General features: G+C 50.3%; 2 protein-coding genes and 1 long non-coding RNA gene across 3 annotated transcripts in view; 2 read left to right on the forward strand and 1 right to left on the reverse strand.

The window, feature by feature from the left end:
- Positions 1 to 2018: 2018 nt before the first annotated feature.
- LOC122381292 lies at positions 2019 to 2887 on the reverse strand. Its single transcript, XR_006256512.1, has 2 exons — positions 2658 to 2887; positions 2019 to 2057 (listed from the first exon to the last, which is right to left on the reverse strand). It is a non-coding gene; the product is annotated as an uncharacterized LOC122381292 (long non-coding RNA).
- A 5827-nt stretch (positions 2888 to 8714) lies between these two features.
- Positions 8715 to 103614, forward strand: LOC122381291 (nephrin-like). The gene is made up of 18 exons (XM_043365293.1): positions 8715 to 8803; positions 25796 to 25928; positions 27276 to 27484; positions 47563 to 47673; positions 55188 to 55388; positions 59933 to 60084; positions 64170 to 64314; positions 68361 to 68491; positions 74326 to 74485; positions 84665 to 84827; positions 85443 to 85573; positions 87682 to 87890; positions 89812 to 89929; positions 91915 to 92139; positions 93677 to 93897; positions 98280 to 98360; positions 101301 to 101510; positions 102548 to 103614. Exons 2-18 carry the CDS (start codon positions 25879 to 25881, stop codon positions 102623 to 102625), a joined length of 2595 nt encoding a protein of 864 aa, XP_043221228.1. The 5' UTR covers positions 8715 to 8803; positions 25796 to 25878; the 3' UTR covers positions 102626 to 103614.
- Positions 103615 to 143252: 39638 nt separating this feature from the next.
- LOC122381272 overlaps positions 143253 to 144179 on the forward strand; it is a 2101-nt gene continuing 1174 nt past the window's right edge. Inside the window, exon 1 of the mRNA XM_043365264.1 lies at positions 143253 to 143313. The gene's annotated coding sequence lies outside the window, so the exon portion shown is untranslated. The remainder of the gene's footprint in view (positions 143314 to 144179) is intronic.

Raw genomic sequence — 144179 nt, forward strand, 5'->3', positions numbered from 1 at the left:
GTCAACTTTTCCGTGCGGGCGATGCGATTTTGCAGAGGGCAGCACGTCCGCCATCTTGGAATGTAAACAAACTTGACCTTGGCAATTTACATTGGTGGATGCGATTGATGCTAGTGCGTATTTTCCATGTCTTAGGGTCTAATTAGCACTTAATTGGGCATAGGTTAATGCTATTTTCTAAAGACATTCGTAATTCTATAAATTTAGCCGTTATTCGTGCGTCAACATCTGCAAAATGATTGAAAGAAGATCTGCCTGACGGAATCAAGTACCAGCTACCTACCTCCTCAACCTAGCCAAAAGTAGGTAAGTACCAAAGTAACCCTAGCTATTGATTATCTTCGTGATTAATAAAGATAATAATTACTTGATATTTTTGATTGCAGGATGAAGTTTCCGTTGTTTTTAGCTACACTAAACTTCAGGAAAATCGCTAGTGCTAACCGTTGCTGGCCTACTTGAAATAGATAAAAAACACCTTCTAGAAAGGGGTTTGCATAGCCTTTGCTGCCTTTTCCGATAAATTCCGCCAAAATGATAATTGAATTGGTCTCAAATTAAGCCATGATTGCACATTAAAGAGCTCTCTTAGTCTCTTGAATCAAAGGCAGGAAACTCATTTCATGTAGGAAGATACGGAGACAATTGACATGAAAACTGGGCTTCTGTCAAAAGAATGGGACGGGTGCTGAATCTATACCTATTCTATGTCCATCTTCCACCTGCTCCTTCTGGCTTCTTCCCATCCCCTTCTTTCCAAGGTCAGCACCATTTCTTTGTTTTTCTGTCCCCTCTTTCCTCTTTTTGTTTTTTTTTCTCTGATAGCCATAACAATATTTTGTTTCTTAATCTCATAAGTTTATGAGTTATTAATACGATTTTTCAGAACGAACATTGTTTCTATTACCGACAAACCTTTCAGATCATGCTGATTGCTGCCTATACTCAAACGCACTTTACCGTGAATGCCATTTCATTGGCGAGTGACCAAACTTTGCTTGATTGGGCAATCGTCTATACTGTCTAGCTAGGTACTTATTCGTGATCTTATCAACCTGTGGGGTTCCATTGTTCCAGCACGTTCCAGCACTCGGATCAGCCCACAACTGCTGTCCACAACAGTCCGACTGTCACCACACCGCCAGTTCCGGACGAGTCGGTGGACGGTGGTGACTGCCCAGTGCCCACGACCCACGTTACTCAGGGACTAACGAGTAGAGAAGCATCCTGGAATCGAAGGGAGGGGCAGTATTCCGCTGGCGATGCTTCTGCGACTGACCCCACGGGGAACGACCAGACTACCTTGACAACCGTCAACGCAGACAACGCGAACATCACGTCTACTAGACGCACCTCCTTCATCCAAGCAAACATCACTGCAGCCTAGCAGCAGCCGTTAACCCGCGCCGAGCCGGTGCTCGGCGCCAACCGCGCCGTGCCCGGGGATCTGTGGACACCCGCCCTTTCTAGCTCGGCTCTTGGGTAGCATAGGGAAATATGGTTAGTGGCTTTCAAAGGAGCGTCCAAAGCCAAGACGATAACATATCGGTCATTTTTTAAAGTCCAGTCGAAGTTCAGGTCACCAGAGGTTATCAAAGGTAAAATGTTGCATATTTCGACATTTTCGAAACACCGGTGCAAAACTTGGGAACCAAGAGAACTCAAAATTTTCAGAAATGTTGCGTAAAAGCCTTTTAGGAAAAGTCAGAAAATTTGAGCTTCCTAGCTCAAAGCGTTTGGGAGAAATAACCAAAAAAAAAAAACTCAGGGGGGGGGCTCCTGAGGCCCCCCCGCCAGGAATAGGGTTAACCTAAAAATTGACTGCAATGACTTCGTCATGATTTTTGACGTTATTTGGAATGCCACTTACCGCTTCGTGGGCCAGGAATCAAGTAAGACGGGTCATGTTCGGTCCCCCAGGGCCCGGCGCTATTGGTGCCGAGCAACGGCCCGGCGCAAGATGTCATATCTTGTAGAACAATGCGGTTGAATTTGGACTACAATAAACCGACACATAGTACGATATACGTTTGTAGTTTGCCGTCAAAAGGTGAGGCCTCTGTCTTAAACTCAGGGCAGAGCTTTCAAGGCTGGAGGGAAATACTTAAGCCGTTTGACGTGCGTAATTGATTTATCCAGCTGAGATGCATCGACAGAAGGACGGCTTGACCCCTGCATGACAATTTATGGTCGTGCAGTTACTCGACATACCTACATATTAGCATTAGCTATTGTTCGACATATTTTAATATTCGCTGATCATTCAAACTTGTTGAAAAAACGTGACGTGCTGGATGGCTGGAGGAGCTTATCCTACCAAGTACCATTTTATGTAGAATATTACAGTACTACGACCATTTGATCTTTGACTAGACTGCAAGAGGTAACCGGATGTCATAAGATATTGGTGCCTGCCGCTTTATCTCATGATAATGCTGAGCGCACACGGTATTTTTTTTCTCACGAAACTCTCGTTCAGTTGTGAGTGAAGCGTTGAGGGGTGCTGCTCAACTCTACCGCCTTGTATTTGGAAAACCAGTTAGGCTGGCGAGGGACACCTTACCCACTGCCATAGCTTTCCATCACTTATTCTCAATTTTTAGACATAAGTAACAACTAACAAGTGTCCGTAGTCATCGAATAATAAACATGAGAACATTGCATGAAAACAAATTTTCACACAAATTTAGATACCTACTTGTACTTCTTCTACATCGATACCTTGAGTTCCCTCTCGCACGGGCAGTGCGATCGATGCGAGAAGTCGATGCGAGAACTGCGGGTGATGCGGACGAGCGAGTCGTGCGAGAAGTGCTTGCGGGACATACGATTTTCAGATCCGAGTCGTGCGAGCGATGCGAGCGAGCGATTGATGCGGAAAGAGTCTGTTTCAGCCTTTATGGGCTGGCAGTGACATGAAGGTCATTAAGAACGCTAGGTCGTCGCTGCCTTACAACGTCACTATGTATGTGTCGACATTAGCCAGTGTAGCTAATGTGCTTAATGGATGTCAATGGCGGTGACCTTGATTTACTCGTCAATAGTCATTAGTCATAGTCAATGGCTGGCCGAGTCAACCAATGGCTAGGTTCTATCAGGCACACCTTCTGGGGCTGATTTCATATGGATGTGGGTTAGGTGCATTTTCGTTTCTTCACTTCATTTTCCCCTCCTGACACGGTGACACGTTTAACTTATTGTGATGAAATAACACATACCTAACGTAGATACACGAAGTTGACAAAGATAAACATGAAAATGGAGCCCGAGGTTAAGTCTGCTTCAGGCAACTCATTCAGCTCCGATTTGCATAATCCTGGCAAATGCTGGGACAGTTGTTTATATAAGCACACTATTGGTGTTTTGTTATGTGGCTGACTGCTGCGGCCGTATCAGCAAACTGTGCTTTCTAGCATTAGCAAATGGACGAGCCACTGCGAGGGCCGGAAAAGTGGCAGGCTTGACCGAACTTGTGCTTTCAACTCGGTGCGACCGCTACCTGACTTCGAGTTTTTCCAAGAGAAGTGACCATTATGCTTACTTTGTTGATGGATGTTTTGCTGGACTGATATGGTGTGTAATGCAGCAGGCAGCCGTGGCAGTATGGCAGGATTGAGTGCTGTGGCACCTTTGAGTGCTGGGTACGGCCCTGGCTGTTGTACCGGTTCCCCGTCCCCGTATATGCGATTGATGACCAGCTGTCCGCTGTAGCTGACAGCCTTGGAATGGGAGCTCGTGCAGAACCGCTAAACGCACGATGTCCATGTTATCTATGACTTGAGTCATGCATGATTCTTTGGGCTTTGTAGTTTGCCAACACATCTAGAAGCGCAGGTCGCGGTACAACGTGCAGCGAGGTTGCAAGGTTGCGGCGAGGTTGAAATGGCTGCCCAAAATGGAGCCTGAGCTTTGTCTCCGGCTGGGCGCTCTGTGAAGAGCATTAGCACAATGAGGTGCCAGTGTGCTCGTTAACTGCTGAAAGTCCTCAGCAGGTTTTGTGCTGTGCCAGCTATAACTCATTTAGGTCCAACTGTAAACATCAAAGAACTTTCAACATGTTGACTGGATCTGAATCAAAGTGAAGCATATTGTCACCACAGTGAGTGGTACCGGTTCAATTTCTGAAATTGTAAAATCGTATTGGGAGTAGGACATTAGGCCACTGTCTTAGCTCCCACTTGGCTGACACGTTCACGCAGCGGAATGCCGGGTAATCCACACATGCGCACGTCCCATGCCAAGAATGTGCCCAGGGGCGGGCAAACAATCCATTGTTAATGACAACTCTTTGATGCCGTGACGCCGGCCTGCATTTTGCACACTGCGTCAACCTTCATCGTCGTTCCCTTTGTTTGTCGGCGAGTTTTGCCTTCAGCGCGACCATTAACGTGGCCTCGAACCTAATATTCATTTCATGTTCGCTGGCGCAGCAGTGCTTTGTGCCGACACTCGACTGGATCTGGAGCCCGAGCAGTCCAGATCTCCGTCCTTTTCTTTTTGTCATTTTGACGGCAATTTCTTTTTGTCGATGCAGGGACTGGATCTGACCGAACCCTGCGACCGGCGATGGCACACGTGACAGACTGACCGATCGCCCGTACCCGTCAGGAGTGTCCTGATCTGACCCTGCAGATCCCGACCCTTCGGCAGTGCCCTGACCTGACCGACCCCAGCCGGCTGGTCCCGGGTCCGACCCGGCAGTGCCACCCCATGCAGCGCCGATATATGCATTGGAAGCCATTTTCGCTCCAGGTGAATGAAATATTGCCGCTGCCGATTCTGATGTAGATGAGATCCTCGGTCTGCCGCGGCGCCCCTGCCCCTCCCCTCCCTCCCCAGCCGTCGACCGGCTTCTTCTCGTTATTATTCCGTCGAGTTAATCCAATCAGCGGCAATCGACTCCGGCGGCGCCCATCGGCCGGCTGCCCTCTCGTTTCCCGACTGACAATTAATGTGTAGCACGGCTGCTGCCGAAGGTCACTGGGTCGCTCAGGTCAGCGCCCGGTCAGCGCAGCGTACCGGCAAATGAACGACCGGGGGCCGGCGTCCGCCGCGCGCGACGGCCGATCGACGGGTCGATGAATTTGTGATTGGAGTTCCGCGGTGGTCCGTGTCTCGACAGGAGCTGTCGTCGGTCATTACCTATGCAGAGGCTCCTGGAGACAGGCTGTCAGCCGAGCCTCTGCAGGTCACAGCTCAGCTCAGCGACAGGGGCCGTGAAGGAAACACAGCACATTAGTCACGGGTAACACCACGCCGAGTTCAGGGGCAACATGACATAGATGTCAGGAAATTGGAGCACCAGACTTGGGAGTAAAACATACACCAGCTTCAGCAGTAACGCGGTACTGACATCAGATGTAATGTGACACGTAAGTGGGCGGTAGCTTCCGCATCTGGATAAAATGTAACACGACATCTGACTTCAGTGATGATACGGCATCACCGTCAGCGGTACAGGGCACTGGTATATTAGGGATGATACGAGACACAACCGTGGGCGCCGCCACAGAAGCACTTCAGGAGGTCCTTCCCTCCAGTCCTCACCGTCGGTCCTCCACGCCGGTCCTCCCCGCCCGGGGTCCTCCCCGCCGTGCCGGTCCTCCCCGCCGTCCTCCCCGCCTCTGGGTCCTCCCGGCCGTCCTCCCCGCCTCTGGGTCCTCCCCGCCTCGAATCCTCCCGGCCGTCCTCCCCACCGTCCTCCCCCCGCACCGGTCCTCTCTGCCTCTGGGTCCTCCCGGCCGCCGCCGACTTTTGTGGTCGGGGGCGCTGTATTGTCAGGCCAGTCCGGACATTGTGACAGCACCAGCTATTGTGCTCGTTTTGGTCCGCACCGACGCCGCGCGACTTCTCATTGACGACACATATTGACCGGGGACGTCCTCAACCTTCCCCACGACTTACGTAATGGCGGCCCAATGACAGGACATGCTGCCATCGATCGCCCCTCTTTTATGTCTTTTATTCGACATTTAGAGGGCTATCGGATCGAAAACCTGCGGATTCTCCAAATGAAAAGTCAACAAACCACCTGATGGACAAATGAGGTCACTGATGAATATTTAATCAGATAATGTCAGACGCAATGTTTGATTTTCCCTGCTATGGTCCTGCACGCTCATATCAGACTGCGCACACTTTTTTATTCTCTTTTATTTCGAAAGGAAGACTGTTTGAATTGGGTCCTGTGGCCGGCCTGAAATTAGGCTTTGGAAGATGCAATGTCAGATAATTCCAATTAGCCTGTTGACTGGCTAAAAAAGGGTTTTAATTCAGAAGGTTTGACGTGATGCAGCACACATCGTCAGTACTACGTGCTCGTTTCAGCTCGGCTTTGAAATCAAAAATTTTGCTAGCGGGTTACCTTCTGTTCTGCGGCGACATGGATCTATGGATGGATCCGGGACCATGGTTCCGGATGTTTCCTGGACCAGATGAATCTGGGTTTGGGTCAGCAGGGGTAGTAAAAATAACCAATAATCATGCGGAGCCCGATATTGAGCTCTGCCACACTGAGGTCCGGCAAAATGGGACGAGCGAAAGGACACTGAAAACACAGAGGGTTTGACAGGGGATGATTAAATATGGAAGTTCTCGCGGAAAGTGGAACTGGATAGGAACATGATGATCTTATTAGAGAGACCGCCGACTTATTTGACCTTTTTGGTGCCTAGCTGAAGTAGTCAGCATCTACCTGACCCGACCTTGAGGTAGCTGGACCCAGTCTGAGTGACCGCTGACGATCGCGCGGCGATAAAGGGCGGCCAGCAATGCCTCTGGAGCCGACCCAATATCAGATGGCTCTGTGGCTCAGAGCCGACCAACTCTCAATCGTATCGCCGGTCCCGGCTGATAGGCAATCAGCTGTGCCACCGGTGGACCGACTTCTCGGGCCGGCCGAGGACGCAGCTTCACGGCAATGGGTGCCAGCTCTACGGACAAGGGTGCCAGCTCTACGGTCAGGGGCGACAGATACACGACCAGGCCCAGGGACCAAGATACAGGACCACAGGCGCCAGATAAACGATAACGGGCACCAGCTCTCCGACCACGGGCGCCCTGCAGTTGCCTACAACCTAACCTAAGACGCCCTCTCCCCGGAATGACGTCCCTGCTAGTGACTTGAGGCCGGGACGTTAATTTTTCGACCTCAGTCCCCGGTTAACTCGTTCTTCGAAATGCCTTTCGAAAGCAGTCAACCACGGCCATGCTAATAACACGCCTGTGGTTGACTGTTTTCGGAAACCTTCAGAAATAATTGTTGGTTATATGATTGAGCTGTATAATCATCGATCCAGCATATAATGGTCAATGCTGAAAACGTTGTCATCTTAGGTGGCAAAAACTAGTTGTTTCAGTGTCACATGGATAGTGGATTGTTGCAACAAATATTAGTAATCAACTTTGGTAAAAGACGGCCCTGGGCGACGATCGAAGTCGGGTCAGTTCACCATATCTACCCTGAGGCCACCTCGGCTGAGGTCAGGTCAGCCGATGCGGGTCTCACCGTCCCCCATGCTCCCGGCCCCACCCTCGCCACCGCCCCCGCCGCTGGCACTCTGCCAGGCAGTGCCGGGAATAGGGGAGAGGGGGGGGGGGACGACGGAACAATCGAGCGGACAGTCGGACAGCGGCCGACTGCCGCGATGACAATGACAGTTTCCCGATAAACTGTATTGTGCCGATGACGAGCCGGCTAATTCGATGACGTTGATGATCGATCTGTCCGGGCCCGATGGGCGCGTCCCGTCAGTGTGATAGACGGATCGCCATAAGAATAAAATGGATATGGAGATGCTGCTGCAGACAGTCCCGATAATATGCCTACTGCGCCTCGCGTCAGCCGGATGCACAGCGGCCGATGTTTCTTTTCTTTTGGCGTACTGTCTATGTCTATGTCTGAGAGAAATGGGCAAACCTGGCTGGCGTCATGTTTAATATTTTTTTGCCAGCTTTTTGTGTGGAATAATTGGAATAAAGTTTCCGATTGAAATTGTGTGACAACAAGTTGTAGAAATACACCGAGCTTGATGCCTGACAATTGTCATTAAATTGCACTTTTGCCTATTAGCGTAACAGCGTGTCTTTTCTGTTTCAGAATCAGCGCACCGCTCTATCCGCCACACCAGCCTGGCCAGGAGCGGCGCCCCGCTGATCGGAAGCACAGCTCAGCCAATCAGGAGCCGAGCCATGCTGGTCAGGAACTGACGCTGCTCTCAACGAACCCCAGTGGCCAGCCTCAGACGTCGCCTGACCGTCCTGCCACCCGCCGTAGCTCCGTCTGGTCGTCCTATCATCTCACGTTTCCGTCTGTCCGGTGTCTGGTCGTCTGCAGTCAGCCGCCAGTCTCCCAGTGTCTGCGGGGTCACCCTGGGACGTCTGAGTCCCCCAGCGCTGACCTTGGTCAGCGACCTCGGTCAGTGACTAGGGCTTTGGGAGTGACCCACAGTGAACTGAAAGTGACCAGTGACTGGACTGAGTGGATGGCGCTGGGCTGATCAGAGACCAGTGAATTGGGCAGTGGACGACAGCGAGCAGTGATAAGTGGACCAAGGCGGCAGTGACAGTGGACTTGGGAGTGACTTGGCGACAAAAAGAGGTGAAAAGTGAACGGTGCTGTGACCAGCGAACTGAGCGGAGGACCGAACGGCAGCCATGAGGTGGCGACCGGCCGGCCGGCGCGCCGCGGCTCCAGTGGCCGTGCAGATGCTGGTTACTCTGCTGGTCCGCACAGTAGCCGCTCAGAGTCATGGCTACGACTACGACATTCTCGGCTTTCAGGATGCTAGTGACCTGGACACAGGTAAGCACAAACAGCCATAGAGCTGAGAGTGGAATTGCTTGGTGGCTTCTTGATGGCTTAGTTTATGCAGCACTTGCACGGAGTCTGATTCATATGCATATTGCATAAGAAAGCCGCTGTTAGGCTGAGCGCTTAGCAGCCTTAATTTGAATGCATATATGTATTTACATGTATTTAGTAAGGCATGGGTATTAGTAAGGCATTAGTAAGGCAGGTAAGGCATTAGTAAGGCATTTAGTAAGGCATGTATTTAGAAAGATTTCAACGAATCGACGATATGTGAAATGCTTAGAGTCGACGTAGCAATTATCAAATTGGCATCGTTCCCGTTTCGGTATGACTAAAGAATCGCTTTCTATTGACCTATCTTATCAGCACCTTGAGCTCACAAAGCTCGTGATGGATTGCATCCAAAGTTTATGGCGTGCTAATAAGGCATTAAAAACCGCGAGCAAACAACTGAATTTCGCCAGATTCATCCCACACTTTGAAGCCACGATCTTTAGTGTCCATCGGCCCACGCGTGTGCTGTATTCGTTCTCGGACGATATTTTGACGGTCATCCGAGTGAGTTTCCTAAAAATACCGCGCCCGTTAGTGGCACTTTACGGCCTGTATAACACGGCTAGCAGGGGAGCGAGCCTGCCCGGCACGGGAGGCCGTTAATTATATCCGCCATCTGCAGTATTACCCATCAAACGAGCAACATTAAATTATGCCCAACCATCCCGTGTTAGGCAGCTGATCAGTTGCATCTAAAACATTGTGTGACAGCATAGCGGACATTAATTTACATGTTGTATAGGTACTCAACGGGTAAAACCACAATAAAGACGCAACACCATAGCGTGCCAAGAATAACTCAAACAAAGCATTTCTCGACCATCTCGGTTCTTTCATCAGCTTTTATTCTGAAGTGGCCCTTTCCAAATCCTCTTGGTGGCTGCTCCAGCAGAAGTTTAAGCCGAAAGTAACAGCCCACATGGTATCGTAAATAGGCGAGCCGGTCTCTGAGAGGATTTCACATGTTGTGAAGTGCCGACCGCAGACGCTCGCTGTCCAACTCGGCGCTTTGCGACCTCCGGAGTCAGCACAAAGTTAGCGCTCCGCTACAGCGCGCCTCGAACGCGGCCTGTTTGCGTGCCGCAGCCTGAATAAATCATGAACTTTGTGTCGCAAATGCCGTCAAGGGTGTTTTCCTTTCGTGGGAGCCGGAAGCAGCGATTCCCAACAGAACAGAGCAGAGGCGCGATTAAATACGGCTGCTGTCCTGGGAGTGAGAATCTGACGCCACCGAGGGCCCGGCTCACCCCTCTCTGGCGGCGGCCTTGCGTCGCCAATATTGATTTTGGGCGCACGTCCGGCGCGGCGCGGCGGGGGTCGGGCACGCGACCGCCTTTGACTCGCCCCCCGCCCCCTGCTGGGGGCAGCTGACGCACTACTCGCAGTCCAGACGGGGGTCCAGGTATCAGATGTAGTGAGAGGGGTGCCCAGTCGGACCCCAAATACAGTGTCTGAGGACTGACATGTATGGAACTCGAAATGGCTTGAATTACTAGTGGACGCACACCAATTGGTAAGGCACCACAATGCATAAGCAAAAGTTTATTTCGCCGCGCGAAGTCGCAGCCTTTAGTGGGCTGCTGCACCGACCGGCAGAATCGACCCCTGGCCTCAGAATTGCTGACGGCAGTACTCTAAACGTTCCTGAGCTCAGTGGCGGATCTACGTTGGGGCAAAATGGGCAATTGCCCCCCCTAAACGGAAAACCTCTGGGCAAACATATCTTTTTGCCCCCCCTAAAAAACTACAACTTGAATACTAAAAATATGGTGTTTGAAAAGAAAATGTGAAATAAATGGAGGACTAGAAGGTTGTCATATTCGTGTCGTGAGCGGCCAGTGACAGCCATCAGAGCACTCGCTGCCTGTGACAAGACAGTGTTCCCAGCGGTATCAGCAATGCTGAGGATCCTGGCGACGCTACCAGTGTCGACAGCTGAGTCGGAACGCACTTTCTCGAAAGTGAACCTCACCCTGTCGGCCATACGCGCGACCATGACCGAGGAACGTCTGGAGTCGCTGATTCTGCTACAAGCACACCGCACCGAGCTACCAGCCACGTCTGAGGTAGTCAGGCGATTCCTGGATGGTGCAAGGCGTCCTCGCTGAAGGTGAGTGAGAGGTGTGGATACTTCATAAGTCCGGCTACTTATCTGACCCGGAGAGGGTGTCGGTGAGGATTAGTGATGAGTTCAGTGGGGACTAGTGATGGGTAAACAATGTGGCAGTCAGACGCTGTGAAATGTGAAGTAAAGCTGCGCTGGTGGTAGCTGTAACATGGCAGGCGAGATAGAACTGGTTGAGTGAACGATATGGTTGAGCTACTGCCGCTGTGTCACTCAGTGATGGCCAGAAAGAACGGTGTGAACAAGTGCGAGATAGGCTTCTGAGAGGAATAACGTAAAGAAGATCACCAATCGCGGCTTTTTCATGAGCCATACCGTTATCTAACGGGGACAAACACAGAAAGGCTCAGTCAGAGCTTTTGGTTTGCGAGGTGTTGGAGAAGCTCAGTATGTTGTGGGAACTTAACGCTGTTCAGTGTGATTCCGTTGGCTGTTGCGCTGTGGTCCTATGTAGTCTGTAGAAGCATCGTTTATCTCCTCTCGAAAGTAACACTTATTGTATAATTTTGCTAGCTCGCGAAGTTTAGTCCCAAAGTTAAGGAATGTTCATTGTAATTGCATCAATAAATGCAGGACCGAAAACAAATGCGCTGTTCTTCGTCTATTTCTTGTTGGGATTCTTAATCGACTGATCTCATTTTCTATTACCGCAAACAACTGTTAATACGTTTAACTACGTGGCAACCCTGAATGCGTATAGTATCGCAGGTACGCTGATGTGGCCTTTGGTCGTGGGCATTTACACATGAACCTGCTGCTGCGACCCTTATCGGTCTCCGGATACAGAAGCCCTTGAGAACCGGCGCGGGCGGACCTTTCGGACGAGGTCTTGCCGAGGTGATGCGGGAGGTAGAGGACGGACCGTCCATAGCGCCGGTGAGCTATTCTCTAACTATCTCCCGGAGTCAGGGTGGCTGCAAATTTTTTTTGCGCTGCCCTGACTTGGCCGGACTGACAAAAATGTTAAAAAAAAAAAATTCCCGAAATCCGGGGAGAAAAATAGGGGTAGCTCGTTTTTTTTTTGTTCCTAAGACTGGACGTTTGAAATTCTAGTCGACTTGCCTGGCGGCGCAATGTTTGCCCCCCCCCCCTAAACTCAAATCCTAGATCCGCCACTGCCTGAGCTCGGATTGTCTGCGGCATTTAGCTCGTTCCGCTGGGCCGGTGCGTGTCTGGCGGTGTAGGCGGGCTGCCGGAGCGCTCCGTACCGTGCCGCGTCCATCACGAGGGTATTCAGCGCTGCTGTCAGCCGGTACCGCAGCCGTAATGGTCAGCTGCAGAGAGCACATCCTGGTGCGGCCGCGCTGCCACACGCGGACCCGGCGAGCAGCGGATGAGGCAGGAAGACTACCACACGTATACTCGGCGAGCGGCGGAAGGAGCCGCACTGTCGTGTCCAGAAAGGCGATATTGGACGCTGCGGGGGGGGGGGGGGAATCCCGAAAAAGTTACTCCAAATTAAAAAAACTCATCGAATTTAACTAGCTGCGCATTTAAAAGCAAAACTTGTGTCACAAAAGTTAACTTTTCTTTGTTAGCCTTAGCTGTGTTAACTTTTCCTTTTATTCGAGAAAAACGCTAATTTTTCATTGATTTAGGCAGAATGATGTGTGCCCTGAATACCCCTGAATCCGCCAAAGGATGAGGATTCTCCCGCCACACGGACCTGTCTGATAACGGACAGGGGAGCCAATTCGGGGACTTCTGCCGACACACAGAGCAGTGGACAGGGGCGTCTGCCGTCGAACGCAGTGTGTCGGGAAGGGGCGCGTGACGCTGCTGAGCCGCTTCCACACGGGCCAGTGCGCTGAATTAATCCGCCAATCTACGCTTCAAGGCGGAAACATCTGCTGCAGTAGGGGCGCTTATCGAAGCTAAGCAGCTGCAAACAGCGCAGAGCCCGCCGACTGATATTCGGAGCTGTCGGAGGATTCGGACGCTAATTTGAGTTTTGCTCGGAAATCCGCGGCCTCTTGAGATGATTGCGTAAGGGCAGCCACCGCGTGGCTTGTAACACAGTCCTTTTTGTTACAACCAAAGTAACAACCTCGTTGGAAGCATTCGAAATTGATGCTCGTATGTGTATGAAATTTTATGTTGTCATCAATATGCGTGCAGATGATACTGCCGGATAAGCATGTGACTTTGGCGATCCCAAAGCCCCTGACGGATGTCCGGAACGCTCAGCTTTTACCGGGTTAACAATCGTAGTAGCAGAATTATTAGCTTCAGCATTTCGATTGTGGCACACGCAAACGTGAGCGCACTTAAAAACATGCCCTGCAGAGTTGCACGTCATTTGAGTTTGCGTGGACTGAAGAGCGCTCCCCGAGGCTCTGTCACACCGCCGTCTCCGATACAGGCCTGTCGCTGCACCTGTGTGAGCGGATGACTGCATCTTCCACACTACCCAGCTCTGCCCGGCAGGGAGCTATAGAGAGAACAGCTGTGTGACCCGCCGGGGGGTCAGACTGATGCTGATTGGCTGATCTTTGAGTCAGTGCTGACCCTGATTGGCTGATGACTGAGCCAGGGCACACGCTGATGAACTGGAAACTGAGATGTTTAGAGAAGTGTAAGATGCAGGCATGCACATTGCGGAGATTTCTACACGAATCTTCACCTCACTCAGCAAAAAGAACTATTGTAAAAGTGCCGAATATACCGCAGTCCAGATATCCTTGATGCATCACAAGTCACTGATCTGTGGCAGCTGGCTCAGCTGTTTTCGGTTCAGCTGCAACGGCTGCGACTGTCAGAATCAGTGGTTGACATTTCTCGCATCGCCTCGTAACAAATGCATTAACATTGGTCGGTTTGATGGACCCGATCGTGCCAGTGTTATTGGTATCAATAGCCAATCCATACTGAATACCGACAAGGACTCGCAGTGGGTTTATGTAAGTGCATGCCTTCCTCGTTGCTAGTGGTCACTATCGGTACGAAATGTCAATAATGAAAGACTTGGAGCTATAAGTTCGAATAACGAACGTTTTACAGCATACGAATGGCATCGATTGATATTATGCACGAGCTGATTAGACATTCACACATGCTGCAGGACGGCGACAGGCGTGTCACCGAGGACGATGCGCGGCGGCCCTTATCAGCTGTGTGGGACCGCCGGCGTCGGGCCGCCGGCCGCCAGCGGGCCCGTGGAGGCCGCCCAATTCCCGGCGCGGCTGCCGGCTCACATACATCACTTCCTGTCGGTCAGAGGAGAGCGTCCATCGACCGGCGCCCGCCGGCGCCGCCGTCACAAAAAGACGCTGCATTTTCATCGTCCGTGGCCGGCCAGCGTGATTCATTACGCCGGGAGGCAGTGTAGCGTCTAAACAGAAACACTTCCGCAGACAACCGAAAACACGGCACGGAGACAAACGGACACAACGGCACGGAGACAAACCGAGACAAACGATGGCGGTGCCATCAGACAAACGAACGCTCGGCGGGCAGAAACAACCCGAGATGCTGTACTCGGCAGAAATAAGTCGAGGCGCCGAGGAAAATGCGACAGCAGCACTCAAAGATATAGCTACAAAAGACGGAGACAGGGGTATATGATACATCACACCAGAAACAAATACACCATACAAAGACGAGACGTCAAAGAGACAACAGACCGAGAGAGGCAGAAGAACCGGGGACAGACATAAGCGCTGGATCAAGACGTCATGGGCACTACACAGAGGCAAGCCAAGCCAACGGGTAGAGACGATCAAACGAACTAGACACAGGCAATGCGAGACACCAGACTGAAAGACGAACCAAGACACCAGAGACAAACAAGTACTTCACCTTCACTTGTGTGGCTGTAACGGCAACACGCTCCGGCTAATAAACATGATGCATCTGGGAGTCTGGAAGCCTTCATTGGTTGAATCTTAATTATCCCTTTGATTCTTTTACTGCCTACGACAATCACGTTTCTGTCATGTTGTTGATTACTGGGCTACTTCGTCACACTTGTAGGGCTTTTAGCTATGCTTTAACCTACGAATCGGTAGCGTGCGCTTTAATTACAGTGTGTTGCGACCACCCTGAGCTGGAGTCACACCAGCGGACAACGTGCATGGCTGACGGCGCAGCACGCCAGTAATTCTTGTAATAAATTCTCATCTGATTCAGGCTGACGACACCCGTAATATAGTGACTAATAAATCTGTTGCGTTTCGACAAAGCTAAGCCGTGACCCGTAAGCGGGGTAGCTGCACTCGCCGAGGTAGATCAACTCCCCTGTTTTGCGGGGCATCTCAAGTCTCCACTATACGTGTATAGGGACCCAGCGAGCACCGTTCCTGCTTCTTTTTAGCTCCAGTGCATGGACTCTTGATCGCTGGCACCTAAATGGCACCAGTGTATGGTCGATCTAAATTACTATTTACACTAAATTTTCAGGCGAGGGATTTTTTCCGCGATACATCGACTTTTCCGGTGCCAAAGACATGACAAACTTGCCGCAATAACATTAGAGCCACCCAGTCATGGCCATGGCAGTTGTTCATAACGTAGGAGAAATCAGATCAAAATATTAAAGGTAACTTTCTTTCCGACACATTTCAGACACATCTTGGATTGCAGTTGGTTTGCACTTTGCAGCTCTTGCATCGAATGTGGGCGATAGGTTCAACGAAGGAAGTTCGAGTCAAACAACATTACCTGACATGTAACGGTCTCTCCCATCCCTCCCTGCCTCTGCCTCTCTCTCTCTCTCTCTCTCTCTCTCTCTCTCTCTCTCTCTCTCTCTCTCTCTCTCTCTCTCTCTCTCTCCCACCCCTGCTCTGACACCACTCTGGTGGGCGCCAATCCCATCTGGCGCAGCCCCCTCTGACGGGATCGATGGTTCTGTGGTGACACTGGCAGTCGGGTGTGACGAGGAGTGGCGCAGGAAGAACTGCGTGTGCCGTGCGCCGGCGATGTAAGGTCCTAGCGAGTCCCCTCTATGGACTCTGGAGGAACTCCGACGCCAACCGGGAGGACGTGTAGCGCTATCATCTGGTGGGCCTCTTGACTGATCCGAAGCTGCATGGAATCTGCTGAAGACTAGGACAAATGAAGGACACATGGGAACACAAATAACCGTGTGCGTTCGGTGTAGTGGGTCATGTCCCGTGGTCGGCATGTCCTGTAGTGTACCGTCGCAGCGGGTCATGTCCCGGGTAACCAGTCGATACAGTGCGCCATGTTCCCTAACCCTCCGATACAGGCGGTGAGTCTCGCCCGGACTCCTGGTCACTGGCCGGTTTATGGCCCGTAGTGACCGCTGCGGCCGCCGATGGCCTCTTCGGTCGATCCTGGACGAGAGCACTAAATATCGACTGAGTCGGTCATTAGTCGCCTTGGACAGCAGGGCAGTGTTTGCGGCCGGACAGTCCCCCTCCCCGCTCCCCCAACCCGGCAGTCGGGCCAGGTTTACGAGCGGCTGCGACGATGTCCTCAGCTGGTCGTAAATGCTGTGTACCGCCCCCATTTCAACTCACTCCGGGTGAAGTGAACAAAAACTTGGCATGCAGGGTATGCTGCCGACCAGATGGTCCGTCTGTCTCTGACTTTGATGTTGGTGCTGATGAAGTAAAATTGAATGGATGAACGGTAATAACAGCTAGGAAGTGAGCACCATAATCACTCCAGTTGCTGTTATTGGTGGCAAGAATATGCACTTCTTGAGTGCGGATATCTGTGAATAATGCATATAAATTAGATGCCGAATTGAATCCATTAACGATGCACATGAGCCTTCATGGCAATGTACACGTACAGCGCCGAATGGCAGAAAGAGGAGTTGGGATAAATAGTACATAGATGCTGGTGGAAAGGTGGGGAGGCAAGATCAAGGTTATCAACCACCGGTTAAGAAAAGAAAGTAGCGGGCCCGGAAATACAGGTGATTTGATTGTCACGTCTCTGACCTGCGTTCGCCATTCGTGTAAGCGCCATATACATATTGCTCTAGCGTGACAGGTTCAATAGAGAAGTAAACTGCGTGGGGCGTGACATTGGGAAGAGGAAGATCAAATGCAGCGCAACATTGGAAATAAGGTTTTGCTATATGTTGACGTTATAAGTACCTACGTGATTACCCGCGCTGACGTCAAGCTCGATCCCAAAGCGTCAACACGCTCCAACTGAAGTTGAAAACCATACCGTAATGTCTGACTCTATTGAAGTGTCGGTCGGTTGAGCAGACGATAAACTGTTGTGAGCCGCTCAGACCGTGCTGATCGGCCGGACCTGACATACAGACAGGCGCCAGCGGCGGCGGAGGACGCCGGACCGAATTACGGACCAATCGCGCCGACACCGCCGAGTTATTGGCCGCTGAATCCCCCCGACACCGCTCATGTGGCGTGTAGGACGTGCCGCGTGCTGGGATACTGACCGTGTCAATAGGTACTCGCCAGTGTCAGCTATACACGATGGATGGGGTGGGACCACCGAAGGTACCGCGGTATGTTTGCAGGCTAAGGATGCTGTCTCTCAGGGGGGGGGGGGGTAATGAGAAGGCTGCAGACTGACATTTGCTTTTTACTTTGCAACATAATGATTCGGTTTCCGGAATTTAAGATTGTGCTTTTTTTCAAAGCCCTGCCCGTCGCTTACATCTGCGAATGATTCTTGGCACTCGCCCTATCACCGTTGGGAAAAAGACGAATCATTAGTCAGACGACGACCCACAATGGATGTGCCTATTCAGACAAATGACAAAGAATTGCCGACGTCTGGACTTATCGGTGCTGAATGCCCCTGATAACTCGGACATATCTATTACCACACACGGAAGCAACGCGAGTTATTCGGCAGCAGCTCGCTGACCACTGATTGTGCTGCGTCAGTGAACCGCCCGACTTCTGACCGATGAGCCAGCCGTCTGCTGACAGAATTGCAATCAGATCCGTGATCAAGAGCCGATCTGTCCGCGTCCATCTGTCCCTACGAACGGCACGGATGTGCTCGCTGTGGTCTAACTCAGACAGTAGCAGTTTCAGGCCCAAACACCCACCCGGCCCGTGACAACAGTCTCAGACGTCGGGTCCAGCTCTGACTCTGACGGCAGTGGTGAGCGACCGGATCCAGTTTTGGTCCGGCTGCCAGACCGACGAAAGCCGCTCGATCTCGATGCATTAGAGCCTTGCGACTCACAGCGCGCCCGCTGACCCGCGAAATTCGTCCGGCTCCTCAATCAGCCGGAGCCATGTCGGCCGGACGGGGCCGGCTGCAGGGTCTACCTTCCTGTCCTAAATCCGCCCCGGCTCGGACAGGACACGGAAGTCAGTGGCCCCAGCGCGCTGCTGAGTGCGCCATTCATCTGTATTTAATCCTAACGACGAGCAGACGTCTGCGCTCCGCCTGGCAAGACCACCAGATAAGAGACCGAGACTGAGCACGGCATCATAGGTATACCAAGATCTGGGCTCCGCCCGGCCAGACTACCAGATATCAGACAGCCGACTGAGGTTAGCACGGGCATCATACCAAGAGTGGACTCGGGAATCAGCCAAGCCGCCAAGACAGATACAGGGCTGGTAAAAATGGTTTTGGTGGCTCTGACCAAATTTTCGGCCATGAAAAGTGGCTCCTAACACGCGTAACAGAAGAGGCTTGAAAGTGAGGTGAACAACGTCCTTTTTCAGGAACGGCAGACACCTTAAACATCATCAGTAACTATTTTAGTTTTACTTATAGCTCACTGATGTATCCTGATTTTAGGACATCGCCTGGTGTCAAACACAGCAAAAGAATGTAGGTAGGTACATAATTTCTTCTACTTTTGTTTAAGCTGGTTGGTGACAGAAATGTAAGGCACAAATGCATGTAAGGCAATGAATGTTGTTGACAAAAAAATATAATACTGACTCACCAACAGAGGAAATTAATTTCATCATCTCACCCACTAGCATAGATCTTCCGCAGGCTGGTCATTGTCTGCATCATCTGAGATACACATGATTGATGATGTCCTAGGCTGAGAACTGAAACACAAAGGCACTATAAGTGAAAGTCTAATATTAATTTTAGTTACAAAATGCCTGAAATATAAATAAGGATTGCTTATATAAGCATATTTTGAGTATGATGTACCAAAAAGAAAAACATGCAGAAGAGGAACATATCTTAATCTTCAAAATTTAATTTGATTTTGTAACAAATATGCTAACCATTACTGGGTTGGTTGGCAAATAAATGAGTATCTTTAGCCACTTGAGTTAGGTAAAAAATCTTCAAAATAAAAACAAGCGCCATATTTATGTCTAGCTCCACAGCTTGACCAGCTTAAAATATTGAGGTAGGTGGTCTATGATATTGCTATGAGATGTACTATACAGAAAAGGAGCAACTTCAAATCCAAACGAATAACAACCAACATACCATGAAATGTACAGTTTGCCCGTGCCGCAACCAGCCGCAACCCTGCATGCCCTGCATTGATAAAAATGAAAAGGCCACTTGAATATCATTATTTGTGTTCTAAACTAGTCGGTAATACAGTGAACCGCCAATGGCAGAAGGCTCTGTGGCTCCCCGTTCCCTCAACACTAGGTCCTCATCAACTGATAAAAGTTACGGAGCCCTATTCTCCGTAGTGTTAAAGCTGGTAATCGACTGATGGCTCTTCGACTGATGAATGCTGACGCTGTTCGCGGTAAGCATTTACAGCTATTCTGAATAGGCTACCAGCTTTGTACTTTGTAGACAAACATTGCGCATAAGACCTCATTGGGAAATTGAATGCTGCTACTAAATTAATATTCGTGCTCAGGCATCTTGTATTTAAAGGTTTGTCGTAGAAATAAAATGAAAATATGAAACAAAACTTGACAGTTATCCTGCACATGCATACTTGCGTTGAAACGCTTATTTCTGGCTCCCTAAATAGCTTGTACAGCTTTTGTTCTGGCTCCGATATTATCAGCGAATCGGCGCTTTTTACCAGCCCTGGACAGATATTGGACACAGACTCTACACGTGCATAATAGACTGAGTGGAGGTTGACTCGTTCAGTATGCACCAATCAGACTTTTTACTGAATCCCCCCACCAGGTGCTAAACTGAGGGGACCCCGCCCAGCATGGAACTAAGGGTTGGACCAGCCACCTCAACAAAATGGCTTTGAATTGGGGGCAGGGCTGAGCAATTGAGCATGCCCACCGTATATTATCTACTCGTAGACCGAGAGTCAGTGGGGTGCACATATCGCGTGTTACCTCTTTCGTAAATCACTTGCAGCAGCGCGAATGACAGCATGGATTACGCCAGTCTATCTGGAATGAGTTGAACAATACAGCATAAATATAACCTCCTTCCACGAAAAATATTTGATATAAAACAGTGATCACAGACTAAAACACGCGTCTCGTTCCGTCAATGCGTCTGTTAAACACCATTCGTTATCGCGGGTCGTGGCGACCGGGCGCCGTTTGGACAGCCGCCGTGTCGAGCTGAATTGATGGCGGCCCTGTTTGTGTTGAGTTTTGCAAATTTAATGGCCGCCGGGATTTCGGCTATGGTGTTTACACAATTCAGACGCCGGAATATCTCAGCCAGAGCGTGATCGAAACTGTAGAGCAAGGTCGGAAGAAACGGAAAATACGAGTGGGTAGCGAGCTAAGAGCAACGAGTGAGGAAATGGAATGGAGAGAAAAAGGAAGGATGGGGAGAAGGAAGGATTGAAATGGATGACAGGGAAGTTGGTATGCTTTCTAATGTCCTGGACGATAGTATTACGGTAAAGAATGGACGAAAAATGTTGTGCTGCTTCGAAAGAAGTACTGAAATTAGTTTTTCACATCTACTAAGTTGCCGTTTTTCAACGCTAGAGGAAAGAGAAGTTGTCGCAATGTGGACTTTCCTTTCCTCCAAGCACCGTGTCGCTTGGATTGGCGGCTAACTTCCCTAACGAGGTGCCATTTGTGAGGGCGTCGAAGTGCGGCCTCGACCTCCGCCAGCTCCTATTGCGTGTGTTCCAGCTCTCCCTAGCTGAAAGACGCCGGAGTTGACGGAAGGAGACAAAGGAAAAATAAGAAAGAAAAAAAAACGAAAAACATGAGCGGCCGCCGTCTGACGTGCCACTCACGCACTGGAGGCGCCCGGCGGCCGGCGCAGTGTCCTCGCCAGGCCGGGCGGGCTGTGTTTGCTTACTCGACCGCTGGCGCTTATCTAGCCTCCAATTGGCGCCCGCACCCTCTGTGGCCGGCTCCCTCATATGCCGGGCACCTCCAGGAAACAGGGGGGGGGGGCCGGTTGCACCTCTAACGCCAAGCGTTAATGTATTTTGCACGGAACTGACGTGAAAAGACCATTAACGTTGGCGTCGCCGGTGCCTGCGTGGTGTGATGGGGCCGGACCTACCCGTCTCTTACCTCGGTATCCGGGAGGATTTGGCGTAGTGCGGCCTCGACCTCCGCCAGCTCCTATTGCGTGTGTTCCAGCTCTCCCTAGCTGAAAGACGCCAAAATTTGCCCAAATGTATGGGCACGATGCCGGCAAGGGGCGGCATGAGGTATGCCATGCGGGCGCGGGGGAATCATAAGTACCCCGGGACTTTTGGGGTGGAATAAACGAGCTCGGTGACGGCCGCTGTGAGGTCACGGGATAGCATTAGCAAACGTTTAATGCGTCACCAACCGGCCACGCTGGGTAGAAAGTGAGTGGAAACGGGGCGTAGCAGGGGCGCAGCGCTGGATTTCGCGCCCGGTATTGCTGTACAAACTTCCATAGCTCTCTGGGACTGAGCCTGGTCACTGGGATCCCAGAGACACACGGCGCACATGCCGCCCGGGCAAACCACTGAGCCGCGAGGGCTGCCAAGAGCGGGTGGGAGGGCGCCGGATAACAGCGTCGCCCATACGAGTGCGGGCAGGGAGGAGAGTTGGCGCCTAGCAAACAAGCGCGCGGTTGGCGATCGCCGGCGGTGGCTGGCCGCAGTCCGAGCCCGAGGGACGGCGCGGCCTCCGACAGCGGGTTAGGCGGCGGTGGGAACGACATGGCGAACCCGAGGTCTGGCGGCGGCGTGACGGTGTAAATGACAGACGAACAGTCCGTGTGACAGAAGAGGTAGTCAGCAGCGGCTTGACCACGTATGACAGACGGGACAGGCCGTGCAACGGGCGAGATAGTTGATTGTCAGCGGCGGCGTGACAGCGTATAAGACGGCACAGTCCAGGCGACTGACGATAGAAGCCATGCTAGCGGCGGCGTGACGGCCTAATAGCCGACGGGAAGTCTCACCGGCGACGGGTGAGATGGGCGTTATAGTAGGGCAGGGCGGACTGGCCGTCCGCGAAACTCTCATGACATAAGCATGGGATGTCAGCTGCGGCGTGACGGCGCGGGACGTGTCGGCGGTAAGACAAGCAAAGGAGCAGTAATCGCCACGTGATCGCCACGGCAGTAAACGACACACAAGTGGAACGTGGACCACTCTGAAATGTTCAACACAACAATACGAGGGGGCGGTAGGTACGCCGGCACGGAGCGCCCGCGGGCCTAAGATGCTGGTAGTGAGGTCGCTCGTGACAGCCTGGACACAATGGGGAGACGCCAGCAAGCAAAGGCGTGACTTACCGGATGCCCTTTCGCGTGTGGAGCGTCCCATCTCCGGGAGATGATCGCAGCGGCTTGAGCGCGCACGCACGAAAAACATGAGCGGCCGCCGTCTGACGTGCCACTCACGCACTGGAGGCGCCCGGCGGCCGGCGCAGTGTCGTCGCCAGGCCGGGCGGGCTGTGTTTGCTTACTCGACCGCTGGCGCTTATCTAGCCTCCAATTGGCGCCCGCACCCTCTGTGGCCGGCTCCCTCATATGCCGGGCACCTCCAGGAAACGGGGGGGGGGCCGGTTGCACCTCTAACGCCAAGCGTTAATGTATTTTGCACGGAACTGACGTGAAAAGACCATTCTCGCTGAACAGCTGAAATGATTGGAAACTGGTTGTATTCGATCGCAAGTTTTCAATTTCACGATGTTGAAAAAGCACCTCGCTAAAATGTGCGAGTTTTCATGAATGTTTGAGAAGCATCCGCACGTGAAAGGATTATATAATCTGAAATGATAAGTTTGTCTTGAATAGATCTAAGAATGCCGGTTAAAGTAATCAATCACTAATCAGGTAACACAAACGCCCAGAAATCGAAACACAGGTAGCATGTTAAGCAATAAGCATTACACTGAAAAAAAAAACTGAAAAAGCTCAATCACTTTGGCTCAGCTTGCTATCTCAGCGACTCTTTAAATCTCCTAGCATGCGAAAGTATTATTCTTCCTTTTTTACTGTCACCGAACAGCGTGGCTTGTGAAGCATTTACTTAGTCATCCATTCTGTTCACAGCGGAAATAGCTGACTAGCTTCAGGCTCACCCCCCTCCCATTCCATCCATTGTCACCAATGGGGATAAGTTATTTTGTTCGCACACCAGACTAGCGTCCAGTGGAACTGACTGGCACATCTTTTCCCCATTCCATTCACTGTGAAACTGACTGGTAGGGCACTCCTTCATTCCGTTCGCTCTTACCGGTCAGAGATGACTATATGGTACCCATTCCACAATCACCGGGCGGAGCGGAGTCATTCCACCGTCACCGGGCAGAGCCGACTGACTCATTCCCCCATTCCGTCATCGAGTAGAGCCGACTGCATTATTCCCCCATTCCGTCACCGGGCAGAGCCGACTGTTTCATTCCCCCATTCCACTGTCACCGGGCAGAGCTGACTGACTTATTCCCCCATTCCGTCACCGGACAGAGCTGACTGGCTCATTCGCCCATTCCGTTCCCAGTCGCGGGGAAATGTGGCCGCCTCCGGCTCTGAGCGAACTCACTGCCGGCGCCGCCACAATGTACCCGAACGGCGTCTGCTGCTAACGACTTCCCGATTGGCCGTTTCCTGTTACTAAATGGGATGGACGTTATCACCCATTCGTAATAATAAAGCGAAGTTTGTGAGCGACTCTGACATTGCACAATACACAGTTGGCAGCAAAATGCCCTAACTCAGTTTAGCAGCATATAAAATGTATTTTAAAGCTCAACCAAGAACATTGAGGACGCCAAAGCTATCAATAAATTTGATTGGTGAAATTAAGCGATCATAATCACTAGATTGATAATCGTGCTGCACAGCCGACTGGCTCATTACGTAAAGTACGCTGGTAAGTGCATTGAAGCCGCTCAGCCGATTGCCTCCGGCTGGATCGGCGGCGTGTGGACTGCACACAGGCTGTCGGCTCGGACTGAGTGACAGGCTGCATTACATCGGCGACACTCCGGAATACGCCGGCCCGTCGGCAGAGGCAGTCACTCAGAGCGAGCTGGCCACCAGGCATTATTATTAGCTGCCAAGTGCCATTAATGAGGTATACGAACAGAAAACCCTCAACCAAACAAGAAGCAAACATTTGAAATGGTAGGATGAATCGTAGGGGAGTGCTAAGCCGTATACCCTTACTTACGTTTAGATCTTCGCCTCTCCTCTTTTATCAAATTTATGTGTGGAAATAGGGCATGCGAAACGCCATGCTTCTCGGCGATGGCACATATTGTTCTTCGTGGTGGAATCATTTCACAATTTAATGTGTAACTCTTGGCAATAAAAGGTCGCCTATCATGCCCTGGGTTATGACTGAAATATACGATCCATTCCAACACACAAACAAAGAGTTATACTTCTCCAGAAATATGTAAATGAAAATTGAGGGAGATTTAGGCTGCCATCTCGCCTGCCGCGGGGCCGGCGCATTAGACGACGCCTCATGGGTTATTCTGCTTTGGTGAACTCTGTGGAGTGGCACTCAACCAGCTGAAGGGAAATGAAATTGAGCACGCACTGAGCACTCATAAAACAAGATGTTCTGCGTCAATATTGCGTCTTGGAAGCTCGTAAAAATGTTTACACCTACTACCCTACTGAAATTTGAAACAAATCGCTCGCCTAAAGTCGCTCCCCATTCCATATTTCTTCATCCCATGGGTGATTCAATGCGAAAACACCCTCACTTTGTTGCAATGCTTTTGCAGCTTAAAAAATATAAATAGCATTTGTTTCGAAACTTCAGGTTTTATTACTTCAGATACCGTACCTTCATTTATTCATTGGCTTTCAGTCTCAGTTTATGTTTTCCCGTTTAGATACTAAACTTGAATGTCCACTTCTTCAAACAGCGCGCACACTGCACAAACAAGAAATCCAAGACGAATATTTCAACGTGATAAAGCATACCTTCAAAGTTTCGGAAAGCAGTTACTATGTTCGGAATGGTGATGTCATGTGAAAATATATTTTTTTGGAAAGGTAAAAATGTTATACCCTATTTGGTGTCCGCTTGGTAGTTGTGCTTGTTTGTGAGAGTGCCATTTGAATTGTCTTCGAATCGACTTTAGCCGTGAAAGATCTTATTCTGGTGGCCATGACATACGTCAGTTAGCTTCAATGTCCTCGCCTGTGTGTATCACTCCGCCACCTATCAGGTGATCTCATATGTGTGTCCATCCCGCCGCCAGGTCAGGTGACCTTACTTCTATGTCTCCCCCCAGGTCAGGTTTATAACGGCAGTGACCGGCGAAGCTGCCGAGCTGCCTTGGTCAGCTGACCTGACCTGTATGTCCCCCCGCCCCCACTCCCAGGTCAGGTGACCTTACTTCTATGTCTCCCCCCAGGTCAGGTGACCCAGGTGACCGCGATGACCGGGGGGGGATGCCGAGCTGTCCTGGTCAGGAGACCTGACCTGTGTGTCCCCCCGCCACCAGGTCAGCTGACTTCACTTGTGTCTCACCCCTGGTCAGGTGACCTGACCTGTGTCTCCCCGCCCCCAGGTCAGGTGACTCAGGTGACGGCGGTGACCGGAGGGTCTGCCGAGCTGCCCTGTAGTGTCGACCCCGACACGTCCCGAGACATCATGAGACTGGTGCTCTGGTATAAGGACAGCACCGGAGCGCCGTTCTACAGGTGGGTTCACACAGCACTGTCCCGCTTATTTTAGGTGAGTTCTCAGTGCACTTTTAACACTTTTAACAGGTGCGTTCACATAGCGCTGAAGTGATGCTTATACGTGAGTTCACACTTCACACATCACTGGAGTGCCTTTGTACAGGCGAGTTCACGCGGCGCTGGAGTGCCGTTTATAAGTGAGTTCACATAGCGCTGGAGTGCCGCTTGTAGATCTGTTCAGTTCACACAGCGCTGGAGTGTCTTTTATAGGTGAGTTCACGCGGCGCTGGGGTGCCGTTTCTAGGCGAGTTTTAACAGCGAGCCGCTTAAAAGGTGAGCTCACCTTATCATAAGGTGAAGCACACTCATATAGATCAGCGGCATGCAGTTTTGCTCGCACTTAAATAGTTATTCACATAGAGGGCATCGGAACGCCGTTCACACACCACTGCAGTGCCGTTCTTCGTGGTAAAGTCGGGACTCGACTCGTAGATATGATGTGTATATCCTGGAACACTGTTTTCCATGAGGGGATTGAGTTCACACGGAGAGTGCAAGAGATACATTATTGGTAAGTTTGAAAGTTTTGCAAAAGTTTTGTTGTTTTCATGAAAGTAGGCCCGTAATTGCAAGTTCATGCAGTGCTGAGCGCAATGCTAAGTTTGCACGGCTTGAAACTCAATCTGGTAAGAGTTCGTTCTGTTACTCAACCTTCCTTGACATAAATACATAAATATAGGTTATTTGCGTCCGGTGTTGTTACAAAGTTTGTGATTTACTAATCTGAGCGCCAAAGCTGTTTCACTTATGAATTAAATTATTCATGAGGTGGAACTGGGTGCACTTCTTAATTGAATTACGGAAGTTCTCATCTTAACTTTGGCCGAGCTCATTATTGAACGTGGTGATTATCTTTGAAATGTCATGGTGCGTAGTGGCACTTGCAAAGGGACAGGCTTGACAAAATTAATTCAGATATTTCAGCGCGTAAGGTAACGATGCTATTTGTGTATCGAGCTCACCTGCGCACCTAGTTCGGAGGCCTGTGTGCAGTGCGCTGCTCGACCCGGCAACCTCGCCGGGTCCTGAGCTGCTGTGACGTGCCGTCTTTACCGACAAGTGACTGGCCGCAACTGGTGCTGAGCAGCTGTGTCGACAAGCTATTCTTACCAGCTGTCCTGATCCTGTACTGACCAGCTGTGCTGATCATGTACTGGCCAGCTCTGCTGAGCCGCTTGCATTGCCCACCTGTTCTTACCAACTGTTCTGACTAAACACGCTCTGACCAGCTGTTCTGAGTTCTGACAAGCTGTTCTGACCAGCCGGTGCTGAGAGCTCTAACTGACCAGCTGATGTGTCCCACAGTTACGACACTCGCGGTCGCCAGTCGAGTCGCGGCACCCACTGGGCCAACGAGGACTCGCTGGGCCGACGGTCCTCCTTCGAGCCCCACCCGGTGACCCCGCTGCTGAGAATTCAGGACGTCCAGGAGGAGGATCAGGGCGTGTACCGGTGCCGGGCAGACTTCAAGGCGTCGCCAACACTCAACGCCAGGGTCAACCTGACCGTCATCGGTGAGTAGACGAAACTGAGGGGTTACTGATGGGTGAGAGTGGGAGTAGTGAGGGAGTAGGGCGAGTAGGGGAGGTAAGGTGACATTGGTATTGGTGACATTGGAGTCACTGCTAGTGGTGACAGTGAAGTCACAGTTGGTAGTGACAATGAGCCACTGTTAGGCGTGATAGTCGGGTTGATGACCGTTGATGTTGGCAGTTGACAGTTGACACTGTTGATGACAGTTGGGTTACTCTTCAGTTCCTCCATTTGCGTTCTAGCCCGGGACATGGCGACTGCTAAGTGCCCTTCAGCTGTATAAAGTTTGGGAGTGCCACCGTCAGCCGTATGGATTGTCATTCCGGTAGCTGATGTTCCGGACTTTGTTGTCCCCGAGGGGTCGTAAATGCTCTTTAGTTGCTGCTGCCGGCAGTTCCGGTGAGGTATTTTCCAGTAACGTTAGCCGCCACGCCTGTCGACACGGACGCTAGCTCGTTTATGACGGTTGGCCGCCGGTATGGGCTTAGTGGGTGGTGTGGTGTAACGCCCGGACCCAAGGCAGGCAGGGTGAGGTAACGGCGGATTCCCGCGGCAGGCCAGGCAGTTGGGTAACGCCCGAACTCTGACAGGTAGTAGGATAAGGTCGGGTTACTGCAGACAGTGTGAAAATGCCACGGCCACTGCCGGTACTAGGTATAAAGGCATAACTTGTCAGTCAGTGTGCTTTCAAAAAGCCGACAAATGGCCGCACTTCAAGCAATAGAGCTAAAAAGGTCAGCCAAGTGCTGTGTTTTGTAATGCGCTCCGTGCGTTCCTCCTTCCTAGTCTATTGGCGTTTTCACCTATCGGTCAGCATTTATCTCTGACTGTTTTGCAAAGGAGCTACTCGGATAGCATACGATGCTTCTTATTCGTAGCAAACAAATAACTCAGTTTGACGAACGGCGGTATTTACCTGCATAATGCATCGGAATCCGCAATAACTTATGGCATGACGGATACCCGTAAACATTTCCTTTATCGGATGACTGATCAGCATGAAGTCGGATGACCTATGTTTCGATGATTATTGGAACTTGTTCTGAGAAAATCCGCCAATTCTTTTATGAAGTAACTCGTTTTCTCGTAGCGGTAATGGTCGCCCATTTGAGGCACATTCGGGCCATCCGGCAGAGAGGCGGTGGATTTGTTGCCGGCTGCGTGAGACAGATGGGCTCAGGTCTGCGGGCCGCCGGCCGCGGCTATGGCGTCCGTCGGCCTCCGGTCCGCTCTGACCGCAGCGATGATGGACGAGGTACTTTACCGGCGGCGAGCGCGGCAGACACCGGACTACCGGCGGCGGGCGCGGCCACGGCCCACACACACACGGCGCAGACAGACACCCGACCCAGCACACAGACCACAGACACCATGCTCGTACCACAGGGCACAGACCACAGTCTCTCGGACCCATCCCACAGACATCAGATTGTCCCCACGGCCCGTCCGAGCCCGCAGACCCGAAACCGGCTGTGCCGGCCAGCCATTTAACCCATCTCGCCCCAGCGGTAGTGACCCTTGTCCGACTGTCCCTCCAACTCTTCTAACCTATCTCACCCCACTGCTCCGTGACCTGCTGTCCCAGCCAACCCTCTAAATTTGTATCCCTTCCTAGCGACCCGTGTCCGACTGTCCCTCCAACCTTTCTAACCTATCTCACCCCACTGCCCCGTGACCTGATGTCCCAGCCAGCCCTCTAACTTTGTATGCCTCCCTAGCGACCCGTGACCTGCTGCCTCTCCGACCTTCTAACCTATCTCACCCCGGCGACCCGTGGCCGGCGACCTCTCGTCGGTGGCTCTGCGCGGCTTCCGCTCTCACCGGGCCGTCCAATCGGATCCCGTCCACATTAGGTCCGCTCAATAACCCCCATCTACATACGGCGGCCTGTTGTATCCGGCTGCGGCGGGGCCCGTGTCACCGGACAGGCCCGCCGGCGCCGCGCCCGCTCAGTTCGAGCGCCGATGGCGGCCGGTCGAGCTTCTGATGGAGATTGTATTCATAGCGGCGAGCGGCGACGCGCGCGGCTCGGCCGACACAATGGCACCTGGCCTCCGGCGCGGCACGGTCGACGGATGGATCTGTCGGCGGCGGAACGATAGGCCACGGCGCTGGATAGGCGGCTACCGACGGCTTATAAGGAGCGGACCACTCTCACTTCTGCGTTAGGCGGCACGGGCGGACATCGAAAGCAGCGCCTCTATCGGTCACTAGGGAAAGCTGGGCTGTAGGCGACGAAATACCGGCTGAGTTGTCACAAGTTAAATAGGTTTATAGGCATCCTTCTTGTGAAAAAGTTGAACTTTTGCCTTCAATATTTCTACAGGCATTTTTAGAAGTGCCTTCACATAGATTACAAAACCGTTTAAATTATTTTATTCACTTCAAGCCTTCCCTATTGTTCTTGATGATGCGGGAACTATTTCTAATAAGTGTTTCTAGCTTAATAAAAGAACATATTTCGCAAACGATGAAAAAGCATAAATGAAAGATTTTAAATGCAATTTTCTGTAACAAGTAATGGTAAATTATCCACACATCAAGGAAAAGGTGCATGCTAACTGATAATTTAAAGTTCTTGGGGCCAGTTGCTTTCTTCTTTTCTTACGTCGCCCCAATGACCGCGAATACACTTGTGATAACGCCTATCGGGGGAATGGCGCCGGGCGGGTGCCCCCACCAGCTCCCGGCGCAAAACGTTCAGCCCCACCCGTCTATGGAGAACGGCTCCCACTGACTTCTGGGGAAGCGGCTCCTGGCGCTCGGTCCCCACCCACCTCTAGCTTACGGCGCAGCTCCCCCACCCTCCTCCTCCTTGCACATTAACCATAGCTCCCCCCATTCTCTGGGGGCGTAGCGTCTCCCTGCCGCCCGCCGCGACATGCGGTCTCGAATTGACGGACCGCCCCCGGTCACTGCCTACAGCTTCCAAAGCAGGCGGTGCCAACTTCGGGCCTTTCACGTCTTCAGGAAACCTCTGAATACGCTCCGAACTCCTTTGGAATATGCTTGATCCCGCAGGGAATAGCAAAGTTAGCGTTGTACGGATGATGTAAATTCGCCGGGATATACATAGAGTCAATGTACCTTATATCTCTGCGTGGATTTGGACCGGGCTTCAGTTTGCTCGGTGCAACAAAAATAAAAATAAAAATAAATCAATGAATAAAACCATAACAGCTAGGAAATTGGGCTTTTTATTTATTCGCGGTTTCTATTTATGTTGCCCCTCGTTGTCGAGCCAATGACCTGCACAGCTAGCGGAAAATCAAGCTGTGGTTACAAATGCTTCAGCTCCTTTTTGAAGAAATCCAGCTCGCATCTCTTAGCGCTGCAGCTCCTAGCGTTGGGTCATGCAATTGAAGCCTTTTCCATTGAAGCTGTCAGAAACCCGGCTTGGCACGGATGCTCTGTCCCGAAAAGCAAAGCCAGATATAAGTTTCATGTGTTTATTGGTGTAGTTGTTCAATGTTCAACGCTGCCAGCCGGGAGCACACTGCTCAGTGGACAATGATACTTATGTACTACTTAGTCACACATCGTATGGACCGGCGCATTGGCATTCGCCGCTAGTATGCTCCGGCCGGGCCGATCGTGTGTGTATGCACGCGCGCCGGGCCCGGATGCTCCATTAGCCGAGCGGGGATAAGGTGCGGCCCACTCCACCGGGAACACGGGGCGCTTTCTGCAACATTGGTCGCAATGCATGCTGATGCGATGGTAAAATATGCGCCATCCGTCGACGGCCGGTGGGTTTGTCGGAAATGGATCGCCGGCGCTGGGGCCGCGATGATCTGTCATCCACTCAGTGGGTGATGCCGGGGGAGGGCTGGGTGGTCCCCCGGGGGAGGGATGGGAGGTCCCCCGGGAGAGGGACGGACGGTCTCGGTGGAGGGACGGGCGGTCTCCCAGTGGAGGGATGGGCGGTCTCCTGGCGGAGGGCTGGGTGGTCCCCGGGGGAGGGCTGGGTGGTTTCCCGGCAGAGGGCTGGGTGGTCCCCCGGCAGAGGGACGGGTGGACTCCCGGCAGAGGGCCAAGTGGGCTCCCGGCGACCTCTAAACGCCAGCTGCCTCGGTTTCCCGGCGGCCTTTGCAGCTCACACTGCACATATGCTCCCGGGATCAGCGACACATCCTTTTTTTGGCATCTGAGGGGCCTTTCTAAACTGTGCGGTCTTTCCCGCAGTCCCAAACACCGATTGGTAATGAAGAACAAGATCGCTATTCAATAGGGTAGTTTTATTTACATTTTGCATTCAGATTAACTGAGATAGAACCCGTTACACAAGGAATTATTTTGCAAACATGTTTAGGGCAAGAGCTTCTTTTATACCGTACACCCACCAGCCATAAACATCGCCTGATCAGCTAATTCTGGTCATTAGCAAGATGTGGCAAGATGCATTGCATTTTATCATATGCGGGGTTCAGTAGGTCTGGAAAAGATCCGAGCCTGCTCTCAAATCGATACGTTTTATGATAGCATGGTATGGTGACTGATTTGACAGAGGCTTGGGGATGCTGGTGTCTGCGCCAAATGCATTAGACGGGGTCATTAGCTATCTGAGGCCTGCTGGATGTCCATGTCAGCCCAGTTTCCTCTCAAGTGAAGCCTCCGACAGCCACGGAGAGTGGTCGGACCAGCCACACGACCCCTCCTCCCCTCCCCGGACCTCTCGCCAGAGGGAGAGTGACCTCAACCAGCTAAGAGGTTACCACAGCCTTGAAGAGTGGCTGACCCAGTTACCACCCAGTCTTCGGTCAGTTCAGGGCAGTCTCCCCAGCTCTCCCCATCCCCCGGCAAGTGGACAGCACCCCCGCCCCCTTCAGCGAGTGGAGTGCGGCACTCCCTCCGGCAAGTGAAGGGCTGCCAACCCAGCCAGCTTCAGGGACCGCGGATTCCGGGGGGCAGGGTGTGCAATTGCACACCCTGAAAATCCTGAGGGTGTGCAAACACCTATTTTTGCACACCCACAGATCGTTGTGGGGGCCTATGCGGCCCTGGCGCTTGAGTGTCCCAAGCCGATTCTCGAGGGCCCCAGCGCGAGCCTGATGGTCCCGCACCGGTGCCTGAAGGCGTGAACACTGAACAGGTTCTAGTGTTATCTCAGGGGTTATCTCAGAACCCCACCCACGCCATTTTTTAGCGCTCCCACCGGCTCTTGAGGGCCCAGGCCGATGCCCGAGGGCCCCAAGTCGATGTCTAAAGGTCCCACGCCGGTGTCTGAGTACCTACATGGCTAGCTCAGGGATCCACGCCAGTTTCTGAGGGCCCTAACCGGCTCTTGAGGGCCCCTGCCCCCTGCCCTCCTTAACACCCTCTTGGGGCCGATGCCTAAGGGTCCCGCATCAGCACCTGAAAGCCCACAGAGTTATCTCAGGGCCCCATACCAGTTTCTGAAGGCCCTCACCAGTCACCGGCTCTTGAGGGCCCCCAGACCGATATCCAAGGACCTCTGGCCAATGCCCGGGGGCGCAGGCCGATGCCCGAGGGCCCCAAGCCGTTACCCGAGGGCCTTACACAGCTATCTCAGGGTATAATGCCACTTTCCGAGGGCCCTAACCGGCTCTTGAGGGCCCCAGGCCGATTCCTGAGATCCCCAGGCTGATGTGAGAGGGCCGACCGACTGAGGCAGCCCCTACGTCAGTTTCTAAGGGCGTCCACGACCGCCGTCTGGTCAAAGCTGCTCTCTGAGGGCCCTAGGCAGGTTTTTAAGTGCACTCAGCTCTTGTTTAGGATCTCACACCAGCCTCTGAGATCGGATGGCTTATGCAATATGCATGCCGCAGAGGAGCCCTTACCGGCTCCTGAGGGCTCCGTGCTGATAGCTGAGGGCCCCATGCCAATACTCGAGAGTCCCATTCAGTAATCTCAGCGCCCTACACCAGTTTGAGGAACGCCGTTCGGCCAAGGCCGACCTCCGAGGAAAAGCCCTTTGCAAGCCTCGGAGTGCCCTCACTTTCTTTTTTAGGATCTCACACCAACCTCTAAAGTCGCAGGGCTAAAGGATGCTTCTGATAACCCTCACTAGCTCGGACCCAAATCGATGCATGATGACCCGACAGAAGTGCCTGAGTAGCCCACACAGTAATCTCAGGGCTCACACCAGTTTCTGAGGGCCTACACGAACGCTTTTTGGCCAAGGTCGATGTCTCGGGGGCCCTATTCAGGCATCGAGGCTACTCGGGCGACAAGAGACGGTGGGGGACCTCCAGGCGAGCTTGCTTGGTAGTCATAGGCGGCGGAACGGGGAGGGCACCGGGGCACCGTGCCCCCCTTTGATTTGGGCATTTTAACATTAGCCCTATAGGCGTTGCATGGAAAGAATGGGACCAAAAGTCGGCAGTGCCCCCCCCCCCCCTTAATTGAAGGTGTTCCGCCGCTACTGTTGGTAGTTGGTACCCCATGGAGCCGGCGAACGGTGTCAAAGAGCCCGGTGTGGGGGCCCAAGAAGCGGCATGGGCATCCATATTTTTATGTACAGCCCACCGCTAAAGTAATGTAGGGTTTTACCAATCTCAACGGTTGGCTTTGACTGGCGATTGTTTAATGCGGAGTGATCGAAAAGAAGATGTCAATAGCTTAAATTGCAGCTGCAAGGGTGACGATACATATAAGCTACATTCAAAATTTCATTGTAGTCTGGTCAATCGTTCCTAAGCTTCAGAAGCAGAACATACCCATGACTGAAATCCAACATTTCTTCTGCTGTGGACTGTACGTGAGGTATTCCAGAGGCCGTTATGGGACCTTCAAAGACCGTGTGCGGTGCGCCGGTGACCCTTAGAATTGCCGGCGTTGGGTCTCAGGAGCTGGCGTGCGGCCTTTATGGGGCCGTAGAGCAATGGGGAAGCTAAGGGGGCCGGAGGCCAGACCCCCATAGGTCAAAGGGGCCAAATCGATGGGCCCAAACATCCCGCCGGCCGTGTTTTATTGTTTATTTAAGTTTTATTTTTAAACTAATTCATGTAATCCATGATAAAAAGAAGTGTGCCAACATCAACTGTGCAAAAGGGCTCTCTGAGACCCGTAGGGGCTCTTGAAGGTCACTGTAAGCCTTTAGGGGGCCTGCTTGGGAAAATCGGAGATCGATTTGGATCACGTTGCATGCATGCATATTGCATGTGCATTTACTCTGCTCATGCATCTCCTGACCGTAAGATGCTCGCTCAGTCATCTTACGACCGTCAATTTTGAAGGTTTTCCCGCCCCGCTTCTTTAGAATCGGCTTATTCCGGAGCAGTGGCGGCGCTGACTTTTTGGAAGGGGCCCGGCGTGAGATGGGGGGGCCCAATCGCCACATCTTGCACACCCTACGAGAATTTGAATCCGCGGTCCCTGGCCAGCTTCCAGCAATGAAAATGAAACGCTGCCGACCAGCGGACCCTGATCCCGGGTCAGCCAATGAACGGAGGCCAGCAGGCGTCCGTATATAATCCATCAGCGCCCTGCCAAGCGGACAGGGCCCATCAACATTGACCGCGCCCGCCCGACCGCCGTCAAATATGGGACCCTTTGAAAATAAATATCTGGCCTTTATGGAGTTACTGGACGGAGACGCTGCATAGTTGCAGAGCAGGCTTTCACGGAGGCTGGTCTTCGAGGTCACACAACGTGATGTCTCCATCTCAGCACCGTCTAGTACCTCGTATAATAACAGCAGGAGACTCCAGTAGCGAAGCCAAGTCGCCCCAGCCCCCAGCAGTATGAAATCTGTATGATCAGCTGGCTGGTCTCCTCCATTTTTTTTTTGCACGGATGGAAGATTGCTTGTCCGACGTCGTTAGTTGCCTAGGATCGGCTTATATAAATGTTTTTCTTTCTTTTTTCTCTCGTCTCCTCCTGCTATTTCTCTTGCTCCTCTTTCTTTTTCTTTCTCCTCTTCCTCTTCCGTTATTTCTAGCATCCTATCTTTCGCTTTTTCCTCTCTCTCTCTCTCTCTCTCTCTCTCTCTCTCTCTCTCTCTCTCTCTCTCTCTCTCTCTCTCTCTCTCTCTCTCTCTCTCTCTCTCTCTCTCTCTCTCTCCATCTCTCTCTCTCTCTCTCTCTCTCTCTCTCTCTCTCTCTCTCTCTCTCTCTCTGTCTCTCTCTCTCTCTCTCCATCTCTGTCCCCCTCTCTCTTTCTCTTTCTCTTTCTCCTTCGCTAAGCTCCTTTCATTTCGCTCTTTGATTAACTAGCTCCGGGCTTTAGGGTGTATACTCATTGTCAGTAAGAAGCAGCTTTGTGCTTTACAGGAATCCCTCGGGCTTGAATGCAGTTTTTCATCAGCGCCAAGCTCGCGCCGTAATCACGTCTTCTATGCGTCGCTGTAGGAATATGGCGAAGGCTTTGTCACATGTATAACCACTCGTAGCGAGCACCGCTCTTTAATTCTTTGTCCAGGTGGATGTCACGGAGTATGTTCACACAGTTGCGTACTTAGTGAAGATTGCAACATGCGCTTTGATTTAAATTGTCGCATGTTGGTTGGCCCGATATAAAGAAAACATTTTTTTTTAAAGTTTGAAATATATTTCGAAGCGTAATGAAACGAAGAATTCCAAGTCAAGCCATTCTCTAACCCTTCCAGGTACTTACGTTCTCAATCTAACACAATTAATGCGTTGATTTTGGTTAAAGTAAAATAAACTTAAATAAAGTCATTGGGTCACGGACGTCATTTGGTAGATACGTCTTAATGGAGTCCTTAATCTTAGTTTCGCTACTTTTGTCGTTAAAGATAAGCCAAATGGGGCAGTTTCGCCACGAAGCTGGATCTGTGCGTCTCAATAGACCACGCATTTGATAAATTAAGCGTCTCCTTTAGGTTGATTGATTTACTACCGTCACTTTGGTCAATGATTTCGAATGTTGCATCCAATAGATGTGGATTTTAGCTTACAAGTATTAGGTGACACTGGTTATAAGCCAATGAGCTTTTGCCAGCTAATACGTATTACAATAAATCCGTGCACATTCAATAGGCTGAGAAGTCTGTGATGTCGGCCGTAATGTAACATATACTAAACAATATAATACCAAAATGTAATGGAAATTTGTCAGCATTTCCTATTACCCGAGATGTCCGGCGCTCGGTCTCATGAAATGAAATGTCACTCTGTGCGGTCTAATTCTGGTCGGCCGGTCGGGGCTGTCGCCGCCATTTCGCTGCTGCGCACATTTGCCGTCCGGGGGGGGGGGGGGGGGGCTCGGCGGAGAGCCCGGCGCGGTCAGTGCAGTGCCAGGAAATTGGCCGCGCCGCCCGCCGGACAGCGCTGGTGACCGCCACGGGCCGACCCCACACCCCTCTCTCCCCGGCTGAGCTGCCCCCCACACACGTGTGAGAAACAATGGGGCATACAGGGCAGGGACAGGGGTGCAGGGTCACAATGGCGGGGATCAGCGCTGTATGGGCACTGGCATAATGGAAGGGATTAGGGCTATATTGAGATAATGGCAGAGCATCTATCCATCTGCCGGTGCTGTCAGTTTGCTAAGGCTCCCTATGTTCAACAGTTTATGAAGCTTGAGGCCAAAGTCTCGTGCTATTTTTGTTTTTGTTGTGTCTTTAGGTGCTACGGATTATCAAAGTTCTTACTACCCTTGCCATGAGCAGCACTTTTTAGAAATGGATGAACCTCTCACCCAACGGAATGAATAAATCATGTTCAGAAGGGTGTGAGCCTGAAAAATAAACTATCTCGTCCGCAAAAAGATGGCAGGCGGCATGTTTGCCGGCAAACGACGGCTTAGGACGGACGTGTCTGAGCCAATTTACAGCGGACGGGAGTCTGGGCCACCGCCAAACAGACGAGCTATTCTGAACCGCGGCCTTAACCCTATTAGTGGCAGGCTCCTGGCTACCCCTATTAGTGGCAGGGGGGGCTGTTTACGACCCCCCCCCTTGATATCTCGAGATCTAACGGGCCGATTTTCAAAATTCAAACGGCATTCGATTTCGCTCAACGTGATCTACATTTCTAAAAAATAAAAATTAAAAAATGTCAATTGGGGGGGTAGAGGGGGGTAAAAACGGGCAAATTGCAGATACATTTTAGACTGTTTATCACGGCCAGGTTTCTGAACCAATCTTAACGCAACTTTTGCCGATCGATAGAGAATGAACCAGGAATTCACATGGATCCTAAAAATATGCATTTTCAAAAAGCATAGGCGGATACAGATCATTGAGATTTGGGGTACACAAAAAGTATAGTAAATAAGGTTTTTGTTGGTACTGTTTCTAAAAAGGGTGGTAATGGTCTTGTTATGTTACAATTTTCTTATGAGAGAGCGACTACAATTGTATTGGTCATGCATAGGCGGTGTCAGGGCACCTATGTTGGGAGGTAAAGCATAACCCCCCTTTTTGGACGCCTGGATCCGCCTATTATAGCAAAAACGTGTCAAAAGAGGATGCACAATAACTGTATATGTTATCACATGATGCCTTTCATTCACTGTTCGTAAAACTGGTGCAGCATCGTGATCTTCGCCCAAATGACTCGCTTCACGAATAGGACCCCCCAATTCCCAGTGCTCTGGAGCCGCCCCTGGTAAAGTTATGAACTTGAAATTTTCAGGGAATGTGCCCAATTTAGTTTTAGGAAAAGTCAGAAAGTTTCAGCATCGTAGCTTCAGCGGTTTCGGAGATATTCCCGAAAAACCTGAGGGGTGGATGAAAACAACCCCCCCCCCCCTGCCACTAATAGGGTTAAACAGGCCGGGAGACGGAGACCCACGCCACCAGACACATTGAGCCTCACAAGGCAGCCCAACGGGAGACGCATAAAACAAACAAACAGTGCGTAGCACGATTGATTTAGATCATTGAAAAAGTGGGCAGGCCAATCGGAGAGATGCGATGTTGAGCTGCACTCGCAGCAAAAATCAATCCAAAGACAAATGAGCCAATAACCTGTGTGTTGCGTAAGCCAAGGACCCATGTAATAGCGGCTCTATCTTTTAATGTTTCAATTCAATACCACGGTAGCATACCTACACTATATGCTAGGATTTTAAAAGTATGGCTCTTGTTAACTCTTCTTCCAGCTCCGTGTCCCAGCTCGGCAAGTCCGCCGATGTCTGATCCGGCGCCTGGCGCCGTGCCGTCCCGTGCTGCCGGCAAATTGCGCTTTGACCGGACGCACGTCGGCGCCAATTTGGTCGTTGGACTCTCCCGGGCCGGCGCCAATTTGGTCGTTGGGCCTCCCAGGAAGGCTGCAGCGTGTCTTGGCGACGGCCGATCGCCGGTCCGAGCGTCTCAATATCAGGCGCTGGAGGGAGGGGAGGGGATATACCAGCCTGTGAGACAGGGGCTGGAAGGAAATGCGAACAAGCCTGTGGAACAGGCACTGGAGGGAAGGAGGGTGGGGATGCGAGCCTGCGATACAGGCACTGGAGGGAGGGAGGGTATACCAGCCTGTGAGACAGGGGCTGGAGGGAGGGGGAGGGGATGGGATACAAGCCTGTGAGGCAGGATTAGAGGTTAGGTTAGGGTGGAGGCTTGGTGAGAGTCTGGGAATCAGGATTGGGGGCTAGTGGATAGGTGAAGTGCGCACTTCTGATAGGGTAAAAGTGGTGAGGAATCTGGGACTCAAGGATAGAGCATGAACTCAATTTTGAGTCCCAATGATAGAGCATGAGCTCAATCTGGCTAATTGAGTAAAGGTAAATTTTACATCAGTAAGTGTGTAAGCTAATTTATCCGAGAACTTAGCTCTGGGCATGCTGCCGTAACTCATGAAAAGCATTTACTCTGCGGAGGATGATTCTCATAGCCATGACACCAAGAACTCGCAAATTAGGATTGACATTGGAGGTGAGCATACATCATGCTTGCCGTCAAGCCTTATTATTCATAACGGCAGTCAGTTTGCATGATGGTTTCCAAGGCTTCTTTGAGCAAACATCACTTCCTTTTTATTGTGTCGTGTGATGGCGTGATTACAAGCCATAAAACTGTGATGTATCAGCTTTCATGTCATTTAACACTCCATCAGAGACAGCTATTACGTCAACGTGTTTCGGCACCATCACTTGATGCCTCTGTTCGGGAGAGGGAGACTGGAATGGGAGACTGGTTTACGTTGTGTTGTGAAGCCGTGGCAATGATCGCACTTCCGTGTTCAAGAACTAAAAGCATCCGTTGCAATGCTAGCTGAATGCTGTAATGCTGTTTGATGTACATTGTACACGGCTTGATGAAGGTCCCTAGGTCTGAAGTGTCTTTGATGTTCGTAAGAAAAGCCACTGCGATCACTCAGAATCAAAAGCCACTTAGACGTTAGTTAACCGATTGAAACGATAGAGCACAGGGCATATTTTAAGGATTTTTCACTGCGTCCCAAAGGTGGCATAGGGCACACGCTTTGATCGGAAAGGGCACATTGCAAGCGAAATAGTATATAATGCAAGTGAGATAATGTACAGATACATTGTGTACTGTGCTGGTGGAGGGGCACTGCAAGCGGGATATTGGGAGCGGGCTGTGATTGCTTTTGGCCAGTCTCGAAATTCGCCCAGTCGTAGTGCGTTCTTTATCCGCATTCAAAGGGCGGACCGGCGATTTCATGACATTTACATTGTTGTTAGTCACTCGTTTTCCTGAACGACGTTGGGCGTGTTTGACCCCCTTGACGCACCAAATTGTACCTATGCTTGGAGAATAAAAATGAATATGCACATGATTAAAATGTGATACATACGTCTCTTCATGCGTTTTTCACCCTTATCAATCGATTCAAAATAGAGGTTGACGTGTGAAACATTGCCAATTTGCATTGAAGATACTATGTGTTTGAAATAATTAGATGACGTAAGGTCAAACAGTACCCACCTAAGTTGTGACAAGAAATCATCGGATTTTAAAGCTACATAAAAAATCCATCATAGATTAATGCTTTAGATGAACGGATGCTTTGGATGCTTCGGATTTCGCTTCCTTACTGCCTATCATGTAATATAACCCAAACTTTTCCCAATGGAAGTTCCTTTGTTTAATTATTATGCCCAGAAATGTGTCGATTTTGTGCCATTTCCGGGCGCTTTGGGGGGGGGGAGCATGGCCCCGTGGCCCCCTCTATATCCTCCTATGGCCAGACGGCCATGACGGCCCTGATCTGACCGTATGCCATCAAATGTGAAACTTCGCAATGATGCGATATTTTTTTCGGAAAACGTGCCGGTATCTCAAAAACTATGATAGCTAGGAGGGCGCAATCGATAGGAGAAAAGCAATCGATATATCTTGAACAGCTCTTTCGTCAATATTTCGTCAGAATTGAGTTGAGATCAACGGTTGAGGCTCCATAGCCAAAAACGAGTAAAATTACAATTTTTGTCAATATAGGTAGGTTTCATGAAAAGCTTTTGAACTAAAAAAAGGTAGAGAATTTTCGTTTGCACGATCGTTCTTCTCTCATTTTTACCTCGAAATGTCAAGGTCAGAACTTGACCTCACATTAAGGTCATTTCGTGACCAAGATAGATCATGTCGCATATCAGTCGATGCGTTTCGATGAGGTACCTCAAAACAATGATACAATCCACTGTGCATGCAAAAGCCCTGTAGGGCCGGATTTTGGGCCAGGCTCCGGGCCTGCGGGCTCCAACTTGACATCTCTAAACAGGACTTTAGGGAAGGGCAGGACACAGAGTCTGAGCCCTAAGGACAGGGCAGGCACAGGCCATGAAGCTAAGATAAGACGGATACTTGAGGGCTGGGTAGGATGCAGGGTCCGAGGGCAAGGCAAGGCGCAGGTCTTAGGCTATCATTACACAAGGCCGGAGAGAAGTGCAAGACACAGGGCCTTAGAACACCTGATGATCAACACACCTGATGGCAGGGCAACATGCAGGATCTTAGAGCAGGGCAAGAAATAATACCTAAAGGTAGAGCAAGACATAAGACACAGGTATGGCACAAGGCCCGAAACACCGCCCACGTCTTGTCATACCTTCGGGCCCCGAAGGTATGACAAGACGTGGGCGGTGTTTCATGGACGCTGCTATCAAATTCCGCGAGCTGACGTCATACTTGTGGTAGTGTTTGAGCAATGGCCCTGTTGATGTCTCCATGGAAACCCAATTTGACACGTGTAATAGCAGCGTGCTGCTATCACCGGTGAAACAGGGCCAGGGTATGGGGCCTGAGGGCAGGGCAAGGCTCAGGGCATGAAGGCAGAACAAAGCGCGGGTTCTGAGGACAGGTAAGGGCACGGGGCATGAGGACGGGAAACGGCACGGGACCTGAGGGCGGGAGACACCACAGGGCCTGATGACAGGGCAGGGCACAGAGCCTGAGGGCGGGCATGGGACACGAGACCTTAGGGCAATGCAGAATACAGGGCTTGAGGGCAGAGTAGGACACAGGGTCTGATGGCATGGGACGGCACAAGGCCTGACGACAGGGCAGAGCACAGCAACTTAGGGCGAGGCAGGGCACGGGCCTGAGGGCGATGCAACGCATAAGGCTTAATGGCAGAATAGGGCACAGGGTCTAAGGGCAGGGCAATGCACATGAGGCCTGGAAGCAGAACATGACAGGACAGGGCCTGAGGCAGGGCAAGGCATTAGGCTCGAGGATGGGCGCGGGGCCGGGGCATGAGGACATGGGAAGGCACAAGGCCTGATGGCAGGGCAGGGCACAGTACCTACCTGAAGACAAGGCAGCGGCACGGGGTCTGATGGCAGGACGTGTCACAAGGCTTGAGGGCAGAGAAGGGCACGGGGCCTCAAACTAGGGTAGAGCAGGGCACGGAGCCTAAAGACGGGAAAACAGCGCATACAATTTCAAGGCAGAATATATAAAGTATCGTGTTTGAGGGCAGGGCAGAGCGGGGCACAGGGCCTGAATGCAGAGCAGGGCACAGGGCCTGAAGAAAGGGCATGGCAAAGTACAAGACCTAAGGTCTAAGGACAGGGCACTGGGCAGGGCACATATCCTAGGGGTATAGTAGGGAAGAACATAATAAGGTGTATGACCAAGGGTAGGGCAGGGCACAAGGACTGGAGAGGGCATGTATGTGCTTAGGTACATAGTAAATCAGGGCACAAAGCAATCGGAAAGCCAACATCTTTTACACAGTAAAAGACCGAGGCATGTTACTTATTTTTGCTCGCACTTTTCGGCTGAAACCGTGGCATTTCAGTGTGGGACGCAGTGGTCCAAATTTCGCGAGGGCTACGTCCCAAAGGCAGGGGGCTGCGTCCCAAAATGGGACGCAGTCAGTATGTTAAAATATGCCCTGATAGAGCATATCGACAGCATGAAGCCTGCTGTATCAGTTTATCATATCCCTATTGCTCTTCTTCATTGCTTAGACCGTGAATTGTTGTGAGACTTGATTTGATTCTGGAATCGGAGTTCAAAAATGAAGAACAACTCAATTTCTTCTCCCTCATTTCTCCCTGTGCTTCCTTCTCCTTTAATCGTCCCTCTCCCTCCTCTCTCTCTCTCTCTCTCTCTCTCTCTCTCTCTCTTTCTCTCTCTCTCTCTCACTCTCTCTCTTTCTCTCTCTCTCTTTCTCTCTCTCTCTCTCTCTCTCTCTCTCTCTCTCTCTCTCTCTCTCTCTCTCTCTCTCTCTCTCTCTCTCTCTCTCTCTCTCTCTCTCTCTCCCGCCTACTCTCGCACGGTTTATCGGTATTGATCCAGCCTGCCGTCCAAGTTGGAAGCCCAGGCGACCGGCGCCGCGAGACCGCCGTGCATTTGATGAACTGGTCTGGTCGTTGGTCTGGCCCTCCAGCCGAGCCAGCGCCGCGTCTCGCCGCCGAGCCAGGCCACTCGTAATGAAACGCGACGCCCCGCGATAATCAACATTCCCGAGAAGGAAAGTAAAACATCTCCGCGACGGGAGCTCGTAGCAATCAGGCGCCTTTGATGCTCCTCACCGGGGGACGGCGCGCACGGCCGACGTCGCTCGTCCTCTGTCGTATTGTTTTTCGATGCAGTCTGGCCCGCTTCAAAGACTGGCTGGCTGTAGGGTGATTTGGCGGCGCTGCTTCCTCCGAGCCGCTCGCTGAATACTATAGCTCTGGACGGAACGGGAGCCGGTGGAAGCCGATGGCGGCCACACACGGAGCTCGTGCTGGAACAGCACAGGGAGGAACCAGAGGCAGAGAGGAGGCAGGAGCAGAGAGAAGGCAGAGGCAGGGAGGCGGACAGAGAACAGGGAGCAGCTACAGCCTACAAACCGGGTCCTGCAGCCAGAGTCGGCCGGAACCACAGGCGCCGAACCGGCACCCTTCACAGGGTAACTCTATTTTCATGGTCAGTAGCTCAGTGTTTGTGTTTTCATTTTATGTCGTGCCGCTGCACTGCTCCATTAAATCTGTTGTTGGCCATTGAGCACGCCCGGGAGTCGGCAGTCATTCGGAGCAGCGGGCCACTCGTGTCCGCGCCATCGGCAAATATGGCCCAGCAACTGGACCGAATGGCCACTGTAAACCGTGCCATAAAGCTCCCATGACGCAAACGGCAGGCAGTAGTCGCAGATCAACATCGAATAAAGCTACACTGGCAGCACCATTGTTCTATCAAAACCAACGCATAAAACTATGTTGATAAAACCGTGTTGATATTTTATCCATTCTCATATTCGGCTATAATGCTGCAATGGAGACCATCCAAGGTCACGCGTGACGGAGATGCATACAATAAGAGTTACACGAATGACGAAGTAAATAAAACAGTGATGAAGACATCCGATGAGCTCTCCAAACAGAACATCTAATAAATTATGCATTCAAAATCCATTCTTTTTTTGTGCATTTGCCTGTGACTTTCGTTGGGGGTAATGTCATATGCATACACTTTTGCCGCAGTGTATTTCCAAAATAGTGACCACGCCGTGTGCGCACGAAGTTTCCGATACCTGTCACTAGCTCGCGAAAAAAGCGGACGCTTCCGTCGACCAGCAGCGCTCCGGTGCCAGACTGGAGGGCCCGCTGTGCCGCAGCGCAGTGGTGCCTGGCGGTACAGCCTACCTTTCAGGCGGCCGGCTCGGCGACTGAAGCGTTGGCTCGGCTGACTGCCGCGCCGCGCGGCTGGCGCAAGAAACGATCCCCTGCTCTGATGAACTGACACTGCTGCCCGGCCAGTCATCGGTTCTTACGTTCGCTGGGCAGCCAAGGGTTGAAATCAGATGAGCTGTGCCTTAACGCTTTTGACAACCCTTATTGACCGACATCGTCATCGTGTTGTTCATCTTAATAAAACGGAGGCGAAAAGAACATTTATGTCACTAAACAAACCATCAATATTTTTGCGTTACGCAGTGCGTTAAGCTGCACATTACTGCACATTGCTCATGAAACCCTGAAAATGCGTTTAAAGTGTTTGCTTGTAAATGTCCACACGGCTACTTTTTCGACCCTGCGGTTACTTGTAGGCATGTCCGTCTGAGTCCGCGGCGCTCCCGCAGTGACGCTGGGGCAGCATGGGGAGCGCCATCCTTGCCGACCCGCACCCTCCGGCACGGGGACGCCGTCGGATCCTACGACCTTGTTCCCCGGCAGGTCGGCGTCTGAATTGCTAGTGACGGCCAACGGATGGGCCAGAGGGGGAGGGGGACGGGCGGCGGCAATCGATGTGCGGCGGCTGGCTCAGGAAAGTCGCCGCCGCCGCCACCGCCGCCGCCGGGAGCCGTCTTTGTACAAAGTCGTGATTGATTGCGCCGGAGGCCATCCACGGAGCGTCACAATACCGCCGGCGGCGGCGGCGGGCGGCGGGCCGGCGGCACCTGTCGGCACAGGCGCCGCCGGGCATCGAGCGGCTCGAACAGAGCGGCCGCCCGTGTCGGCGGCCGTGCGCTGTTTGCACCGCTAGAATGGTGTTTGGATGGGACGAACAAACATTTGTCGACGTATCCGCGCGGTCCGGCGCGGGCCGCAGTTCAATGGCGAGTGAAGATCAAAGCAGGACGTCCGTAACTGTTTGGCGATTCACCGCATATTCTATAAATGGTTGAATTTTGTTTGGATTCTGGTTATTAGACTTCATCATTGTTTTGGTTATAGGATGTCGGTGTAAACCGAGACTCAGGCAAGGTGTGCACTTCTAGTGATCCGCTGGTTCTATGACTCACTGCCACTGAGGTTGGATAGCCCTCCGCTCCGTCTCCATGATATTACAGCCGCCTCGCCCGTGTGACGGGTGCCGGCCAGGACAAACCTCTCACGGCGGGTCGGCCGTCAACGGCGACAGGTCGCTGCGAAAACGCTGTCACGGACAGTGAGCTATTGCTGGAATATTCGGTAACAGTACCTCCCCACGGGATTGCCTGCGCTGAACGTTTATACAGACGGATGCCTTCTACTTACCTGCGCCAGTCCTCTTGACCGTGTCACACCGCTCAAATTCAAGAAAAAGTGTCTCGCAGAGACACTTTTGCGGAAATGCATGATTAAATTTAAATAGTGTTTTTGTGATAATGCAAGTCTTGATAATCATATTTCAAGCGGCATTTTAAAGGTCCCTCCGCGCCCAACATTTCCCCAAGCTCCCAGGGAACGAACCGAGAAAACGAAGCTCGTGTCAAATGGATTTCCAAATACTAGAAAGCACAATTCCTGAGGTTTTATTTGAATTTCAGTTCGGCCCCCACACGGAACAACTTATCATGATGGCTCGGAGTGCTATGAATAATAAGCTTATCTGAAATGCTGACAAATGCCAAAATTGAGATGGCAGGCCACTGGATCATGTAAATTTCAAACGATAAGAGTATTTCTCCAAACGCATGCATGCTTATTCCATAAATATGTCACATTAAGCCGGCAGTCATTTCGAATTTCGCCCATCAATTAACCATTAATCACTTTCCTCCATTTGGAGCACGCACATCGGAATGAAATCACGCCCGAATTTAATTCGGTGCGCACAATTACCGATTCAAATACCCCGTAATGGGCTGCAGTGTAGCCTGCCGAGGTGGCCCGCATGAATATGCAGCGCTTTCAGCCGTCGCCGCGCAGCGAGAGGTGACGGCAATGAATGCAGTATGCATGGGTCCGGGGCTGAAAGGGAGCCAGTTGGAGTGCCGGGCTCGATAGAGCGGATAAGTGGAGGCTGGCCTCACTGAAAGGTGAAGTAGCCTGCCGAGACAGGAGGAAGCTGGGTGATTGCTAAATGCTCAGAAGATTAAGCTAAAAAATAAGCTGGTATTTGTGTTAATACGGTGCATACGTTTGACACATTGCGTGGTGTCTTCTTCAACAATTAACGTCGTGCCGTGCAATCTTGTTCTTGATGCATTGAAGTGAAAAAATGACCAGGGGTCACATATGGCCGCCCTCACTCGCCACTGCAGCTCCAATGCTCTAAAAAAAATGATCTTCTCCGGTTGACCTTTGCAGCGGCGAATCCAGGCTCTCCAAGTTTACCGTCTTTGCTGGCACTGAGCCGGGGTCCAGTCCCAGCGGGCCAGTCCAGTTAATTCGCGTCTAATTGGATCCAATATCGGCTTTGAAAACTCCGTCCGCTGGGATCCAAAGTTTGCCTCCAGTTGCGGGTTTTCAATGCTCTCCACTTCTGATCGTGGGCCTGGGATACAGCTGTGTTTCATTCTGTCAGTTGCACTAAGTTTGTCCCGTTTTTCATCGGGGATATCTTGTATAACTCCAGCCAGGTGTTGTCCCTTGTTCGAACTTCGTGTAAGGTCGGAGTAGGAGAACAAGTTTCTCTCTCTCTCTCTCTCTCTCTCTCTCTCTCTCTCTCTCTCTCTCTCTCTCTCTCTCTCTCTCTCTCTCTCTCTCTCTCTCTCTCTCTCTCTCTCTCTCTCTCTCTCTCTCTCTCTCACTCACTGCTCTTTTCAATATGCATATATGCTACATTTCCAGTCCGCTGATAGAACCCCCGTGTAAACAAACCGATGCTTTGAGATGTATCCTATTTCTTCTACAGTGTAGCCCTGCGGCTGCTGATCATCCCCGAAGTGTCTGTAACAGTTCCGTCCGACTCTGACGGACCTCGTCTGTCGTAAGTTTCAGTTCGGACCTCGTTAGTTTCGTCCCACTAACATTTTTCATGTGTCTGATGCAGTTCTATCCCACTCTGCTATTTCTCGTCTGTCTGTTTCAGTTCCACCCGAGCAGCCGGAGGTGTATAACGCCTCCGGCCACATGGTGCGCGAGGTGGCCGGGCCGTACAAGATGGGCGACACCGCTCGGCTCACCTGCGAGGTCAAAGGAGGTCAGTGCCACACGCCCCGAGACGCCTGGAGGGTCAGGGGTAAAGGGTAGGGGACAGGAGTTGACGAGAGATGATAGCTTGGACATCCATCATCGCACTGATACATGGTGTACTCACACATATAGGTACTCGCATTCCCCATAGATACTCACATTCACACATAGATATATACTCACAGCCCCCAGCCCCTCGATCCGTCCGGCAGATTCCCACGAACACCGACACGGGAGTGCTTATTTACATGGTAATAAGGGGCCTGTAACAAGGCATTGTAGTGCGGAATGTCTGTAATTAACCGACGCTCACATTCATTTAGAAATTAGAAGAAACACTTGTTGCGGATGAGTGGTGAAGCACCATCTCCCACCTTCCCTTCCGGTGCCATTGCCAAACTCCCAGGCCACATGGTTGGTTCTGCTGTTCTGTTATTACGGTCTTTTTAGTAGCTAAGAAATACATGTGTGCTATAATTTGATTCCAGTTCGATTTAAATTATCGCAAAAAAACATTTATTGCGTTATTTTTACGAGAGTTACGTCTGGCTAGGCAACGCATGCCTAATTAGAGCTTACTCTGTTCGATTTTTGATTCCTGCGCCTGCCTACCTTACAGTGTGGTGTGAATGCTAGCCGGAATGCAGTCATTTAACCGCAGCTGCCACTGAGGGCTCGTTGACATTTGTCGCTGCTTGGAAGACAAGGTGGTATATTCTGATTAAATGGGCAAAGTCTCGCTGGGCTTGCTGAGGCTACCCAAGTAAAATCATTAACAAGTGAGAAATGTGCTAAGTTTGCTCGGTTAGACGTCATTTTATGGAAAAGTTCATAATTTAATATCAGGCGTAAATTTACTCGTTGCTACGAAGCCAAGCAATATCCACATTGTTGGCCGACATTGATATCAACACGCGGGTGGAGCCAAGAATGGTGCTCCGCCTCCCACCGCCCACCAGTATCTGCGGGCCGAAGCTGCCTCCAGTGAGCTGTTGAGGGCCCTCCCGGCTCTCCGTTAACCGCCCTTTTGGCCCGCGGGCCGCGACAAGCCTGGGGACCTTCCCTTCGACCTGCCAGCAGCAGAAAGCTCGGGGATTTGCCCTCTCGACCCGCCGGCCATAGAAGGCTCTGAGGCCTGACCTATCGACCTGCAGACCCCTCCTCTCGACTGGGCGGTCGTCTCGACCCTCCGTGCGCCGGGCGGTCGAAACTCGGCAGTCCTCTCTCTCGCCTCGCCGGCCGCAGAGGGGCAGAGGACCTCTTCACGGCCCGCCGGCCGCAGAAGCGCCGCGCTACGTCGTTTTTGTCGCGCCCAGTCGCCGCCGCCCGGCACGCGCGCGTCCGCTGCTCGCTCTCGAAGCGTCCTGTTTTCGGAGTCGTCTGTATTTAATGGCGCTCGGGCGCGGCCATGTCAGCACCGCCACCGAGACGCTTTTTAGCGGCGAAATTGTCCCCCAGCCGGCGCGCCGGAAAAATACGGCTGCCGAGCGACCTGTTATTGATGGATGTTCCGCGCCGCGGCGTGTTATTGATGGATGTCCAGCCGGTAAATCAGAGCTCGCAGCCGGGCCACTAAAACGCCCCAGGCACTCGGAAAGTTTTCTCTTCCTGGGACATGCTCGAGTGGTGTCATAACATCCGAAGGTAACTGATTGAAATATATGTTTACATCTGCATTCTTCGAGTGTCATGGAATCTAATCATAAGATGATTTTGTAGATGTATGTAGGTACAGCGTATCGGCGTAGGCATTTTAATGTTATTGATTAACCCGTGGAGTAACGTAGGGGAAGCCGGGGGAAGCCCGGCATAGTAAGCTCTTTTTCATTTTTATTACATACCATACGTGCTGTATAAAATGTTGATATCCTGCTAGCTAGCTAAGTTCATTGGCCGTGTTTTCCCAAAAATTCGGTTTCGTGGAATAAGTATAAGGTTGAGAAAATCGAGTTTTAAAAAAGTGATGATTTTTCTGGGGTAAGCCCGGCATAGGGGTAACGCCGGCCACCTCCCCAGCGCTTTACAACGAGTTGATGAAACCATTATGTGTTTTCCAAATATTAACGGAAAGTGAAATATTAAGGTACTGATTAGCTCTGGACATCTTAGAGTTTATGTCACTACTGGTATTTTAGCTAGCGTCTACTACATATACAGTACAGGTCGATGAAAATCGTGATGCAAAATTGACAAAAAATGTGTATTTCAAAATTCCTTAAAATTTATTTTTCTTTTTACCTTAATGCATCATATTGCATATCATTCGACTCGGCTGATGAAGAAGAACACAACGACACCATTTTTGAAGCTTTAGCTTCATTGTCTGTCGCGTTATCTGCAAAAACGTAGTTTGACCCTAGTTGACCTTAAGTGACATGACTGGCCTTGTCTATGATAACATGTTTATTCTCGAAATTTATCTTTGATCTAGGTGTAAACCAAACCTGCTCAGTACCTATTATCTCATGGAAAACAGTGGTTTAGTGGCATTGCTCTCGGTTGGGGGTAAGTTTGGCCACTCGCCCGGGGTTACCCCAATGTGATGATTTTTATTTTAGAACAGCGATATTCGAAAAAATGTCATACTTAAGCCAGCCTGCCTCGTCACCCCTCACTACAAACACTTAAACGGTCCTTACATAACATTCGTATAAATATTAGTACTGTATGGTATAACATTAACAGTGCAACATATCTCACTTTTTAGCTAAAAACCCTTAAAATATCATTTTTGCGCTATAACTTTAACAATATGCAATTTTTGTCAGCCTTAACTTTTTTGCTGGCGTTACCTTAGCTGCCACGCTGAAAGGACAAACAGTTGAGCATTTTATTGTGAATAATTTAGCCGGAAACGGGGTGGCCGGGCTTCCCCCGCGCCCGGGCTTCCCCCGGCTTCCCCTACTAAAAGCAGATTCCTTCTTTATTGTGCTGCTGTTGCTGAATATGCAGCTGCCCATGTCATCAAGCTTACCTGGACTCGTACTATGGTCTGTTGGGAGCCCGGCAGTCCTTTATTCTAACCAATCAAGGAACCTGAGGACATGCTCGAGTGGTGTCATAACATCCGAAGGTAACTGATTGAAATATATGTTTACATCTGCATTCTTCGAGTGTCATGGAATCTAATCATAAGATGATTTTGTAGATGTATGTAACCGAAGGTTTGTTGTCAATAGTTAAAATACTATTCTTTAGAATTGTGTTTTTCTATTGAAAAACAAATCTGAGTTCCCTGACAATTTGGCAAAAGCTGCCTGAGATCAGTACAACTTGATGCTCTTGAAAACGGCTGCTCCAAAAATTCTGATTTTTTTCAGGATTTCTAGTGGGCCAGGTGATCTACGTTCTGGTATGGGTCTCCCCTCCGCGGACCATCTGGTGCACGTGCCACGTGACTTTGAAAATTCCCGTGTTAAGCCAATGGGCAAAATGAAAAAATGCGTTCCACGGCAGATTGCTCGAAAACGATCCAAACGACCCCCCATTTTCTTACATGCAGATCAACCACCATTCGGTGCACTACCCATGGGTATGTCGCAAAGTGGCCGGAAAAGTCCAGAACCACGTGCCACGTGCCGTTGAAAATGACCCTGCACACCGGAAATTGGGACTTTTGGTCATTTCGGCGCACCCATGATGCATACTATGGCGTGGGTGACCAAACAATGGGTGTCATCCGGTCGGCAACTGTTTAAGGTGTCGTCCAGTGGGCCAAAGTGGTAGTTTCAAACTTTTGGGATCCACCATTCTGGGGATTCTTTTTGACAATATACTTAGGTACGTTTCTTGGCGCAATGTTCATTCCACCCAGCCGGTCGTCAATGCGTTAGATGACCCAAATGACGATTGACCTGAAGGAAGTTGGGGGCGAGGAACACGCACGTGCCATCCGTTTTTTAATCGGGCGCTTTCATCTAGGAGATTTTTGCAGATACGTCAATGCGTTAGATGACCCAAATGACGATTGACCTGAAGGAAGTTGGGGGCGAGGAACACGCACGTGCCATCCGTTTTTTAATCGGGCGCTTTCATCTAGGAGATTTTTGCAGATATCTTTTTGATTTGTGAAAATGACCAGCCTAGCGGTATGCCAGCCGCTGATAAATTATTATCTTGCTGCGGCCGGGCGCTTATTTGCGGTGTTTGCGTTTGGCGGCTGGCGGGCGACTTTTAGTCGTTTTCGGTTAGCAGTTAGCGTCGGTGCGGTGCGGGCGGTTTTATTTTTTCGGCGTTTCGGCGTTTTTTTCTGTGTGGTTTGCGGCGGTCGGGTGATTTTTTTGCCGTTTGCGTTGGCTTTTCGGGCGTGCGTTTTACACGTTTTGCGGTGTTTACGTTTTGCGGCGGGCGGGCGTTTTGTGTTTTTTGCGGTGTTTGTCTTTGGCGGCGGGCGGGCGGGCGGGCGATGCGGGCGGTTTTCTTTTTTTTTTTTGCGTCGTTTGCGGTGTTAAATTTGTTTGCGGTTGGCGGCCGCTTTTTCGTTTTTTTTGCGGTGTTTTTTTTTTTTTTGGCGGCGGGCGGGCGATTTTCAGGCGTTTTCGGTTGGCGGTTAGCGGGCGTGCGATGCGGGCGGTTTTATTGTTTTGCGGCGTTTTTGCGTTTTTTTATTTGCGGTTTGCGGGGGGCGTTTGTTTATTTTTTGCGACCTTTGCGTTGGCGTTTCGGGCGTGCGTTTTGCGGTGTTTGCGTTTTGCGGCGGGCGGGCGTTTTTCACAATTCAAAGTTCAAACCTTCGGGCCACAGCGCTCCTCGAAAAGCGCTGCCCTCGAGTAGGTACAGCGTATCGGCGTAGGCATTTTAATGTTATTGATTAACCCGTGGAGTAACGTACTAAAAGCAGATTCCTTCTTTATTGTGCTGCTGTTGCTGAATATGCAGCTGCCCATGTCATCAAGCTTACCTGGACTCGTACTATGGTCTGTTGGGAGCCCGGCAGTCCTTTATTCTAACCAATCAAGGAACCTGATGAAAAAGTTTTATCAGGGGGCTTCACGCACACCTATTGATTACAAAAACTGACTGGTGATCGCATTATTTTTTATATTTGTGAAAAAAACGTATTTGTAGATTCATACAATAAATTTTGTACTATCAAGATAAAGACATGACAACAAAGATGTAAGGGAAACTGCTCAGCGGTTTAACATATGTTGCTTTTGCGGGTAATAGATGGACAATAAACTTCCTCAGTGTTAATGTAAATGTTGCTTTGCTTCTTAAATACCCTTATTTCTATATCTGTTTTATCTCTTTCGTAACACATCTACTGCAATTGCAATTAAGTGAAATAATTTTCCTCGTTCTTCGTCCTCGTTCTAAAACAAAGAGGAATGCTGTATCACTCGTTCAATAAATAACCATGTCCATGTAGTAACTATGCATGTATTGTCTGCGTAGTATCAACCTTTTTCGCAGTTTGCTGCATGTTGATACATTTGCATACTGTTCCGCGTTTTTTCATCAAAACTTCTCATTAAGACTCACCCTACGTTCATCATTAGTTCCGGCATTTATCCTCTTTTCGCTTGTTAACATGCAAATGCACTTAATTTGCATTCACACGGAAAGGGCGCTTAAGATAAATTTGTTTTGATTTGTCAAAGTCGATAAGTTTATGCCTTATTCAGAAATCAGAACGGTTATTTTTTAAGTTTGAGAATGTCAGTTTCATTGTAGAAAGGTTCTCCTAACCTTCCGTATAGCTTTGGCTCCGACACTGGCACTGTCATTCACATACCACGTTTTCCAAAGAACCCACTTATCGATCAGAAGTGTTGGTTATGGCCAACGTTTTTGGATGTTTTTACAGACGCCCAAGCGAGGACTACGGGTGGTGATTGTAAACCTGTCATTTATGACCTGAATATAGTCCCAATGCCATAAATACCTGTTTGCCATCAGGGCCATTTTCAACGAATGATGGAGTAGTTATGACCACAGACTTGGCTGTAAGTTTCGCTGGCAGGAAGCCGTTACTTTTATAGCTTCTCGGCAGACCACCACATGTTTGTGTTTCGGTAAATTCCTTGCAATGCGCTGGCGCCCTAAAAGAGTTTGGTACAGCTACTATCTACAATTTGGTGAATTAGCACTCAGCTGCAAAACTGCAGCTGCAAATCCATGGGTATATTTTTCGCGTTGTGAAAGATAACTGGAAGTGCGGGTTCAATGGACCACCTCGGCGGACCCCTGGTCTGTTCCCGCGCCTGCCCCGTATCATATGTCTCCTGAACGGCCTATTGAAGCGGTCGGCTCTGCTCGGCCTGTCTGAGACGCGTGTCATCTCTGAATTGGAGCCATCAATATCTGGCCGGTTATCAGGCGGATGGCCGCGATCGACCCCGAGGACCACCGGCTGGTCCCGTCCGGACCAGAGCGGACCACCGGCTGGTCCCGTCCGGACCAGCGTTCTGTTGGACCATTGGACCGTGCCGTCCGGACCAGTGGACCAATCGGACCACCAGCTGGTCCGGTCTGGAGCAGCGGACCGTGATCTGCACGGGCACTTTGTAGACGGCTTCGTCTGACGAATTGTTTGTTGGCTAGGTTTCTGCTCTGCTGCCACCGAGATGACCGTTTGCTAGGCTGTCTTTTTATCATCTGAGTCTTGACTCCCTCCTCAGCAGCCAGTGAACTGTGGATTTGGCTGTATCATGCATCAGATATCGACATCCCGTCACCTGACTGCCACCTAGGTGTCACCTGTCATCTAACTGCCGTCCAAGTGTCACCTGTCATCTAACTGCAATCCAAGTGCCACCTGTCACCTGACTGCCATCCAAGTGTCACCTGTCACCTAACTGTCACCCAGCTGACAGCTAGCCCGCCGACCGCCGAGGTGTCTCGGCTGCACGGTCCAACTTTTGCACGGCCCTGCCATGGGGACCCGCCGTGCGCGCGCTCGGTGACACGGCTCATCAGCAGTGGCCTCCCGCCGCGCGCTTCGTCCCAGCCCCGCTGCTCGAACCCTAATTGCCTCTCCCGTATCAGACCGGGGAGGAAAGCAGCCTAACTAGGAAAAGTTTGACGTATTTCCCGTCCAATTACCAATCATGGCTGATGCTAACAAATTGAAAACACGGCTTATCCTTCAGTCGTCAATTAAATGTTGACTTATTATTCATAAAGTTGGCTGGATGGGCGGCAGCCGACCATCAAGATCTATAAGAGAAGGGCGATCGAAATCATTTCCAGTTCCTCCGCTTGCAGGTTTCGCAGAAAATTTCCACAATGGTATTTCATCGATATTTATTGACCAATACTAGCAAACAAACACCCATCTAGGCATGCTCACTGCACAGTGCATGGTACAGGCAGAAAACAGCCAGCTATATCCACGTTCTGGGTGCTTGGTGTGCAGTGTGACTGTGCACGCAGTGACCTGGCACCAACTCAAGTGAATTGCCCCCTGTCGAAGTGATTTGCTACTCAGTGCAACGACCCGTTGCGGCGGCGCAGTGACCCTAGTGGCGGTGCAGTGATCCGTTGCGGCAGCGCGGTGACCGGGCGATGTCCCGACAGGCCGGCCGCCGCCCAACGTCACCTGGTGGCTACACGAGGCGCTGGTGGACGACTCGTGGCACCAGGAGCGTGGCGTGACACGCAACACGCTGCAGGTGGCCTCCCTGCAGCGGGCTGACCTGGCCAACCAGTACACCTGCATGGCGGGCAACACGGCACTGCGGCCCCACCTCTCCACCGCCGTCCGGCTCGACATCAGCTGTGAGTAAGAACAGCGGCTTCTGAGTTCTGAATGCTGACCTCTGACCGCTGACCGCTGACCACTGACTACTGATCACTGACCTCTGACCTCTGACCGCTGACCGCTGACCACTGACTATTGTCCTCTGACTGCTGAGTGCTGACTACTGACGGCTGACCACCGTCGTCCGGCTCGACATCAGCTGTGAGTGGGACTGCTAACCGCTGACCAGAAACCACCAACTTCTGACCGCTGACCATAGACCACGTCTGGCTCACTCGATACCATCTGAGTGCAGCCGCATACCTCTCACTGCTGACTGCTGACCGCTGACCATTAGCTACTGGCGAACGCTTACCAGTGGCCACCGAACACTGTCCACCTATCTTCGTCTACTGGTCACTTATCTTTAGGATATGAATCCAAGTGTAGTTGCATTCATATTGTAACTTCTTGCATTGCATGTTATTATTTAATCTATTTTATTGTATGGTATATTGTATAATCAGAAATAGGTTTAATTAATCTTTAACTTAGATTGCAAACCCATGTTCGAATGAAAGGAGTCATTATCATAATTGCAATGGATATTTGTAGTGTATTGCACCACCCACGCGATATATACAGTCCGGTTTAAAGGAAGAACTCAAAACGCGCGCGGCACAGACCGTCACCATCCGTGACCACCGTCGCCAACCGACTGCCCCGCCGGCCGGCCTACGGACACGTCACTCGCCCTCAGCGCCACCCCCACAACCTGCAGTTAACAGAACTGCCGCTAGGTGACACGGGCACACTCGTACGGTACGGAACGAAAGAGGGACACCAGTCCGTAACAGAACACCACATTCTTCCCCCCTGGAAAAAGTTACAGTCTATTTGGCGCACGTCTGGTACGCTGGGACCTCCTCACCGGCTGCGTCCCGGAGTTCACTCTCGCGCCCGGCTGGAGAGCAGGTTCGACCGCCACCAGCCCGGCACCGCTCGCTGCCTCGCGCGGCGACAGCAGTACGCCAGCGTCTTGTTGCTCTGCCTGCCGCTCCGTCGCCGGAGGTGTTGACGCCTCCCGCTCCCGAGCGTCCTCTGCGTCTTCCGGTGACACAGCCACGCCGTCCTCCGCGGGACCCCGGCTGGCCTCGGTGTGTCGCCGGCCGACCCCCAGTGACACAGCCTGTCCGTCCTCCAGTGGCACGCCGTCCTCCGCGTGCCGCCAGTCGTCGGCCTCCAGCCGCTCCCCGCGGCGAGGCACCGACGTCGGAGACACCGCACTCCGCTGACCAGCCCCCGGCTGGCCGCTCTGATCCACGTGCAGCTCAGCCTGAGACTGCTGCGGCGCCCGAGCTGTCGTCAGCCGCTCTGCGTGGATCCGGGAGCCGTCATCCAGCCTGTAGCTGACTGGTCCCAGGCGAGACTCCACCCGTCTCGGCTCGGAGTACCGTGGCCGTCCCTTCTTGGGACGCGGCACCAGCCGGCACCGGACCCAGTCGCCGACCTGGAACCGTGGTGTCTCAGCTGCACGCCGCTCGTCAGCGTACCTCTTCTGCTTCTTCTGCCTCTTCTGCACTCTGTCTCGCAGCTCACGATCTTGCGGTTCTTCCGTGGGAAGAGCCGCCGCGTGCAGACGTGTCCTCAGCTTCCGTCCGTGCAGAAGCTCGGCTGGACTCAGCCCCGTCGTGGCGTGAGGCGTGCTCCTGTACGTTTGCAGAAACTTCTGCAGATAACACGCTCGATCTTCGCCGCTCCGGTCCGCCGCCTGGAGAGCACTTTTCACAGTGCGATTCGCACGCTCCACCGCACCTGACCCGGCAGGGTGGTACGGCGTGACCCGGATGTGGCGCGTGCCGACACTCCTCAGGTAATCTGCGAACGCTGCTGAGGTGAAGTGTGTCCCGTTGTCGGACACCAGCTCCTTCGGGTAACCTTCTCGAGATGCTAGCGTCTCCAGAAACTGCTCCACCGCCTCCGTGCTGGGTTCTGTGCAGAAGCCGACTTCTATCCATTTGGAAAAGTAGTCTACCAGCACTACTGCGTATCGGTGCTGGCGGCGCGCTTCCATTGGGCCGATAAAATCCACGCCCACCTTCTCCCATGCCGCTCCTGGCAGCGGCACAGGGTGTAGCGGCGCACTGCGAGTCCGAGCCGACTTGTCCACGTCAGCACACACGACGCAGTTTCTCACCGCCTCTTCTATGTCCGTGTCCATCTTGGGCCACCAGTAGATGTCACGAGCCCGCTGCTTAGTTCGGACGATCCCTTGATGTCCTTCGTGGGCCAGGGACACCATCCTCGTCCGCAGCGCCGCCGGCACGATCACCCGCTGACCGCGGACGACCAGGTCTCCCACTAGGCTGAGCTCCTCTCGGCAGTTGTAGAAGGGCTGCAGCTCTGCCGGGCAGTCGCGGCGCCGTCGCGGCCACCGCCGTGGGATCTGCTGCACCAGCTGGCACAGCACTGGGTCAGTCTGTGTCGCTTCCAGCAGCTCGTCCCGCTGCACTGCTCCGAGCTGGGCAGTCACCGCCGCCCTCACGGCGTACGGTAGAGGTCTCAGCCGCAGCTGTACTGGGTTGGCCTCCGTCTTCAGTTTCACGCTGTGCACGAGCCCAGTGAGACTCGGCAGCTCCTCTGGCATCTGCTCCTGGATAGCACACACAGTCGCCCCGTGAATCACGGACAACTTGAGCTTCTCCTGCAGATCTCTGCCCAGCAGGGGCACGCCAGCGTCTACCACGTACAGTGAAACTTGGGAGCTGTTGCCGTTCTCTGCCTGCACTGTCACCTGCACCACCCCCTGCACCAGCAGCGATGACCCTCCGTAGGCCTCCAGGCGCACTGCAGTGGGCAGGAGGGGCAGATGGCGGAACTGCTTCCTGTAGACGGACAACGGTAGGATGCTCACGGCCGAGCCAGTGTCAGCCAGCATCCGCAGTGGCTGCTGGTCCACCCGCAGCTCGGTCCACAGGTTCTTCCGGTCGTCATCCGTCACGGCCAGCACTTCAACGGTCCTTACTGGCTTCCTCTTGGTCTGCTTCGTCTTCTTAGGTGGTTCCTTGCAGAATCTGGCGTAGTGGCCCTTCTGCTGGCAGTTGTGGCACCTTCTCCAACGAGCTGGACAGCAGGGATCAGCAGTCCGGTGGGGACCGCCACAGTTGCAGCACGGCGAGACCCCCTTCCTGGGAGCAGTAGTCACTGCAGCTATCTCCAGCTGAGCCGGGGAAGAGGTTGATGCACGGGTAGCTCCACCTCCACCCACCAGCCGCTGTCGCTCAGCAGCCACCTCCAGCTCCTCAGCCACCTCGAGGATGCGCAACACAGTCAGAGCTGGCTCCCGACACAGCCGCTCCCTCAACCTGTCGTCCCTGCAGCCCTCGATGAACTGCTCACAGGTCAGCTGCTCCTGGAGATCGCCGAAGGCGCACCTGGAACTCAGGTCCTGCAGCTCAGTGAGGTACACCGCTGGAGACCTGTCCAGCTGGTAACACCGCCGGAACAGCATTCTCTCGGAATGAGTCGCTCGTGTCTCCGGAAACAGCCGCTGAAACACTGCAGAGATCGCAGCCACCGGGTCGACTGCTGCAGTCGGTTGTCCTTCCTCCTTGACGCCATCTTCCTCCTGCGCCGGAATCGCCGCCTCCTGCGCTCCCGGTGCCACGCCCTGCGCCGGTTTCGCCGCCGCGAAATAGAGACGCCGCGCCTCCTGTCCCACACAGTGTAATAGGAGGGCCTCTCGTCGCTGAACAGTCCACTCGTCCCAACCACTCGCCACGGCGAAAATCCTGAACTCGCCAAGCCACTGGGACCAGGGCGTGGTCGGCCGTCCTGGCGCCACTAGAAATGGCGCTGGCGCACGCAAACAGTCCATTGCGGCGATCACTGTTATCACTTAGCGCAGAAGGATCTCATCCTCGTCGCCACTGTAGTGTATTGCACCACCCACGCGATATATACAGTCCGGTTTAAAGGAAGAACTCAAAACGCGCGCGGCACAGACCGTCACCATCCGTGACCACCGTCGCCAACCGACTGCCCCGCCGGCCGGCCTACGGACACGTCACTCGCCCTCAGCGCCACCCCCACAACCTGCAGTTAACAGAACTGCCGCTAGGTGACACGGGCACACTCGTACGGTACGGAACGAAAGAGGGACACCAGTCCGTAACAGAACACCACAATATTATGTAACTGTAATTATATAACGGTAAGTCAAGCGCGTAATAACCGCCAACTACACTTTACACGCCGACCCCCCCCCCCCTTCCCTCCGACTACCTGTAACACACCATGTCGTTTACCGGCCCCAGGAGGGAATTTCCCCTACTTCCGGGTTTGGAGCTGTAGTTGTCGACTGCAGTGAAATAATAATAATAACAATAATTATAATAATAAGTAGATTACAAGCGGATGACTAGTGACTACGTACATTCCTGTCTAGATAGGGAGATCAACCGCTCTGTTGTGTGCAGATTTTCGCTGTCATGTTGTTGCAATTTAAACGATGATCCGTCTACAGAACAATGCATAGCATGCATCCTTTCCATGTCACTAATACGACTTTATTGTTTTTCAGTTCCCCCAGTGGAAGTGCGCATCACCAACGACAAGCAGGCGTCTGTATCCGCCAACAAGCGCCTGGAGCTGAGCTGTCGTGTGGTGGGCTCCCGGCCGCGGGCCGAGGTCATCTGGTCCCGGAACGGGGCTGTGCTCTCCGGCGCCGTGACGGTCAGTGAGGGGTAAAACCAGTCACCTTGGCGTCGGAAGGGGGAGGGGGCACCCCTTCCGACGGGGGGAGGGTACAACACATCTTCAGTGTGATGTGTAAATTTCGTCCACTAGGTTATAGAGACATGTTCATTGTTCATGGTTTCTTTTAGAAAAATAGTCTGAATATATATGAATAGGTAACTTTCACAGGCCACATGAAGGGACAAAATGATGCTATTGCAAATGCATCAACAATTTTTATTTGACCTTATAAGTGACTTCAAATTGTCAAACAAGTCATTTGTATCAATTTTTCGTCAGCAAATTTGTTTATGGCTAGCAACATTGAATTATGAAAATATGTCTCGTTATTTCGGGGATCGGATGGGGAAATGGTCCCCTTACAAGTCGTTGTATGAAAACAGCCCAGCAGAGCGTGAGTAACTGCGCAATAGCCAAGCTATTTGATGTGTGATAACAATGAACGCGCTCCAAGTAGACAATGAATAATTCATGCAGACGTAATGAGCTCTTAAGGACGGGTGTCGGGTATAGGTAAATGTCTTTTAACAATAAAGCATATGCTTTGTCGGTGGTTATTTTGTTACGATGCATATTTACTATGAACTGTCCCTCGCAATAACAATAAAAACGCTGCTTTCCCTGGTATAGAATATCCATGCTGGCCAGAGATGATGAACCACATTAATTTGAGTGGATTTTTACGTAGCAAAAACAAAACGTTTCACGGGCCTGGTGAAAAGTTTGCCGCTGAGTGTGGCGTGTCGGGTGGTACGGATGAGCCCATAGCTAACTTTCCCCATCACGATAGCACCTCTGCTTCTGAGACCGCGGCCAACTGCAGCCGTCATGCCTTTGATTCCGCTGAACTTTGGCCCCAATCTTCCGCTCTGAGCGCGATTATTTTGACGACTGTCGTTTGCCTTATTTGGCCTAATAAACCGTTTCATGAGAAGATTTATCGCAATTCGTTGGTTGTTATAAGGAAACCAAGGATAATTTACGTCACATCATTTTATATGTGCCGGATGCGTCGGTTTAACAACCCTAACCTGTAGAAACAGCCGGGCCAGATTGGTTTCGAGGACTCGGCTCTGATGGCCCAGTTACTACCGCCCGATATGGTAACCTTATATTGGGAGCGGAGTCTTTGTTAGCGATATTGGTAGGCTACGTTTTTGGAGCAGTTAGCTGTTATAGACAACAATAATGGTATTATAGCTAAGCGCCGGAACAGCGTGATTTTAGCTTGATCTGCTGTGGATCAAGCCCAACACAATTTCGATATTAACAAATTAATACGAATTTCTAATTCAATTTCGCATTATGCCCGCTTATATCATCCCGGCAAATGTCCAGATTTCTGCAAGTCAGGGCAACTGCCGATATTCCGAATATTTTGTGCTTCCAAAAATGGTCATCGGTCAGTGATACAATATAACGACATCCGTCATTCTGTCACTTTTGAGGGGGCCTTGCTTTGAGCCACGCTTCGCCGTCACCTCCTACATTCATAGTATAGGGGAGAACAGTTCCTCCCCTCCCCTCCCCCTCACACCACTGCAAGGGCATCTCCATAAAGCCGACAGCCGGGAATATTTCATAAGGCATTAGGCGCGGACATGCAAGGCAAATTCCATCTATTGAGTCAACACAAGGTTCGGCCGGCTTAAACATCGAGTCGTGGGCTTATCCTAATTGCTGTCAGCTTACCCGGTGAATTTGGCCGATATGCGGGTGTTCCGCCGGTGGGGAGACCGTCGTCTAGCTCGGCTCCGGACACTGGGTGCGTGTGTAACTGTATAATGTATATGTATGTTCCCACTCAGCTGGGCGTGAAATCAATTGTAATGGCGCTGTCCGCTGACGGCTGACAGAGCTGCTGACAGCTGATGGCTGCTGAATGCTAATGGCGCCTGCTGCCGGCTGACAGTGCTGCTGACAGCTGATGGGGAGCGCTGACAGCTGATGGGACTGCTGGCAGCTAAGGGGCCTGCTGGTAGCTAAACGGGGACGCTAACAGCTGATTGGGACAAGTTGGCAGAACCTGCTGATCTCTCAGAGCTGATAGCCATGCTGGCAGCTGACACCTAGAGGGACTGCTGCCAGGTGAAGGGGGACCGTTGACAAATGACAACTAACGGGTCCTTCTGACAGCTTCTGGGGCCCAATGGCTGGGGCCCCTCTGCCCACCCTGCTTGAGGTGGCAGCCCCAGCCACCAGTCTAACGTCCCGCCATCGCCGCACGTCGGCCCGTCCATCGGTCGCTTATCGCCGGCGCGGCAATCTCTCTGTGTCGCCGCAGTCTGCGTGCTGTATGGAGCCGGTAATGTGGCCACGTCCGGCCCACGCAGGCCCCGGTCCCCGTCCATATCGCGGAGTGCCACCCGTCGCGCCAGGTCCCCGGTCCAGTGACAAACGGCACCTCTGGATGGGCCGGTGGGCAGGCGCAGCCGCCGAACGACACGTACAGGGACGCCGGTCATCTGGACTAGATCAGAACATTATTGAGCTAACGGCCGAACCAGACGTGATATGATGTGATAGTAACAGTAGGCAGGACGTGATCTAACCACGAGAACATTTAAGATCACATCGGACCAAAGTGCACTACACCGAACCAAGCCGGACTAGGACGGAAACACCGGAACAGATCCGCAACACCAAGTCTAGACCTGGACCTAACCCCTTCAGCGCGCACCCAGAACGGCGCCCAGACCCGCATATTTTATATATTGCTTGACCAATGGGGCTAAGCATCCATCACTCAGTGATTTGTCGACTATTTTTGCACTCAGTCCGTCTGACCAAGAACTTATGTTTAAATACATTAGCCGTTTTCACGACGGCCATCTGGTACACATTTGGTGCACATCTGGTGCAGATTAGGTGCAGATTGGGTCCAATTAGGTTCAGTGTGTTTCTTAGTAGCTATCAGCTAGGTTTGCACTCATTGTTTATATGCCTGCTTTGTCATATTATCAGAGAGCATCATCATTAAAACACTGAAATAAATTCATAAAATGAAGATATTTGCTGTAAAAGAGATTAGGTGCAGATTTGGTCATATTAGGTGCATTCGCCGGATAGCCCGTCGTGAAAACGGCTACTATGTTTAAATGTGTTATGTTTAAATGCACCACCGCCCACCATCCCATAACATATGTTGGTATTCACATGTGTGGGCTGCAGCGGCCGTCCCGGCCGGCCTCTCACACCAGTGTCTGCCCACAATGGCGGCCGGCTGAGCTGCCCGGGACGGCCGGTCGGCCCGTTCCGCGGCACACCGGGGGGCTGCTGCAGCTCGTTACGCTCATAAAGGTCGTGACCTCAGTCTGGTCTGGAGATAGACGAGCTGCCCCCCCCCCCCCCCTCCCTCCCCGGATCCTGCCCCAGGCCGCAGTTTTAGCAGGTCCTCAGAGGGCCGCGCGGGCAGGCTGAGGGCCCTTCTGTTGACCTATCATCGGTGCCTGCGGTGAGATGTCTTTGACCAGGAAACCTCCACAAGCCACCGCTCGACGAGCCCGGATGTGCGTCGTCGTTGCTTTTTCAGCCCGGCGGCGGTGGCGCTCTCAGGAGGGCGGGGCGGGACAATCTCGGGGAGCAGAGAGCGGAGCACAGGCAGGATAAGGAGAGATAAACGGCCAAAGTCGGTGATGGGGAAGGAAGGAAGGAGAAAAAGCTCGACGGTGTTAGAGAAAGAGTGGGGGAAAGACTAGACTAGTAATCGCCAGAGTCGGTTGAAGTTAGAAATGCAGAGAAATCAGGCACGGAAGGATCGCATCAAACGTATTGAGAGAACAGAGTGGTGAACTGTAGATGGCGACTGTGATGAAGATCTGAAGGAAGGAGGGCATTTTCGTTTATTGTGTAAAAACAAAAAGACTGAGCGCACTAACAGAGCAGGCACGAGAGAACTGCTGAAGAATGACTGTTACAAAAGGGAGAAAATACTAACCCAATATGATGTCTATAATTATTTTTACGGCGAATTATTTGGCGCTAGTTATGTGCCTGTACAACCTCATTGGGGATTTTGTTTCTCTCAGTCGCCTGATTCTAAATGTTTTGTCCTTTTTCAGCGATCTCAGGGAGACAATGTAACCATCTCGACTCTGCGGCTACTACCCTCTGCTGCCGACTCGGGTCAGGTCATCCGATGTCGCGCCTTCAGCCCGGCAGTGCCTGACACCGTTCTCGAGGACTTCTATACCCTCAGGGTCAACTGTAAGTAGCCTCTGGCGCGTTATGAGTGAAACAATATTTGCGGCACAACATCGTAGCATGATGCAGCTTTGTATTTGTTTTATTTTATTTGTTAGTTCCTTTCCCGTATTTTTATTTCATTTTCGTTGTTTCATTTCATATTATTTAATTTGTTACTTTATTCCTGCTCATTTTTCATCATTTATGTGTTTCATTTTGTTCCGTTAGCTTGAAAATTTGCAAATGACCTCAAATAGCCGTATGATTTATTTGTGACATTTCCTCCTGAAGGCTGAAAGTACAACAATGTTAAGTTTCTTGAATGACATTTTCTTATTATGCTGCTCGTTCCTTACCCCGCTGCACCGTACCTCACGTTGCATTGACAAGGTCAGTGCCTCGTCGACCCTCTTGTTGGACCGCTCTTTGAGGACCCGGCTCTCCCGTTAGATCGCTCTATGAGGAGCCGGTCCTTACATCGGCCCGTTCCGTGCGGGGCGGTCCGTCGCCGATCGCCGCTCCCCGGGCAACGCGTGGCCAAGGACACGCTGTTGTGGCGTATCGAGTGGCCCAGTCCCAGCGGACGGCGTGTCCCACTCGCGCAGATGAGACGACACCGGATGGCGGCCATCAATGCATCAACTCGAAGAGCTCGTAAAGCGAACGGAGCCGTGTTTTAGAGCCGCACAAGCAGTAATGATGAGTTAAAAGAACTCGGCGACACCACTTTCAGCGAAGTTTAAAGAGCTTAAGTCGATTAAGGAAAAGTTGTGTATCTTGCGAAATATTTTCTTGAAGCATCTTTAGTCAAGCTATCCATGATTGTCTATGTTCAGTGTTTGTATCATGACTCAATTTTCTAGCAATGCGCTCATAAAAAGCACTCTTGAAACGACTCCGTTGCGGACAATCATTCACCGATGACCATACGTGGCGCAAGAAGAGGAAGACTGCGGGGTTACCTCTGTCTCGATGCCACTGTGCGGTGTGACCAAAGGTGATGCCGGCACTCTGCTCTGAGGGCGCGGGGCTCCTCGTTGCTGACGATGACGGAGCAGCTGTCAGCGGGGGCGCCACTCGAGAGAGGGGCGCCCCACCGGAGCTGATGATGTGGCAGTGATTCGCCAGCGGCGGCGACAACGGCCGCCTGTTAGCCGGCCGGAACTGGCCGCCGCCGCCCGCCGGAGCCGGCCAGAAGACGGATCGGCCCGAGAGCGGATAACGACCCGCTCCTCAGCACCGGCCGCGGTGTCAGCAGCGCCCGCCGCCGCCACGGCCGGCCACCGCTCCATCAAATCCGTGCCCAAACCGGAACATTATGCGCGTTTTTGTGGCATTTGGACAAGGCCCCATCGACAAAGATGTTGTGCGACAGTGTGCTCCATCATGTTGATCAGTCTCACTTACTGATCAATGGATGGACCACTACATGGGGACCTTTTCTTGGCGACAGGTGGGCCAGGGTTGCCTCGTAGACCATTGCTGCTTGCAGTGAAAGTTGTTCTCTCCAACACAAGCTGGGCAGGACGGAGCTGAAAAACACGCATTGTGCTCGGCCTGTTCTTTCAGCACTTATTGTCCTAACTTGTGCACCTCTATTCAGAGTATTTCGGTACGCTGCATTGACTAAGTTTAGTCTGCTGGCGACGGTTACGCGCAGGCCGACTGGGTCCGCGGCGCAGTGTCGCCAGAAGTTGGTGCCATTGATTCAGGTCGTCGTGGAGGTGCCATTGATTTAGGAGGCGGTGCGGAGGTGTCCCTGTGTGCCGACTATAAATTAGACGGGGCCGGCCGTCGCACTGACGACCAGTGGAGCTGAGGTGTAACACCTCCTGCAGTTCTGTCACTGGTCGCCCTCCTCAGGCCGTCACTTCACGGAGGAGGGAAAGGGAGAGAGAGAGAGAGAGAGAGAGAGAGAGAGAGAGAGAGGGAGAGAGAGAGAGAGAGAGAGAGAGAGAGAGAGAGAGAGAGAGAGAGAGAGAGAGAGAGAGAGAGAGAGAGAGAGAGAGAGAGAGAGAGAGAGAGAGAGAGAGAGAGAGAGAGAATGAAGACACGGGACATGATTTATTTCAAGGTTCAGGGATGCGGTTATTTACTTATATAGTAAGCCACGTTGCACACAATCCAAACGTACGTGGTATATTCACGGCTATAAATGATATGTAAATGACGGCCTGTGGAAGGACTCGACTCCCTCTCCGTCTCCACCCCACCGCTGAGGACTCTGATCCCTCTTCATGCCACCATTGAGGATTCTGTTCCCGGCCACCGTCAGGGGTTCATCTCTGGCGTGTGGCTCATCCAATATCAGAGCGCCGACTGATGGGCGCCGTCCTCGCGCCCCTCCCTCCAGCGATGGCGACACCTCCTGTCAATAGCCGGCCAGGAGAGGGGGGGAGGCGCCCGGCCCCGTCCGCGACGGCCGTCAGCGCGGGCGCCATTTATTAAACTGGCGTCATTCGACTCTAACGTACTGCCCGGTGATAAATCGGAAACGTGCGGGTAATGAAGGCACCGGTCCCAGCTGCGGGCCGTCGCGTCGGCGGCTCCGACGCCCGACGGTGTCTCGGCCCGCCCCCGAGCCGCGTCGCCAGCATTGGGAGTCTCAGCGCGCCAGTGTCCGGGACATCCTTCATAGCTGTCTCGGTGTGCCCCTCATCCCCCCCCCCACGCGCTTCGAGTGCGTCTGCTAGGGGTTTAGCCGGACGGTGGCAATCTGTGTTTTCTCATAGCATCTCGGGCAATGCCAGGCTCATAGCGGCGCGCAATGCCAGACTTGCACAGCGCACAGCTGTGTTTGCCGGTCGCTCCACACTCGCCTCATTGCCAGGTAACGGGTCGCACCTGAGGACCGCTTGCCTGCCGTCGCCCCCCACCGCGCCGCGCCGCACCGAGCCGGGCCGCCGCGGGCGTCCGACTCTGATTTACGGCCGGCAGCCCGTGCAGCGGCCGGCCGCCGGCGAATTAAATGGCCCGGAAGGCTCAGGCACTGCCGTAAACTGACGCCCATTCGAGCCCGATTGCCTGGGGCGTTGTTGTTGGCCCGCTCGTCGGAGATCTAACGCTGCCGCTCGGATTGGCGAGTTCCGGGCATGGCCGCCGCCGCCGGCGCTGTCCGGGTCATGGGCGGGCGCCGCCGGAGCGGGCAATGGGCGGTGGACGGTGGATGGCGAACAGGGGACGTCACAGTGGAAAGTGGACAATCGAAAGTGGACAAGGGGAAGTGGACAGTGGACAATTACCAGTGGACGGTGGATGATGGACAGTGGAACGTGAACAGTGAAGAGATGACTGCAAATGGGACCGTGAACAATGAACTGTAGAAGTATGGAATCAGAAAACGAACGGTAAACAGTGGACAATGGACATATAATGCTGGATGATACACCATGCTTTTGAATGACGGACAGTGGACAGTGGGCGATGTAAATTGGACGATGGACATTGAATTGTGGACAATATACAACGGACAGTGTGCAATGGACTGCGAACAACAGACGGCTGATTGTTGACGGCGGACTGGCCGCACATGCTGACGTCATTGTACGGAGTACGGACCGTGGCAGTCCACTGTCTTGTCCGCTTGACCTATGTGGTGGCAGAGTCCACTTCACACGGTGGAGCATGTTAAAATTGGTACATACTTACTTTGAATTGGGCCAAGACAGACTGAGTGACGATCACTAGCGGACCCTCATGGCGCCACACCAGAGGGTCAGACCGGCCATTGGCATGCTAACAGCACCCGGGTGTGATCTCTTTTCGGCGTCCGGCGGCCTTTTCCCGCCCTCACCCCGTGACATTTGAAACAGCAGAATGTGGGCTCTTCATGGACCGCCGACCTGCTGTACGTGAACTTGCCAAATGGTGTCGCAGGATGGCAGGATATGCCCGTGTCGTAACCGGGCATTGTCTCTAGTGTCGGCCGGCGAACGAACTGACACTAAGTGCTACAATTCCCGGAGAGTAGGGCTTGATGTTCGTTGCTGCCTCTCATAAGGCTTAGCGGTAGGTAAGCGCTGCCTTTCTAGAGCAGGTTTGGCACTGAAAATGATCTCCTTTTTCAGACCGGCCGGTGGTTGGCCTCACTGTGGGACACACGCTGAAGCTCTCCGACATCGAGGAGGGCGACGACGTCTACTTCGAGTGTCACATCCGTGCCGTGCCCTGGGTTCACAGCCACGAGTTTCGCCTCAATGTGAGTGACCCGGAGATGGCGCAGCCAATGACCCGAGTCGACGGCCCGAGCTGGAGAACCGAAGTCGCCCTACACCGTCAAAGCACGTCATGTCTGTTCATTAGGCACACATAGTTAGTTGGATGTTCCGTAAAGTTATAGTTCATCAGCGATGCCTCCCACTGAGTTTCCAAGTAAACATTCCCGTCAATCAGCTGCTAACTCTCTACGGTGAACTATGAAGTAATGTACTCAATGCTAAGAATCCGCCGACAATGAAAATGGATACCTGCTGGGACCGACTCCTACGACTTGTCACAGGGGATGTGGGAGCGACGATGGTGTGCAGGACCTATTCATGGCCCAGCTGAGACTGAACCCATCAATAATGCGCATGTTTACATAGGCAGACATATAAAAAAATAAAAGGGAATCAAGCGACTTATGGAACTTCGCTTTCATGGCCACGTTCACAGTCAAGTGCCATTCAAGATAATCTGAATGGCAGACGTTCATAATCTGAATGGCAGACGTTCATCGCCGGAGTTATCATCAATATACGGTTCGTACCGGTTAAAGTTAAACGGTCAGCCGCCAGCGTCATTTGGTGCAGTTCGCTGCTGCTGCTACCCGCATCAGTCGCTAAGTGCCGCGCCGCTATCAGTTTCACCGCGGTCGCTTCCGTGCGTTAGGCGTTGATACCATTTCCATCGCCCTTTGAAGCGCTGCGTAACACGATATGGCGCCATCATTTGGTAGCAGCCGTCGAGCCCATGTCGCTAATGGACCGCACTCGGGCTATTGCCATCTCGACTACACCGTGTGGCATGTTTCAGTTATGAGCACACTGTGTATCCTGGTGATGGGGTCTCCTGGGAGGGGCGGTAACACGAGCCATCTGCAGGGGGAGGGAGGGAGGGAGGGTCTGTCACCACACCGCAATCAGCCGGGCCGCGCGGGGGGAGGGGCAGTCGCCGGCGGACAGAGACTGCTCCCCGCGGGCCGTGTGTGTGCCCACAATCACTTTACGGTGCCGTTCCCGGGGGTGCTTTGCGGCAGTATAAGCGGAGAGGCGGTCCGTGCCCGTCCAACTGGCCATGAAGCCAGGGGAGAGAAGGAAGGGAGGGGCAAGCGCCGACAGCGACACTGGCGGTCCCAGGGGGGGGGGGCCACGGGGGCCATGGCCCCCCCTTTGGTGCTGAAAGGTGGGGCCATACTATCTTTTGGCCCCACCTTTCAGATCGAACAAAAGTCCTAGAAAAGCTTTTCGTATGTTTCATTTTCTTTCTTGCGCCATCAATGGACGTAAATTTCACTCATGAGTGGGCTCAGTTTCGCATTCTGTCAATTTGGCGGTCAGCGTCGCTGGCACCGGCTCACGAGCATGGCCGGATCTTATATGGAATATCAGCGTGGGTTTACTTGAGGCTCTCGTAGGCCCAGCAATGGCTGGAATGAGACCCTCTTCGGCAGTGGTGGGTGGGCCCTGCTAAAGGAGATTGGCTCTAAGACACTAAAGTAAGACCTCATGGGTTGGTGCTGTGCACCTCAGAAGCCAGGTGGTGACGACGTATGCCGGCTTGGTTTCTTAAGGATTAGCGTGGGAACTCCGGGGCCTGCATAGAGTTTGCATGAGCTAGTATGTAATCTCAGAGGCATGTGTGTAATGTGTACACAGTGGCGGTCGCGGGGGGGGGGGGGCATCAGGGCCATGCCCCCCCCAAAGGTCAATAAAGGGGGCCATCATATCATTTGCCCCCCCCTCAAACCCTCAAACAACCAATGGGCCCCCATATAGGTGTATGGGGCCCTGGCAATTATTCGATCGTCACGAGGCTCAAAAAACCCACGCCCAGCTATTAATATAGCTCCCACACCGGTCTTTGAGCGTCCTACACTGACCTCTGAGGGAACTTCAGTGGCGGTCAAGCGCCCACGTTGACCGCTAAGAGCCTACATCAACCTCTGAGACCCCACATCTGGCCTATGAGGGCCCCTAACCGGCCTCAGGGGTCTCAACCGGCGTCTGAGGGTCTCACACCGGTCTCTGGTGGCCTTATTTCTGTCTGTGGTGTCCCAAGACGAACCTTTAGGTGCCAAAGAGGGCCCCGCACTGGCTGCTGAAGACCCGATGCCGGCCTCCAAGGGCCTGCATTGGCCTCTGAGGAGGGCCCAGCTTGGCCTTTGAGGGCCCTCTGCCGGCCTCTGGGGTCCAACGACGGCTCATGCCGGTCTTTTAGGGCCCCACGCTGACCTCTGAGGGCCCATGTTGGCCTGTAATGACCCACATTAGCCTCTGAGAGCCCAACTCGGTCACTGATTGTCTCAAACTACTGGTCTGTGTAGTTTGCAGGCCCTGTACTGGTCCCTGAGTGCCCTAAACTGGCCTCTACGTGAAAACATACATGGGTGGGTTTCTGAAGATCAGAGGGCTCACGCAGTCTCCGGCACAGCCTTACGTTGGTCCTGATCGAGATTACTTTACGTCCTGATGGTCTCGCGCAGATTCCCTAATATTTCGACGTCGGGACCCCATGAGCCGGTGTGGGTCCTGGGGCTGGCAGAGACTGATGAAGTCCTTAGCAGGGGTGTCGTTTTATGAAAATGATTGGTAGGGCTCAAAAACGGTAGACGGCCATTTATGACGTGCTTACAAAGGTAGGGTACCCCCAAATTTGCCCTTCTCATCGGATTTCGGCCACTTATAGTTCCGCTTTGAATTTGAAATTTGAAAACTGAATTTGACAATCAAAACTAAAACACAAAACTTCTTGGAAATCTTGGTACTACCGAACCAATGCACAAAACATGCATTTATAGAGGCATTTGTGTCAGAGGACACGCTCGTTTTTTCCGCGAAGCTCTACATCGATCAGGGATCGAACGGTTCATAACTGACCTTTTCATCAAGTGATATATGACAAAAGATTGGTAGGGCTCACGGAACATTGGTAGGGCCCATATAAACATTGGTAGGGCTCGGGCCCTACCAGGCCTATACAAAACGACGCCCCTGCTGTGGGGGGTCTCCAGAGGTCGGTGTACCTACTCTCTCCCACCGCCACACAACTATTATAGGTATGTTACCTATATGGGTAAATGCCATAGTCTGAAAATGCTCTCTGGGTTTCACATGCTTGTTCAAAGCAAGAGGTATCTGTACTTTTCCGAATTGTTTTATAGTGGTAAGGTCATGAATCCGCGTGCCTGACCTTCCAGTATGCCTATTACCTATGCTACACCGATCCGTCGTCATGGTGCAGTGGGCCGACCGGTGGAAGCACCGTGGGACGGGAAATGGAACTGGTGATTTTGCCTTAAATTGAGCTTAAAGATTTCACGCAAGAATCAGATGGATGAAGCATAAGTAATGCCAACTGCGCGGCACCTCGTGGACGTAAAAAATTAGCCGATCACCCCCCCCCCCCCTCCCGGTGACGGATAAATGTTACGTCCCGCGAGTGTGACTTTGGCCCCCCCTTTTGCTAGCGGCTGCGACCGCCAGTGGACAGCGAATGACGACTGCGCGCGCTGCTGGATGGGAGAAAAGGGTAAAACACTAACAGTATCCCCAGTGACTACCTTTGAAGTTCAATCATCTGATAACAAAGAGAGACTGGCTATCAGATGATTGAACTTCATTGACAATGTCTGCTAGACACACGCCTCCTCACAGTGTTCAGTTGTTCGCTACACATACATATGTAGAATGTAGATGTTTACGTTTAAACGCCATTAGAACGCGTTTCACCATTATGCAAGATATAATAAGGATTATCTAAACACTAGCAGGCAGGCATCTTCATCCGGTGGTCCATATTCTACCATTGTAATTTTATATTGATTTGCGGTTTTTGCAAGGCCGATAACACTAGTCTATGACAATTTTGTTCCGATAGAAATGCTAACTGAATTCTCAATTAAAGTACAATTTTGAAATTTAAGCCATTTATTTATAATGTGAACATACGGACAACTTTTTGTAAGTTGTCCCCTTGTCATTGAAAAATGGTCATTCCATCAAAAGTTGTTGAGCCACTGATGATTCAGCCACTCCTTCTCAGAGCTAGGTGCGAATTATTATTCTTAGATGCAATAGGTATAGCTATCTTGAATGATGAAGGTCACGTATCTAGCACGTATCTGCTTCAAAGAAGGATGCTGGTCTTCCTTAACCCTCGCCGGCCGAGGGGGGGGGGCGGGTGCCGCCCCCCCCATAGGGTTTTTTCGCGATAGCTCCGAACACGCTGGCGATAGAGAGCTGAAACTCGGCATACCTGACCTTTGATCCAAGCCGCATCTTTTGACACCAACCGCATTTTTGGGTCAGGTCAGGTCACTGACCTATGACGTCATAAGTGAACCTCTGCACGGTCTTCAGATGTCGCAACTTCGCAACGCCTGCACTGCCAGAGGAGATGTCACAGGGAAATGAAACTTGCAGGATCTAGTATCCATTATGAGTCCCACAACTTGTATATCTCGGATTTTTCCTAAAGGTCATATGAGGTCAGGTCATTTTCGTGACCTCACCATTATAAGTCAATGGGGAAAAATGAAAACTGCTATTCTGGCGCCGGGAACGATCTCCAACTATCTCAAGCACACAGAATCGTGATTTTATGCACTCCTTGCAAGGTTGGATGCGTCACTTTTGCAATGTTGACCTTGCGTGACGTCATTTATGACGTCATCAAGGTCATATTAGTTTTTCGTCAATAACTCTTGATCAAATTGAGCTAGCGAGTCGGGAAAGCCACCAATGGACTCAGGAAGACCTGCCGAATCGAATGATATGCGACATGACCCCTTCCGACCAGCTTCGTGACCTGGGGGTGCTGACCTGACCTTGACCTGAGGTCAACACCCCAAGTTGACCTGACCCGGACAAAAAGTATATCATTCGACGCGCCTGAGCGAGACGAACACGATGCTGCCAAAATCGGCGCTCTGCGGCCGTTTTTTGCGAAGTTATTCACCAAAAACTGAACCGTACCTTGGGGCACTTGACCTGACCTCAGAGGTCACCGGTTGACCTAGGACCTTAAAATCGGGTACCAATCTCTGCGTCTCGTAACGGCGCACACGCTCGTTTTTTCCGCGACGCGCTAGCTCCACCAGGGGCGAAACGGCGAGGGGGGGGGGTCGTACCCGCCCCCCCCCTCGGCCGGCGCGTATGTAGAAAACCAATAGGTCCGGCGAGGGTTAAAATGTTTCCATGAATAAGTAACATATTTGCCAGCAGTGCGTTCCAATTAGGAGCTTGGGGTGTAGAATTGACACGGAATCATTTCTACCGTAAACCGCTAACACAGCCACTGATTCCAGCCCTCGGCCACTAACATAACAGCTCTATCAGTAGCTGCGAAACCAAACAGAACGCTTCAGCTCCGACAACTAAAACACAACAATACCAATCAACTAGGGGCGGAATTGCTACCGCGAAGGCAAACACTTCAGGCACTCCCTTTATACCTTTGCAATCAAGTCTGTGCAAACTGAACGTAACGGGGAGTTAGCAATGAGTGGGTCGGTACAGTCGCGTGCCGTAGTGACCGACATTCACATTGACTTTTTCATCTCCGACGAATATTGTCGAGTGCCGTGAGGCGTGAATGGCTGTTGGCAGCACTGGTACAGCTGCCAGATTCGAAGGAGAGTGTTCTTTCTAAGCACCAATGAATCATTTTAGGTCGCACCGGTCTACATTTGTGTTCGACAGAGCATAAACAATGAACGAAACAGAGCAGTGCCCAGTTTCGCAGTACCACTGTACTACGACCGTTGTGCATACATACCAATGTTGTACTGTTGTAAATAGTTAGTACACAGAATAGCTCCCTGTTTTCTCGCAGGGCAAGCCTCTGGTACACAGCAAGACGGATAAGATCATCATGATCAACCAGAGCCTGGCGCTGCAGGACCTGACCCGAGAACGCTCCGGTACCTACACCTGCGCCGCCTCCAACGACGAGGGCGAGGGCGTCAGCGAAGGTGTCTACCTACCCGTCAAATGTGAGTAGTGCACCCTTTCAGCACTGCCGACCACCGCCGACCCTGCAGGTCAGCCGAGCGCACCCCCACCGGGTCGGCCGCGGCTGCCAGGGAACCGCCGGGGTCGGGTCATGCACCGTGACGTGGTCCTGGCCGACTAACGAGCCGTGGCACGGCGGCGAAGCCGGGTAATCCGGCGGGTCAGCACGCACGGCTGAACACTGTGCGATCTCCCCGTCCCGTCGCGCCGGCGGCGACTGGGAGGGAGGGCTGGACACAGACCAGAGAAAGGCACTGTACACTGTACAGCTAACTGGCAGAAACACACACCTCACTGTACAACACACGGCTCGACCAGTCACTCAGACAAATTAAAACGGATCCCTGTAAATGAAGCTGTGGTTCACCATAGTCTCTTTAGAGAGGCAGAATAGTGCAATCACCTGTGAGGTGAATGGAATCCTCTTGAATGCGGATCTTTTCCTTTATAACAGACAAGTCAACACGCTTGCTCTGAGACATTCCTTTATAATGTGGCTTACCTGTATCATTTCCGTTCGATGAGTGTAATTTTTGTGCATTTATTTTTATTTTTGACACCATGGATCCACGGATCACGAGAAGACCGGACTGTCCTGTAGATTCCGATAGCCGAGGCGCTAGGTCAAATCTGCCTTAAGTATGCTCCATCTTAAAAAGCAGCTTCGCGACATCCCCGACCGCTGTGGCGGTCGAACCAGGCTCGAGAGGCTGGGCTCGAGGCCTTTGAAGTGTTTGTTGGCCGTGATTTTCAGAGTGTGGTTCCCAACGGTTAGGGTTTCGAGACGGATAACGCAAATAAAGAATCCCAAATAAATATGGAGAAGTCATCAAAAAAGGTTAGTCGCGAAGGCTAGTTTGTTTTATTTGTTGATCTGCACCATGCTCAAAAGAAACTCCGTAAAATTGTCATAGGGGACGCACTGAACCCACACAGCATGGCAGGCGACAGTCCAAATAAATATGTTTATCGTTGGCCATTGTCTCGGCTTCCTCCGGAGCATTTAATGACCCATCGTTTTGCCTCGCAACAACTTCTTTCCTTTAGAGAGCAAAATCTTTGCGCAGGACAGGCAGCAGGATGACGTCATTGCCGCGGACATGTGTCAGACCCGAAAAGATATTGCATTCCTTTCTAGGACATCGTAACTTCCTAGGAAACTGATTGAGTCTGGCTCTAGGAGACTGCGAACGGTTAACCCGCGAGTTGCTGGGGGGGGGGGGGCGTTAAACGCCCCCACTTTTTTCGCCGGGCCATAGCATAAAAACGGCGCGCCTGGCGCCGCAGGCGCGCCAAATTTTGGGTACCTGTAGGGAATCAATTGAAGTTTATTGTGACAAAGTTTCAAAAAATTCGATCGGAAATTTTTTGAGATATCGAGGTTTTAGTGACGTCATGATTTCTGAGTTTTCGACCAAAAACGGCATATGTTCACAAAATCATATAAAATCACAGAATAGACATACAGACATGCCGTAAACGCCATTAGACTGCCGATACCATGAACAATCAAATGGCTATCTTCGATTATTGATTATCATTTCGCATTTTCCAAAATCTTGAACTGAATCTTGGCAATTTCTCGTGACTACTTCACCACCATGATACATGCATTTCTTAAATTGAACTTTTTGAGCCAAGCACGTACGGTTCTCCAGTAAAAGTCTTGTTGGTTTTGCTTTTTCGGACATATCTGGTCCTATATAATGTTCAAATGCAAAAGTATCAACCCGAATAATGTGTATGCACATTTACCACGATACTGTGAAATTGCATCGTTGTATGCCAAATACTTTCCGAGATATTCACCAAAAACCTCATTTTCTGCCGTTTGGGGTATTCTGGCCGCAATCTTCCTGGGATCGCCTATGACATCAGTAGAGCCATCTAACGAGAGGAACGCGGAAACACAGAAACATGAATGAATCGAGCGCGTAGTAAGCGGTGAATGAAAGGGAGACTCGGCAGAGGCTATCCGGGTGGCCGGCGCGCGGCGCGCCCTTAGGCATCGGCCGACCCTTCGGACCGCGTGGGGTCAGAGGTCGCGCTCGGGAAGTCTCGGCTCTGGGTTTTAGCGCTGTGCAGTCAGGAAGGGAGGATAGGATAGCGCTAGCCCGACTGACTAGTATCTCGGCTGATTCGTGTGGGATGGAAGGGAGCACAGATCGGGATGGTGGCTAGTGGTGGATGATGGGATGGTGGTTAGGTTAGTGCGTACTGCGTAGAACGTAGCTGAACATGTATTTTTTTTCATAGCAAACAACATGCAGCATAATGCGCGGGATTATGCCAGAACTCATACAAAAAGGAAATAATATTTCGGCCGAGGGGGTGGATGAGTGCCGTGACAAAGGATGACGATGCTGCCAAAATCGGGATGCTTTTTTGCCCCCAGCTTTTTTTACCCCTAACATGCAGCGCTTGATCCGAACTTAGAGGACCCCGACTGACCTTAGACCTTAAAATCGCACCCGTCCGGTGCGCCACCTTTTCTTCAGGGGCGCTCTTCTTGGTTGTATCTGTTCTTACCATTAACTAAAGCAAATCGAATGTTTAATAAAAAAGGCATACCTCAAACACAGTTTTATTCACATCCGCTCGTGCGCATACTTGTTTTGACCTATACCTTCTCGCATCATAATATATCACTTCAGTGCTTAACCCTCAATGGAATTTTGGGTTTTCTGCATATACCCCGGCCGAGGGGATGGGGGCGATTATGACCCCTCTCCGTCTTTTTGCCCCTAGTTGAGCTAGCGCCTTGCGGATAAAACTGAGCGCGTGCGTCGTATGAGATGCAGCAACTGGTACCCGAGTTGAATGTCTCAGGTCAACCGGTAATCTCTGAGGTCAGTATAAGTGCTCCAAGTCGCGGGATCGGTTTTTGGTAAACAGCTTCACCATAAGTGGTTACAGAGCCAAGATAATGGCACCATTGAGTTTTGCATGCTCAAGCGCGTCGAATAGCGTTTTGTTTTTGTTGAGGTCAATTTAAGGTGTTCACCTCAGGTCATGTCAGGGCAGAGCCACTCAGGCCACGAGGCTGGCTCATGGAGGTCATATCGCTTCTTTGATTCGGTAGGTCCTCACAAGTCCACAGGTGGCTTCCCGACTCGCTAGCTCAATTTGATCGGGACTTTTTGGTGAAAACTCCTGTAACCTTACTGACGTCATAAATTAAGTCGCCTAACTTTAAGAATGGAAAAGTGAATGCTGGGGCTTCCAAAGATTGTATAAAATCGCGAATTAGTGCGCTTGAGACAGCTTTAGATGGTTCCCGGCGCCAAAATAACAGTTTTCATATTTCCCAATTGATTAATAATCGTGAGGTTGCGTGACCGACCTGACTTCAGGTGACTCTTAAGAAAACTACGAGATAGCTACATACAAGTTGTGAGGCCTCTGGGAGATAGTACTAGATCATATAAGCTTCATTCCCCGTTGAGAAGTCCCCTGGTTCGAAGGGTGCTGCGACGTCGCGACATTTTGGGACCTTACAGAGGTTCACTTTTGACGTCATTGGTCAACGGCCTGACCTTAACCTTCGCACTTGTAGGAGGGTGTCGAACAGACCTCCTACCCTCAGTTTTTCGCAAATAACTCGCGCAAAAAGCGGCTGATTGCGACGAAACTTTCAGTACCCTCGAGTTAATCAATATAACGCCTACCCTATAATTTGTATGACCCTGACTCAAAAGACCTTTGACTTGTGACCTGTTTTCCGAGACCATGTTTGGCCGGAATCGCGTTTTGGCGTATTTCGAGTAGAGCGCGTTTTATTGTCTTTTTAGCTTTAAGCGATCAAACATGTGAAAGGATGTTGATCCCATGGATTCTAGTGGGTGTCAAGGTCACGTGAAGGTCAGTCAGGTCACTGACCTTTGATGACCTTTGTTCACTCTTTCGAGTTCTACATGTTACTAGGGTAGATTTTGGAGTTGATTTCGCATTTAGAAACCGTTTGAGCATTTAATAAGTAGTTTTGGTTCCCTCGTAACATGTGACCTGACCTGACCTGACCCGACCTGGCCTAAATGCACGAAAACATCATCTGTGATCAAAACTAACTTGAAATTCGTGGTCAGCACCCCGCAAAACCCTATAACAGCTTCACTTTACGAAGCTCTAACAGGTCCCGATTCCCCGACTTTTGAGTTAAATTGACCTGTCAACCAATGACCTATGACCTTAAAATTGGGTATCATCGGCCTCCTCTCGTCACGGGAAACACGCTCTTTTTCCGCGAAGCTCTAGCTCGATCAGGAGCTGAACGGCAAAGGGGTCCAACGGACCCCCCCCCCCCCCTTTACGATAGACGCTGGCAAAACACCAATATGGGCGAGGGTGAAAATACAGCTGCTGTCATAAAAATTCACCTTGAATCAAAGGTCAGGCTTGCCAAATTTCAGCTCTCGCAGCTATCAACAAAAATAAACATGTGGAGGCGGCACCCGCCTCCTCCCCCCCCCTCTCCTCTCGGCCACTGCCAGCGAGGTTATCAGCGAGGTTAGGCCACTGCCAGCGAGGTTAGCGTATCATACACGTTACAAAGCATCATATCAAGATGACACACCCCAGCAGCCATGTGCACTGAACAAAAACTTATTACCCTCGCTAGTCTATCGGCACCATAGCACATGGTCGAGACTGTCGTCAGCCACGGACGCGCACTCGACCAACCCTCTGAGCCCGTTGACTGCGGGTGACCTTGACATGTCAAGCCTGATCGGCGGCCGGCCGCTGTCGTGCGGTCGTTACACGCGAGGGGAGGGAGACACAAAGCTCTACGTTATAGCTGACCTCTGACCTTTCCCTGCGCTCTGGTCACTGACCCCGCTCCCAGGGGCGGCGCCACGGGTTTTCGATAGGGGGGGACGGGGACGGGGGCTTGCCTGACTGAGAATCCCAAAAGTAGATACTGATCGTGTATGCAAAAAAAAAAACGAGGCACGTAACGCCGCGAAACTTGGCAAAGCCCAAAACACATCGAATGGTGCATCCCGTTTCCAAACTTATCATAGGACAACTATAAGATCGATCACCTTTTCAAGCATCCTTGCCTCTAAATCAAAATTTGCAGTCTTGCCAACTCAAAGCTGGTTTCCTACAAGCTGCGAATTGCTTAGGTATGAGTAGCAGTGCCAACTACTTACGTTTCGTACTTTCAAATTTTCGATCTTGCGTCTGGTCAGCTTCATGGCTTCATCATCATATAGTCATGGAGGAAAAGTGGGAATGTTTTCTGCTCTGACAAGTGCGCCAAAACTGCAATATAATTTCAGAATCATGACATCACCACCTGATCCATATGCAACGGGCAGGGTGCAGCTAATGGCTAGCCGTCAGTGGTCATGTCATCGGTGGTCACTCAAAAGGTCATGCTAGGTCATGGAAGGTCACCAGCCGTTATTTGATCACACTTTCTGATGGATTTTACTTACCAAGAGCTTCAAGGGAAAAACGAGCGCATGCCGCATGCACCGTTGAAAAAATTGAGTGAAAGGGTCTCAGGTCCGGCGACCTCTGCAGGTGAAGTGCCCCAGGGTAGGATTCCGGTCCTTGTTGATTAACTTCGTCAAAAATTGCGGTACATAGAGCTGTGATGTCGGCACCATTGTGTTCGTCATGATCGAGCTGTCACGACCTGCATCGTTCTCATATTCACCCTCCAATCGTAACAACTACAGCAGGGATTGGCAAATGGCGTGGCACCCCTTTGGGAGGTAATGAAGGTCTCTTGAAACCTCATCCCTCATCTCTTTAGCATCAGTGGCTCTCCTTATGGAACAGGTTTCTTGACTGGTCTGTTTCACCCCAGAATTCAAAGACTAGTCAAGGTAAAACCGAGCGCACCACAGTGAGCACAATTTGATAAGCTGGTGTATCTCAATTTCATGTAGAACCTTTCACGTATCACGTACCTAAAACCCTTTCGTGCACTCATGCAAAAGCAACTGCCATGTTTCAACAGCTGGTAATGGCATTTTCACAGCCGCTGACGTAAGAAGGGGAGGGAAGGGGGCTTGATTAGACCCCCAGCCGTTCGGCCGCCGACCGAACTTAGTTTTGCAGAAAAAAAACGAGTGCTATCGAACCCCTTGACGAGAGGGTGCCGATGCTACCCAATTATAAGATCTTGGGCTACGGCGTGCTTTTTTGGTCCTGCCTGTGATCTATCCGAACACTTCTGCCCACAAGTGCTGGGTTAAATGGCATATATTTCAAATGGTTCCTGTGGTAGAGCTGCCATGCTTGAATTTGACTAATTAGGAATGGAAAATATCCATATAGTAACGGAAATCTATGGAATTTCAGTAAACTTGGTTTTGTCGGCAATGTGGTCTGGCAGTGGGGTGGGGAGGTAATAAACCCTGTCTGGCGCCCCAAAAAGGGGGGGGGGCACGATCCCCGAGGCCCTGCCGATCACCTTATGACTACAGGCATCACAGCTCCACACCTTTTGCAGATGGCCAGGACCCCCTGCGATACATCCCAACAGCAATCTTTATTCAGAACCTGTCTTGATTAACCAACGATGCATTAAATGCGACGGATAACTCTACAATGCATTATTATCAACTATTGAACGGACCTCGCCGATAGGGGGGTACTGTACCCCCCTAACTTTCGATAGCGGGGGACCTGTCCCCCCCGTCCCCCCCGGTGGCGCCGCCCATGCCCGCTCCATGTCGCTGGGCGGTGGCATGGCGGTGGAAACCGGTTCTAGCCTCTACACATGCCACCATTCTAACCCTCCCCTCCCCACGCTACTACGCGGCGTGGAGTACGCTCGTGCGTAACTGGGCGGAGCAAGGGGTCACGCGATACAGGGGCGGAACTGGTTGCCCTCCCGCTCGCCGAGCGACCAACGACTAATACCCTGGAGAACCGTACATATATGATAGAATGAATGTCACCATCGTGTTCTACGCCCCAAATTACCCATAAAACATGTGTCACAGGCTGCGAATATCAGTTTTGATTTTCGGAGATATGTGCCTACCCGGTTGACCTGACCTTGACCCTGACCTATGCTTGACTGACCTCTACATGGAGCTGACACTCTTGTAGGCCTTATATGATGGATTGTGCACCGTTTTGACAGAGTTTATGACGAGAGGAGCCCATTGCGAAGTCCTGAAGTCCATGCTACTGAAAGCCCGATTTCAGGTGTTTGACCTGACCTTGACCTGACCTCTGACCTCAAAATTCAACTTTAAAGTACTCATCTGAAGCGTCTCGTCGCGTTCTTTCGTTTGCCGCCTCGTGCGTTTCGCTGCGCCTATTGGTTCTCGAGTTATCGGCTGGGGGCGTTTAACGCCCCCCCCCCCCCAGCAAACGGTGGGTGGCGAAATACCCCAGCAACTGCCGGGTTAAGAGTGTATTACTAACCAGGCGGATCTGGCGTAGACAGACACTGAGACCGGACGGGGACGTGTTATTATCACCGAAGTTGGCCGAGATTCAGATCACTGTCACTACCCGACGTCCGATTGTCTCTCGAACGGCACTCTCACAATCAGAAACTTCGCAGAACATCTGGAGATGACTTTCAGTTCTCAGCAAACAGAGAGATTCAGATTTCACCGTCTATATGCAGTGCCCCGCCGCGCCGCCGCGCCGTTAGGACGACTGGATGGTAGGCTGTGCCGCAACACTCGCCTGTTGTACGGCACAGTCTACCAGTCAGGCAGTGTTCGCCTCGGCCGACCGCGTCGGTGATGAGACGAGCGAAGGCCGAAGGACACAGTTTTATACCATAATCGCATACATTCCACTGTTTTGACGGATTTAAATAACGGCGAAAATTCGTTTGAATATTAAATATAACTGTGTAAGCCGCACTGGCGCACGTAATGAAAATAGCAATGATACAAACAACTAATGGAATATACTGGCCCCTCGGATTGGCAAGTTGGTTTTGTTTGTGTGTGTTGAGTCAATTCGAGCACATGTGCTCCAGGCGTCGATCGATGGTGTATTATGAGCCACCCACACGCTAATTGTTTGCTCGACCGGTCGCCCCAGGTCAAGGATTTGGCCGGAAATGAAGAACACCAACGGCGGTTATACCATTTGAGGTGGGCCTGGACGTCTGAAATACCCTCTAACTTGGGAAGATATTGTTTAGCCAGAAAATATATCTCCTGACGTGCGAAGATACCGTCTAGCCTGTGGGCACATACCGTCGACGTTGAGACAGCTGCGGGGATGCCGTTTGAACTACGGACGGCCGCCCAGCCGCATCATCCGCCGCCAATAAGGCGGCGGTGCCGACTTCCCCCTCGGCCCTCTGACTGCTGCGGTGACGGCCAATGTCGGTGGGGTGAGCCGGGTCGGCCGGCGGCCACAGCCCCTTTATCCGCGCCGGCCGAGCGCAGCCAAAGTTGTGTGCGCCGGAGATTGCGGCCCGCCGGAGCTGTTGGTGCGGTTAGGCGGCCCGCTCGGCCGGCACAGTGGCCTTTATGGGATGGTCGAGTGGCGTCGGACGGCCGTGCAGTCGTCGACTATGAGAGGAGGGCTCGGATGAGTCCGCTCGGGACGACACTACCGGCTGCGGCCCGCCGACCGACGACCCGCCCCCGCCCCCGCCCGCCGCCCGCCGCCCGCCGCCGCCGCCGCCCGAACTACCAGCATGTTTGCCTCGGCAGGCGGTAATTGGTTTATGGTACAGCCCGCGCCAGTCGATATGACTCCATTTGGTTGAAATACGGCGCCGCGAGGCTCAAAGTCAGTCGAGTTTAGGTGCTCGCTTGACTCAGTGTAGCTGAACGACGAACGCAGGATAAGTGTGAGTAATTAGATTATTGGAACTGTCTAATGTCGTCGCTATCGTATCTATATTCGTCGCTATTTTTTACAAGGACCACTTTGCCGCCACACGACAGCAATAATAGCCCTGTTCCTATGACATGTCGGATCATTTGTAGTACCTATAATATTCTGAACATGTCCTATATGGCGAGCTTATACCTAATGGCACCCAATTTAGGGTCATTGGTACGACCTTCGATTTTATAGCCCAGCTGTCGGCTAGTGAATATTGCAAGCTACTGGCGCAGTGTTAGGGAGCAATACCGATACACAGCGGGCCGCATACGTGCACAATGCAGCTCCATGCCGTCGTGATGATAAGGATTATGATGCACTGGATAGTGTTGAATTTACGTGCGCTATTGAGGCTGCCATGCTTTCTTTTATATTTGGTCGATGTCAGCAGTATCATACACCCCGGTTCTATGTTTCATTATTATTTTCTTTGCAGTGCGCTCACTTGGCCATCTGAATGACGCACACGCAAACGAACCCTCTAGAGCAATTGGTGGATTCCCTACTCACACAGTCAGGTGCTATTGTTTCATTTTGTGGGTATCCGTGGGCACTTCCCAGTCCCTCCCATAGCCGTGGGAGAGCACGGTCCCATATAGCCCATATAACTCATAGACCCCACGCTCCTGCCCATATGGCGTCATTCCACCACTAGTTCCCTCTCTCTCCGTGGCCAGTCTTACCTCCATTCGCCGACAATTCGCCTGAGAGCCGGGGTATTGTACGGACCATCGTGGACCGTGCATTGGCCACCATTCCCCGCAGGTCCGCCTAGGGAACTGAGCAGGAGCTCTCTGGCACCCGGAATACGATAAAACGGCGACAACGTCCCCGACTCTGGCCGAGCGCGTACAGGCAATTTTCCGGTGCCATAGCATAGGAAAGACCTTTTTGTTGAGCGTAGCGAGTCAATGTGGGTACTGTACTTGCACACTTTGCCGGCGAAGATCGGTAACACCGTATCGCCAAGGTTCGTTTGTTGCTTTTCTCTCTCTCTCTCTCTCTCTCTCTCTCTCTCTCTCTCTCTCTCTCTCTCTCTCTCTCTCTCTCTCTCTCTCTCTCTCTCTCTCTCTCTCTCTCTCTCTCTCTCTCTCTCTCTCTCTCTCCCCCCCCGCAGTGTCTATTGTAATAGAGCAATGATATCATGTACTTATGTACCCCTTCCCCTCTACCGGACACCTGTTCTGTAATAAAGTGATCTTTCCTCCCATCCCTGCGCCGTCAGCCACCCCACTCCACTCTAATAAAGCGATACCCTTCCAGCCAACGGACGTGCTGCGGTCTTTAATATAGTCCCCTAACTGTCTACCCCCCACCTCCCCCGCCGGCAGATGCCCCGCGTTGCGACACCGGCCAGAAGCAGATTTACGGGGCGGCCAAGTTCGAGGAAGTTCTGGTGCACTGTCGCGTGGAGGCCAGTCCGGGCGACGTCACCTTCCGCTGGTCCTTCAACAACACCGGAGAGGTCACCCACCTGCCCACCGAGCAGTTCACGTGAGTGGGCCGTGCACGCAACGTGCCGGGCAGGGGAAGGGTGGGTGGGGTGGTTGCGTGATGGGGTTGCACATTGTGCCTCCATACACGCGCCCTAACGAGTGAGGGTGGCACGTCACTCAAGTGGCAGCGATCAACCACGCTGCATGTGGGCCGTGGGGACATTGAAAAAATATGAGTAACCCCTTTCCTTTATAGGTTATTCAAGAAGGACAACGTGTAAGGGATGACATTTCAACCCTAGGCTCCCCGACTGTATTCGCGTGTTCCATCTGTGACCCGTGTTTTCATGTTTCCATGACAGCGTTGTTATTGCCCCCTGCCATTCGGCTACTTTACCTGATGCTTCCCGTTCCGGAATAGAGAAAACATAAATAAGTGTGTTTTCCTTGATCCTAAAAGACCAATGTTACGCCCGTTTCTCTAACGGCAGCGTTACCCCGTTTCCCCAGCAGCAGCGTTACCCCGTTCCCCCTGCAGCGTTTCCCATGTTCTCCTTGCCAGTGGCGTTACCCAATTCCCTTCGGCCGCAGCGTTACCCCTGCTCTCCTCCCAGCAGCGTTAGCCCTGTTTCCCCTCGGCCACAGCGTTACCTCGTTTCCCCGTTACCGGCAGTGTGAACGGTACTGAGAGTGTGGCGCGATACTCGGCCCGCTCGGAGCTCGACTACGGAACACTGCTCTGCTGGGCCAGAAACGCCATCGGCTGGCAGAAGACGCCGTGCGTTTTCCACATAGTGTCGGCAGGTGAGGCGCGCCATGGAATTTACCTCAGCTCAGAAGGCGGACAGGGTGACAGACGGCTGACTGCCTCTGTCAGGGGCCGGGGGTAGGGGAGGGTGTCTGTTGTGCAGGCTGTGCCGCTGGTTTTAAGCGGAACCACTGTGGTGCTCGCCGCTCGACCATATGCCAGGCTCGTTGCGAAATAGCGGATGTCGTCGACATGACTGTTTTCATTACTGTTTCATGCTATTAGCGAGATTTGGTTATTAAATCAGTCTTTTCTGAGAAGCCTGGGAGCGCGGCAGCTGAGCCAGCGGCGGAGGAGAGCGGCGGGGAGCGGCGGCCGCCGACGGCCGAGCCGCTCCCTGACAAACGAGCCCACGGCGCCTGATTTACGCACCAGCTGCAGAATGGGCCTCCCAGTCATATTTCGCCGCCGGGAATTGGCAATATGATGGCCCAAACCATGATTTAACTGTCATGTGCGGGGATGTTAGTAGCCGGCGGTTACAATGAGCTCACTTTGATTGCAGGAACGCTGCTCAAACACGCTCCAATTAGGAAAGTTGGCTACAAAACCACCGCCATTTAACTAATATGGTTGACGATAAGTGTACGGTTAGGATTCAGGTCCGAATCGATTTTTAGGGAAGGGGCAGTGAACTGGTGTGGAAGGTGATGTGCACGACTAAAAAAAAAAAAAATGGCAGGGAAACATACTTTAACATACATTAGTGAAAGAAACCCACAACTGGCATTCATGGTATAACAACTCTGCGCTGTCACGCTTGTAAACAGGTTTCTACCATTTGGAACTGTCGCTCTGACGACGGTTGTCTACATGCTGTTCTGCAACTAACATGTGCGACTTACTGTGTGATATGTGCAAGTGCATCACACTGCAGTGCTCAAGTGATCAATAATTCGACGACCGTTTCCGACGGTTGGCTGGAGGTGGATACCGTCCCATCGCCCAGCCGCGCTAATGTCCGTTAGTTAGCGCCCGAAAAGAAAAACAGGATGGGGTCGATGCGAGGTCAAGGAGAGGTCGAAGGCTGCTAATCTTTAGCGCGGCCCGTTATCGTCCCCCAGGCGGCAGTCGAGGCACAAGAATCGGGCCGCTCAGTGACTGATTAAACGCATCCATCATTCAAGAGCGCGCCGAGACGCATACCAATTAGGTGGGCTGCAGGTATTGGATGGGCCGGTGCCGTCCTCTCGGCCGCCGCAGATCCATACACGGCGCGTCAGCTCGTTAGATGTGACTGCTAGTGACGTCACTGGAGGAACTGAAACATCCGCGGAGAACAGAGCTCTGCAAAACAAAGGCGGCTGGATGATGAGGCTGTGGTGTTAGACGCGATAGCTCTTCAAGCGATAAAATATCAGCATCAACCTTATAACGAATGACACCGTTTCAGACTCGATTGTAAGTCCCGTTTCTATTCTTCGGTTTAATCCCAAGCTGCTGATTCGATTCTGATTAAATGCTCGTTTGCGACTGCCCTTTATTCAAAACATATTTCAGGAGAAAATGTCTAGCGAATCAAGCAAAATAAAGAATAATCGCTAGTGAGTTGAGTTCAACTACAAAGCTGATTCCTTAATCCCGAGCAAAATGAAAAGGCAGTCTCAAGGCAACAGGAGGCAACAGGAGTCGGAGTCACCGAAAATTCATTGACTCCGCAGACCGGCCAGGGCTGTGGAGCCGGAGTCGGTCGAAGTCGACAGTTCTGCCCGGAGTCGGAGTCTGTGTCGATCTTTGGAGTTCGGAGTTGGAGTCGGAGTCACCAAAATCCATCGACTCTGCAGTCTGCAGCCCTGTTTCGGCATAAATGTTTGTCAACAAACATGCTGCTCTCTAATAGAAATGGTAATTCATAAAATTTACATCTCATTGATTCTGCTTTATAGAAACATAACCGATGCCGAGATAGGTTCAATTTTCAACCAAAAGCGCAAAATCGCTTCCATAAACCATTGAGCGTTGCAGGAGTGGCCTTGGGTGCACTCTGACCCGACACAACTTCACCTGTAGGTAACAACTGGTGACCGGAGCCGACTGTTGATGACTTGACCCGACAGTTGTCGACCTGACCCGACTATCGGTGACCTGACCTGGTGTCCGCCAGGCGTCCCGGAGCCGCCGACCAACTGCAGCTCTCACAACAGCAGCTCGGGCTCGCTGACGGTCCAGTGTCTGGCCGGGAACGACGGCGGCCTGCCGCAGCTGTTTGTGCTGCAAGTGCGCGGTCCCGGCGGCCAGCTGCACTACAACACCACCGCGCAGCAGATGCCGCGCTTCTCCGTGCGCGGCCTGCAGCCCAACACCTTCTACCAGGTGAGACCCCGCTCCTGCAGCCCAATAGATTCTACCAAGTGAGACCCCAATCCTACAGCCAACACAAACTACCAGGTGAGACCTCGCTCCTGCAGCCCAATACCTACCTTCTAACTATCAGTTGAGACCCCAGTGCTACAGCCCAACACATTTTACCAGGTGAGACCCTAGTCCTGGAGCCCAGAACCTTCTACAATCTTCACACTGCACAACAACGGCCCAAGGTGGGACCGCGGTCGGCGTCACCATTATTTGTGAGTCAGCCAGAGGTAGCTGGTCCCTGGCCGCTCGAGTCGGTGGCCATACAGAACTAGGACCTGGTGTAGGCCAGACACTGGACATATAGACCAGACACCATGGTTACTAGGCCACCAGGACCTACTGTCTATAATGCTGTGTATGTAATAAGGCTGTCGAGCGTATGAGTGTTCCCAGCTGGTTAGAGGGATAAGTTTATGGTTGACATGTATAAAGGCCCGGAATTATTTATTGCTGCGCTGGGTCTGGGTCACTGGTTCGCCTCAAACTGTAGTTCCAGTGTCAAGAAGGTCGCAGCTCGGTTGGCAACTCGGGTTGGCCGGTGTGAGCTGAGCTGGGGGTCGTAGGGCGTGGTCCGAGCACGGCCAAAAATCCACGGAGCTGTGGATTGGATTTCTGGGGACGGCTGTGGATTCTTGGGAATTGACGAGGGCATATTCTGGCACCTGTGGACGATGGAGGACAGATGTGCTCTCAACCTGCTGTGCACAGCGACGACTTTTAGCTGAACAGTGAAAATATATCGCTGCACGGACCTCAGAGTTACAGCCAGTGGTTGGTCATGACGCCGTACAGAACAACTTGTAGTCCGTGCAGTGGCTAACTACGCCTTCCTGTTCAGAGAGGCAGCCTGCAGGAGTGACCATCCATGACCCATTTTAGGTAGAGTAACAGGCATCAGCCACATCTTCCTGCGTGTAGAGACAGAGAGAAGACAGGCAGTGACCGCTCAGCGTCCATGCCCCTCTACATATACATAGGTGCAGAGTAACAGGCAGTGGCCATGACCGACCCTCGCGGTGACGTCAATGAGCTGTGACCGATGGCATGAGCGAGCGGACGCCACGATAGTCTATTTCGGGAGCGGAACAATCAATTGTGGGCCATCGGATCGTGTGAGGGACGTGCCGCCAGGGACGGGCCTGGGACTAGCTGGCATGGGTCGTTATGGGCCGGGACTCAACGATAGGTGTTGGGATTATGGGCAGGACTCGCTGGTATAAGCCGGGACTTGATGGTATTGATAGGTTCGGACTCGCCGATGTGTGTTTCGACTCGCTGGTATGTGTTGGGTGTCTGGGGCTAGCTTCTGTGAATCTGAGACTCTGAGACTCACTGGCGAATGGTTTCAGACTCGCCTGTTTGGGTTAGGATTCACTGATATGGGTCGGACTCGCTGCAGGAATGGATCAGGACTCGCCTGTATGGATGGGGATTCGCTGTTACGGGCCGGTACTCGGGTGTTGGGGCCGTGCTGACCTCGGGACCCGGCCCGCCGGGCTGCTGTACCCGCTCCTTTCCACGGGTCCGGGTAGCCGACCGCCGCCGTCTGCGCCACAGGCCGCTAGGTCCGCTGGGAAAGCCAGAGTCTGATGTTACATTTACTAACCAGACACTCCCCAAAGGTCAGAAGCCTTTATGCTGCATTAGCATACTGGTCTTGACATTTACGAACGTTTTAGCGCAACGGACAACCATCTTGTCCATTTACCTGTCTAAAATGGCGAAGTCATAAATCTGCTTCACTGTTTAGGATCAACGTATTGCTCTCCTTTTTGCTCTGGTTAGTATGACGAAGATGGGGTGGATTAGGATATGACGACGTTAAGGAGCTGTATTTATCAGGTCAACGCCGTTAACATGTGATTTGGTCCGTTTACAGATATTGATATACGCGAGGAACGCCAAGGGCCGGAGTAAGCCCCTGGTGATGGAGACCGAGACTCTGCGGGACGCCGCAGAGAGGAGGACCGAAAAGATCATCGACGGATCGCTCAAAGGTGAGGGCGAAAAGATCATCGCTAGATCACTCAAAGGTGAGAACAAAATCATCAACGGATCGCTCAAAGGTAGAAAAAGTAATCAACGGATCGCTCAATGGCGAGAGCTCAGTCCGTTCTGCCGCACTCGGGAGTTCGTCGCCCAAAAGTGGGGGCTCACTCCGTTTGTGGCACATTTTATGGGAAGGTGTCCTGACCTGCAGGTCTTCATATTGCCAGCTTGAGATGAATGCGATCAAAAGTGATTTTTGAGCCAAAATCTAAGCATACGAGTACATGCGTTTTAGTGAGTATGTGAAAATGCGAATTCGTGGAGCCACTATGCAGTGGTTTCATGTGGAATTTCAATTGACGAGCGAGCTCATAAAGTGTGGCAAATTCACGGAATCGCCGTCAGATGCTGGGGATTCGGTAGGGGTTCTTTGAGCCTCCAGATCCTTTGATGCATGATGAGTCACAACAGTTCCCGGAAATTCATAAGATGCGTTTTAAGATCTCCTGGAGTGGTAAGCTTCAACTCATGCTGAGTTAATACTTAATGACTAATGTACGTAATGCAAAAGGCATATCGGTCTCATTCTAGCTGGCGGAAAAAAACAGTCAGGTAAAAACAGTCAGGTTTTAGCAATATTAGCCAGATATTCCAGTCAAACAACCCTTGCTATTCCACATTTGCGATATTTTGGCATATCGTCTCTTATCAGAATAATCGATGTCATCTTCCATGTCTTTGCTAGATATCACACACATTAACAACACATGCGGGTCATTGCCAAAGACGTAATGGAGCCATATGTTGTGTTTGGCCTCATTTTTTATATTCGGCAGTGGTGGGTAGGATAGCCGGCATTTATACGACTTCGCCAGTGTGGTGTGGCTTCTGGGCGGACCTGGAGGGAGGGGGGGGGGCGTGGTGACCCAGTGCTGAGTCTGAGCTCTCCGGGGCGGACTGCAGTCTGCGAGGGGACGGACTCCGCTGTCTGGTCAGATTGCAATAAGGGGACGGACGGACAATGATAAAGCTTTGCAGCTTTGTGACTTTGTACACTAATAACGAATCATAGGATAATTCATAATTGGGTCATCTGCCAAGCGTAAGGGTCAGGGTAGGCTATTTAAATTATATTTCCTCGTTTCATATGATTGGGTAATTAGCACCTCTGAAGTCTGAATCAATAAGTGCCTTCCTTCGAAATAATCCGTCGATCGAAGACCGAATCTTTGTGACTTAGATGTACCTAATCAAGTTGGGCTTTCTCCAGGAATTTATGTTGTTGATAAATGAACAAGTTAGCAGGAATCAATGCTATCGTGTAGGAACAGCATTATGCAGGCAATTGTTATTAACGATTGCTGACGATATCCCGCGGAAGGGAAGTAAAAAGTCTTTATAGTTTGACTGTTCGACGTTCGTGATAGGTATGTACCAGAGACCAGCCCTGCTCGGTCCATTTCAACACAGGCTCCTTCCTTCGAGCTAAGATTCCGGGTCACCTCCCCTGGGGCGGTCCGACCCCCGCGCCGGAGCTAATGCGACCCAAGTGAGCTGGGTCAGAACAGCCCAACCGCGACCGACCTCGCGTCCAGCCGAGTCCAATTAGCAGAATCTCCAGTCGGCAGCCGTATGCAGTTAGCGGCGGCCATTAAATATTCACCTTATCTCTCCAGATGGCCTGTTCCAGCCCGTTCGGAAGATTTCGCTGTCTCCAGGTAGATATTCAAACCTGCTAGAGAAGCCTCGTGGAGCGAAACAGGGTTGGGATTTCACTCATGTGAAGATGTCGTACCATGGGCAAATGAAGCTGCAGAATAGACAGAACACTGGTGTTCTAACGCCAAATTACACCAAACCTTGACCCCTGAACTAAATAAATATAATTTTCAAGTGAAAACATTTCCCGATCTTTTTTTGCAGAGAAATCTAGAGCCCCACTTGTGCCGTGATCGGTGTGATTTACTCCAAAATGTAATGTCGCTATTTGCAGAGTCGTTTGACGGCATGCTGACGGTGACGCCGGTGCTGATGGTGCTGATCGTGGCTGTCGGAGGCCTGCTGATAATCATCATCATCGTGGTGGTCCTTCTGCGCATGCGCGGACGGCCGACGTCGCGTCGTCGCGGCACGCCACCGCTCACAGGACTGCAGATGAAGGAGATTGGTCACCAGGCGGAGGGGGACAGCAAGAACCCCGACCTCATACAGACACACGGTGAGAGCTCACACAGATACACGGTGAGACCATAGAGACACACGGTGAGAGCTCATATACAGAGGGAGGGGGACAGTAAGAACTCCGACCTCATACAGACACACAGTAAGAAGTAAGAACTCATACAGACGCACGGTGAGACGGATATCTCATATACAGACACACTGAGAGAACTCATACAGACCTCTCACCTCATACAGTCACACTAAGAGAACTCATACAGACCTCATACAGACACACTGAGAGAACTCATACAGACCTCATACAGTCACACGGTGAGACCTCGTGTAGACGTTATACAGACACACAGTAAGAACTCGTGTAGATACACGGTTTGACGGATACCTCATAAGCAGACACAATGTGAGAGCTTACATACAGACACATGTTGAGATCTCATGACGGCAGGCACCCCGTCCTTTTGTATGTGCAACACTCCCACCGGGACGGCGTGGTAGCTGGTTTTTACATCTTGCTCGTAAATTGACAATATCTCGCTAGTTGCACGTCGTTCGTAATCGACACTGTCGTAATTCGTTGCGTGCACATAATGCATTCAAATGTAGTTAACATGAGCTAGGTTGCTCATGTTATCAATAATACATGTTATTAGGCCTACAGGTAAAACGATGTCATTTTGTTGCATGATATCGGTATGTGTGTGCACTGCGTCGTGTTCGTGAAACTGCAGAAATTCGCGTGTATACCGCTAATATGACAATCCGTGTCCTTATAAAGAAGACCGGTATATTTATCCTGTCGTCATTTTGTCGAAATTATTAATCAGGCGGATTTGGGCTGGCTCTCCCAAAATAACAACCAATTAGTTGGCGGCAGGGTTGGACCAATTAAATAACTTTTCCATTCTGTCTGAAAGGGCCTGCCATTACTGGTAGCGATTGTAATCTGCTCCTAATGGGCCCTTCGCTGCGTGGGCGGCTGAAAACACGAACATAAATGATATTAGCCGGCAAATTAGCTGCATTCTTGGCGACGTCCTGCTACTGAAGGGTGTGTGTCAATGTTCAGTGCGTTCGTCAAATCCGCGTGAATCTGCACGGCACCACGCGTACACGTGAATCAGCGAGATGATTCAAATGTAAAACGATCGTGAATGCAGGCGCCAGTTTCATACTTTGGGTGTGGTGCCTCATATGAGGTAACCGCAAATCGGACAGCCAGGGCAGCCAGTTGGTTGAAACGTTCCGAACGTTGCGCTCACATCCCTCGTGGTGATGACACGCGGCACGTGGCTTTCGGGATGCACACTTATCCTTCATCCGCCGATAGCCGCCAATGATTCTTGCCTAGGTCGCTAGCCTGAACCGACCTGGTATAGGCGTTGCAGGTCATCATTCTCTGTTCTATGTTCATGTCATCATCATCAACCGTGGCTCTATGCTTGCGTTGGTCATCAGGGAGTCATTACGTCCAAAAATACATGCATATTTAAGCTAATGCGTCATTCAGAATTGTGTGTCGATTTCGTTTGTCCTGTCCCGGACGGAATTAGACCACTGATGCCGTTTTTCGGCAGGCGAGCACGGCTTCCCGATGATCGAGGCCACGTGCAGTGCGGAGGGCGGCCCGGAGAGGTGCGGTTCCGGGCGCGCGCCGTCGCACCGCGGCCGCTCCGGCTCCGGGCCGGACCCAGGGCGGCCCGGAGACATCAGCTACATCCCGGCGGCGGCCTACGTGGGCAGCGTGAGCAGCTCCACACTGCCGCGCTCCTCACACTGTCCGCAGCATCCGTACGGCGTAAGTACACCTCTTACAGCATCCGTACGGCGTAAGTACAGCACCCATACTATTGGTGCCGATCGGAATTTCTTTTCTTGGAATTCCAATTTTTGTCCAATTCCAATTTGGAATTTGGACGGAATTCTTAACATTTTTTGGAAATTAATCGGAACACAAGGCCTTTAAAATTTAAAATTTTAAAACGGAGGCCTTTAAAACGCTTTTAAACACTTTTAAAATTTACGCAAAAAATGCAAAAATCGTTAAAAATTGGGATAGCCCCCGCTTTGGACAAAATTGGAAATTTACTTGGCAATTTCTTGGAATTGGATCGGAATTGGAATTGAAATTTCATGAAATTGGCACCACTAACCCGTACAGTGTGAGTAACAGCAACTCTCCTCTGATCCATCTGAGCTGTCCTCAGGACGCATAATTGGTTCTCCCCCGGACCTCAAACCGCTGATCCAGGCTGATGGTCACCATCATACGACATGAGTAGTTCCTCATGAGCACTGAGCAGGCACCTTTCGTTTGCAGAACTGAAATGATCTCATTATACCGAAAGTGTGTAACCCATGCCCTCCTCCCATAAAAGGCAGCGGCCCTCCAGCATAAATATAATCACCTTTCGCAGTATTTACAAGCCTTGCACCCAACAGCCACTCTCCTCAGCACCACTTGCTTAGATAGAAGTTTATCGGCACCAAAAACATGCCATGACTGTTCACGAGCAATTAATTATCTATCATGAGACTAGTGTCTAGTTGCAACCATCTACCAATGATTGAGATGGGCTGTTGCAGTATGATGCTGGAAAATCAAAAGATTTACATTTTTGCCTGTTGCCCTTGGGGAACACCAAACGCATCATGATAGTTTCAGCAGCATTGGGGCACAGCAGCACTGGCATTTAGCAGGTGGCACATTGGTAGCACAGGCGCTATTTGGTGTGCATCGGTAATGCTGATTGCTGAATAATGAGCGGATATTGTGCCCGATAACTGGCCGCGAGGGCCGGGGCTGTTGATCACGCACGGCGGTTTAATGTTGGTTCGGCTAGCCCTCCGGTGGATGTTGGGTAGCAGTCCCTCGGATCTCGGATAGTAATGTCTCTGATGTTAGTCATAATTCGGCTGGTACTGTCTGTGGAGTCAGTCGTAATTTGTCTGCGGTTTGGGTCTGTGATCTCCGTCAGAGCTCGACTGGAGGGTTAGGGTCTGTCTGTGATGTGCCTGAAAGCTCAGCTACTGTTGGATTAGGGACTACGACGTACCTCATAGCTTCATGGTGACACTGACGTCGCATTCTGCCGCTGGCGGTGGCGACTGACATCCTTTGGAACTCGACTACCGAAACAGGCAGCAGCAACCCAGACAGCAGTCACACAGACAGCACCAGCTCGCCTGTCGGCCCCGACAGACGCCCAGCAACTCCACCGGACTCTGATTTATAAGGCGGATCTCGGGCAATTTCAGCCGTCCCATATTGCGCCGTGGTGTTGCACTGCGACCACTTGCTTAAATCTCCCGAAAGGCAAGTGGTGCGAGAATGATGAAGCCTTTGGCACTTGCGATACGGAAGGTTGTTTGGTGACGCACTTTTGCTACGGCCGGGCACGGATGCGCTGTCAGTCCTAGCGTGCATCAATCAATAATATGGGTGAATGCGCCTGCGCTCTCTCTCTCTCTCTCTCTCTCTCTCTCTCTCTCTCTCTCTCTCTCTCTCTCTCTCTCTCTCTCTCTCTCTCTCCCTCTGTCTCTGTCTCTGTCTCTGTCTCTGTCTCTCTCTGTCTGTCTGTCTCTCTCTCTCTCTCTCTCTCTCTCTCTCTCTCTCTCTCTCTCTCTCTCTCTCTCTCTCTCTCTCTCTCTCTCTCTCTCTCTCTCTCTCTCTCTCTCTCTCTCTCTCCCTCTCCCTTTCTCTCTCTCTCTCTCTCTCTTCCTCTCTCTTTCTCTCTCTCTCTCTCTCTCTCTCTCTCTCTCTCTCTCTCTCTCTCTCTCTCTCTCTCTCTCTTCATCCGTTGACATCGTCAGTCGTCAGCCCGTCTTTCCAGACATGCGGTGACCTTTGCAAGGTCTCCCATTGACCCCCCCCCCCCCCCCGAGGACCGGGTATCGATCCGCCCCCCCCCCCTCCCAGTGCCTGTGGGCGTGTTTGTCACAGACGTAACGTGATGCTACAGTAACGAGCCGGCCGCCTCCTCGCTTCCGCTCTGGCGCCGCCCCCGACCGGGTCCCGCCGGGAGAGGCTCGGTGCGACCACAGACCCCTGGCGAGGCACAGCATGACAACAACTCGCGCAGCTATACATACCTACTCTGGCAGGGCTCTGCGTGACTTCAACCAGCGCGACTCCGGGCATCGCGTCTTACTCAGTCTGACTCCATCCCTTCCGCCTAGGACCCGGAGAACGATTCGACTCGTTCCTTTTCCGTAACGAAGCGCGGATCGCTCGCCCATCCTCTTCTCGGATCGCGTCTATCCTTCCAGAAGCTCATCTGTCCTTCCAGGAGCGCAATGTCCTTCCCCAGCTGCGCAGCGGCGCTCGGAGACGGGCGTAAAGGCGCTGTTAGCTGGACGTGTTCGCGACAGGATTTCGGAGCTTCCTTTGTCCCTGCGCCGCTGTTTTTCTCTGTTGAGCTGCTCTCCGAGTGAGGCTAATCACCTTCCCAGTTTCTGTGACGAGGTAAAATGCGCTTTAGTGGTGGGCGAAATGAGATATGCTTTATCATTTCATTCAAACTATGCGCAGTCACGTATCAGTGCCAGATTTACGCTCTAATAGGAATATTCAAAAGCAGAAACCTAGTCATGTTTGAGGAAGAGAAGATTATGGGAATTCGTGACAAATGCTTTGAAAATCTCCCCGTAACTTGTATGAAAGACATACTGGCGATGGAGATTTAGAATGCATGCATTTCCATATTAATTTCGTTACAATGTGTTATGTGTCAAACGACAGCAATATGTTCATTGTTTGTGTTGTCATTTAATTTTAATGGCGCTGTCTTCTAGTTGGTTGCACGTAATGTCTCGCATTATGTACGGCTCTCGCGAGATTAAGCGGTAGGTTTTGCACTTTTACATTTCCGGTTATATCTCAGAAACTAATCGATCTACGATGAAGCCATTTTGCACGATCATGGCCGGCTTGTGGACCAACAAGTCGATCGCATCTTCAACACGTAAAAGCTTAAGGCAACGAAGATATAGCCTGAAGTACACTAAATTTTATAGGTGCAAAACCTACCGCTAAAACCCGCGAGATCTGTAGGGGAGAGTGGGGCAAAGCGGCCACCCGGGGCAAAGCGGCCACCCATCGTTTTAGCCCTTCATAGCTGGCGTCAGTTCCAATTTATGGTTTCCAATTATACTTCTTTTCACGGTCGTTCGAATGAGCCAGACCGGGGTTTCAGGCCCATCACCATTGTTCTGTGAAACACGGAAAAGCATTTCTTGCCAGGTTACCAACTATGTTTACAATTTTTAAATGTTATGTTATTCCATAACCGTTTGGAATTTTTATAAGCGTTCTTGTGCATGCATTGCATGGTTATCGTACATGTATTCTACCAATTTTAATGTTTTTTACCCCACTAATAGCTAAGCTGGAATATTTTTGTCTCTGACGGTATGCGCGGGGCAAAGTGGCCGGGGCAAAGTGGCCACCCCCCAATTGGCTATAAGTTGCTTCCATCTGGATAAAAAACATTATTTATATTCAAGTGTTTCGTCATGCATTCATCTTGGCCACTTTTCATTTGCATGAGTTACTAAATAATGCAATTAAATGTTTATTTTCATGAAAATCCTTTCTTTGTTTATCTACAGGTGGAAGATGATAAAGTAAACATCCATCCTCGCTTAACTTTGTCATCATCAAATACCCTAATCGTACACGAGGCAACTATTTTGTTTCTCATATCGGGACTTGAGAAGAAGCCGGTGGCCGCTTTGCCCCAGGGTATGGGGCAAAGTGGCCAATATGCATAGGTTTAAAGTTTTGTCAATATCTTTCATATGTGAACACCTTTGGAAATAAAACGCAGTTGAAATAAAAGGCAACTTAATAGGGATCACATTGGTATAGAAAGAATCTTTCCAAGTTTAAAAATCAAGCGTTGGCATCGTGAGAAGCGTTAGGGTGGCCGCTTTGCCCCACTCTCCCCTACATATCGTGGGGCGGCTGCGACAAGATGGGTGGGCGTTCTAAGAGGTCTACGTGGAAACGTTTTGTAGCCTCGGCATTGGCCGCGTATTTAACAAAGCGCGCGGGAGCACTGCTCCTTCGCACAGCGTCCCGTGCTAATTGTGGTAATGGAGGGTGTCTGCACTGCAGCGCTTCCTGTGCTGGGTTGCGGAGCGTTCTGTAGCCCCGGTGTGGCGCCGTCTGTGTTACAGAGTGATGATGACGCGGACCTGTGGCCGGCCGTGGCCACACGAAGGCCGCTGCTCGGCGGTACCCCGTACCCGCCCGTCCCCGTAAGACAGGCTCGTCCGTCTGTGTGTTTTTCACCAGCCGCGCGTCTGCACGCATCTGCTACCGCACTGTAAAATTGAGAGCACTTCACCGAACTAACCCTATTGATTGCGTCACTGGGCACCAAATCAGTATTGCTTGGTCACGGTTCACGCTATTGCACATGTGATATTGCATTATTTTGATAAAATAATTTTGCACACCACAAACACTCCTTTGTTGCAATCTTTTGCGCAGTTTTCATTACGGTGCCTTGTATTGACCAGATATGATTTCAAAGTGCGCTTATTTTTAACGATTCTTTGGACCAACGCTGCACTATCAGAGTGAAGGCGGTTGTGTGCCTGTTTTTCCCCGATGCCCCACCATGCGGATTCCTTTGTGCTGTCCGCGATGCCGAGAATCTCCATCATCGGAACCATCTCCCTCTAAGATATAGGTTTTGACCGGAGTTTTCCTATTTATGCTTGAGATACACATTGCACATGACTTGTACCGATCTGCAGCAACCACAACACCGACAGTCCCGGATCTCACAAACCTCACCGATTGTCCTGGGTCTCACAAACCATAGACCTCACCGATAGTCCCTGGTCTCACCAACCATCCAACTCACTGACAGTCTAGTCTCACCGACAGTCCGGAGTCTCACCAACCATCGAGCTCACCGCCAGTCCGCGGGGCCTCACTGACAGTCCCGGGTCTCAGCGACAGTCCCGGGTCTCAGTGACAGTCTGGAGTCTCACCGACAGTCCCGGGTCTCAGCGACAGTATGGAATCTTACAGATAACCACTGTCTCGGGGGCTGCATGATGCCGAATTCAATCTGGGTTCACCCGACCTTGTACAGAAATTGTAGTTGTGTTAGTCGGATCGGATGTCATCGGATGCCAGTCACGGATTATTGTCAGACAGCTAAGTTCCTCATTTTTCACATATTTGTTTCTTTGTGAATCGCACGACATTTGCATAAAGGATCATTGCATTGTTTTCCTTACTTGCCGTTCTTTTCATTATTGTTCAGTTTTAATGACCTGGCGAGCTGCAGCATGTTTGCTGAAACGTCTGGCGATTTACATTCTCTTGTTTGTCGTCTGGAAATTAACTACCCAGCTCGCTATGTTCCGGGTCGGGCTGAGGTTGGCTGACGGCTCGTCGGCAGCTCAGGGCACAGGGCGGGCTGGGTGGTCCATTACCCCTCGCCGATCATAGCGTCTCAATTTTCACCCGCAACTTCCGCGATCAGTCTGATTGCCTCTGGCTATCAGCGGTGACTCGCATTGACCCGGAGGTGGAGTTGGGGGCTAAAGAAAGGGAGGGAAGAGTGGCACGCCGTTTGAGATGTTCAGACTTGACCCGGCGGCAGGGCGCAAACTGTCCCATGGGGAACCGAGATATCCTGAGCTGTGCAATTGCGGTTGACTTAGTATAGGGACTCTGAGTGATCTGTGTTCCCGTGAGATGTCGGTATGTATTTGAAGGTATAACCGCGTGGCACGTTTGACCCTGAATGCATAGGCGGCGGAACGGGGGTGGCACCGGGGCACCATGCCCCCCCCCCTTTGATTTTGGCATTTTACCATACCATTAGCCCTATGAGCGTTGCATGGAAAGAATGGAACCAAAAGTCGGCAGTGCCCCCCTTAACCCGCGCCCTGCTGGGGGGATGTTTGAACACCCCCCTTGTGGTTTTTCGCGAATATCTCAAAAACGGCGGCGCGGAGCGCCGCCGTTTTTGGTACACCTTATCATACATCAATTCTACACATGTTGTGAAAATTTCAGACCAAGGTCATTCAAGGTCAGGTCACCAGGTCACTTGAAGTGACCTCACCTCATAAAAAGTTTCAATGTCTGTCATAGCTACACCGAGTGACCGATCGCTTTGAAACTTTCAGCGATTGCTAAGAGCAATAGCATGTACAAAATGTATATCTCAGAATTTTGATATCGAGGACCTAAGGTCAGGTCAATTTTGCGACCTCCCCATTATAAGTCAATGGGAGAAAATTGAAATGCGCCTCTTTTGGACGAAAGACATTATAAACACTCCCAAACACCGAATTACAAGTGGTTTAGACACACTGAACATGAAAATGGTGTCCGTGACCCTTGTTTATGCCCTGAGGTCATCTTAGGTCACGAATGGTATCTAACAGTTTTTCGCAAATAACTTTTGATAGAGGCATGCTAAAGCGATGAAAACGCCTAAGATGTGTTCAGCTAGACGATACCGATCGACTGATATGCAACATGACCCTTTCCGGTCAGGTCATGACCTTGACCTGAGGTCAAATTTTCAAGTTGACCTTTCAAGGTCAAGTTATAGTTCATTCGATGCGTCTTGGCGAGAGGAACACGATGCTGGTAAAAGTAAGCTCGTACAAGGCTTGGGTCAAAAGTAATTGCAGAAAAACTGTTTGCGAAAAAATCGGCTATTTTTGCAGTTTTTGCCCCCTGCAGGCAAAACCGTTGACGGTAGGTCAAATCTGAGTGAATTACTCAGAAAGGGCGTTAATAGGGCTATCGAATGCGCTTTTCCGCGGCGCTGTAGCTCTATTGGTTCCCGAGTTATACGTTGGCTTCTTGGAAATTTTCGACATTCGACCTGGAAATCGGCGAAATTTTGCCTTCAATGACCTCTGGTGACCTGACCTTTGACCTGACCAAAAAATTGACCGAGGTGATTTCGTCATTATTTTTGACGCTCTTTCAAACACCGCCTTCCGCGTATCGCTACGTGGCCCAGGAGCCGAGTTACAAGGGGGGTGTTCAAACACCCCCCCCCCCCAGCAGGGCGTGGAAATCCAGGACCCCCAGCTGGGCGCGGGTTAATTGAAGGTGTTCCGCCGTCACAGCCTGAATGCACAATGTGTGTGACCCCTGCTACTCTGTGCGACATGCGTAAACCCTGTGTCTGACCCTGTGCGTCCCGGTTTCAGTCGGATGAGGCGGTCCAGTACGCACAGCTGTCCCTGCCGCGGGGCAGGTCATCACGGACCGGCGGACCATCACCAGTCACCTACGCCCAGCTGGAGCACCAGCACCACCACAATCACCTGCCACCGGTGCCTCCGGTGCCACCGCCGGCCGGCTGGGCGCAGGGTGGCAGACAGTGGGCCGACGCCTCGCCGCCTGGCCACGAGAGCTCGGTATAGCACCCCGGCCCGGCCCTCCATACCCATCTACCTTGTTGGCTAGATAGTGAGTAGATCAGGCGGCACGATATTGCGTGTGCGTTTGTGATGGATGTGTATGTGTGTGCTTGTCCGTAAGTATGGTCGCATGGTTTGTATGGTTATGGTCGCACGCATGTGTTTGTGCGTGTGCGATGGAGCCTCAGTGCGGTGCGTATGTATGTATACCGGTGCGTGCGCGTGTGCATGCGTCCTTGCTTGCTTATGTTGGAATGAATGTTCCGACGTGTATCGCGCACTCGGTAAGTACATGCATTAGCGTCGTATATATATAGTTTCCTCGACAGCATGCTAAAGCCTGATTGATGCGTGTTGAGCAGCGTAATACATGAATAAGCCAGACAACAAAATTTGATGATTGTATGCACTGCTAGACATCCTGTTTCGTTGCGTGGCATTGGGCATATACCTGTAGCATTTATTACTTGAACCACACTAGTGCCCTTTGCCATAAATTTGAAATACTTATAATAAGATGCACCAATAACTTGAGAGGTTAAGCCACTTTTCTTCGCTTCGGCGCCAGTCAATCGAGGCGCTGACCTGTGGATGATCTGCATGCATGTCTTTGATGTTCAGCTCACCGGGAAGGTATTAATGGAGATGACTCAACCTACTGGAGGTGGTCCATTTGAAGCGTGCCGGATATCCTTTACCTTTACAGCTCACCTTCCGGCAACTTAAAATGAAAATGAAATAGATATACATAGTCGCTAAGCTGTAACCATTAAATGGTTTGTTCCTAACCGGTAACAGGTTGAATACATACTATACAAAATATATAAATTTATTTACGATGATGGATGACATGAAGTTGTTGCTTTGAATACATGCATTTATACACAGTACTACTGTTATCTGTAATTCATATAATCACTTCCACACATTTGTTGTCTGTTAGAACCAGAACTTCAGAGCGGCCATTTGAGGGAACATTCCCATTTGATCGGAACCTGACGCGTCTGTGCACTGTTGTCTGTGCGCTGCCGCAGGGCTCTCCGAGGTCGGGCGACGGTCGGCCGTCAGGCTCCTCGTCCACCAGTGCAGAGACCGTGGTGCCCGCCACGTGATGACCCGCCACGTGACAGTGGTGCCCGCCACGTGATCTGGCCACGAGACGGTCTACACGGCGCCGACAGAGACACGGGGCGAGCTGCGCGGGACAGCTCGTGGGCAGCACGGGGCCAGCTCGTCCCAGTGACCCGCGCAGCGACACCAGTGAAATGCTGACCTGCCGTCGTGTAACAATACAATGTCTGTGGTTACAGTAACAGTGCAATGTCTGTGGCACAGTGAAGCAGTGCAGGGTCTATTCTGAATAGTATGACTGTCCTGACTAGCCAGACTAGTCAACTGTGATGGAATGTCGGTGAAGTTGTATATCCTGACTCTCGCTGACCTCTGCTGGACCCAGCTGTGGCCATGGTAGAGTGGACCCGACCTGCGTCGGCCTCGGCAGCCGTCGAACCCTACCGTCGCTGCTCACCAGACGACCTACGGGCGAGACCCGCGGCTCGTCGCTCCGTCGGACCCCGCTGCCATCTTGTCCACAAACGACCGTGTTCAGCCAATCGCAGACGATAGCGCGAGCAACCCAGACGTGAACCAATCAAACAGACGCCGACCTGCGGCTGCCGACGCGCCCATCATGACCGGCCGCCGACCGGGCCGGGCCGGGCGAGATGCCGCTGTTCGATGTGAGCGGCGGAACGCTAGTGCTCGGCGGGACCCAAAGGAGGCGGCGTCCCCGGCGCCCCTGATTCGACTGTCGGAGAGCGGTTGAACAAATAGTGCGCTGGGGACCACGCCGACGATCGGTTTGAGTGGTTTGGTAAACGTGAGCAGCAAACTGCTCAACTGTGAGACTGTTTGGTGGCTGCGGCGGTCTCAGTTAGCAAACAATTGTGGCCACGTGTGTGCAACTCTTGGGCTCTTGGCCGAGTGCTGAGCGAGTGTGTGTGTGAGAGAGAGCAATATGCCTATTCCGTCCATCAAACCCAACAGCGTGTGTGGGTGGGTAAATGCGATAGTACCGTTACTGAGTTACCGCATCGAAAAAGTTAGTGTTTACCAAAGAGACACCCGTTTTCATTTTTTTTTTTACAGCGCTTGGGAGATATCATCGTGCTGCCAAAACGACCTTACTTTCGTAGCTCATGTTGTTCACGCACAAGTTACGGCTTTTACTTGTTTCACTTGAGTGAGTGACTGCCTGGATTTTGGACACACCTTCCACCCTCCGCGGTTCTCTGGTACCGGTGTGCTTTGCTGTCGGTGGCCCGTCTGCCCGTATCCCTCCCTCACCCGGGCCTGCCCACTCTCCGGGGGGCGCCATTGGGACCGTGCTCGATCGCCGCGAGATGGGTGCTTTTTATGGTGCTCCTCTGCTCAGTCCGCGAGTGTTATTCGATCTGCCAGACCAGTGTGCTCTGTCGTGTACTGTCGGTAACTACATGTGCGGCAAGAAGCGCCGGCAGCACGCATTTACGGGCGATTACCGTCAATGCTCTGGGATTCAGGTGACGTCTCCGTATGTCTGCGCTGAGCGAAAATGGCACGCGGTGAGTGCGGGGACCCTGAGCGCTCTATTTTACGGTGCCTGTGCGTGTGTGTGTGTGTGTGCCCGTGTGTGCATCCTTGTCTGTGAGTGTACATAGCAGTTGTATACGACTCGCCGACCAGTTGTTTTGTAAACAGCTCGCTGTCGGCACCAGTTACCGATTCGTGTAATACACAGAGTTGGGTGTCTCCGCCCGCTCTCCTTTGACCGCTCCTGGGTGGAACACGGGACGACTGACAGGGTCCACGGCAGAGCGCGGCACGGCTCGACCCGACGGCAGAGCACCTTCGGCCCCAGGTAGTATATGGTGTAACACGGGCGACGCAGTGGCCGCAGCTGAGGACTGATGGTAGCTGAGGACGAGGACTGCTGGCGAGTGACGGCCTGAGAACTGCTGGCAGCTGAGGAGTGTGGCGGCGGAGGACTGAGGGCTGCTGGCAGCTGAGAGGTTGAAGAATGAGGACTGTAGCTACTGAGGGGTTGATGGCTGTTGAGTGAGGGAACTGCTGGCAGCTGAGGAAGTGTGGCGGAGGAGGACTGCTGGCAGCTGAGGAGTGTGGCGGCGGACGACTGCTGGTAGCTGCCGACTGAGGGGCTCAAGACTGATGGTATAGGCTGATGGCTGTAAGCTGTAGGAAGCAGTTACTTTTAAAACACGCGTAGTTAAATGGAAAACACCAAAAGTTCATTGATGAAACTGATGGCTGAGGGGCATCATAGGAAAAAATCAGACAGAATCCTTGCTTTCCTCGTGCATATTTTTTCAATAGGCAGGCGATTAACACTTCACGACACCTTAGTAATGGTTCAGCACTGTCCGTGTGCAACTGCGCATTGCACCGATCACGCAGCAGCTGGCAACACGGTGGGAAAGGGGGGGGCAGAAGGCTGCCAAAGCAACAGCGGCTCTGTTCTCCCTATGCGTAATCACTTATCAGCCGGGGTGGTAGGCAAGTACCGCAGATTCTATTCCTCCCTCACGACATACGGTCGTCAAGTTAGATGTGTGAATCCTAATCTATAATCTAAGATTCGGAGTCAGGCAAGCCCCTCCGATTTGGACCAAACTTGGTTAGTGGATAGCACGTAACGTCCTGATTACGATGCACCCAAAATGTAAGCTCGGCCCGCCATATTTACGAAGTTACGGATGTTTGAATGCCAAGGTCATTCGGGCGAGCCCCTACGATTTCCGTCAAAATTGGTGTACGGACACTCTAGATGCTCCTCATTACGAATATCACAAAATCTAAGCTCAGCCCGCCATATTAAGGAAGTTACGGAGGTTTGAATTTCAAAGTCATTTTGGGCGAGCCCCCTGCGATTTCCGTCCAAATTGGTATGCGGACATATTACATCCTCCTTATTACAAATATCATAAAAGTTTAGCTCGGCCCGCCATATTTTTAAAGTTACGGAGTCACAAAGTTACGAAATTTCAAGGTCATTGGGCGAGCCCCTCCGATTTTCGTCAAAATTTGTATGCGGACACATTACATGCTCCTCCTTACGAATATCGTAAAAGCTAAGTTCGGCCCGCACTATTTCAAAATTTACTGAGGTTTGAAACCCACTGAAATTCAAACATCTGTAACTTTTGAAATAGTGCGGGCCGAGCTTAGCTTTTACGATATTCGTAATGAGGAGCATGTAATGTATCCATATACAAATTTTGACGAAAATCGGAGGGGCTCGCCTAATGACCATGAAATTCCGTAACTTTGTGACTTCGTAACTTGAAAAAGGTGGCGGGCCGAGCTTAACTTTTGTGGTATTTGTAATGAGGATGTAATATGTCCGTATAACAATTTTGACGGAAATCGCAGGGGCTCGCCCAAATGACCTTGAAATTCAAACCTCCGTTACTTCGTAAATATGGCGGGCCGAGCTTAACCCGCGCCCCGCTGGGGGGGGGCAGAATCTGCCCCCTCCCGTTTTTCGCCAATAACTTCTAAACGCGTTACGCCAGCGACGTCAAACTTTCAGTACCTTATCATACATCAATTTGACACGTTCCCTGAAAATTTAAGCGAAATCCGTCGGAAAATTTTTGAGAAATTAACGTTTTAGTGACGTCATGTTCGCCATTTTCGCCTCAAAAACGGCAAAATTTCAAACGCCGCTAACATCTTCATTTTTAAAGGAATCAAGACGTAACAAAAAACTTTATACGTGATTCTACTTTGTCTATCAAATGGCTATCTCGGTTTTTTGAAAATTTTGGATTTTGGCCAAAATTTTTCAAAAAAACTGACTTTTTTGGAAAAATATTTATAAAATCCAAAATTTTGAGTTTATCGAAAAAACCGGAATGTATGTCAAAGAAGTGGTCTATGTGCACCTACATACCAATTTTTAGAAGAATCGGTTCAAAAATGTGGGAGTTATTCAAAATTTGATGACGTCACGACACACAAAATTTTTGAAAAAAAATGATTTTTTGGAAGTTCTAGACCTCGTACGGAAACAAAAATAGCACCATTCGATTTGCCGTGAAAAACTGCATCGGATAGACACCTTTTTAGGCCTTAACAACCAACTTCAAAATTTGACCTCACTTGACCTGACCTTGACCTGACCTCGACCTGAAATTCATCCAGAGGTGGTCCATATCACTTATTGAGTGTGCCTATTGAATTCCATGAGTAAAATGACCCATAAAACATGTGTCGCACATGCCCTTTTCTATATTTTGTTTTTGGTGACCTGACCTGACCTGACCTGACCTTGACCTTGACCTTTGAATGACATTGTGTGCAACGAATATTGTCTTGGTACTCTAAGAACACGTTTTGGGCAATCAGTCTCAGTCCATTCTTCGGCAACTACGGTGCAAGGCCGATACTGTAGAAACTTGCATTTTGTACCCTTGACCTGACCTTGACCTGACCTCTGACCTACTTAAGCAAAAAAATTTGGGCTCTTAAGATCCGCCTTGTTGAGAGCTTTCGATTGCCGTTTTCCCCGTCTTTCTACGACCATCGGTTCGGAAGTTAGACAGGGGGGGGCAGAATCTGCCCCCCCCCCCCCCAACAGGGCGCGTATGGCTGAATAGCCCAGCGGGGCGCGGGTTAAACTATGTGATATTTGTAATGAGGAGCATCTAGAGTGTCCGTACACCAATGTTGACGGAAATCGCAGGGGCTGGCCCGAATGACCTTGAAATTCAAACATCCGTAACTTCGTAAATATAGCGGGCCGAGCCTAGATTTTGGGTGCATCGTAATCAGGACGTTACGTCCTATCCACTGACCAAGTTTGGTCCAAATCGGAGGGGCTCGCCTGACTCCGAATTTTAGATTATAGATTAGGATTCACTCACACCTAACTTGACGACCGTTCAATAGCCTTGCTCACAACACTCACACACAAAGATAGAGAGGGGAAACAATGGCGTCGCGTCTGGGCAAACACGTCGGCTTTGTTCGGCTAAAACAGGACGCCGTCACCGACTGACTGCGGAGACGCACAGAATGTGCCTTCAGCGGCGCACATAAAGGCCATTGTCGAACAGTAAGAGAACTGTGACGCACGGCAGGCAGGCGACGCAAATATTAGTGCTTTTTACTGCTTCTCTTGAGGTGGCTCTTAGTGAAGTCCTTTCAATAGACTTAAAGGTAATGTTAACGTAAGAACTTTTCCATACCAGGGATGGAACTGAAGTTTGGGAGTTTCTAGCGAAAATGTCGTGGCAAAAAGTCAAGTAACTATTAGACGTTTAAAAAAAATGACAAGGAGTGTATTGGCGTATGCAGAAAAAAAATATCAAGCTAAATACCTACAATTTCGCGGTTAATTTAAAATATATTGGAGGAATACAGGAGAGGGTATAGCGCATGCAATATTAGACAGGTCCGTGAAGTTGGCGACGTCTCCAGCGAGTTTTCCAGCGACGAAAACCGATTTTAGCCAAACCGCGTAGAAGGTCAATTGGACCACAAGAATCATGAAAATAGAACTCATTCTCCCCTAAACATTGGCCTTCAATGTCAAATTCAGGGCAAAGGGACGGGGAACTGAAAAAGTGCCACTAAATAATGTCCGATTTTCAAAATTTTGGCACCAACATGTAGCGCTTGCGAAGTTCTAGCCGCACAATGAAAACCAATTTAATCAAGGTCAAACTCCAAGGTCATAATCAAAGCCAAAAGACAGGGAAATGAAGAAGTGACACTAAATATCGTTCGATTTATAAAATTTTGGCACCAAAATGTAGGTTGCGCGTGCAAAGTTCCAGACGCACATTTCAAAACATTTTCATCAAGGTCAAACTTCGAGGTCAAATTCAAGGTCAATGAGTACGGGGAACTTGAAAAGTGCCATTAAATATTGCCCGATTTTCAAAATTTTGGCACCAATATGCACCGCGTGCAAAGTTTTAGCCGCACATCGAGAACCATTTTAATCAATGTCAAACTTCAAGGTCAAATTTAACCCGCGCCCCACTGGGGGGGGGGGGCTATTTATAGCCCCCTCCCGTTTTTCTGCAATAACTTCCAAACCGCTTGACGTATCGACGCCAAACTTTCAGTACCTTCGGCTGCATCAATTTGACACCTTGTGTCAAAATTTGAACTTCGTACCTACCATAGATCGGCCGGAAATGACGTCAGAGTGACGTCATGTTCGGCCGATTTCGACGCAAAACATTGAACCACGGCAATCGCTCCCAAGAGCTCAGTTTTTAAGCTAGATCCAATTTCTTTGCATGAGAGGACTCAGAATAGACTGCGCTATCAAACTGCTATCTCGGAGTTTCGAAATTTTGAAAATTCCGAAAATTTTATAAAATAAAATTCAAAATTTACATTTTTATATTTTTTTTCAAAAACTTTTTGACTTTTCGAAAAAACCGGAATATTTGTGATAGAAAGCATTATTATGGCTAACTCTAACAAGTTTTAGCTAAATATCTTCCAAAATGGCCAAGTTATACGCATTATTGCAAAAAATAACAATTATTAATTTTTCAAATCAATTTTCAGCACGAATTTGACATCGTACGCCAATAAAAATAGCACCATCGTGTTCCTGAGCTCAAACTGCATCCAATAGACACCTTGTTGTTGAAAAATTTTAACTTCAAAATTTGACCTTTTTTGACCTGAAAGTGACCTGACCTGAGCTAAATTTGGCTCAAAATGACCTCGAATGACACAGACGACATTAAATTCGAAATGTTTGGCCTAAATGGACCATAAAACATGTGTCACGTGACCGACGGATGATATATTTTCGTGACCTGTGATGACCTGACCTTGACCTGAAAATCAAAGTACAAGTTTGGTACCCTTAGAGTATCTAGAGCATCTGTTCACGAGTGTGTGAACCAAAAATGAGCCTGATCTGACTTGTAAGACGGCGGCCAGAGCCCAAAACGTGAAGAAGCCAAAATGCTAATAATTTTTACTTTGACCTGACCTGTGACGTCATCGGTGACCTTGAGGTCAATGAAATTAGGTTTCGCTCGACAGTTTTTCCGGGGCTATCAGACGCCGTTTGAATTTTGACGATCGGCCCAGTAGTTTCGGAGTTAGGAGGGGGGCTATGAATAGCCCCCCCCCCCCCCCAGTAGGGCGTGTTATACGCAGACCCCAGTGGGGCGCGGGTTAAGGTCAAAGGACAGGGAACTGAAAAAGTGCCATAAAATATTGTCCGATTTTCAAAACTGTGGTACCAAAATGTAGGCGTGCAAAGTTCTAGCCGCACGTCGAAAACCATTGTCATAAACGTCCAACTTCAAGGTCAAATTCAAGGTTGCAAAATGGGGAACTGGAAAAGCGCCACTAAATATTGTCCTATGTTTTCCCTAATATTGACACAAATATGTTCATTATTTCATCTATAGGTCGGGAGGTGTGCGATGGGGATTAATTAGTTCAGCAATATGTCAGCATTTGGGTGTAAGCGCAAAAGTGGCGGTGACCATTTCAGTTATTAAGTATTGTAAGGGGGCTACGAGTGTCCTCAGCCCATTGCACAGTGGGGATTTTTCCGATCTAGCACGTATTTATTCGTAGAGGGCAAACCATAGGTAGAATTGTAGCCAGATTGTGCACATATATTGGCTGGTGTGTCCTGGTGAGAATTTTACCTGTAAATGTGCATAATCAACATAGTATAGGGGGTTCAATTGGACCCCCCGCTCAGCCGTTTGGCCCCTGATCAAGCTAGAGCTTCGCGGAAAAGTCAAGCGTGCTGCCTATGACGAAATGAGGCCGAATATATCCAATTTCAAAGTCCAAGGTCATAAGCTGACTTTCCAAGTCAGTTTAATGACCCAACTAAAGTTGGGAAATCGAGACCTCTTGAAACTTCGCAAAGCTAGGGTGTTACGGGGAATTTTGGGGTGCTGATCACGAATTTCATGTTAGTTTTGATCACAGACGATGTCTTTATGCATTTAGGCCAGGTCGGGTCAGGTCAGGTTAGATCAACTAGTAGGCGTCCTGCCGGCCATCCATAGAAGTGTCACCTACTACTGATAGCTTCGTAGCATGGAACGAAGGCACCAGAACTACTTCGTAAATATTCAAATGGCTGCTAAAATCGAAATCAGCACCAAAAACTACCCTAGAAACAAGTAAAACTCGAAAAAGTGAACCAAGGTCATCAAAAGGTCAATGACCTTGACTTGACCTTCACGTGACCTTGCCACCCACCATTATGCATGGCACCAACATCATTTCACATATTTGAACGTTTAAAACCACAAAAAGACTGGAAACCGCGGATAATGTGAGCTGGCATACGCCGAATCGCGATTCCGGCCAAACATGGTCTCGAGAAATATGCCACAGGTCAAAGGTCAGTTGGGTCAGAGTCATGAAATTTTTAGGTTAGATGTAATATTGATGATCTCGAGGGCACCGAAAGTTTCGGCGCGATCGGCCGCTTTTTGCGCGAGTAATTTGCGGAAAACCATGGGGTTTTAACCGACCCCTTCCCCCTCCCCCTCCCCACAAGTGCGATGGTTAATAAGGTTACGGTATGTATAATTTACGCTTGTCATCCTATTCTTAATGAATGTGTCTCAGAAAATATGCATCATATAAATCACGAAGTAAAATTATTCGCCTATGTCCGGAACATACCTATATCGTGCTGTTTGCCCTAGCGCTCCTCGAGTGGGGTGTTAAGATACTCTAACTAATGTGAATATTCCGTGTTCAGGCAAGTTTCGGCAGCCAAACTAGGCGTTGTCTTGTGCAGGAGAAAGTGGCGAATTCGATAGGATATATTTCGGAGTGGAAAAGTGTGGAGAACATTGTTGATTTCCTGCATTTATTTAGAATACCATTCCTTTAATATGGTGTCTGTAAGGGTTTTTTGTAAAGGGCATTTTTGTGACCTTAGTAAGGTTGTGGCATACTTTCTGTTTGCCATTCCATTCCTAATAAAGGTGCCTTTCAGACGATATGCAACTTTAAGACCTCGCAAGATTAAAACCAACAGGACAGGACAATGAAATTGAGCTATACTTTCGGGCCTTGCTGAGCCCATTGAGTAATCACGCATGAGTGTGAACTTTGGGCGCATTTTTCCTAGTTTTGCTGTAGACTTACAGATAAAACAATGCCATATATGAAAAATTCAGACATTTCTTAGCCCCACTGACACAAAAAATAAACAAAAATCCAAAAAAAGATTTCTTGAATTAATAGGCGCTAGATCGGAAAAATCCCCACTGTGCATTGGCTCGGCCGCTGCTGGGCGCTGGCTGCCGCTGCTGAGCGCAGCCGCCGCCGCGCCACTATGTTCCGTGACGTGGGCCGCCCGCGGCGGCGCCCGTTGGCGACCGCTGATTGGCCGCCTCGGGGCGGCACGACCCGGCGTTGGGTCGGGCGCCGTGTGCGCGCGTCATTCTGGTTCTGATGGTGATTCTGAGTGGCGGCGCGGACGTGTTTTAACCGTGTTAATACAGTGTTTGCAATGAACACCACCTTTATGATGCTGGCCGCAGAAACCGCACGCGAGGCACGTCTGCAGTATAATGCTCCTCGCACACAGAAGCACGATACGTGATGCAAGTAACAAGCGTGAGTGACGTTCTGCAACGGAGCGTCCATTTCTTCGAGGCAGTTGTTTGCGGTAGTTGGGCTTTCATTTACAGTGAGTCTAGAAAGTATCACGCAAAGTACCGGTGGATCCATCAAGCCTGACCGAGGAAGGGCCTGCTATAACTTGAAAGTCACCGAACCAATTGACTTTGGGAATGGACGAGGATGTCAATTGCTTCGGTGACTCAAATTTAGCAGTCCTTCCACAGTCGCGCTTGATGGATTCCCCGCACTGTTGCGCGTTACGTTTAACCGGCGTACCGACGGGGTGGGGGGGGGGGGAAGCGGTTAACCTCTCCCCTGAGGTTTTTCGTGAGTATGCGCAAAAACTGCGGCGCGAAATTTGGCATGAATTTTCCCTTATCAATTTTACACATTGTGTGCAAGCAGGTCACAAGGCCACTTTGAATGACCCAACCTCCCGAGCCGGTGGCGGCGGGGGGGGGGGGAGGGTGTCCACGGGTGGGGAGCGGGCGACTAGCGCCGCGCTCGGCACACGGAGCGCTAGTCAAATCACTTTTTTGAACTTTATCACCGTGTCAGAGCTACAGTAGATGACAGAGGCCTATGAAAGTCGCAGGATGTAACAAAGTCATTAGCAGAGTCATTAGTAGCTACACGTTGCATATCTCGGAATTTTGATATCTATGACCTAAGGTCAGGTCAATTTCTTGACCTTCCCATTAATTATAAGTCAATGGGAGAAAAATCGCCTGTTTTTACCACTAAATCGCGTCGGAATGGCCTAATATACCACGAATGACTTCAGATACGATCAACCTTGACTACCTTGAGGCCTTTTTTGCTCTTGGGCAACTGTAAGGTCATGTGACGTCATCAAGGGTCACCAAAGGGTTTTTTGCTAATCCTCCTCACAGGAACAAGATAGAGCCGCGCGGATGGTCTCATCGTGTTCAGCTCGTCAAGGCGCATCGAATGATATACATGATGACCTTGAGGTCACTCCCTGACCCATCAGTGAGTTTGCAAACTCACTAGGGAGTTTACAAACTCACTAGGGAGTTTACAAATTCACTAGGGAGTTTGCAAACTCACTGACCGGTCAGGGAGTTTGAGAAATTTCAGAGTGATTGGACCAAATAAAAACAAGTGTGCAGCATGTGGGTGGCATACGCGCCGTCCGTGATGTTAAAGCAAAGGAGGCTAGCTCTAAGGCCTCGCACGCTGACAAAAAGCTTATAGATCAAATGCACACCATAAATACCTTTTTTATTTTAAACTGCTCAGTGATTTACCCATGCATGTACCGCCGCTCTATTTAGTTATACATTTATTTAGTTCACGTCCCAGTTAGACCCGTTCCACTCAGTGTGGCTATTCCAGAGTCAGGCTAAATATATCAAAGAAGAAACAGCTCACTGTTGGTCACTTATGCTAAAGTACAGGCACACGCATCAATTCACGCCCATTCCCACTCCGCCATAGACGTGTCATCGAGAGCCGGCGCTGCTGGCAGCCAGCCCAGCTGCGACTGCCGCACGCTGCTTGTTTGTTTTTGTTTTGTTGGGTTAGGCCCTTTCGGTCTGACAAGACCATTTCAGAGCCGGACGAATGATAGGAATTATAGGGGGAGACATTGGTCTGGGCAGACACCCTATATGCAGAGTCGCCGGGGCTGAGCCCGTCCGAATTGACAGACCGACCAGCCCCCCAAGCACTCTTTGCACCCGGCTACGGAGTGCGCTCCCTCGGGAGCAGCGGTGCCGCTCCAAGGGAGCAGCCCGCATGAGATAAAGGTGCCTGTCCAGCCCGGAGTGGGGGTTTCGGCGTGGACGAGAAGGATTTCAGTATCCTGATTCCGAAGATGGAAACGACGGAACGGAGGAGCACGTTGCTCCGAACCTCCCCTTTACATATAGCCGCGAGTAGCATCTTTTTCGGTAAAACAATGAAGGATCTGTAAGCTTTTTGTCAGCGTACGACGGTTATATAGGCCGTACCACGTTAGTCGCTTTTGTTTTAACATCACGGCCGGCACGTATGCCACCCTCATCTTACACATTTGATTTTATTTGGCCCAATCGCTCTGGAATTTCTTTAACTCCCTGACCGGTCAGTGAGTTTGCAAACTCCCTAGTGAATTTGCAAACTCCCTAGTGAGTTTGCAAAGTCACTGATGGGTCAGGAAGTTTGCAAACTCACTAGGGAGTTTGCAAACTCACGGATTTCTCAAACTCCATGTAACATATATATATATATATATATATATATATATATATATATATATATATATATATATATATATATATATATATATATATATATATATATATATATATATATATATATATATATATATATATATATATATATATATGTGTGTGTGTGTGTGTGTGTGTGTTATCGCTCCATCGCTCTCCAATCCCGACGTGTTCGGAGGCCATCGGACTTGCCAGATCAGAACTTTGATTACTTGAAAATGACATAATGTTCTCATCCTGGAATGGTCCTTGGATTCAGATGGACTTGCGGTGACAATCATCGATGTCGCCATGGGTACTTCTTCTGTGAACACCTAATCCCGTTCACATCTGCGGGCAATACGCCACGAGAGAACCTGCAGTCGCTGTTGTCTTTTGCCGCCTCGAGAAGGAAGTATTTGAATCAAAATGTCATCCAGGTAGATTCGGTAGACGGCACAGACGGCAAATGCCTCATGACTGAGCAGTATGACTGAAGCAAGCGAGATGACGAAAAAAAATCATGAACAGATAAATTGCGCAGATCAAAAGTAGCCTACCAAGAAGCGGAAAGATATGATGAAAAAAGGGCTGCAATACTTAGTACAGGGTGCCCGGTAAAACATAAATGTGTTCTTTTAATATATCATAGTAACCGAGATAGTTATTAACAGGCGGTAACAACAATGAGCAAATCCTACCAGCCAGACGTTTCGACAACAAGGTGTGTTAGTCAGTGGAATAAGTGCATATTTGAATCCTATACTTAACCCGGCGGGCGCTGGGGAGGGGGCATAATAATTGCCCTCCCCTTTACGTTTTGCGTGCTAGCTCCGGAACCGGATGACAAATGAACTTGGTAGAGCTTCAAATGAATGCCTAGGCAATATTCGAAGATAGTTGGGTAGATATGGTTTTTAAGATCACCGTGACGTCACAAAAGTATTTCAGTTTCCTGATATGGTGCGTTTTCCCCTCGCCATTTCACCCCTAATTGAGCTAGAGCTTCGTGATAACAACGAGCGTGTCGGCCGTCACGAGACGCGGCGAATGACACCCAAATGTAAGGTCACAGGTCACTCCGTGACTTCGGAAGTTAGGTCAATGACCTTAACGTCGGGTCTTTGTGTTTGGCAAATGACTGACAAAAATGGTCGCAGAGCAGAACTTCGGGTATCATCGTGTTCAAGGCCGTATATAGGAGGTAGAATGGTTAGCCGTTTGTTTACATAGGTGACGTTGACAGATGACGTCAGAGGGTGACTGTCTACCAATCTTCGCCAATATTAATCTTCCGAGGATTGTATACTCTAAGGCAGTTTGATGTTAACCTTTTAGGCTCCCTTAGAGCCTAAAAGATAATTTACTGAACAGCAGTCATAAAAATCGACAAAACCTTGACACCCCGTGACGTCATCTGTCTCCTGAGCCCTCCCTATGTGGCAGCATAGAACAGTAACCCCCTGATCGTGTTCATCATGGAAAACCGCGTCGAATGATATGCATTTAGTTTGGGAGAAAAGGTCAAACTTGGTGACCACAAACTGAGGTCAATCCCGATCCGGGTCAAGTCCGGTAAGGTCAGGACTCAGGACACTAGACGAGGGGATCGAACTGCATATCATTCGATTTGTTAGGTAATTGTGATTACAATAAAGCCTTTCCTGACTTTCTAGCTCAATCTAGTCGAGTTGACAAAAAAAAAAAACGCTGAGAAGAAAAAGCATAATTTGCCATTCTATAACTTGACATTTGATGTTACTTGTGACGTCTTTTCATATGAAACCAACATTAAGTTTTGGCACCACTGCGATTACCTATTCAAGCATGTGTGTGCAAAGTTTCACTTTTCCATTCCTTCGCGTTGCGACGATATGGAAGTGTGAAAGCAACCGCGTAACTAAAGATCTTTTTTTCAAAAGGACTCCGGCTCCAAGTATGTTTTTCGAACAAGCACGTGTTTTAGCGAGGAAAACAGCCAAAAACCGAACCTGAATCAGTGCTGCCAGATGGGGAAGACGGAATCCTCCAGATTAGCTGCAAAAATCCTCCAGATTCCTCCAAATTCCATTAGAAACCTTGGGCACAATCCTCTAGATTGGAGTCTTCAAAACAGTGTAATTATATGCATGTTTAAAACCATAGCAGACTGCAGCTTTGTAAAACTCGGTGTTAAACAATTACATTTCAGCACAATTTATTCGGCGGCGTCAGCAACTGTATAGTCGGGAGCACTTAATTAATCACTGAGTCGACCAGTGATAACTGTAGCTCAATTCAGGGGGGTGACACCGTAATGCTGTGCCATAGGGCGATGTTGTAGCCAGCTGATGAGCAGGAATGACGTCATCGGCCCATGATAGCCCTGACCAATGTGATCCAACCCATTGCGACTTAAGGGGACCTCTGTGACTTGGCCTGACCCATCGTGACCCTGGGTGACCTCTGTGACCTGACCTGACCCAGGGTGACCTGAGGTGACCTAAAGTGACCTTTGTGACCTGAAATGACCCAGCGTGACCTAATTGTCCTAATTTGACCTTTTTATCTGGAATTCACCCATTTGGACCCCTTCGTTCAGCTTTTTGCGTAAGTACAAGACTTCTGAACTGGTTATTATCGCGTAAATGCCTTATTCGTGATAGCGCCGTGTAGCAAGCGGTTCACCTAGTGTGAACGCGGTCAGGCTTTCAGCAAGCTGGCACGCGGAGCCCGGAGGTCTTAGCTCCGCGTTGCCGGAGCTGAGCGCCAGCTGGACGACACGCGGCAGGAATGTATACGGTCACTGGCTGATCTTCATGTCAGCGAATGCCGAATGGCATGGCCAGCTCAAGCACAGGCCGCTGACTCCAGGCGGCCAGCTGCGCCTGCAAGCTGTCTGCCATCAAGCCGGTGGCGGCGGCGTGGCCAGCGTGCCGAGCAGCTGCACCGCGCGACACCGCAGCCGGCAGCGGCCCCATCTCCGACTAGCACCGGCCTCGCCGAGCGCCGCCCCGGCGTCAGCTACTACTGGTTCAGGTCGGGCACCATGGCCGCAGTGGCCCGGCGCAGTCGGCCCAGAGCGCGGCCAGCTCGGCCAGCACCGGCAGTGACAAGTCCAGAGCGTCCGTGGCACGGCTGACCAGCGGCAGGTGGATGCAAGTCCCCGCCGAAATTTGGTTGCATCGAAATTCGCCACGACATTCAGTTCCTAGGGCCATAGCGTTTCCATACTAAATGCTCTGACTTTGTGAAGCGATATTTCCAACGCTTTTACTTTTTTTGTATATGGGCTGCACCTTACCCCATCAGCCCCGCGTTGAGGCAGAACCCACCGGCCAGGCTCCATCTGCCTCTCCCGCACTAACAGAATCACTTAATCAGCCTAACATAATCAGAATCGCCGATCAGTTCCGGCCGGTACAGCCTGTTGGTCTCTGAGCCGATGGCACCGGAGCCGCAGCGGTTAGTCAAAGCTTAGCAGGTGCTCCAGAGCCCCGTCAAACGACTGAGGAGGCACCTAGCAGCAGCACAGTGCCGTCGACCGTTCCCGAGCCGATAACCAAAACTACAATGAGTTCCACACAGTCACTGTGTCCGCCGTCGATGAACAGTTGCCCCCTCCCCCTCCCCAACTCCAAGCTGGATCCACGCTTGAACTCAGTAGTTGACAGTATTTTGTTGACAGTATTTTTGGTTCTAACTTCTATGCTGTCTAGCCACGAATGTGCATTGTGCATAGCTTGGCATTTATATCAACCTATGACATGCTAATGATCGTGTACAAAACAGCTGGTTTTGTGTTTTGGTCACCTAGTTTCTGTCTACCCGTTTGCTACGGTCGGGCCCACGGCTTAGGTACAGCAGTCGGTACCGTCGGCACCGACTGCAAAATAGAGAAAGTTGGCTGCAATTTTTTGCTGTTGAAAGGTTGCAAGGATATTGAGTCAAACGGTTAAGAGGCCGCTGAACGTTTATTGCATTCCAGTTGGATAAAATCGATCACGAAACAATTGACGCAAACCCCATTCAGTTTCGCTGCCGTGGGTGGGCGGAGTCGGCGGAGTATGGGCCGATGACGTCATCCTCCCGCCGGCCGTGATTCGCCCCGATTGGCCGATGTCCATACCTGGTTAGAGGGCCTTGGCTCAATTGGTAGAGCGCCCGTCGCTCCTGGAGGTCAGCCCGGGTTCGAGCGCTCGATCGGTAATATGAAACTCCGTGGTCTGCGGTTGGTTGAAGTTTAGGTAAGCGGGACTTTCGCCTTTGTTCGACACGGTAAACTGTGGCCTCCAAATTCCCCAATAACCTGTGATCGCGTGATCAGACAGGGGGATAGGTTAGGGGGATTTATCTGAAAATGAGTGGAATATTGTACGTTACTTCAGCCAACAGTGAAAATACACATGCTAACTGTAAATTTTAGTCTTCATAGGCCAAGGTGAGCTGTTGCTGTTCGGTACCGTCACACATGGACAGTGGTCTACGAAGTGTACGAGTGTGGCGGATTGTCACCATGACATTCGTAGATATCAGACTGAGACATTCCAGTCTCAAGTTGATAAAGGGCGGTGACATGTGCTGTCTTTACAGATTAGGTGACGCTGGATGGGGTGAATTTGCCTCTGTATGTGTTGTAATTTTCCCATTAAATCGAATTTTCTCATCGGGCGGCCAATTCTCCAGCTTTTCCTCCAGAATTGAAAATCCTCCAAAGCCCAAATTTGTCCGCAATTGGGAGTTCGAAATCCAACAGATTTGCGGAAATCCTCAAAATCTGGTAGCGCTGGGTCCTGAATCGAAATATTATTTAGTGGCTTTCAGCTCCCTGTCCATTGACCTTGAATTTGACTTTGAAGGTCATGGGTTAGGGGAGAATGGGTTCGATTTTCATGACCCTCATGGTCCAATTTTTACCTTCTGGTTTTCGTCGCTGAAAAAGTCGCTGGCGACGTCGTCAACTTTAGGGACATATATTAGACGCTTTCAGTCGTCTTGGACTGTGGACATGCATTGTAAATTAATTCGACTTGAAAATAAAACTAAAGTGATACATAACCAAAATATCTAAAACAGCCAAAAACAGGCCGAAACAGATGACAGTATTTTTGCGTCTGAACCAAGGTTATAGATGTTTGCACTTGGAAAAGGCTAAGCGTATAAATTATGCACTGCGAGAGCAGCCACGTGAAGTAACATATTTTGTTCAGAAGATAGGTAAAATGTTAAAGGCACTTCCAGAAGAATAGAACCGAAATTATCGCCTTGAATAAAATAACGCTTAACCCTCGCCCCGTTGGGGGGGGGGGCCATTTTGCCCCCCCCCCTGTGGTTTTTCCTGAATAGCAAGAAAACGGCGGTGCGCAGCGCCGCCAAATTTTCAGTACCTTTCCGGGCATCAATTTGACACCTTCACACCAAATTTCAAGTCTTAGGTCACCTCAGGTCAGGAGTTATTGAGGTCAAACTGAGGTCATGTTCGAGCAAAAATGAGCAAAAAACATGCAATCTTGAAACGCTCACCAAATCTACAGTTATCAAGCAATTTCAAAGTTCTTTATATGGTCTAATAGACAAAAAGCGGCGCTACAAAACTGCTATCTCGGATTTTCAAAATTTTGGGTTTTTGACCCAAAAATTTTCAAAAAATTGATTTTTTTAGAAAAACTAAAAAAAAATCAAAAAGTTTCCGAATTTCGAAAAAACCGGAATATATGTGATAGTCCCTGCGCTCTTCTATATACATACCAAATTTCAGATCGATATCTCGTTTTTTGGCCAAGTTATAGCGAAAAAACTGTTCAAAAATGATGACGTCAAATTTTTGAACTCAATTTTTAGCGATTCTAGACCTCGTACGGCAAAACAAAGACCACCATTGAACTCCCCGTGACGAGCTGCATCGATTCGATACCCATTTTATGCAAAAATATTAACTTTGAAATTTGACCTTATTTGACCTGACCTTGACCTGACCTTGACCTGACCTTGACCAAAACGTGACCTAAGCTGGCCCCAAAGGCTGCCTGACCCACATAATCGCATTTGTCATGTAAAATGGACCATAAAACATGTATCACACGACACTTTCATATTGTGACCCCCCAGTGACCTGACCTCAGTGACCTGACCTGGTATCAGTGACCTCAACTAGCAAAATATGTGTTTGAAGAACATTTCCCCATCGATGATTTTCAATGAAATGCATTTTACTCGATTTTACAACGCATTTCTTGAAATGCCTGTAAACGGTGAAAATTGGACCTTTGACCTGACCTGTGACGTCATCGGTTTGACCTAGGTCAATAAAATTGGGTCACAAGGTAGTTCCCTGATAGGGCTATCCAACACCGTTTGCCGCTTGTCGCTACGTTGCGTGGTTCTCGAGATCTTAGGGGGGGGGGGCAAAATGCCCCCCCCCCCAACGGGGCGCGTTGCTCGGCAGAGCCCAACGGGGCGCGGGTTAAAGCACTGACAAAGATAATGAAATTCGTAACAGAAGATATCTTAGTTAGCTAGCCCTCGCCCGTATAGGGGGTCGAACGGACCCCTCCCCCCACCGTCGGTTTTCCGCGAATAACTCGCGTAAAAAGCAGCCGATCGCGACGAAACTTTCAGTATTTATCAATTTTACGCCTACCCTAAAAAATTCATGACCCTGACCCAACTAACTTTTGACCTGTGACCTACTCTTCGAAACCATGTTTGGCCGGAATCACGATTCGGCGTATGTCGGCTCGCATTAGCCGCAGGTTTGCAGTCTTTCGTGGTTCCAAGCGTTCAAAAATGTGATATGATGTTGTTCCCATGCATAAGGGTGGACGTCAAGGTCACCTGAAGGTCAGGTTAGGTCATTGACCTTTGATGACCTCGGTTCACTTTTCGAGTTTTATTTGTTTCGAGGGTAGTTTGTGGAGCTGAAGTCGAATTCAGCAACCACTTGAACATTTACTTAGTAGTTTTGGTGCCTTCGTCACACGTTACGAAGCTGTCAGAGGCAGTTGACACCTATTACGAATACCCGGCAGGATCCCTACTGGTTGGCCTGACCTGACCTGACCCGACGTGGCCTAAATGCATGAAGACATCGTCTTTGATCAAAACTAATATAATATTCGTGATCAGCATCGCGAAAAAAAACATGGCAGTCACACATTACGACGTTCTAATAGGTCCCGATTTCCCCGACTTTTGGGTCACTGACCTAACCTGGAAGGTCAACCAATGACCTAGGACATTAACCCATTTACGCCCTTCGTTGCGTTTTCGCAACACAAGCAAGCGTCGACGTGATCAAATCTTGAGAAGTGTATAATGGCGTCTCACCGATGAGACAAGTTTCAGCGCGTTTAGCATGGTTGCGCGCATGATGCTACGCAGTTACAAGTCTGTGCGGCCGGTAACTTACCGTCCAGAGCTCCCAGAGGGAAGTCGTAGGTTCCGTCAGTGATGACGTCACGAAAACCAGAATAAGTAGATTAAGTGATTAATTATATCGTAATGAATAATGTGTGAACATATTCTGCAGAGTCCCTACAATAGCTAGAATATGCATTTTATTAACAAATTCTGCTGCAAATAGGGTTTGTGACTATTTTCAAATATGACTACAGTCGTGTTGCGGTAACGCAACGTTGGGCACATCGGAAAGACAGGGGTGTTGCGAAAACGCAACGAGGGGCAAATTGGCAGGGCAGCGGAAGTATAGGAACATCAAATAGACTTCACTCTGTGGTACGCTGTGGGTTCTTTCCTTCTCTCCCCAATCTTCCTCCCTCTCTTCCACGCTCCCCCAACTCTCTCTCCTTCCCTCCCTCCCTCTCTCTCTCTCTCTCTCTCTCTCTCTCTCTCTCTCTCTCTCTCTCTCTCTCTCTCTCTCTCTCTCCCTCCCTCCCTCCCTCTCGTTTTGTAGTCGTGAGGGATGTGTAGGTATGTAAAGTGCAAGGTGCATTTGCACGTGAATGTTGCGACACGTTTCACATTAACTCACTTAAACAGCTATCAAACACTCATTTCTTTTTCTCTCGCAGATTATCGGGCTGTTCACTAAGCAATGGGTTTTCGAGCATCTGAAAATTGCATGTAGGAAAAGAACCTGCATCAAACGGTCGGCGATGCTAACGGAGCTGAGAGATAGCGAGGTACTTTGAAAATTGGATCTACTTTGTACTAAATAATGGGTACGTAGTCTAGTATCAGACGACAGATAGGCATTGTCATTCTTTGGATACAATCCGCTGGCCCTTAAGTTAGAAAAGATAACTCCCAGAGTCGGCAATGTGGGATATGCCCCCTCGGGGGGGGGGGGGCAACAGACCGTCACCCCTTCGGCAGGGGTGATGAGGGCGTCTGGAAAATAATAGTTCATTTTTAGAATTCATGGTTTGCACGGATTGATAAGGTGGTTGATGTGAAGCATTGCTTGTTTGTTTACTGAGGGTAGGCCTTTTGTCTAATTAGACCATTTTAGAGCTGGAAGCATTATTGGAATTACGGAAAACATTGGTCTGAGCGGGCATGGTGAATCGTCGAGGCTGAGCCCATCCATCCAGGCACCCATGAACCAGCTTCCCAAGCACTTTCTGTATCCGGCTTATACAGACCTGTGCTCCTATGTGAGCTGCTCGAATGCGATATAGTTGCTCGTCCAGCTCGAAACAGGGGTTGATGCATGAAGGAGAAGGATTCTACTATCCTGAAGATGGAAAGGACGGATTGACGGAACACTTGGAAACTGTGAACTGCGTCGAATCACCAGTCTGCCCTGGCATTGTCTCGAGAAAGAGGTTACAAGTGTGAAGGTCGCTGAGAGTGGGACAATGAAAATTTTAATTAGGTGTAAAAGTGATAAATGGGTCCTGGGAGACACTTCAAGCCGAGTTGTTATGACGCGCTACGCCTTACGCGGGTAATTTGTGAAAGCCGGATAGGTTCATTTTTTGCTAAGAGTGGGCAGGACTACCCTGCATTTGAATTTGTCTTTACTCCTAGGAGGGTGGTTAACAATGGTATTGCGGATAGGCGCTTAGGCGAGGCACTGGTTTACTCCCAATCCTCGGTTAAATTGTTTTCAGTTTGGGGTTCTCATATGAGAGGGTAATGGGCTAATGGCTCTGTCTAACTTCCAAAAAGAAAGCACCGCCCAGGGTACGTGCCGACCACTAGGTACTTTAAATGGACAATTGTTGTTGATAATGACCGTTTGCTGCCATCTACCCGTTCGCGAACCCTTAAGTTATGCTCCCTCATTGAGGCTCTTAGACGGGTAATAAAGCATGAGGGATGTCGGTTCCGCATTCTCAAGCAATATTTTTCAACAGTTGGTGAAATATATGTTAAAACAAACTAGCATATACGGCGGTTTAGTGTACTTTATGTCCGTCTGATGTGCCCGTCGTTGCGTTTTCGCAACGCTGATGGCGCCCGGTGTGCCCTTCGTTGCGATTTCGCAACGCACGTTTTTTACGTTTTTTCTCGAAAAACTTTTGCTGCCGGCAAAAATTATTTTCGATTCCATGCAATGCCCTGGTAGAAGCGTAACATATCTTGATTTCATCGATTTTCATGATGGTCAATATTCCTGGGCATAAATGGGTTAAAATTGGGTATCATCGGCTTCCTCTCGTCATGGGCAGCACGCTCGTTATTTTCTGCGAAGCTCTAGCTCGATCAGGGGCGAAACGGCAAGGGGGTCCAACGGACCCTCCCCCCTCAGGTAGACGTCCGTGGCTAGCAAAACACCAATACGGGCGAAGGATAAAGGTTAGCTTATATCACTCCCCCTCCCCTAGTGGGACATTTACCAATCACCAAATGAATGTTTGGGCAGTGGACACTCATGGTTATCGTGTAATGAAATCCTTTGTTATGCCTGATGCACGTTTTTACATATTTGACATCTGAGCAGACATGGTTTCCAGGGCACAGATCGATATCACACCATCGACAATGAGTCGTGTACCATAGCAGGCTTTCAATGAAATGAGTACTGAGTATGGAACGTACGCCGTCAGGACCAATGGCCAGTCCTTGCCTGTCTCGGTTCTGAGAGGACGCCCCAGCCACCAGTGTCGAGACGGTGAGGGACCCGTCCTCTGGTGTAATTATCACGTTCAGTCGGTGTTCAAACGTTGAGGTTTGTCAAGCCTGTCCAAAGGTGCATCACGGTATGCCACTAGCCACCACGGCCAGGCATTGGCGTATAGGCTTCCATGGACACGCATGCAAACTTGGCAATTTTGCTTTTGTCTCTATGGAAACCGAAGCGCCAAACCCTGGCAGCGGGGGAAGCGACTTGTCCTGAAACAGGACCCAAGTGTCCAGCAGGAATTCGTTAACGATTTTTTATTGGGGGCGTGCGGGAGCACTAAGCACCGCGAATACAGCATGAATCATGGATCCTCTTTCGTGAATCCTATGAACATCAACAAAGACTGTAGAGACATAAGAGAGCTCATATATGAGCGCCGTCAATGTAGTGTAGGCAAAGGCCGTAGAGCTTGAGATGCGCTCAACTTCTCTGTTCTCAAGTTTTTTTTTTTAAAGTCTGTCGCTTTTGAGCTTGCTAGCCCCTGGAGACTATTAACCCTCGCCGGACCTATTGGTTTTTTACATATGCGCCCGCCGGGGGGGGGGGGGCGAGTATGACCCCTCTCGCTGTTTCGCCCCTGTTGGAGCTGGAGCGTCGCGGAAAAAGGAGCGTGTGCGCCGTTACGAGGCGCAGCGAATGGTACCCGATTTCAAGGTCTCAAGTCAACTGGTGACCTATGAGGTTAGGTCAAGTGACCTAAGGTACGGGTTCGGTTTTTGGCCAATAACTTCGAAAAATGATCGCAGAGCCGCGACTTTGACAGCATCAAGTTCGCCCTACTCAGGCGCGTCGAATGGTATACTTCTTGTTTGGGTGAGGTCAACTTTGGGTGTTGACCTCGGGTCACGGTCAGGCCAGAGCCTCCCCGGGTCACGAACTTGGTCGAAGGAGGTCATGTTGCGTATCATTCGATTCGGCCGGTCTTTCCAAGTCCATTGGTGGCTTTCCCGACTCGCTAGCTCAACGTATTCAGGAGTTATTGACGAAAAACTCTGATGACCCTGGTGACGTCATAAATGGCATCACGCAAGGTCAACAATGCAAAAGTTAAGCATCGAAACTTGCAAGGATTGCATGAAATCACGATTCCGTATGGTTGAGATAATTTGAGATCGTTCCTGGCGCTAAAATAGTAGTTTCCATTTTTCCCCATTGACTTATACCTAATGGTGATATCACGAAAATGACCTGACCTCATATGACATTTAGGAAAAATCCGAGATATACAAGTTGTGAGACTCCTAATGGATACCAGGTCCTGAAAGTTTCATCTCCCTGTGAAAGCTTCTCTGGCAGTGAGGGCGTTGCAAGTTGCGACATCTGAAGACCGTGCAGATGTTCACTTATGACGTCATAGGTTAGTAACCTGACCTGACCCGAAAATGCGGTTGGTGTCAGAAGCTCCGACTTGAATCAAAGGTCAGGTATGCACAGTTTCAGCTCTCCATCGCCAGCGTGTTTGGAGCTATCGCAGAAAAATCTATGGGGGGAGCGGCACCCACTCGGCCGGCTATGGTTTAGGTGGTAGAAGGTGGTCCCCGATTCTTGATCATCCTATGCCTAAGACAAAGATAAGTGATGCGCCAGATTAACTTTCGGGTCTTCAATATAATAGTGTTAGGTCGAAAGGCAGCGTCTCCATTTGATATGTATTGGAGCTTCCACAAGCAGCTCAGCAACAGCAGCACACAGCGTGGCGGCTCCCCGGTTCCGAATGCCCGCTGCCCCCGGTAGCGGCCGTGACCCCGCGCCGTCGGTCGCAGCGGCGCGTTCAGCGGGAGGCGGCCCGAAGAGGCGCGCTCAGCAGCGCGTCGAGGGGGGAGGCGCCAAATGCACAGTAGGGTTAACACTCCCTAACAAAAGATATGCATTATTTTTCTGTACCCTTCTTTTAGTGAACAGTTGCGGGCAAGGACCGTGTTCTTTAATCCTCGCCCGTATTGGTGTTTTGCCAGCTGGGGCATTCCACGGTAGATCGCACCAGGCCCGTCACCCTCATCTCTCAGATTTTAATGAAAATCGGTCCTAGGGGTAATCATAGGCCCCAAAGACGCCTGGCAAAATATCAGACTTCTCAGATCAAAACTTTTTTTAGTTATATTGCATTACATTTTTTAAACTTCGGTTTGTAACGGTGAGTTTGATGGCCTATAACTCAAGAACGGGTTACGCAACCAACAAAAAGTAAACAACACTATACTAAGCTTGCGATGAATCACAAATTAATATTACTATTTAAAAATTCCAAAGAAAAAATTTCAGTGTTGAGCAAAAACCTCAATCTTTTTTCATTTGCCATTAATAACTTTTGGGATCAAAATTTTTGCACATTTTTATTTTTCAAAATAAATTTCATGTCATTGCTAATCGACATGTAAAAAATTAGAAAGGTGTTCTTTCTAAAAGTTCCTCATTTTCCCGCAAACAAAATGGGTTTCGGAGGGGTTGATACGACCCCAGCACGCCGTTTCGCTTCTAATAGAGCTAGAGCCTCGCGGAAAAAAAAAAACGAGCATGTGTGCCGTTACAAGTCGCAGCGATTGGTACCCGAATCCGATTTTAAGGTCTCAGGTTAACCGGTAGCGTCTGAGGTCAGGTCAAGTGACTGAAGTTACGGGTTCGGCTTTAAGCAAATAACTTCGCACAAAAAATGGCCGCAGAGCCGCGATTTCGGCATCATTGTGTTCGCCTAGATCAGGTGCATCGAATGGTATACTTTTTGCTAGGGTGAGGTCAACTTAAGTAGTTGACCTCGGGTCAAGGTCAGGTCAGAGCCCCTCAGGTCACGAAGCTGGGCAAAGGGTATCATATGGCATATCATTCGATTCGGAAGGTCTTCCCGAGTCCATTGGTGGCTTTCGCGACTCTCTAGCTCCATTTGATCGGGAGTTATTGACGAAAGACTCGTACGACCCAAATGACGTCATAAATGACGTCACGCAAGGTTAACCCGGCAGGCGGTGGGCCTACCAGCCACCTTCCGCGCGGTGGGGGGGGGGCACTTTTTTGCCCCCCCCCCCCGTATCTCCGAAACTACTGGACGGATCCGGAAAATTCAAACGGCGTTAGATAGCCCTGTCAAATTTGTCGAGGGAAACTAAATTTCATTGACCTCAGGGTCACCGATGACGTCACAGGTCAGGTCAAAGATAAAATGTTTCACCGTTCACGGGGCTTCTAGGGAAAGCGCTATAACACCGAGTAAAACGCATTTTGTCGAAAATCAGCGATAAAGCGTCAGTTGTCTAGTACATATGTTGCTATTAGAGGTCACTGGTCATACCAGGTCAGGTCACAGGTCAGGTCACCAAAGGTCACCAAGGGTCACCACATGAGCCCAACTTTACTAAGGTTATGCGATGCATGTTTTATGGCCAGTTTTTCATTTCCAACTCAATGGTGTTGGTTATAAGACCATCACGTACGGTTTAGGTCACTTTCTGGTGGAGGTCAGGTCAAGGTCAGGTCAAAAAAGGTCAAATTTCAAAGTTGATATTTTGCATAAAATGGGCATCGATTCGATGCAGCTCGTCACGGGGAGTCTAATGGTGGTCTTGGTTTTGCGCTACGGGGTCTAGAATTGTTAAAAATTGAGTTTGAAAATTTGACGTCATCAATTTTGAACAGTTTTTTCGCTATAACTTGGCCAAAAAAAGAGGTATCGGTCTCAAATTTGGTATGTAGGTAGAAGGCGGTAGGGGCTATCACATATATTCCGGTTTTTTCGAAATTCAAAAAACTTTTTGGAATTTTTTTGCTATTATATTAAAAAAACCTATTGTTTTATTTTTGGGGGTCAAAATCCAAAAAATTCGAAAAACCGAAATAGCTGTTTTGTAGCCCTTTTGATTCTACACCTTTTATGTCTGAAACATTTTTCTATATCTCTAAAGCTGTAGGCCTGACAGCTCTTCCCGCGAAACCTTTTTTTGGGTCGAAAATGGCAAAAATGACGTCACTCTGACGTCATTAGCGGCCAACCTATCATAGCCTTTGGAAAAAATTTTTGGTCACCATGTGCGCTAGCTGCTCCCGGGAGGGTACCGAAAGTTTGGTGACGATCGGCGCAGCGGTTCTCGAGATATATCGAAAAAAATAAAGGGGGGGGGGGCAAAAAAATGCCCCCTCCCCACCGCCTGGAAGGTTAACAATGCAAAAGTGAAGCATTGGACTTTGCAAGGAGTGCATGAAATCACGACACAATTTACGTGACATAGTTTGAGATCATTCTCGGAGCCAAAATAACAGTTTTTATATTTCCCTATTGATTTAGAACAGTGATGTCGCGCGACCGACCTGGCCTCATGTAACCTTAAAAAATTCCCAGATATACAAGTTGTGAGACCTCTGGAGGACACCATGTATGCGTCCTATAACTTTTATCTCGGACAGCTATGGTCATTGGCGTCCAAAACAATGTCAGATCCAAACAGCCTTTTTCACCCTCGCGCTTATAGGAAAGAGGGTTGGATGAACCCTCTTTTCCTTTTTTTCAGATGACTCAGACTTCAATTGAAATTTCAGTAGCCCGTAATGTCACTAGGCAGCTCTACCACGCCATTTGTAAGCTCCCCTCCCGAAATCACTATTCGAAACCATTATCGTGACGTAAAATAAATACGTTTATAGAAAGAACACCTTCCTAATTTTTGCATACTTCTTAACAATGAGCCAAATATTTTTTTAAAGAAATAAAAAATGGTTCCTAAGTCCAAAAAATACAAATGAAAGAAAACTCGATATGTCATATATAAAAAAGCGTATTTTCGAAATTTCAAAAATACATATTAATCTCTGTTTCATTGCAAGTTCAATTTTACATAACATTTGGCATTTGAATAATCCGTCTTAGAGTTACAGCCCGCCAAACTTAGCGCTGCAAAGCAAGATCCATAACTCAAAAAATGCTTATCTGATAAGCCTGAAATTGTTACAGGTGGATTCAGAGCCCCTGATTACCCCTGAGACCAATTCTCGTCAAATTTCGAGAGATGAGGGTGTCAAATTGGAAAAAGTGGTACGATCTATCGTGGAATGTCCCAGCTGCTAACGTAGGTAAGTATAGCGCGCGGGGGGGGGGGGGTCCTTGCCGTTCGGCCGCTGATCGAGCAACGGCTTCACCTAAAAACGAGCGCGTTGCCCGTGACGAGAGGAAGCCGATGGTACCCAATTTTTAGGTCATTTGTTGACCTTTCAGGTCAGGTCCATGACCCAAAAGTCAGGAAAGTTGGGAACTTCAGTCGGAAAATCGGGACCTAAAACAAAGTGAGGTTATCATGTATTATTTCCGACGTGCTGATCACGAATCTCATATAAGCTTTGGTTACAATTGATGTACCCTCACGTATTTAGGCCAGGTCGAGTCAGGTCAGGTCAGGTCAGTTGGCGTCCTGCCCGCTATCCATAGTAGGTGTCAACCACAGCATCGTATCAAGGCACCAAAACTACTTCGTAAATGTTCAAATGGGTTCTAATTTCAAAATCAGCTCCAAAACCTACCCTAGAAACATGCAAAGTTCGAAAAGTAAACCAAGGTCATCAAAGGTCAAAGACCTTGACCTGACCGTAACGAAACTTTGACACCCACTGTAATGCATGGGACCAGACTTCTCTATACAGGATGTCCCAAAAATAATGTCACACCTTTCCAGCGTCAATTTCATGAAAATAACAAACATGAGAGACGCGCTTTTCTTACATATGCATCACGCCTTCTCCCTGATGTGGGCAAGCATACGGTCCGGGACATCAGACATCAACATGTCTAGCTTCTGTGGACTGATCTTGGACCACAGATCGAACGTTCCTGGTCAGCGTGCGTTCAGGTTATCCTGGCGCCGTTTTGCTCACCTCTTACAGGACGATCGCCCAAAGATTTTCTATCGGCGACAGGTCGGGGCTATTCACCGGCCATTTGTCCTTCTCCCAGAATGCTGGGAAATTCGATCTGTACCAGTCCTTCGTCGTTCTAGCTCGATGAGCCGGGTCGCCGACTTGTTAAAAAATGGTCCTGGACATGTTCAGCAGAAGTTTTCGGCTGGAAACGTGGCTTGTTGGGCTTCAGCATTAGAGACATCCTCCGGTACCGATGGATTATCAATTTGAAGACTGGATGACTGTTGGCAATCAGCCTCCTTGCCAGTTTCCTTGTGGATAAGCCCATCTTTAGCTCCGCACTTCGCGATGACTATCTGCGCTATACGCGGCTGGCGGAAGTCTTCCTGCCGCGACCTAGCTTGTTCCCAGGCGTCTATCCGCTTCTGTCGCGTGATAACCAGCGCCAAATCGTGCGGCAACTCATGCCCAGTACCTCGGCGACCTGGCCGTGGGTCATGCCACCGGCAACCATGCCGACTGCCCCGCTGCGGGACGATTTGCTCTGCAGTTTCGCCATCCTGGACACCTGGTCCGCGCGCGCTGGGTACTACCCCGGAAATGACCTCCGTACACCCCTTGACCGGTCAGGGTCACAATAATTCGAAGGTCACGTGACTAGAATGTAGCCAATATCCCGCGAGTTGCTGGGGGGGGCGTTAAACGCCCCCACTTTTTTCGCCGGGCCATAGCATAAAAACGGCGCGCCGCAGGCGCGCCAAATTTTGGGTACCTGTAGGGAATTGATTGAAGTTTATTGTGACAAAGTTTCAAAAAAATCGGTCGGAAAATTTTTGAGATATCGAGGTTTTAGTGACGTCATGATTTCTGAGTTTTCGACCAAAAACGGCATATGTTCAAAAAATCATATAAAATCACAGAATAAACATACAGACATGCCGTAAACGCCATTAGACTGCCAATAACATGGTCAATCAAATGGCTATCTTCGATTATTGATTATCGTTCCGCATTTTCCATAATCTTGAACTGAATCTTGGCAATTTTTCGTGACTACTTCACGATCATGATACATGAATTTATTAAATTGAACTTTTTGAGACAAACACGTGCACATATAATAAAATGAATGTCACCATCGTGTTCTACGCCCCAAATTACCTATAAAACATGTGTCACAGGCTGCGAATATCAGTTTTGATTTTCGGGGATATGTGCCTACCCGGTTGACCTGACCTTGACCCTGACCTATGCTTGACTGACCCCTACATGGAGCTGACACTCTTGTAGGCCTTATAAGATGGATTGTGCACCGTTTTGACAGAGTTTATGGCGAGAGGCGCCCATTGCGAAGTCCTTAAGTCCATGCTACTGAAAGCCCGATTTCAGGTGTTTGACCTGACCTTGACCCGACCTGTGACCTCAAAATTCAACTTTAAAGTACTCATCCGAAGCGTCTCGTCGCGCTCTTTCGTTTGCCGCCTCGTGCGTTTCGCTGCGCCTATTGGTTCTCGAGTTATCGGCTGGGGGCGTTTAACGCCCCCCCCCCCCCCCAGCAAACGGTGGGTGGCGAAATACCCCAGCAACTGCCGGGATATGGTCTAGGAGCCAGTACCGGTGGAATTATATTGATATTGCGCAGTAGAAGGCAAAACAAAGGTTGTGGGAGAATGTGACATTAATTTTGGGACACCCTGTATTTGGACTGTGCCTGATCCGAGGAAATCAGCATTGGAGGCCCAAATACCGTCGGGCGTCGACGGTCGACGCCCAAATACGTCGACGGACTCGCGACGGTATATAGAGAAGTCTGTGATGGGACCAACATCATTTCACATAGAACGTTTACACCACAAAGACGGGAAACGCGCGTATTGTGTGGGCCGACCTACACAATACGCGCCATCGCGAGTCTGGCCAAATATGGTCTAAGGGAGTAAGTCATAGGCCCAAAGGTCATTTGGGTCAGGGTCACGAAATTTTTAGGATAGGAAGATTGATCAACTCGAGGGTACGGAAAATTTCAACGCGCTCGGCCGCTTTTTGAGCGAGTTATTTGCGAAAAACCGAGGGGGATCCATTCGACCCCTCCGGCCCTCCCCCTATAAGTGGGATGGTTAATAAGATCACATGCCTCGTTATACAGAGGTCTATGATATGACAAATGGATCCCTGACAATGGTTTATTTTCCCAGACCTTCAACGTTACACCGATGGCGCTGTCGGCGGCGGATGTGGCGCGGTGCGCCGGCCAGCTGGCGGCCGCGCACGGCTGGCCGGCCGCCGAGCTGCTCTGGCAGCCACCCGATCCCGTCTGGCTGCTGCCGGCGCTGCTGCTGCAGCTCTCCGGACGGGCCGTGTTCGCGCGCCGCTCCCCGGCCGGCGCCGGTGGCGGCGGCGGCACCATCCAGCTGGCGGCGCCTGAGCGGGCGGCGCCGGCGCGGCCGCTGCTGCTGCTGCCGCCCAGTCCGGTGCCGCTGGACCGGCTGCAGCGGCTGGCCGGCCGGCTGAGCGGCGCCGAGCTGCTGCAGCCCGACTCGGGCCGCCTGCTGCGCGTGGCCCAGTACGCCGACTCCGGTGACCACCGTCGGCCACTGCCGGGCCGGCCGGCTGAGCCCGCTGCCGCTGCCGGCGCCACCTCCGGCCGGCTGGAGGGACCTCCGAGTCGTCAATAAAACGTACAGAGCTGCACGGCTCAACTTTGGCCCCCCACCACCGGGCGCTTTTTGTGCAGTGGGACAGCAGGCAGATGACATAATTGAATTACTACAGGATATTATGGGGTTTCACATGAACGAAACGGTCGTAGGGAGCCCCCAAGTGAAGAATGCCATGGACCTGGTGCGACGGGGCGCCGTGGATCTTGCCGTAGGCATAATTGGATGGACCCCAGAGCGGGACAGATTCTTGCGCCTGTCTATCCCGGTAGACCACAACGACCGTGGGCTCTTCATACGCAGCCCGGAGCCGGAGTCGTCGCCGTCGTTCGGCGGCAGCGTGGAGAGCGCTCGCCTGCGCGCGCTGGCCGTCGGCCTGCTGCTGTTGGCCGCCGCCGGCGGATACCTGGCGCTGCGGCCCAGCGGCGCCGCCGTCTCGCGCCTCTCCACAGTCTGTCTGCTGGCGCTCGGCTCGTTCTGCACCCGCTGTGAGCCGCTGCGGCCCGGTCGGCTCTCGCAGTGCGTGGCCGCCGCAGTGGTGCTCGGCCTCGGCATGCTGTCGTTCCAGTTCTACACGGCCGACCTGCTGTCGCAGGTGACCATGGAGCGGGCGCGCCTGCCGTTCGCGCAGCCGGACGACGTCACCCGGCTGGAAGACTGGCGCTGGGCGTTCTTTCCTGGAACGGTACAGGCCAGAATGCTACGGTTGAAGCCCCTCCCCGGGATCAACTTCACCTCGTCATTGTCTTCTGCATACCAGATCGCTGATATAAAAGAAGTGATATGCAGGGCACAGGCCGAGAAATTGGCATTCTTTAGCATGACTTCAGTGGTCGGGAAATTTTGTACAATCAGCGGCTGTCCCAACATCTGCCTGCACCCTGTGAAGATGATGAGGGGATGGGGCGGTCTGGCCTTCCGACGCGGCCTGGTCGATTCGAGGGCGTTCGACGGCGTCTTGCTGCGTCTGATGGAGACCGGACTGCTGTCGCGACTGCGCCGCTGTCGCCGGCCAACGGGTGTGGCACACTCAGTGTCCGACTGTGACCTGGAGGCGCGGCCGCGCTCCCACTGGTCGCCGCTCGGCCTCTCCGAGTGCCGGCCCGTGCTGGAGGTGCTGCTGGCCGGCACCGGCGCCGCGCTGCTGCTGCTCCTGCTAGAGATACTGGTCCATCGGCTGAGCACCGCCTATGGCACCTATAGTAACACTATTGTGATGGCAACACCACCAATCACAAGATGTATAGAACAATCGCCCGGCCAGGACATTGTTTATAACGCGGACGGTCAGGATAATTAACCCTATTAGTGGCAGGCTCCTGGCTACCCCTATTAGTGGCAGGGGGGCGGCTGTTTACGATCCCCCCCTGATATCTCGAGATCTAACGGGCCGATTTTCAAAATTCAAACGGCATTCGATTTCGCTCAACGTGATCTACATTTCCAAAAAATAAAAATTTAAAAATGTCAATAGGGGGTAGAGGGGGGTAAAACGGGCAAATTGCAGATACATTTTAGACTGTTTATCACGGCCAGGTTTCTGAACCAATCTTAACACAACTTTTGCCGATCGATAGAGAATGAACCAGGAATTCACATGGATCCTAAAAATATGCATTTTCAAAAATCATAGGCGGATACAGATCATTGAGATTCGGGGTACACAAAAAGTATAGTAAATAAGGTTTTTGTTGGTACTGTTTCTAAAAAAGGTGGTAATGGTCTTGTTATGTTACAATTTTCTTATGAGAGAACGACTACAGTTGTATTGGTCATGCATAGGCGGTGTCAGGGCACCTATGTTGGGAGGTAAAACATAACCCCCCTTTTTGGACGCCTGGATCCGCCTATTATAGCAAAAACGTGTCAAAAGAGGATGCACAATAACTTTGTATATGTTACCACATGATACCTTTCATTCACTGTTCGTAAAACTGGTGCATACAGTTATGCATCGTGATCTTCGCCCAAATGACTCGCTTCACGAATAGGACCCCCCAATCCCCAGTGCTCTAGAGCCGCCCCTGGTAAAGTTATGAACTTGAAATTTTCAGGGAATGTGCCCAATTTAGTTTTAAGAATACTCAGAAAATTTCAGCATAGTAGTTTCAGCGGTTTCGGAGATATTCCCGAAAAACCTGAGGGGTGGATGAAAACAACCCCCCCCCCCCCGCCACTAATAGGGTTAAAGGGACTATCCCACCTTCTAAAATGTCGTTAAAACCAGTTAAATTGTGCCCGACTTTATAGATTGGATGACCAGGAACACGGTTCTGGCATTTATTTTTCATTAAAAATCTTAGGCTTCCCATATTCCAAACACAAACTTTCAAATATGTGACGTCACAGCCCAAAATTACCTCCTTCCCCAGGCCACATTACTGTCATAAAGCTAATTCTTTTTACTCTGTAGGCACCACAACAAAGTTCAGACCAAGTTTTAAGCGATTTTTCAACGAACAAACCCATTTAAATCGGAATGGGGGCATTCCATGTCAACCGGGACAGCTAAAATCGGCCACCTCTGCGATTTTGTTCAAACTTGGTATACTTATTGGCTATTGGGTGAAACCTCTGAGGGTGAAAGGATTTTGTCATATGCCCTCGGGCTACAGAGATACAAGTCGCTAAACTTTTGCTTTTTGAGCAGCATTGGACGTGTATTGCAATCTTCGAAAGATCTATAGCTTCAACATTTTTGAAGCTATTAATTTCAAACAAACTGAAACGTGTACATAAAGAGTTATGGTAGTTAAATTTGACAATTTTTATATTTTTTGGCGATTTTGAATTTATTTTATTTTGAATTAATTTCTTGAAAGGTGATTTGTGAAAAATGGGTACCCTTCGATTTTGCTCAAATTTTGATATTGTCTTCCATTACACGTAACGCACACGTAATGGGAAAATTAGAATGGGCCAACGGTAACTTTGGATGATATAGCAGCAAGTAGTGCAGCGTAGCACGGGCGGTGGAAGGGGCCGATTTCGCTAACTCCACCTGTTTATCGCCAATAACTCACGCCATAATTATCATATTAACGTCAAAATTTCAGTATCTGTCCAGAATTGAATTGCAAATCCTAGCGTGCAAGCAATAGGTAAATCGGTCCACAACTTTTCTAGTAATAGCGGTGTAAAGTCAAGCATCCTGCCGGAGCGGCGCGGCGACCGGCGCCGGCCGTTGCCGCCTGAATGGTAGACTGTGCCGGCGTGGGACGGTTCCATCTTTGCACCGCGCTTCTTACCGCTGATTATGATCGATTCGTGTCAAATTTTGTGTGAAGGCTTAAAAATGTACAGGCAATCTAATGTTCAAATAAATACGAAAATCTACAGGTAAAAATTAAATTATTAGGGTGCAATCACAATCTGTGACTGAAACGTTTCCCGCGTCGGCCGATCCCCGCCTCTGCCGGCGACATCTTACTCTTAGCAGGCCACTAACTGCCAAAGTTATGGTTACATTAACTAGAGATTCTCATAACACTACAAATGTCGTATAAAGGAAGAAATAGGAAAATCGGCCTGTAAGTCTTAGAGCTATGGGCGTATAAACGCAAAATAGTCACTATAGCAAATTTGATCACGTTTAACCTCATTTGATCTTGAAGATATTGATCTAGGGCTATGAAATTGGCACACGATAAAGTTCCCTACCGCCCCACCTACAATTCAAATTCCGTTTTTTTTTTTAAATACCTTTTTTGGCTAAAACTTAGGTATTGAATCTATCTCGTCATTTCTCTCCTAGCGCTGGGAGAGTCAGGCGTATTTCCTTTTTGCAACCAAAGAGAGGCGCTGCCCGGAGAATGCCCAATTTCATCATTAAAAAAAAACTGGCTTACGATGACCAGATATCTTCGTGGCTAAGTAGTAAGCGTGCCGAGTGTACCCACCTCGTAATCTAAAGGTCGCTGGCTCGCGGCCGGTCAGCCTGAAGTGTTTTAACACGCATTCGTTTTGTAGCATGTGGCCAGCCGGCAACTGTCGTGAGGGCTAATGCTCGTATCTAAGTAGCATTTGGCCAGTCGGCAACTGCCGTGAGGGCTGTACATATTTACGCGTGTTAGATTAGGTCAGGTCAAGTCAGGTCAGGTCAGGTTTGCTTTGGTTTGGGGGTAGAAAGAAGCATCTCCGGGTAGCGCCTCTCCTTGGTTGCTAAAACGAAACACGTGAGAGCCAGACATTACGAAGTCCAAAGACAGTTACGTAGACGTCGGCCCGTTCTGGATTTTTTATATGATGTAGCTAATGTATAAGAGAATAAAATATGTAAAAATCAGCAAAATCGAAGGGTACCCATTTTTCAGAAAATCAATTTTTTTTTGAATTTTAATTAAGTTCACTAATTATTTAATTACTTCAATGTTGTTATCCTCAAATTAAAGCCCAATCTATTCCCTCCATTTTACACTTTCTCTCGTGGTGATATGTCTAAAACTTCAATGGTTATGACGCTTTAAAGATGGTGATGTGCCTTGCCTAAGTTAATGTTTGATGACGTCAATCTCGGAAGCGTGACGTCATATCTTGACAAAACAATGTCTCCTTTCTTTTCACATATAGATGAGTAGTTTCACAAAGTTTCGCAAAAATTAGAGGAGGTGAGGTTCAAAATGATCATTCTTTGTCTCACTTGACGTGGAATGCCCCAATGACTAAACGAGGTGACGTCACACTAACGGTCGCTCTATGTTGAAGATAGGGCCTTGTACAAACAAGGCCCATTTTCAAATGAAGGGAACGAATTTCTTCAACACCAAGAGGCCGCGGGGGTTGCAACCTAGATAGATAGTGGTTTCTGAACCTCGCCGCAAACTTGGCTATCTCAACTCAAACCCCATGTTAAAGGTGGGATAGTCCCTTTAATGCGAACCCTAGCAGTTTGGTCCAAAGTCCAATGGCACTTACACTAAACAGTAAACGCGATATTCGCAGTACAAGTTGGCGTCGGCATCGGGGAGCGATCGTGAGTGCACTACGTTGGCGAATTAAGGACAGCTCTCTTTGTTGCTGAACATGGTTCAAATGCTTCTGCAGATCACCTCGGTGACGTGATTGTTTCACTTGACCAAATGTTCTGAAGAACTTCAAGCTGCATCGCACAAAGTGCTCTGGCATCATTAATAACGTGATCGGGCCAATTCTACACGAGGAGCTGCTAAATGACATAGGACAGTCATATTTTAGCCTCATCTTGGACGAGTCCACAGACATTTCAACGACTCAGTGTCTGGGAATCATGGTCAGATATTTTAGCAAAAAGATGAAAAAGTGGTCACGTCGATGTACAGGCTGATAGAGCTACAAGCCAGCCCCCGTTCACGAGCTCCAGAATCCCTTTACCGTGACGTCACCACGGCGGTAGAATCTCCCTTCAGCCATAGGCATGCATGCAAATTTCATCATCTTTCGAGCGAGCTGGAGAAAAAGACAAGGATTGTGTGTCATCAAAGGTTGTACCAATGTAACAATGAGTTCGCCTCATTTATCATTACGATAAATGGGGCTGAAACTAAAAAATAGGACTATATTGAGCAAAAATCAGCAATTCAAATGACCCATTCATTTGAACGTGAAGGATTTCCTCTGATGACGTCACCACGGCGCCTTTATTTCCCTAGAGAACCAACCTGAGTAGTAAAGGAATCTTGCTACAAGCAACCTCTGCAGAGGCAATTTTGGAAGCATTGCTACGTGCCCTAGACACAGACAAACTCCAGGTGAGTCGTCTAGTGGGCATTGGTTTGGACGGTGCCATTTCGATGGTCGGACCAGGTGGGTGACGGCACGTGATCGCCTGAGGCGGTGGGGGGTAAAAATATTTTCGTCATTTAATGCTCCATACAATCGCTGCGACTTTTTACAAGACCTTCTCCTCGTCGTTGTTTCTCGCTATCAACGACTGGTCCCCGAGTGATGACTATCCTCACGCAAGATAGGATGAATGGAGCTAGCAATTAAGCCCAAAAAAGATATCGAAAATGTTACAAAACACTTCTTTTGAAGGAGATGAATTGAATGGTTTTGGAGCCTCACGAAAGACGTTTCAGATATGACGCGTCAAACAAACTGACGCATAAAGACTGTGTTCAAAAGTGCTGCCGTCCAAAGGAAAAAAGCGTAAGTGACATTTCCTAACTTTTCAGGAGAGCGATTTTTGTGTTTTGTTTTTCTGTGTGCGATACGGGGCATCCTATTGGCATTTCAAACTTAAAATTGATACCAAAATGATCGTAATGATGCCGGGAACAAAATGGTATACATTTTACCGCCAATGGCAAAACAACTTTTGTTATATTATCGGAAAGTTTTTTTTTTTTTTTTGCTTTGGACTCCTGCCGTGAAATGCCGGTCATTACACTATAAGAAAAGCGTAAGTGCGTTTTCGACCCCAGCGAGAAGCGTATGTCGCGTCTTTCATAATGAGAGAGGGATTAATCCAATAAAAGAAAAGCGTATGTGCGAACTTACGCTTTTGTTTCGTTGTATCAAGCTCGTTTTGTCATAGCTTTTTGTCCCCAATTGCAGTGTCCCATACTTATAACTTGCACCCAAAACCATAGATAATCAGTGAATGTATTGCATATTTCATTTGCATGTTAGATAGTATGTCGCAAAAATCTAGAAATCGTTACACTGACGGGCTATATAGATGATCAGTGAATGTATTGCATATTTCATTTGCATGTTAGATAGTATGCCGCAACAATCTAGAAATCGTTACACTGACGGGTTATAAACCCTGTCCCAACCGGACGAGCCACACGGTACAGCTGCTAAGCGTTTGAAAGTACATATGGTCAGAAAGAACATATGGTCGAATGCATACGCAACGCGTCAACACTTCTCTGTGTTCGCCTGCCACTTAGCCGGTGAGGTCTCGGACCGGCTTTTTTCCCGCCTGTTTCTTCTGGAGGTCCAGCCAGAAGTGACGTTTGTGAGGTGCCATCAATGGCAGAAGCGATCTGCAGATGCGCTCAATTTTTGCGAAGTTCACGCCCCCGGCCTCCTCCCTCCTGTCTGGCATGGCAGCCGGGTCATATGTCACCTTCATAAGATCGAACCCCCGCACACTGGGCCGGGGGCCCGGAAAAGTGCTAGAAATTATCTGTGATTGAGTTGTTGATCTCAGTGACAAGCAAACATGCTCAAAACGAAATGGGGCTGCTTAACCCTCGCCGGACCTATTGTCGGACCCCCCACCCCCTCGGCCGGCCGAGGGGGGAGGGTTGGTACGACCCCTTTTCGCCGTTTCGCCCCTAATGGAGCTAGAGCCTCGCGGAAAAAACAAGCGTGTGCGCCGTTTCAAGACGGAACGATTGATACCCGATTTTAAGGTCCCAGGTCAACCGGTAACCTCTGAGGTGAAGTCAAAAAACCCAAGGTAGGGTTTGGTTTTTGGTAAATAATTTCGCAAAAAATGGTCGCAGAGCAGCGATTTTGGCACCATCGTGTTCGCCTGGCTCAGGCGCGTCGAATGGTATACTTTTTGTCCGGGTGAGGTCAACTTAAGGTGTTGACCTCGAGTCAAGGTCAGGTCAGAGCCCATCAGGCCACGAACTTAATCGAAGGAAGTCGTATTGCATGGCATTCGATTCGGGAGGTCTTTCCGAGTCCATTGGTGGCTTTCCCGAGTCGCTGGCTCAATTTGATCATGAGTTATTGACGAGAAACTCCTATGACCGTAGTGACGTCATAAATGACGTCACGGAAGGTCAAAAATGCAAAAGTAAAGCATCGGATCTTGCAAGGAGTGCATGAAATCACGATTCCGTGTGCTGGAGACAGTTTGAGATCATTCCATGTGCAAAAACAACAGTTTCCTTATTTCCCCATTTACTTTTAATGGTGAGGTCACGTGACCTCGAAGAGTAGCAGGCATTAGCAGAAATTGCGAGTAGGGCATGTCAGAAAGATGATTAGTGGTTTGTATGGCATGGTCATTTTCAGCGGCTCGAAATAACATTTTCCGCTTCCCCTTCGAGCTGCCAGCAAACATAGAGACAATTAGCTATGCTATGCGTAACCAATCTCAGCGCCAACCTCACAACCAAGTCCCTCCAGGAAAACACTGTAGCTGTACAAAAAGGGGCTATTGGTATATTCAGCCCAAATGAACACGACACAAACATACTAGCAAGTATACATGTCTCAACCGAGACTGCCCTGCCAACGGGCCGCCACCCCTCCCCCCGCGCGGCGCAATGGTGTCCCCACCCAAACTAGAAACCCTGTCGTGTGTGTCCTCCCCCGGAAAAAGTCCTAACTAGAAAAAAACCGGGGGACCTAGTTGGGGAAAAAACCACATTTTGTGGAAAAACCCATCTTTATTTAAGAGTGTGGTGCGTGTAAAAAAAAGAGCCCCAAAAATGGTGGTGGGTGGGTGGGAAACGCAAAAACATTCCAGAGCGAGAACACTGCTGACTTGCGTCAGACCGGGCGGCTTAGAACAGAGTGACCGCGCAAATGCACCCAAACCCCGCGCCGTCACGGTCACGTGACACGAGTCGCTCCACCAATCAGAGGAGGCCGCCGCCTTAGCGGCCTCGCCGCCCGGGGGCGCAGGCGGCCGCCCGCCTGCCGCCGAACGCTGCTCGCAGAGGCCGGCCCGGCTCCGGGGCCGCCCCAGAGAAGACGCTCGTAGTGTCGCGGAAAAACCGGTTATATCTTGTCATATATAACCGGGCGTATTTTCCGCTTCCCCTTCGAGCTGCCAGCAAACATAGAGACAATTAGCTATGCTATGCGTAACCAATCTCAGCGCCAACCTCACAACCAAGTCCCTCCAGGAAAACACTGTAGCTGTACAAAAAGGGGCTATTGGTATATTCAGCCCAAATGAACACGACACAAACATACTAGCAAGTATACATGTCTCAACCGAGACTGCCCTGCCAACGGGCCGCCACCCCTCCCCCCGCGCGGCGCAATGGTGTCCCCACCCATTCAATACATCCACCCAGACACCAATGCGCCAAAATAAAACACCCCCTTCCCGAAACCAGCAGACCGAATGGGGGATACAAATTAAAGGAAAAGTGCCACCTTCTTGAAATATGAAGATATCGTTGGTTTTTATTTTGACATTATTATTTTCCATTTTCTTTTCAAAACCGGTGCCAGAAGTGCATAATTCACTAAAAAGTATTTCAAACTATTTAACATATTGGTACTATGTTTATACTCTCTACCGCAGCTACTGTATGATGTCATAGCAATGACGTCACACTCAAGCCAATCAGCCTTGAGGAGGATAGACTCGTCGGACTGTAGCGGTTGTAAACAACTTGTCGCCCCGTGTGTCTGCCCGTGACGCTAGTTATCTGTCGGAGGTAAGGGTGAAAGATGCATATAATGGCCATGGAACGCTATTTTAGGATTATTGGTGAATAGCAAGAATATAGTTTTGGTGGTTTGAAATTGTTTGTCCTCAGTGATTGGCTTGATTCTCATTTTGCGGCATAAGCGGCTGTTTGGATACATTGCATTTTTTATGATTGTGTAATAATTATGATTATGTTCCTCCAAAGTAGGCATTACATATCAATCTCAAAGGCAGATCATCGTCTTTTCATGCCTATAATTTTCTTCAAGAATATTAATAAAAAATATTCCATTTACCCCTGCCTATCATATATCCCATGGAGCTGCCGGTGGAAGTAGGCATGCAATGTGACCTAGCATTGGCGATGTGGTTAATTAGCTTTAAAGTACTATGGAATGCTAAAGGTCATCATTTAGAATGGTTTTCAAAACATTCCACTAGGAAATATTCATTGAAACCTGAAAATTACTTACAAAATGTAAATGTATAGCCACGTTTCAAGAGCATTCAGCCGTCTTCTCAGTAAATATATAATGAAACATAATCTTACCTGACCTAGCCTTACCTACAACCTACAACGTACGGCATTGGTAAAGCTGGCATCACTGTCAGCGTATATTAAGGTAGGTTGTAGGTCAGTAGGTAAGGTTAGGTTAGGTTAGATTGTTTTTAAGATTCCTTTTATCTACACATTTACCGGTTAGCGCTGACGGTGACACCAGCTTTACCGATACCCAACCTACCACCTACAACCTACAACCTAAAACCTACATTCAATGGTGGCGGGTGGTGATAATTGGTATACCTATATGATAATACTGGAGATAAATACCATACAGATTAGCTGGTATCCATGACACACTTTCTTAAGAAGAAGGTCTTCTATTAAATCATGTCTATATTATAGGAATCAAATGGTTTTTGTTGTAGTCACATTCCCTACTCTGACCATCATGTCTGATTATTTCCAGTTACCACTGACAATGCCCAAAACAAGAACAACAAAGGCCCAAAGGTGCCTGTTTGGTAGTGCGCAAAGCTGCTGGTAAGTGGCATCAAAGGATAGGATGTGCTTTGTTATTTCCAGGCACGTAGCCAGGATTTTGCTCAGGGGGGGGGGGGGTCATAGGTTGTGGCCTAGTGTTGTACCCCCTCCAAAAAAGGAAAATTTCTCGGATTAGGCCCACTATTTTGGGGGGGGGGGGTGTCACAGCCGTTTTTTTATTTTTAAAAAAATCGCCATCACCGAGGGGGGGAAGGGGCACGAGGGCATGGCTCCCGTGCCCCTCCCCCCTCCTTGGTTACATCCTTGGTTATTTCTGAGAGTTTGGATATCACAAAGCTTTAGATATAAATTAGAATGTAATAAGAAGCTTTCAGCATTGCACCTTTCCAGACACTGATAATTCATTTGCCTTTATTGTTTCAAAAGTCAATTTTCAACACAAAAAAGTTGAAATTATTAACTCAAATAATTGCAAATATATACTTTGGTAATTTGCCTTTCGCATCACTATCAACAAAATAATCAAGGGTGACTAAATATGAAATGTTCCTGCATGATCTTCATCGTGAACAATTGTCAAGGTATGATGTTTGCGTGTTGAAATGTTATAAAGAACTTATGTCATAAAAAGTAAAAACACAACTTGTAAAATTGTGTCTTTCCATATTATTCTGCAAGTAAGCCTTGGAAGGAAGAGACACTATTCCGTCCTACAGAAGCCATTTAGAAATGTGTGACATGTTCAGCACTTTGAGTCAGTCGGTGCCCGGACCTCAGTCGGCTGTATGACCGTCTCCTCGTCCTCTTTTGTCGGCTCCGCCCCGTGCTGTTCTATAAGGGTGTCTGACCCGCTGCCGCTATCCCCACTGTGAGGTCTGACCCGCCGCGCGCTGTCACCACTGTCG

The sequence above is a fragment of the Amphibalanus amphitrite genome, unplaced genomic scaffold, assembly GCF_019059575.1.
Source record: "Amphibalanus amphitrite isolate SeventyFive unplaced genomic scaffold, NRLGWU_Aamphi_draft 000117F_arrow, whole genome shotgun sequence".
Lineage (NCBI taxonomy): Eukaryota > Metazoa > Arthropoda > Thecostraca > Balanomorpha > Balanidae > Amphibalanus > Amphibalanus amphitrite.

What these genes read in the sequence shown, in the direction of transcription:
- LOC122381291 (XM_043365293.1), top strand. Translation starts at nt 25,879, where the DNA reads ATGAGACTGGTGCTCTGGTATAAGGACAGCACCGGAGCGCCGTTCTAC. An exon ending in GGTCAACCTGACCGTCATCG is followed by an intron (nt 27,485 to 47,562) that starts GTGAGTAGACGA and finishes TGTCTGTTTCAG; the next exon opens with TTCCACCCGAGCAGCCGGAG. An exon ending in GTCCGCAGCATCCGTACGGC is followed by an intron (nt 93,898 to 98,279) that starts GTAAGTACACCT and finishes TCTGTGTTACAG; the next exon opens with AGTGATGATGACGCGGACCT.